General features: G+C 40.5%; 3 protein-coding genes and 1 long non-coding RNA gene across 4 annotated transcripts; 2 read left to right on the top strand and 2 right to left on the bottom strand.

Moving 5' to 3' along the window:
* The first annotated feature begins 9,533 nt into the window (after positions 1 to 9,533).
* Positions 9,534 to 10,723, top strand: LOC133005586 (uncharacterized). Its single transcript, XR_009678378.1, has 3 exons — positions 9,534 to 10,171; positions 10,291 to 10,384; positions 10,476 to 10,723. It is a non-coding gene; the product is annotated as an uncharacterized LOC133005586 (long non-coding RNA).
* A 44,316-nt stretch (positions 10,724 to 55,039) lies between these two features.
* LOC133005075 (MICOS complex subunit mic25a-like) lies at positions 55,040 to 122,969 on the bottom strand. The gene is made up of 8 exons (XM_061074662.1): positions 122,793 to 122,969; positions 119,815 to 119,908; positions 117,351 to 117,513; positions 116,417 to 116,561; positions 97,014 to 97,097; positions 90,692 to 90,762; positions 79,927 to 80,062; positions 55,040 to 55,624 (listed from the first exon to the last, which is right to left on the bottom strand). The coding sequence occupies exons 1-8, from the start codon at positions 122,874 to 122,876 to the stop codon at positions 55,601 to 55,603; spliced, it is 801 nt and encodes a 266-aa protein (XP_060930645.1). The 5' UTR covers positions 122,877 to 122,969; the 3' UTR covers positions 55,040 to 55,600.
* Positions 122,970 to 125,343: 2,374 nt separating this feature from the next.
* On the bottom strand, positions 125,344 to 129,530 carry LOC133005669 (E3 ubiquitin/ISG15 ligase TRIM25-like). Its single transcript, XM_061075420.1, has 4 exons — positions 128,904 to 129,530; positions 127,402 to 127,541; positions 126,236 to 126,419; positions 125,344 to 126,030 (listed from the first exon to the last, which is right to left on the bottom strand). The coding sequence occupies exons 1-4, from the start codon at positions 129,528 to 129,530 to the stop codon at positions 125,344 to 125,346; spliced, it is 1,638 nt and encodes a 545-aa protein (XP_060931403.1).
* A 5,018-nt stretch (positions 129,531 to 134,548) lies between these two features.
* Positions 134,549 to 134,974, top strand: LOC133005670 (U6 snRNA-associated Sm-like protein LSm8). The gene has a single exon (XM_061075421.1). The coding sequence runs from the start codon at positions 134,592 to 134,594 to the stop codon at positions 134,880 to 134,882; it is 291 nt and encodes a 96-aa protein (XP_060931404.1). The 5' UTR covers positions 134,549 to 134,591; the 3' UTR covers positions 134,883 to 134,974.
* Positions 134,975 to 144,179: the final 9,205 nt, after the last annotated feature.

Genomic DNA, 144,179 nt, shown 5'->3' with positions numbered 1-144,179 from the left:
TACAATATAAATATAAACATGAATTTGATTTATGAATGCATTAGATTAATAAGGAGTGTATTTCTCGACCATTACTCCTCAATAACAGATCAATTTGGTTTAATGTATAGTATGCAATATGACAATAATGTTTTCATGTTATGGAGTTGCGATTCATTTTATAAAACAATTGCTATGTTCTGTTTTTTAATCAAGGAGGATCCAAGTGAAGCTACAGGAGTTTCATTAACGTCAATAACTTGGACCGAACAGTTTGTTTTGCTTGATGAAGAGCAGGAGGCAGCGTGGAGAGAAAGAGGAGCCGGGTTGAGCCCACTTCCATCATCCACGTACCACAAGGAAGATGAGGGGGAGAAATTATCCTACCATTAAAGAGGTACTTTTAAGTTACATACCAGAAACACCATTTTATATAATGTGCCAAATATAAATTTGTATTAAATCCCCAAAGTACGCTGGCTGAAATACAAGTTAATATCACACTGAAAGAGTTTTGATCAATCATGCTTCCCTGCTGTGGTTGTTCAACTGGGAAAACAACTTTTTCCACAGGAAGGCAAGTAAATTTAAGGAATGCATCTGCAAAGTTTTCCTCTGTTATGTATAATGATGACCCCCATCAAACATTATGTTAGCAATATTTACACCTTTTCATTTATACTGTTTATTTCTGTCTACATGTTTGAATTTGCCTTCATTAGTTTCAGAAAAGAGCGATGATGTATCGGTCAGTGGGCGGCAGCACGAGACTCCGCAAACTAGTCTCTAAGCAAAGTAGACGAAGGCATTGAGGTTGCGGCCTGCCATCATTTTTATTTTGCTTAAGGGACTGAATACGTTTCATGCAGAAATATTAGCATTTCCCTTATATCTACCAAAACTGCTTGTTTCACAGACTGCAGTTTTGTTTTGATCCGATGTGGTGTGCAAATACTAACCGTATATCTGCAATGGGTTGTTGTGCATTAACATTTGTAACTCTAATTTTGTTTTGACAGACTGTGCAAAGAATGTTGAGAACATCACTAACCAGTGCAGTGTCCGTCTACATATTTCTACATATTTTCTCTCATATAAATGTCACTGTAACCTCTTGACAACTGAAACCATAACATGAGGTCAGTGTGGCCTTGACCTTTTGACTTTAAGACAAATACACAGTTAGACAACCCGAAAACATGCAGTAATGCCTCCGGCGACTCGCTATTGCAGAGGCATTAAAATGTTAGTGTAGTAGACTGGATTTTATTGGTGTTACATTGGACATCTTGTATTGGTATACAAAAAGTATATTTGGTTTCACATTTTAGATGGCATAAGCAGAGACATCAACTCAGGAAATGGATTTCTGCAGAAAAGAAAGCCTTGTATGTGTGTATATATACATACAAACGCACTTTTAAAACGTTTTGTTTTTTATCATATATTCTCAGGTAGTACTGACGCATTTATGGAGATGGGACATGAGGGCCTTGTCTGCGTGCTCAAGAGAAGATTCCACAGAGTTCAAGCTGAGCAGCTGCTGCAGCAGGTTTGGAGGAATCCTCCTCTGAAGAGGAAACATGGCGAGGTACTTCTCCACTGATGAAGAAATGTGAGCGCTGTGATTAAGTAAAATCTGCTGCCATGCTACTGTTGCTACTGGTGGGCCCTGCTATTAGCTTGGTGTTTGGTAGCTGTTAGCTTTAGCATATTTATTTTTTAGGGACCTGTCTGACGTTTATGTTTTTAAAAAAAAATCAGAGGGAACCATCTTCATAATTTAACACTATGTTTTGTTTGTGTTCTTCAGTTATTCTCAAGAGAAGCTGCCTCAGCTCCACGGTCCCTCCTGCAGCTTCCACTCCTGATGCTAACCCCTGTTTACATCACACCATCCGGGCAGACCTGGAGTCACAGAACTTTGTCCAGAGCTGCAGTCTGAGAATTGTTGATCATATAATTTCCAGCAGATGCCTTAATGTAATGTTTGCGCACAATAAATGACATTGATCATAACATATTGGTATTTCCTGTGTATACCCAGATGTTTCACAATGCAATCTGATAAGGTCGTATGAGAAACATTCTTAACATTAAAGAAATGAACACAGAGGATAGCAATAGATGTTTCACTTTAAATCAGTAGCTGGTAATCGGCAGACTGACTTATTCAAACACATTAATACTACAAGAATGTTTCTCATACGACCTTATCAGATTGCATTGTGAAACATCTGGGTCACCTACTTTTAGTGTTAACAAGAGGGTGAACTTACTTATGACTGGATGTATTTAGCACAGATACATAAGCTTGATGTTACAACATCATCATCTTAAACAATATGATATGGTTGCCACTTAGACAACAAGACCTGTGTGCTTTGCTGTTACTATAACTGACTGAACCTCAGATAAAGAAAGTAATTTTCTGACTTCCGTTACTGAGGTACTCTCTACAGAATGTAACGTGCCCATTCTACTTCAAATCCATGGGATCATTGTGTGTTTATGTTGCTTAAAGCAGAGCATTCACTGCTTTAATGTAATCAACATCTTATCTGCCAATATCATGGTGTAAAAGTGCAAGGAAATACCAATATGTTATGATCAATGTCATTTATTGTGCACAAACATTACATTAAGGCATCTGCTGGAAATTATATGATCAACAATTCTCAGACTGCAGCTCTGGACAAAGTTCTGTGACTCCAGGTCTGCCCGGATGGTGTGATGTAAACAGGGGTTAGCATCAGGAGTGGAAGCTGCAGGAGGGACCGTGGAGCTGAGGCAGCTTCTCTTGAGAATAACTGAAGAACACAAACAAAACATAGTGTTAAATTATGAAGATGGTTCCCTCTGATTTTTTTTTAAAAACATAAACGTCAGACAGGTCCCTAAAAAATAAATATGCTAAAGCTAACAGCTACCAAACACCAAGCTAATAGCAGGGCCCACCAGTAGCAACAGTAGCATGGCAGCAGATTTTACTTAATCACAGCGCTCACATTTCTTCATCAGTGGAGAAGTACCTCGCCATGTTTCCTCTTCAGAGGAGGATTCCTCCAAACCTGCTGCAGCAGCTGCTCAGCTTGAACTCTGTGGAATCTTCTCTTGAGCACGCAGACAAGGCCCTCATGTCCCATCTCCATAAATGCGTCAGTACTACCTGAGAATATATGATAAAAAACAAAACGTTTTAAAAGTGCGTTTGTATGTATATATACACACATACAAGGCTTTCTTTTCTGCAGAAATCCATTTCCTGAGTTGATGTCTCTGCTTATGCCATCTAAAATGTGAAACCAAATATACTTTTTGTATACCAATACAAGATGTCCAATGTAACACCAATAAAATCCAGTCTACTACACTAACATTTTAATGCCTCTGCAATAGCGAGTCGCCGGAGGCATTACTGCATGTTTTCGGGTTGTCTAACTGTGTATTTGTCTTAAAGTCAAAAGGTCAAGGCCACACTGACCTCATGTTATGGTTTCAGTTGTCAAGAGGTTACAGTGACATTTATATGAGAGAAAATATGTAGAAATATGTAGACGGACACTGCACTGGTTAGTGATGTTCTCAACATTCTTTGCACAGTCTGTCAAAACAAAATTAGAGTTACAAATGTTAATGCACAACAACCCATTGCAGATATACGGTTAGTATTTGCACACCACATCGGATCAAAACAAAACTGCAGTCTGTGAAACAAGCAGTTTTGGTAGATATAAGGGAAATGCTAATATTTCTGCATGAAACGTATTCAGTCCCTTAAGCAAAATAAAAATGATGGCAGGCCGCAACCTCAATGCCTTCGTCTACTTTGCTTAGAGACTAGTTTGCGGAGTCTCGTGCTGCCGCCCACTGACCGATACATCATCGCTCTTTTCTGAAACTAATGAAGGCAAATTCAAACATGTAGACAGAAATAAACAGTATAAATGAAAAGGTGTAAATATTGCTAACATAATGTTTGATGGGGGTCATCATTATACATAACAGAGGAAAACTTTGCAGATGCATTCCTTAAATTTACTTGCCTTCCTGTGGAAAAAGTTGTTTTCCCAGTTGAACAACCACAGCAGGGAAGCATGATTGATCAAAACTCTTTCAGTGTGATATTAACTTGTATTTCAGCCAGCGTACTTTGGGGATTTAATACAAATTTATATTTGGCACATTATATAAAATGGTGTTTCTGGTATGTAACTTAAAAGTACCTCTTTAATGGTAGGATAATTTCTCCCCCTCATCTTCCTTGTGGTACGTGGATGATGGAAGTGGGCTCAACCCGGCTCCTCTTTCTCTCCACGCTGCCTCCTGCTCTTCATCAAGCAAAACAAACTGTTCGGTCCAAGTTATTGACGTTAATGAAACTCCTGTAGCTTCACTTGGATCCTCCTTGATTAAAAAACAGAACATAGCAATTGTTTTATAAAATGAATCCCAACTCCATAACATGAAAACATTATTGTCATATTGCATACTATACATTAAACCAAATTGATCTGTTATTGAGGAGTAATGGTCGAGAAATACACTCCTTATTAATCTAATGCATTCATAAATCAAATTCATGTTTATATTTATATTGTAGCGTCCCTTAATGATGAGCTAAGCGTCTTGAACTGGTTTCAAAAAACATGTTTTCACCTCCCAGGTAAGCACATGCTACCTAGGGCTGAAGCATGTGGCTAACAATGGCATATTAGCTGAAGAAATGCATCCATTGTGTTTATCGACGGACTCCGCATCCGCTGTCTCAGCACTCAGACTGTAAACCTAGATCGTAATAGATCTTTAAAAACAATAAACTACTTACCTGACAGAAGGAAGATGACATCGTTGTCTTCCAAATGGTCCGTGTTTATGACAGCGCTAAGTTAAATAGACAGGATGTTTACAAAACCTTTTTTTACGCCAGCCACACGTCAGGTCCGGTCCGTTCGCGATCTCGGTCCGGTGTCACACTCATGTCCGCCTCTGAACAGACTCGCAAGATCCTTCGCATTAGAGGTGTAATCTAGCCTCAAATATTAATATTATTTAACATGAATAACATACACAATCACTGAACGACACCACGCAGGGACGGTGATTTAAACAGCACGCTACGACGTTGTGTGCATGGCAGCGTCATAGCAACCACCATAGCAACGATAAAAACATTCGTGATAACTATTAAAATATATATCATAAGCACAAACTGGCTGAAGACTGTGGAAGCAAAGACCACATTTCTCGCTAGAAATGGTGTCAGAATGTATTTTTATGCCCAGACTCAGTTACAAAATCATGTTTTTATCTGAAAAAACAAGGACTGTCCGCCATGTTTTCCTTTCCGGAGACGGGAACTCGGGAGTCACGTGACGTGAAAACACGTCAATGCAAAACAATGGGCGGACCAAACCTTTCCATCTCACAATCTGATAGGCCAGATTGTGAGATGGAAACGTTTGTCCAAGTGGACCAACGTTCCCACTGAACGTTTCCTGATGAGACTGGGTTGGTTCAGGCTACAACTGATTGAACTGCAGCTAACTGGGCATCATGTGTCGCTAAAGAAGTCATACCTTGGAACATCTTGACCTTGAGGTCAAAAACAATAGATTTTACTCTGCTCAGCTCAACTTTCCATAAAAAAGATTTAAACTATATAAACAAAATGTGTAACTATGAGGCAGCAGGCTATAAAGAAGGCCCACAGCCTGCTCAAACCTTCAGTTTCAATAAAGCTAGGGTTGGTAATCTTGGAAAAGGCTCCACTGAGTCTGAAACTCCAACACAAAACACACACACACTGATTGACATCTGCTAAAAGCCTGCTCACTAACCAGTACACCACCATGTTTATTCCAGTCCTAGTCCAATTGCTTGTTTTCGTATTTTTCAGACGACTGTATTTATTGATGGCCATCGGTACGTGAGAAGAATTCAACAATTAAGAGAATCTGTTTCAGAAAGAACTCAGCAGCCCTACCATTAATGGCTTGAAAAAACACGGCTTACATACATAATGATTTATTTCGCTAACACATTCTGCTCCGACAGTTCTGACCCTGCACGCTTTAAAATCTTAATATGACCTTAACTTTACTTTCTGGCTGGGAGCTGACGTTGGCTTGATAAGTTCTTCTGCCAACACCTCCTGCCTATTTAAAGCTTGATCAAGAAAGAAAGTTAATGAACCTGAACTCTCCCCGTGCTACACACAATGAATGAAAAGCAGTCCTGAGACTTTGGCCATAGCAAAATCTCTCAGGGAATTAAGAAATAAATAAAAAAAATACCCCCTGGGCAGCCCCCTGAATTGTTGCACAAATTAATCCCCCTTTCCAATTCCATCTTTCGCCCCCAGCTCCCCTCTCGGAATTATCCCTTTTCAATTATTTCTCCCTCCTTTTCTAATTTCTAGTCACCATTGAAAATATCAATGGTGATGAGAGTGGAGAGGAAAGAAGAGGAGAAGAGTGAATGTGTTATTAATTGCTCTGATGTGGATTAGATCGCGGGCGCCCAACCCCCCCCCCACCCCTCCGCGCGCCCCCCCCCCCTCCTCCAATCACATTTCAATTAATAACAGTCAGCCTGGCAGTGCCTCAAGATGTGCCGGCGAGATGATTGGCCTGTCAGTCAGGGCTGCTCCGGAGCATTTGCAATTTGTCACCAGCTTCCACTTTTTTTCTTTCTCTCACTCATTCTTGTTTCTATCTCATAATCTGTCTCTCTTGCTCCTCTCATCCCCCTCTTCAACCAGGTATTATCCCCATCCTAAAAATCATGCCACATTTCATCATTTCATCCATTTATTCATTTCCCCCGCGAAAGCTTGGTCAGCATTAGAAGGACTGTGCGTTTGTGTGAGTGTGTATCTGTGAAGAGGGTTTCTCTCCTGCCTGAGATGGCATGCAAGTTAAAGAAGAAAAAAAAAAAAAAAACTGTCGTCCTGCGCCACATTTCAAATGAGACGGTGGACAACACAGCCATTTTCTATTAAGGTCTGTGTGCTCTCATGATAACCTGCTACCCAGGACTAGCATGCAATACAAAATACACACACAAGCACACTAAAGTAATTCCTGGCTTACGTCCCCTCCTCTTGTAGATGTCGTCTCTCCTCACCTGCTCATGTATGTGTTACCGTGGATATGAGAATTAATTGTACCACTCTTTGGCTCTTGGTTTTGGGCTTTCTGTTTTCATACCTAAGTCAAAGACGCCTTCACTGCATGAAAAGAAGCGTTTGTGTCAATCTGTGTCGCAGAGAAGTGTTGGCACATCCTTCGGTTAACGACTTTCACACGTATCTGCAGGCAGCGAAGGAAACGCTCAGGGTTCCTGCAGTTGTCAAGCCTGTGAGCTGTTGAGATTTGACCCCCCCTGCTCCTACTCCTAGAGGACGCTTTCACATGCAAATGACAATGCTCTGAGCTTCACAAATGCAAATCAGTTTCCCTGAGAGCAGATAACACCAATGTGTAAGAGGCACCAACAAACTATCTGGCTGAGTAAACCAGGCTTAAAATAAATATTAAACCTGAAATTTTAAATTGTTCTTAAGTAAGTAAGTGTGCTATAATGAATTATATTGTATACCACGAACAAAGGTCAATGCAGTCAAAAGAAATGAAACAATGCACTTTATTTCAAATTTTTATTGTCATCCAATCCTAAATCTCAACAACTGTACAGAGTGGCATGATTACAGTCACTTTTTCAATTGTGCTGGTTAAATGCACAGAGGAAGTGTAAACCACACCTCTACCAGCAAATAAATGATGCTGGGTATGATCATCTGTGTCCTGTAAGCTCCAAACTTCTACTGGCTTTCCATAAAAATATCTGTCCTCCCAAAATACTGGCATTAAATTCACATGTCAATGGCAAACTAAGCTGTTCCATGAATTATAAATGGTACCTTTTCACCACTACTTTCAAAATTGCTATGAAACATTCATTGATTTAATGATTTATTTTTTCAGTGTAATATTTAATCCCCCATGGACTGCACAGTGACAAAACACAGCAGCCGGCTGTTTGGATACAACCTACATCTCCACTCAGTTTGATTATTATTTTAAATATAAAGGAGACACAATATAGAGCTTAAATTCCTTCATAATTTGAACTTCAATTGTCTAATTGTTGTTATTAAACTTTCTCAGTATTCCATTAAAACAGTCAACACTTTTATCCAAAGCGACTTACGATAAGTGCATTCAACTATAAGGTTACGAACAGTGTTGGGAAGGATACTTTCAAAACGTATTCCGTTACAGAATACAGAATACATGCCCAAAAATGTAATCTGTAACGTATTCCATTACATTAACTAATCTGAGTAACGTATTCTGAATACTTGGAATACTTCTGGTTTGTATTGCATTTTTTAAGTGTATGATTGCGGCGTTGTTATAGTCAGTGGAGAAGCAGCAGTTTAAACTCTCTCTCCAGCTGGATGTCCGGCTCCCATCCACTCCCACCTCTGTGCCGGCCCCACCGGAGGCTGAAGGACCCCCCCCCCCCCCCCCTGCGCCAAGGCTGCCTCGCGCCGTGCTACGATCGTTTCGGCGTCGAGTTTATTTTTTTTTGCGGTAGACGCGAGCGTATCGCTCCATGAAACACACTGAAAAATGATTTTAAACGATATTGATGACATTTTATATGATATAAATGATAAAGTATGCGTCCCATAGTTTGTATTCCCCTTCTGTTGTCCTGGAGTTTTAATTTTACCAATTTTACCGATCACATTATTAAATGCCCCCCTCTGCCCATCCACTACAGACACACAAGCAGTCATAAAGATAAAAAGAGAGGGGGGGGCGGAGAATACGTAATTTACCCTCGACACCCGACATTGAACGGAGAGAACAGCGGAGAAGTTCTTGAAGATGGATGAAATTAAATTGGGACGCGGTTGCAGTTAATGTTGGAGCAACAAGTGACTAAATGCTTTTATACTACTTGGTCAACGGGTGATATTATTAGCGCTGCCCGGCGCTTCAGCGTCCGGTGTGAACCCGGCGTGCCTCGCTGGTCTCCTGCAGAGCCATGACAGCGGAGCTCTGGAAGCGCAGGTCGGTCTTCTCTCACCAGGTGCTGGAAGGGCAGCTTGCGGATCAGCAGCTCCGTAGATTTCTGGTAGCGACGGAACTCTCTCAGAGCCTCGGTCCCGGGCCTGTAACGGTCCCGAGCGGGTAGCGGTGAGGCTCCTTCACGCCGCCGGGGGCCCGGGCGCTCTTACGGCAGCCCTGGTCTCCAGCTGCTTCCTGGGGGCTTTCCCGCCGGTGGATTTACGAGAGAGTGAATAAACTCGAGAAGTACCGTCATGTAATCCACTGATTTCAACAATGTAACTGTATTCTGAATACCATCTATTTAATTTGTAACTGTAACGGAATACAGTTACTCATAATTTGTATTCTAAATACGTAACGCCGTTACATGTATTCCGTTACTCCCCAACACTGGTTACGAACACAGAACAGCGTGAATAATGTGTGTAAATGTACTAAACACCACAAAAAATAAACCTGGCCTCAGTCAAATACTTATCCCATATGAATTAACCGCTGCTCACGTCACCCGCTCGCGTCATCAGCTGATGGACTCGTCCAATCAGAGCCTCGTAAACGCCGTGCAGCAGCGTCGAGTGTCCCGCAGACAGGAAGCGGGTCGTGTTTAACTTGTCCCGTACGAGTGACTCTGTCTTCGGGATAAATAACTTGCTGAAGTCGACACGACGCTGTTCCCTGGAGGAGAAGATGAGTGCGTGTGGAGGCAGAGCCGCGGGCCCGGTGTGGACGAGTCGAGGCGGAGAAGACGGGCGCACAGTCCCTGAGTTACGGTAAGAGCTAAGCTAGAGACGCCATGCTAACCACTAAGCTAACCCTACATCTGAAAGCATGTCCGCCACTCTTTGGGATAGCGAGAAAGTTGCTAAAATACGAATACAGCATCGAGTGCTGGAGCAGATCTAGTGCATGTGTAAATATGTATGAATTACTTAGATGTAACAGTTTGTTCTCGTTAAGTTTTTTCATCAACGTGACTTTTTTCTGTATGTTTTCACAGCCTCAGCCCCCCCCCCCCCCCTCCACACACACACAAACACAAACAAAGAGGCGTTAGGCTGAGACGCTGAAAGTCCGGATTTAAAGTGCAGAAAATTAAGCCATTGAATGTAAGTAACTGTTTATGAATTGTTTTTGTGTTTTTTTGCTGTGGATCTTCCAACGGTGATGCAGCGCGGCTATTTCCGTTTATTAATAATAAAGTCATGTTACATGTGTTGTTTTCCAGCTGCCTGTCCATGACGTACAAAGACACACTATGAGCCAGTATGATCCGACCAGACCTTACATCAGCATTGAGGAGTTGTCGGAGAAGAAAGAGGGTAAGGTTATATTCATTAAATAATTTTCCAGTTACATGTAAAGGTGTATGTTGTAATTGAACTGTGCTAATTTTACTGAATGTGTTTACAGCTGATTGAAGCGGGACAGATGACATGGATCCATCCTTCCACAGCCAGGAGTGCACCGACCTGTGTCCCACACTTCATATAAGACTGGAAGCTACACTGATCTCACAGCTACACACCACAGACGTCTACACACTGGAGAAGAGTCCCACAAAGAAGTCATGACCCAGAGGCTGCAGAGAAACATTTCAAGCCTCATCTGAGTTTTTGTACAATATTTTTGCTGTATGTAAATAAAGCTTTCACTCCATATATACCTTGTTCACATTTGTTCCCTGTACAATATGTTCACCTATAACATCAAGCATCACATGAATGTTTAGTTTTAATTAACTGCAGTGCTTTTGGTAAAGGCTTACTTATAAATAATAATAAATATTAATATATACATTTTTATTATAAATATTGTGTGGGAGGGGCTTACCCCACGTGCGGAATGCTGTGACCCCACGTGTGCACTGCAATGACCCATAAGGTGACCAATAGCAACACTTCTACCAACCAATCACGAGTGACATTAGTTTCGAGGGTCTGTGGTTTCCTCCAATGGTGAGTAGAGAGAGGTTCTAGCCAGCGGCTGGACTCCGATTCATATGCTAATTAGATCACACGTCGCGATCGGTCAGCGAGCTCCCCCGCGGCTCTCTCCTTTGTTCTCCAAATCCCCCTTAAGGTCCGCAAACGCCGATAGACCCACCTTGTCTTCACTGGCGAACGCCGAGGTAACATCATGGAAACAGTTGGTTACAGCAGGGGATTAGGCCTGTCCGTAGAGGTTCACTGTGACAATAATACTGCTTTTCGTCTAGTGCTTCCAATAAGTCCAAAGCCTCTACAACAAGAAATTACATCTTAGATATTAAGCAATCAGAAATAGGAAATGAGACTTGAAGCTTAATAGGCAGCTTGTCCACGATTGGTACATATTTACTGACCACCATCAAATAGCTGCAACAGTAAATTGGTTTATACTACCTTACTAAGTTTCATACCCTCACTATATAGTGAGATTTTACCCGACAGGACTCAATGTTTTTAACAACGCATCGTGGACATTCAAACAAGTTCCAAAATAATATCCCGAGTGTTAAGGGAATGGACAGTGAAGGCTAGATCTACCAGTCGATTAAGCAGTCGGGAATATAAAGCTTTTTAAGCTGAGGCAAGAAGTGTCTGTTGCCAAAACGTCATCAATATGAGGTATATTTTAATTACACAATATTATGGCTTTCAAATAATGGCGTTTGAAGTGGTTCATATAAGTGTTGTTTCACTATGTAAATACATTGACCACCAGGTACAAAATGCAGTAGTGCATATGCCAGTAGACAACCAACGCAGGTAGAGATCCTTATAGCATAACCCTGAATGACCAGTAAAGGGACTGACAGGGCCAGTAAAAACATAATCTTAACTCAATTAATTACTTTTATGCCCCAGTAATGTGGCGCTCGACAGGAATTTGTCACAGTATTCTAAAAAGCCTGTTTCTCAAATGGCATTATTTCTTTTCAAGTCAAAATCAGGACTATTACAGTTTCTCCCTCTTGGCAGTATGCAGGCAAAATGCATGTAGACATGTCCCGATCAAATCTCAGTGAAGACAGCACCAATATGCCAAATGATAAAAAAACACAGTGAAAACCACATAAATTAGTGAATTTCTTTTTTCAGTGCATAAAATAAACCATTCCAATATCTGTGCATGTTGTATCATGAGGCTGGAAAATAGGAGATACGAAGTCAATAAAGCACTGCATAAAAAATTCAACATAAAATTCAGAATGTAACATAAACAGGCTAATACAACTTTTAAACTGCAGCAGTGAGTCACACTAAAACTTCAACATGTTCAGGGAAGTGTCAAGGGCAGTGAGTATGTACCAGAACTGAGTGTGCATGGGTTTGTATGGGTGTTGAGTTCTGAACAGTCTCTATAGCGGGGCCACAAAGCTGAGGTCAGCCTCGAGGTGACAAACCATTCAGTCATTCAACACCTACACTGCTTAGAGAGATTTTAATGTTGCCGCAAGTACTCAGGTTAGTTTTTCTTTCATGATTTAATGCTTCCATTTATATGGTTTACATTTAGTTGAGTAAAAGCAGCACTACTCCTGCCTCTGCACCAAGCTCACATACCTTGAACTTTGCAAAGGAATGACAAATAAATGGGATTGATTCTGGATCAAAGAAACTAGGCACTCAACTATAATGACGGAATATCAAATGGTTTAACTTTTTTTAAGTGCAACAATATTTGGCACAACAAAGAAAAGTAAGAGACATGCATAGTTTATGAAATCATCATCAGTCAAATCATCACTTGAAGAGGAGAGATAGTGTTAAACGGACGTCTTCAGAAGCACCAAAGAATAACTGTCCTTTTTCTGATTCTCTCTACTTTTTCTCTACATTTGCTCTTTTTCTTCCAAAAAACACACTTCATAACAAACAGAGTAATTCCCCTGGTCTTCCATCTATGATCTATAACGCAGAATGTCTGGACACAATATCCAAAGGAGCTTTCAACAATCTTTCTTTGTGTAAGGTGAGTGTAAGGATCCATGTTCTTCAGAAAGCAATTTATTCCACTGCCAATATTTGGAACTGTGCTACTTGTCCCTTGGTCTCTGCAGACATTTGGGAAAGTCTCCAAAGTATTCCATTAACTGTTACTTCTCCCGTGGTGCTTTGTTTTGTTTGTGCCTCATGTCAGTGTAGCTCCTGCAGAAATCAGCAAACTAAGCCCGTACTTCTTGACCAGTGTGTCAGATGCCATGTATAACTACTGTGCAATGAGCTCAGGTCAAATATTTCAAGGAAATCAGCGCTTGGTCAGTTGCAGGAGGCTTAGATCAATATAATGTATATGTAGACTTGCAGCTCTGATAGAGAAGCAGGTTCCATTTGAGCTCTTCAGAGAGTTAGACAGTTCTATCAGCCAGAATGTTTTATCAGACTTTATGCAAACTGATCACCCAGCTCCTAACACCTCGTCTCTGAGAAAGGTCTAGTATGTATATTCTCTGAGCAATCAATAACCTGGTGAGTAGGAACTTGCTGCGCTCAGCTTTCCCTCTTCAATTCTACAGCCAGTCACCGACAGCATCCATGGAGCTCAGGAACATTTCTGACACATAGTTATCCCAGCAGACATGGTCGGGAAATGGATTTTTCACAGATCTCAGGATAGAAGCGGAAAGGAGACAAATCAATTCTTTGTTTTTGTTTATTGGAACAATTGTCTCATTTTTCAGGGGTGACAGATGAGCCATATTTTCTCCATGGCTGCAGATTGGCTCAAGATTCTAGTCACAAAACTTGTGTCGTTATAAATTCACAATCAAGCTGTAAAAACACAAACCACCACAAGGCATACAAACAAATCTGAAGTTCTGACTTCCTAAGTTATTCCTCTTAGGTCTCTTCGTTCATACTAAATAGCTAAATTGGTAATTTGCAACAACCTCATTTAAAAATGTTTTTTGCATCTTTGTTGCAAAGCATTGAGGATCTTGTGGAGTTTTTGCTTAAAGTCCTAAACACCTACTGCACGAGTGTGAAGATGGACGAATATCAAACATCCTCCTGCTGCTCTGACTTGACAAACTCATTAATATCAATCTGATCAATAGTGATCGTCTTGTTCTGAACTGAACAAAAGTTCTACAATTCAACAACAGACTCACCTATTCCTGAATTAGAGCCAATGCTAACATTCTGAATATTGATTGGACTTCTGATGTACATTTGAATCAGGGTGTAGCTTGGGGTGTGTATATTTCTAACCAAACTCAATCCAACTCCTGGAGAAAAGTAACAAAGTCCGACCCAAGATCAGACATGCATTTTGGTTTGAATGATCAAATATGACACAAGACCAACACAGTTAATGTAGGCTGAAGCAGTAACACTTTGTGTTGATGCAGTTGTTGTTACCGTTGTCTAGGCTTGTCTGTCTATCCCGACAACTTGCAGTGTAACAAAATACCGTACCATATATCAGTTTCAACATAAGAGATGTGACTACAATGTTATGCAGACCTGTGGATGTACCATGAATCGGTCTATAGCCTGTTTTGAATCGGTTGACTGGAGTTGCTATGATACTACATCCACAAACAAAAGTTCAAAATGTCAGCAGGAATAACTGTACTGAAACATTGTCAGCAAAAAAACAGAAGCAACAACCGCCAAACATTTACCCTGCACCATTAAATGTAGAAATCAAAAGTATAACAGACATTTGGAAGGAAGGAAGGAGGGAGAGGTTGAAAAAAACGTTTTGGCCCTATTCAAGCTCTCGAGCAGAGCAAGGACATCACGACAAACGTGGAGAGACAGCACAGTGAAATCTGTGCAGGTGAAGTGTTTGTGGATGCTAGCACAGCCAGCGAGAGCACGCAATGCAAAGACAGATCCAAATGTTCCAGCCCCTGGCAGGTCAGAGGTAAATCACCATGACATGTAGTTCTGGAGTGATATCTTGTCTCTTCTCTTTTTGTCAAGTAACGCAATTCCCTGGTCTTTTAAATGATTGGCAAATTTCTCTCATCGCATCCCACAGAATCTCATCGCACCAATTGCAGCCAGCGTTAACGGAAGTAAAGCAAAAGTCAAATTGAACAGGTTATACTTTGACTGAATAATGAGCAAAATCTATTGCCAACTGTAAAAGACAACAGCAGATACACTGAATTATGGAGAGAGGAAGAAAATCCGAGCCAGTTTTTTTGAAATGGTTTCACACTTATCTTGAAAATGTGTGGAAATGCTCAGATTGACAAGGCAGATGCCCCCCCTCCCCTCCTTAGCTTCCCCATGGAACAGCAAACACACAGCTGAGCTTAAGGAAGCAAGAATGTGAGGACAAATGAGAAAAGCCTTGGCCTATCTTCTCTTGGCTGAGTGGCTCTGCACCACCGTCCCTCTCCCCCTCACTCCGCTCGCTCTTCTTTCTTTATTAAAACGAAACACATGTAGTGTCGGGGCGTCCAAGTATGAAATTCAATTCTCATCCCCCAAACTGTGTTTTTATTAAAGCCGTTACTATCACGGTGAGCAGACGGGCCCGGACAGCTCAGCTTGGCTCGGCTCAGCTATGTGGGTACATACTGTACAAGGAGGGAGGGGACAGAGAGCATTATGGAGAGAGTGCAGGGAGGAAGGGGACAGAAAGAGGGAGGCTGCGAGAGAGAGAGGGTGCGAGAAAGAAGGAGAGAGAGTGCGAGAGAGAGAGAGAACAGGGAAGCAAAGGATTGGAGCATTCTGCGACAGAGAGGCTTAATTTGCCCAAAAGGCGACTCAGCCTCTGATGCATTTTAACCAGGACCTGCTTGACTTGAGCTCGGGTTAGCGCCCGGCCACGGCCCACTGCACAGAATCAATTGCACATTGGACAGAGAATTACAAAGCAGTCCTGTTTGCACTGTGTATATTATTTTTCCCTCACTGTGATAACGTTGTCATCAATAATGACATAACAGCTTCAGAGCAGTCATCAGAAGCTGTGTTCTCACTCTGGAGTGTCTGACATTGAGTGATTAGGTGGTTGCAATTTCATTTATTAAGCTTTTTTTTAAAGAAAAACTTTTGAATTTTTTTATATATATATATTACACAACACACATAAATTAAACAGCGGTCTCTAACCAACGATAAACGTCAGTTGTGATAGATTTTACGATCCCAAGCGACAGCAACATCGAGAAGACAGAACACGAGCAGCTTAAATAATACTGAAAGAGGCTGAAAGAGGAGCTCGAGGAGATGTGGAAAGTGAAGGCAACAGTGGTGCCAGTGGTATGGGCAGCACTCAGGGCTGAAACCCTCAAACTGGGAAAACAACCTCAAAGATCTGTATCCAGAGGAACGCAGTCCTGTGACCAGCTGAGATCCTGTGTGGAACCCAGGCCTCGGATCATCAAACCTTCAGACTACGATATAGAAGCATTTCTTATCACATATTCTAAATATCAGTGGTTAAAGTAAACAAAACAGACGGCCTTGATCATTGAATTTAATTGTGCATTTCACCAAGCTAGCAGAGATGAGTTATCAGGGTGTATTCATTTGAAGCATTGGAAGCATATTGCCATGGTGAAATTTGGGCTCAAAGCATTGTTGTGCCTTAGTTCTGCCTCACAGATCTTCATGTGTTATATAACTATTCGCAGCACTTTCCATGTGCATTGCTGAGCACAACAAGATGAATTTCTTACTGGAGAGACTGTCTGACAAGGTGGGCCATTAACCCCATTTTTAAACAGTGTGTCGTCTTCCTCCTCTCCATGACGGTTACTTTTTGACTTCACCTTCAAGTGTGACCGTTTGGATCAGGTGTAAGCGCTTTACTTCCAGCATGGTTGGACATCGTGTCTTACAAACTAATTCCGACGGACCATAAAGTTCTCCTTGAGCTGCTGCTAGTGTTGCTGCTGCTCTGCCTTCCCCCCCCCCCCCGTGCCATGTTCACTACAAAGCCTGTGTAGACACTATTAGATGATGCAACTGTGGAAAGACTGGTTTTCTGGGCTTGATAGTTGTAAACTTACAAATTAACTCTGAATCCATTAAAAAACGGAATATGACTACCCAGACTTAATAGCGTTATGAAAATAATTGTGATACTACAATCGTAAAAACGGTTGTGATATGCTCGGCCATGTTTCAGTAAACTGTTTACACATGATCTGTCCGGATAAGTGTTTCCACTCTAATTTGTTTAACTGCACTCAATGCTATCATTTCAAATCACAGCGTGTTTCTGTATGTCGTTCGGAATAATTCCACCCACAGTTCAACATGTTGGCTTGTGTTACGAGGCCTGAAACCACCAAATAATATGAATTGTCAAACACGAGACCACTTTTAAATCTTTCTGTCATGACTCTCCTCCTTCTCCTTCCCAACAGTAAATACACCGTCGGGGTCAGTTGACCCTGTCGATGCCTCAGAGGAAAAACAATGAATTGTGGCTAAACATTTTTGACAGGCCTGCCCTTTTTAGACGAGGAAGACGAGGAGGAGGAGGAGGGTGAACAGGACTGCTGGCTGGCTGGATGGTTGTGTTTTGGCGGTGGTGGTGGTGGGTGGGGGGAGGGGAGATGTCATAAGGAACAATGCAAACAAGAGAAAAGGAAGTCAGATCGACGAGGAGGAGAGAAAGTGAGGAGAAAGCAATGTGGGTGGCTGCCTGTGTCGTTGGTCGGCTGGATTCAAGGCTCGCAGGTTGACTGGCTGACCGACTGGATCTCTGACCAACAGGCCTGTTTGTTGGTTTGGTGGCCAGCTGCGTGGTGGGCTGACAGGCTGACAGGCTGACAGGCTGACAGGCTTCTTGACGGGTGGAAACTGGCTAGTTGGCTGTCTGCGCATTCATTATTCATCCCCTGTATCTGATGATGTGGGTCAAGCTCAGTTCCAGCCAGCTGGGGCTGCAGACAGGCAGACAGGCTCTGCAGCGAGCAAGGCCTTTAAGCTACAGCCTGCAGCAATACAGCACCGACTGCCGCCTCAGCAGAATCCTAATATGATGTCGTTTGCCACAGTTTGTTCTCGTGTTTGTTTTCTTCAACATTAAATTAGGTTGGAAGCAAAGGAGAGGAGAACTGAAGAGAAAGAGACAGAGCGCACTGGAGACCACTTACAAGATAAATAAACTGTGTTCACCTTTAACCTTCATTTCCACATTGCGGTGACACTTGAGCGTAAGGCTGCATGATGGATGCACTGGCACAGATAGAGGAGTGTGTGGATAAAGGGATGAGGAGGTAACTTTTTGAATTTCCTGGTTCATGATGATGATCAACTAATACAGATTCGATCTTGGATCGTTGTGCTGAGCTGAGTCCAGTAGTACAAAGACCGATTCAATAAAAAGGAACCATCCCAGTACAAACACAAGTACTCACCACTCTGGGTTCATTAGCTGTGAGGTATGTGAGGTATTTCACTATTCTCCCTAAAGCCCCTTTAAGGAATAAATGTTTGTTATATTTTATATATGGAGGATATCACAGATGTCTCTGAATTTAACGATCCTGCAGTTTTGGATGATTAAAATACGTACAGGTGATACAGGTCCCCTCACATTTTGATGAGAAACATTTTTTCACTTCACTTCCACCTCTCCAACAAGCTACTTGATGTCTGGGTTTGAATTTTGCACTTCAGTGTGTGTGTGCACGGTTTTATAAATCTGATTCTTTTTTGCATACACTATTTTCCTCCTTTGTGTGCATATAAACTTTGGGTATGGATACTACGCACCGTTTTATAAATGAGGCCCCTGGTCACAGAACATAACATAGATACAACTACTAATGAATCACTCAGATTTAAGTAATACCTTCACATTTTGGGTTATATCCTCATTTTGCCTTCATGCTACAGTACTAACTAGATAGGTTATTTGTCATATAGTAGACAAGTACTGTATGCTATGTTAACGTCTGATGCATTATCTCTTCATTGCATTCTGTAATAGATTTGACATTTGTGCCGAACCTATTTACGTCAAGCAAGTAAAGCAAGGAAGGAGCTAATGTGGAAAATCTATAAATAATCTGTTGTTCAGGGGAGTTAACGGTATATCTTTGCTTTTTTTTTAAATAAAATGTATGGAAGGAATGGACCAAGTTATGGTTGCCGGCCAGGAAGACAAGCAACAAAATGCTTTTTTGACAAAAATGGCTATTTTGACGAGAACTGAGTTGTCGTGGCGCTGACAAGTTGAGAGCTAGACCCCTTCCCCAATGTGAATAACACATACTCAATCAGAAAGGGAATGCCTAGCCACAGCATCTGTAAAGTGAAACAGCACTGTTATACTACTATAACGTGAAATATAATATTGTTGGGCACAAGAAATTCGGGGACAATTCATTTCTCTTACTTAAGGACTGCACGGAAAGCTTTCCTGGATAGAGCCCATTGGTTTCCTTGTTAACCTTGGGAGTTTCTGAATTAAGTTACTCATGGCTGCCTCTGGTCTCTTTTCAGTTCGTCGTCATTCCTGTAATGATGATACATCTGTAGCTGTGAGCTCACACTGACTTGAGTCCTCCGAAAATACTTTGTTAGGCTTGATTCAAATTCAATCCATAAACCTTAATTTTCTTCCCTAATCGACCGCATCAATGCTTTTTTAATACACTAGTGCAGTGCTTGTTCTAAACATGTCTGTATGAAACCATGTAACGGGTTCCCTTTGCGTCTGTCCCTCCTCTTAACACACAAACTTCCTTCTTTCCCTGCTCTACCTGCTAGTGGAAGCAAAGTTACAGTAAATAAATGGCTCTCAGAAGAAAAATGGATGTTATCATAAAACAAAAAATGCGCTTGTTTCCAAGTTGAATCCTGCAAGGGTGGTTTTTTTTATACGAGAGCTCTATTCAACCAGGATGTAAATACTTAACGCCAAGACTTTATTTATCTCTTCCTCTCGTAACCATCTCCCTGACTATGCATTCTTGGCAGCTCAAATTCTCCCATCCTTCTCCGACATCCTGCATTAATTCAAAATGAAGTGAGGAGTAGTGAAGGAGATATCCCCCCTTGGCGAGATGGCGATGGCTGTGATTAACACCCAAGAGACAAAGGGCTGGAAGAAGAACACAGGAGAGGAATACAGTGGGGGATAGTGTATAAGAAAAAAGAACATTGGAGGGGAAAACATGAGAAGAGAGAAGATATGGGGTGAGGTGAGGGCACTGCTGGGACCGGAGGGGAAAGGAGATTAACATGGTGGTGAGGATTAATAAAAAAGAGGGAGATAGAAAGGAGATGAAAGTGGTCAGATGACTCATGCAACTGTCCAAAAGTCAGAAACTGGGAGACCCCATGTAGAACTGGGTGTCAAAAGTTTGATGTACTTGTCAATCTCGCAGACATGCCCCTAAATACATCAAGCTGCTATTTGGACCACTTTTTATTCTCTGTTGTAAAATACTTGAAAATCACTCATCCCAGCCACAAAAAAGTTACAGTTGAGAGTTTAGAGGCAAGTAATTCAAAAAAGAAAAGGGAGAAACTATTTGGATTATATTCTTACCATTTGCACTTTATACAAAAAGGTTGGTGCTGGGCTGACAGTCCATAAACTAAAATCAGGATAGATGTGAAAAATTGTCAAGACATGTATTCCCCCCAGAGGACGAACACTGATTAGTTTGATGATCTCCTGAGATCATGTGGTGACACAAATAGGTCAAAGTGTTCAGATACTGAATCTGTTGAATATATTCATCTACAACATTTTGTGTTTGTTAGAATAATGCCAATCCCCTGACCTTTACTTCCATCATCAGATCAAACTGGAGTATTCTCACCAGGTCCAACTGTACTTTGTGACTTGAATGTGTCGGAATGACATGTTACCATGCCAACACACTTGAGATGGTAAACATTATAGTAATTTCCCTTGAAATACCTGCCTGCCAACATTATCATTGCGTTAGCCTGCTGATGTTGGCTTTTTACCTTAAAACCAGCTGTACCCAACACATACACCAGTGAGGAATATTTACTCTTAAACAATATTTATTCTCAAACAGTTGGTTAGTGGGAGTTGTGTTGACTGAGTCGTTAAGTGTTTTTTAATCTTTTTATGTCTGTGGTATGATGTGGGAAACTTCCCTTGTTTGATTTTGTGAGGCTATTCAATGTGATCACCATTTTCATAGATTCCTTTCGGGTGATTGAGGGTCGATCACATTAAGCTTATAGTGTTAGAGGGGAAATAGCTTGCTAGTGTAGTTTTACTCAGAAATTGGAAGTTTAGCCTTTCTTGGACTACAACATTGTATTCACTGTGACAGTCACCAGAGACAGGTTGGACTAAATAAGCTGCCAATCACAGTTTATACAGATAACTCAATCATTGCCATGCACCAATGTGTAGTAAATACTTTGTGTATGTGTGTGTGTCGTCTCCAGCATCGTTTCAAAGCCTTTGTGTTTAGCTGCCGTAGAACTTACAACACCATAACACTGAAGTATAAACCGCACTCAGACTCAAAGGAAGCCTCAGTCTGACAAGGTTTGTGTGAATTTATTGGTTTTAAAAGTAAACAATAGTATTGGATTCATAATATCAGTCAAGTTAGTTTTCTTTCTCACACAGTGCAAATAAACTGAATTGTTTTGATACCAGAGAGAACGTTTCCTGTTGGATAGTGCTGTCCTATCACATGTCATCATCCCCCCTGCATGTTTCCATTACAGACAAACATCAAATATGAAGACATCACACCTCTCTATTTCATCCCCTAAGATACAGTAGTTAACACAGGGGTGCGTTATGCCTCACATATTATTCACTCTCACATGTAGCTGTCCTGCAGAGCCTTTGTCTCTGCATGCTCAAGATCACTTCAAACTGCAGCGCGTGATTGAGACAGCAGGCAGGATCATTGGGGTTGATCAGGTGTCTGCAGCACAACTGTATGACAATCTTATTTTAGAAAAGGCTGGTCAGATCCTCAATGATCCAACTCGTCCTCTCCACCAATTCTGCAACAGAAAAATTACAACATCAGGGTACAGCAAACCATTTATCCCTACAGCAATCAGACTGCTCAATGAGAGATAGATGCACACATATATTCAGATCATATGTTACCCTTATTGTGTACACTGTCATTTATTCTCTGTATATTGTACATGAAGCTGTGTGAGGTACATGTTATATAACTTTGGATGTGATATGTTGAGATAAACATGTAGATTGTATATTGTATATGCTGCTGTATATAGTATATTCTGATGCACTTTCAGATTGTATATCTTACTCAAGGAATTCTCCTTTTGCATATTTTATATCGTTGGTAGGTCAATTGCTTAAGATAGGATACTTGTGTGTGCATGTATGGTGTCCCTCTGTGTTTCAAGTGAGACGTGTATGACCACCTGGACTTCCCCTGGTTCCCCTGGATAATCAAGTTTACCTTGACCTTGAACCAGAGAGTTGTGCTTAGTGTGAATAGAAACTAGCATATTCTCTGATGCTAATGGACACCGATGGTTTCGAGAGAAGATGGAGAATAGATTTTGCTGCAATGGTTCTAAGCAGCATTAACTCCTCACTATTTTTCACGGCCAATGGTTTCCTTGATATGGCTGTATCATAAGTAAGGCTCTGGAGCTGCCTGTCAGAGCGAGAGTGCTCCGTCTCCCCCGTCTCCCAACCAGCTCCAGGAAAATGCCAGGTTGAGTTTTCAGCCTGAGTGCATGGGATGTGCACTGTGCAACCATCAGTGTCAGCTGAGTACAGTACCTGAAGCAGCCCCAGTCGAAACGCTGACAGGCTGGAGAGATGGGAGATGGGGAAAGGAATCAACCTGCAGTCCAACCAGCATCCAGCCAGCAAACAATAAGTGGACATAAATTACATTAAAAAGAGATTTTGATTTTACATTTGGTTCCAATTTATTTCTTACAACTGCTTGATTGGTGGCCACTTTGTGAATTATACGCTTGGATGTTGACGGATCTTTAGTTGTTTTTTTTTTTACCAGAGGCTTAAATACAACTTTAACCACAGTCCACAGGTCATTTTGCAACCCGACTTTGATTTAACTTTCTTTTGATGAAAATGTTATTAGATTTGAACAATTTTCTTTTTACGATGAGCTGAAAAGGTGCATTGGAGTTACACAAACACAAGGCCACTTTGCGGTTATTCAACAGAGTTACACACTGTGTCTACACAGGAGGTGTAGCGTGAGCAGCATGTTAGCAGAGCAGCAGCAGTAGCTCCACCTGTGTCTACACAGGATGCGTTCAGGCACAGTATTGATTGAAGGTCACCTGTGCTCTGGCAGCAAACTAAGCCCAATACACACATCATGGGCGTTAAAACAGAAAACCAGCTACATACATTTGAAGCCTAAAAATAACATGTGGTTCAAGTAGAATTCAAACTGTGACATTCTGTCACACTTCATTCCTACCAACAACCGAAAAACAAGACAAAATAAAAACTGTAATGCGATATTCTTAAGAAAAGTAGTTAAAAAAAACAAATTACAAATTAAAACTTGACCCAACTAAAATAATTTAACACTAAATAACAGTTTCAATGCAAATACTCCAGCTCAATCACATCATGAACCATCTCTCCACCGTGGCGGCCTGGGACGCCCACACGAAGTCAAACAAACAGTCCAACCCAGATGTTTCCCTCTTCTTTCAAATGTGTCCTGTGTGTCACCAGGTTCTTCATTGACACGTTCCTCCCTTCATACAGAATTGTTTTCAAACACTTGCAGTACTTCCCACAGTCTGAATCCTTTCTCGTGAAATGCAGCCCCACTTCCGACTGTTAAGCTTTAGGTGTTTTGTTGTCATGGCAACTCGGGTTTGAGTTAGCTACTAGCTCACTGTAGACTTAAAGTGCCACCAGAGTTAAATGTCATGTTAACTAGGCAGTGTAATGATGTTAATGTTGCCTGTAAACAGGCTAACTATTCCAGCACAGAGCTCAGGCACTGAGATGAGACACCGTAATCTACATTGTGATTCAGTCCAGTAGGCACAGGCCTCGTAGGAATTTTGAAGTCCCATTATTTCAGAGAGCGAGTACAAAACATTGGCAATCCCTTATAATTAAAAATGCAACAAGTGCACCTTCAGAGCAAAATGCAGCAGTCATTTCAAATCTCCCTTAATTACGTGATTTTGTCGTATGCAATTTCCCTTCATGAAAAATCACTCAGTATCTCTTTCTCCGTGGAAATAACCTGATTTAGAGTCGGTGTATCATCGTAAAGAAGAAAGACACTTACTGACAAATGCATGAAAAGACAATTAACTGATCTACCGAGCGGAGTTGTCTCCATATGAAGTCGTGTTCTATTTCTGTGTTTGACTGTGCATGTGTCTGCTGCTCAAGATGAGATGACTGAGCTCTTTCCTCAGGTTTCTCATCCCACTTCTACTTGTGAAAAAAAGTACATCCTGCGTCCGATGACAGTTTCTGCAGATGCAGTGATTTTCTATCCATCTGCTCATCTTTGTCCTTCCTCCCAAATACAGTAAATCATTAAAATGTAGCCTGGGCTTCAAGAATGTCTCATATTCTCCCTCCTTTTTCAATTTTTCCCCTTTCTTGATTTTCCTTTTACATCCTCCTCCTTCCTTCCTTTCTCCCTCAGAACGTTGCGTTCTTCTACCAAAACAATAACAACAAGCTTAGTGATGCACCTCGCTGACCAGCTCACACGCTAGAAGGAGCTGAATCCCACAGCTCAACACCAGCAGATAATCCTCTCCGCAAAGCCAGCCCTCGCCTTTCGGAACAGTGCTCTCTTTACACCAGAGTGACCCTCAGCTTGGTGCAGGAGAAGGCTGAGAGAAGAGGAAGATGGAGGAAGGACACATGCAGAAAGCAGCAAGTTCAGAGACTTTTTTAAAGAAAGGTCAGAGGATTTGGAAGTCAAATGCCAAGAAAAAGTCCAAGGTTTCCATCTGAACGCCCTTCAGCCATACAACCTTACAGGAAGCAGAAGTTTCACACTCTCACAGAGAGACTCCACTAACACCTGGCAGACCAGAATGCATTTTGCATACAGGTTGTTACTAGATATGATTCTAAATTGATCACATTTACACATGGGATTAATATGTGTATTCATTGTCCGACGTGGGATCTGATTGTTATTCAGTTGATCTTAGATCCCAAAACAGAAGATAGATGTGCTAATCATGCAGGATTTTCTTGCTTTTTGATTGGTCTTGTTGTCACTCCCTCCACTGATGTCTTAAATAACGTGAGGACCGTGCTGTGCGTTTATTGGCTAATGGCTGCTAGCTGCTGCTACTTCCTGGTCTGGAACAGTTGTGTGCATCTCCAACCACATAGTGATGCATTTATTTTGATAAACTGATAATTATAAATTTTGTGTCCTGCAAATGTCCAACAGATGTCCCAGACGAACGTGCGTCTGACCATGACATGTTCTTATTTTGTATATTGTACTTGCAATTCTGAACTATCCAAAAAGTGTTTTCACACAAAAAAAATCTAACTGAACCACTTCTTTTTGTCATACTAAATATTTGTCTGTTGGTCCAAACTGTGATCCAAGCTACCTTCGACCCCTCTTATTTTGGTTCAGACTAAATTGAAAACTCAGGAGTGGACCAAAAAGGAGGATGTGAAAGCGTCCATATTTTAACTAATTGTGGAGCATATTCATTCAATTAGTAGATAGAGAGCAGATAATTTACAAGTTGGTATAATTCTGGAAAAAGAGTCTGTAGATTCTGAGCAAATGCTCTGATCTGAAGCACAAATGCTTAAGATCAGAGCTGTGGGACATTACTGCCAGAAATCCAAGGATTCACAACATTGCAAATGTGTTGGCAGATCTTGAGAGTGGGAAATGTAAATCAATTCTTAAGTGCAGGTGTACATCCACGAACACCATTTACAAGGTTTCAAACCTGGAAAACACACTGATGCACTGGGAGAATAGTGACAAGTGACACTCTGAAATGTGTTGGAGGAACACTTGAAAAGAGTGCTGCAGTATTGAAAGAGGGAAATTCAAACACAAAATAATGTTTGCAGAGATTTGAATGTTTATTCAGCCTTGCAAATATTACACAAGGCTTCAAAACTTACTTTCGATCGTGCAAACCCTCCCTTATTAGATTGAAAGCTTTCGATCACAGTTTCAACCATTCAAAGCAGTTCTTTGGGTTTCAGAATATATCACGATAGTTCAGTCAGACAACTCACGTTTGATTATTTATCTTATTTATTAAGATGTTTATTATTGTTCACAGTAGAACAGGTTTGTGTTTGGCGTCTAGGCTCCAACTTAATCACTCCCCATATGCTTACACAGAAATTATGGGAGTGATGAGCTAATACTGTAACCCCCCCGTTGGAGCCTACAGGTGGATGCTGGGGTGGTGGAGGGACTGAAGCAACAGGTGGCAATACTGCAGCAGCAGTGCGAGCAAGAGGGGTTGATGGGAAATGCCTCTGGTTAAATAGACCACCTGATAAGGTGGGTGTGTACCATGATGGTTATGGAGAGTGAGGTATGTCACGTGATTGGCGCGCGCAGCTCGAGTTGCCTGCCAGAACTAGCTTGCTGGCTTCGCTCCATTTCAGTCAGACAACTCACGTTTGATATTTATCTTATTTATTAAGATGTTTATTATTGTTCACAGTAGAACAGGTTTGTGTTTGGCGTCTAGGCTCCAACTTAATCACTCCCCATATGCTAACACAGAAATGATGGGAGTGATGAGCTAATACTGTAACCCCCCAACACAGCACAGATTCGGAGCCTGACAGATGAATCGGTATCTACTATGTGTGGCTATTCTCCATAGGCACATGCCTGCTGGAGAATATGCTACCTAGTGAGCCTGTTATGTGTTCCACGCCACTGCGGTGTGGCTATTCTCCATAGGCGCATGCCTGCTGGACAATATGCTACCTAGTGAGCCTGTTATGTGTTCCACGCCACGCAGTGTGGCTATTCTCCATAGGCGCATGCCTGCAGGAGAATATGCTACCTAGTGAAACTGTGATGCGCACCATGCACCCCCGTGGTGTGGTCATTCGCTGTAAGCACATTGTCGCGGGAGAATATATACTACCTAGTGAGGTCCCCCCCCCCCCCAACTGTGCCCTGGCTGTAGGAGAATAGATTGTGAGCTTGGCACATGGCAACCTATACCCCAGAATTTAACACTTTAAGCCCAGCAACCACCTGAAATGCAACAATAATTTGGCTGCAAAGCCCGTACACATTCTTTGCTCATATATATTGTTTGAACAGCAGTATTCACAATATGATTCGTTCATGGCTTAGCGAGTGCGGCATCCTGTCCTTAACCCTCGACAAGAGTAAGGAAAAACTACCCAAAACCCCTATAAACAGGGGAAAAGGTAGAAACCTCAGAGAGAGCCGCATGTGAGGGATCCCCCTCCCAGGATGGACAGGAGCGCGATATATGCCACGATCAAGGTTCGCATTGTGTTGTCACCACTGGCACGGAGCTCCTTCAACCTGTGCAGCCCCCTACACGACCCTCATCCCCACGCCGGAGGCCGACACGCGTAACGCGGGGAGCACGGAGACAGGTTTGTCCACCGGCAGACGGGAGGAAGGAGTAGAAGTGTGAGGAGGGAAGAAGGAACCGCACCAGAAGATGGGTCTCACAAGGTCTGCACTTGAGGGGACGAAGGCGTGCCGAAGCATGCCTGCGACTGCCCCAGACGCGGAGACCATTGGTCTCCGAGATGCTCCAGGGGGCAGGAACTCATGATCTTTTGAGCTTGCAGAATGTCCTCCTTATGGAATCTGACGTAGCGTTGATATGCGGAGGATGACCAACGACCCCGAGATTTAAGCGCTGCGGCAGGCAGATGCAGAGCCGCCGTTGTCGCGGCCCCAATTCTTAAAGAGTGAGGAGAATAATGCTCGGGCGGTAGGCCGCAGCTCCGGACGACATCACGAAGCATTGTGGAGAACCAGGATCTCGTCATGGGTTCGCATCCGTCGATGGTGAAGAGAGGTGCCAATCGATGGGTTTGGGAGCGGTGATGGAGAAATGTTGTCATGGAAGAGAAGGGGCAGAAGGAAGTATTATTTTCTGCATGAGTATTCTTGGAAAATTCTGGTTAGACTGCTTCCATTATCGTATCTACTCTGACTCACCTTGGCAACAATTTAGCAATATGGAAATATAAAGCCAAGCTAAATGTTATGTAAGACTGTCATCATTGAGGCTTCAAAGATTTCCTATTATAGCAGCATTGACGCATGATCAAATTATTCGTCCATGATCTATTCACTGCTCTGTAGGAATTCGATGAAGAACATGGGGTCAAGACGCTCGGGTTTGGTTGGCCAGACATTAATGAAGACTCCCCCAAAACGGCTATGGTCCAAAATCCCTCTCTATGGGCAGAGATTTTATTTATTTATTGTATTGAGATTAATTTAATTTATTTATATCAGGGTATCCGCGGTTTCTTGAAAAGTGTTAAAGTTGATAAATCCGTTTAGACTTCTACAGACTTCAGAGTATCTGCTATGTGTGCGCCATTCGCCGCCGCGGCGTGGCAATTCTCCGTAGCGCATGCCTGCAGGGGAATATGCTACCTTGTGAACCTGCTTATGTGCGCCATTCACCGCCGCGGTGTGGCCATTTTTTCATAGGCGCATTTATTCTAGTCCTCACAGCAGCGCGACAAAATACCTGGCATTCAAGCGGGAATGGGGCGCGAGCGGCGTAGCTAAGCATGATGGGTTTCGAGCAAGAGACTGCAGCACAAAAAGCGCTTGTCGTTATCAAATCTTCCTTGTAGAGGAAGGCTAGCTGCAAATATCGCACAATTAATTCTTATATGGCTGTAAAGGAGTATGCAATGGGGAAGTACAAATTCGCAGACACGTGGTTGGAACAAGAGCAGTTCAAGCCCTGGTTGAAGCCCGTCACTAGAAATGACCGGGAGGCTTACAGTTCAGTCTATAAAAGAAAATGAGAGTAGCTCCAATGGGGATCAATGCTCTCCGGTCGCAGATGCAAGGCGCTAGTCACAAATCCTTTGCGGCATGCAGACGGCGGTTGTCCCTTGATCATTGGGCAACACCTTCCTCGGCTAACGTTGTTACACCACCCAGTACGTGGGTGACATTGACATTTAAAATGCGTGCTTTGCTAGATATCAAATCAAGCGCTTCCTCAACTAACATTCGACGACCACCAGAGGGAGAACAAAATAGGAGGCTTCATGCGTGCACCCTGCAGCGGCAGCCTCAGAAGCTCTGTCTGAAGTCGATTCCGGTATTAGTAGAAGAGTAGAGAGACAGAGAGCAGACGGTCAGGGGTGTGAAAGGTTAATTAAATATCAGGAGCAGAAGTGCGTTTAGAGTTGTGTCAGCTCCACATAGCAATACAGCTACCTTGTTTAACCACCTGAAAATCACAACAAACCACAGTACGACGAATGCATTAAGGCCAAAGCTAACGTTGTCTCACTGAATCTCCGTCCATGTCCAAACGTCCCTCGAAACAGACCATGCATAGCGTGACAGAGTATCCTTCCACCTCCCAAAGACGCACTGAAATAACGGATGCGATCACATTTCATTTGGCCAAAGACATGTCCAATAAATACTGTGAGCGATGAAGGCTTCATAAAATGGTCACTTATATTTATTTTGATTAAATTTAATTTATTGATTTTATTTTATTGATTTTATTGATTTTATTTCCCCCCCCCCCCAAGAACCCACAGGAGATTCGATTGCCCAGGGACTGAGCAACGACGTGTACATTAGCTGGAATGTAGCACAACATGGAAGTGAAAGCAGTGTTCTTGTGCCTTTAAACGTGAAAATGCAATAAAAATATATCGTTCCTAAAATTAAAGAATAATCATGATCTTAATATTGATCTAAATAATCGTGATTATGATTTTGGCCATAATCATGGAGGCCTAACACCACGCTGCGTGCAGATGTGTTGTGGTGTCTTGACACAACAGTAAAACACCACTCTCTCACATCCAATGAAGGAATTTCAGAAATTTCAAAGGATGTTCCCCGATTCGTAGTTGTAGCTTTATGTCATAACCTGACTTGTATTATTTATGCTGCAAAATAGTGTTACTTTAATCATTTAGAGTATTATGAAAATTCCTATTGCAGAGTTGACTGAACCATTTGCTGCTCAGTGTGTCTCTGAACTGTTTCTCACACCACAAGTAGATTATAACCACCAAGAGTAGATTCTGACTGCCATATTAATTAACTCAAAGTGCTCTAACCACATACATATTGTATTCATATAGTTGATTGATTCCAAAATAAAAAACAGATTACCTGCTAGAATTGATTCCTTTGGGCAAGGGAATGTTGTCAGGAGACAGGAGCCTCGGACCCATGGCTGGAGATGGGACTGCAACTCCCATAATGCTGCTGGAGTGACGTACCAGGAAGTACTAACACGCGCCGGCACGGCAGCTTTGTTTACATCACGTGCACGGAAGATGGCTTGTGATTCGAGACTGAGTTCTTTCATTCAAACGTTGAGTGCAGACTTCATTCAGCAGGAGAGACAGGATGAAAGCCCCCGCGGATCCTGGCGTGCTTCCTCTGCCTCCGGGGGACACCACCCGAGGTGAGGGAGAGTTGGTGGAGCAGAGCGGCCCTGGGAGGAAGCCGTCAGCGACGCCACCGCCAGCGTTTGTTCGGCCTTATGGAGTCTCCCCTTAGTCCAGAAGTAGTTGAAACTTACTCGTGGCTCAGACCCGATGATTTGATCGCTTCGGGCGTGCAGGTCCTCCAGGATGTGGTGCGCACCGAGAGCCCGCGGGAGCCACGGCGCACACGCCTGTTGTCCGATTCAGACGAAATTAATCTCAGGGCCGAGCCTACATTTCGGAAAACAAAGTGGACTTCTTCGGATGAGGACTCACTCGGATTGAGACAGACAACGACCTGCGGAGCAACGGCGGTCACGTGGTCAACCGCTGAGACACTGAAGCAACAGGTGGCAATACTGCAGCAGCAGTGCGAGCAAGAGGGGTTGATGGGAAATGCCTCTGGTTAAATAGACCACCTGATAAGGTGGGTGTGTACCATGATGGTTATGGAGAGTGAGGTATGTCACGTGATATATGTCACGTGATTGGCGCGCGCAGCTCGAGTTGCCTGCCAGAACTAGCTTGCTGGCTTCGCTCCATATATCCCATAGAAACTGTTGGTTTATTATTAGAAACACAAGAAGCATAAGAAGAGTTTTCCTTATAACCATTTATCCCTACAGTTTGTTCCCATTTATTGTTGCTGCTGGCTGCTTGTGCTCAGTCCCAGTCCTGATTTTGACATAAATAGCTACATTTTTCATGTGACAGACTCACTGCTGTATCTGTGGGCTTTTACCTCAGGTCTTCACCTGCAGAGATCTTCCTCACATTCTGTTTTCTCTCCCTGCTCTTCGATCCAAACCCACTAACAGAGCTACGTGGTCCTTCTCTCACGCTGCTGCAGCTTCAGCTAAGCTGAATATTAACAGCTGAATCAATAGTGAAGCATCCAGGCCACACAGCGGCTGCTGCACTATTAACTGAGGGTTCAAACCTGCGTGCTGCAGCCACAGGGGTTCGCACTTGGTTACTGATTACAAGCACCTGCTGTGACATCACTGCATAGGGGCGTGGCCAGACATGGACCATGCAGTCAACAAACAGAGCAGAAGCTTGTGTTTATTCATTTCAAATAAAACACACAAACAAAACTTAAATAATTCTCAATACATCTGATGTGAAACAAAAGCAGTAAACATTTAGGTTGCTTTCTCCTGACATTCTCCCAAGTATGTGAGAACGCAAATGGCTTGACAGCCCCGGAGTCAAATCTCAGGAGAAGGTACGAATGGACCCATGTGAGAAAAAACAGCAGGAGACCCTCAGGAGGATTCACTGCAAGCAAGTGGTCCCTTTGATTATGTTTCTAACAAGCAACAGAGGCAAAACTGAAAAAATTACAACAACAAAATGATACAAATATCTCAGAATGAAAAGGATGTGTCATACATGTAACAGAAGCCGACTAAGATGTTTCTTAAGAAAGAAAGCTAGATCAGAGAGTTTTTCAAAATAAGGGCTGAATCGAGTGTTGATGTAAACAAAAACACATTTGGTGAAGAATCAGAAACCAGCACATTATTGGCAACACAGTACTGCTTATTTAAAACAATATTCGGGTCACACTTTAGAAAATGAACTTTTTTCAAAAATGGTACAATATTACGGTAATTAAAATCTTACCATACAACTGTTGATTAAAGAAAACGGATTATTTTGGACAAGCATGTCAGCAGTCGAGTGTGAAAACAGTGCTCTTGAGTTTGTATAGATTCTGTTCTCACCTAAGAACAAATCCCAAATAAGAAAACATTGGTGAATATCAGGATATTTGGAAAAGACTGCATATATGGGTTGTAAGAAGACATTTCTTCTTCAGAACAGTTGGTGAATGAGGTCTGTTCTCCTTCTGTAAACAATAACTGTGCTCAATGAGACAAAGCGCTGCATTGCTGGCTTTACATTCCTAGAGGGCAGGAAACAACTGGTGAAAATATAACATATAAAGACCAGAACAAACCATATGCAGCTACTTACAGTAAAATCAGGTATATCCAGAGGTTTTTTTTTTGGTTTCTGAAAAAAACATCTCAAAACTGAATTTAAATAAGAAACAAATGTAAAAAGTCACAAAATCAGCAGTGTGGTACTCTAGGGATGGAGGAGGTGTGGGAGGTGTTTTACCTGTCTGTGACCAGGGGCTCGTTTTTTCATAATGCCATGGTCACAGAGTTTATTTATAGGCAGCTCGTCAACATGCTCACAGGCCATTTACACACCAGCTACTTAATGACGGCTGATTTCCTTTTGAGTTCAGGTTTCTGGGCGTGTCCGAAAGAACCAAATATTAAATGCGATCTTAAAGCTCTGTATGGTGCTAGCATAGAGTTGGACGTTGGAACTCTGCAGCTACTTTGGATTTCCTACTCTGCCACTAATAATTCCGGTATGAATTACATAACACAAATTGGTTCATGTTGGCTCATTCATGTGCGTACAAGACTGTTCGAATGATTATTAGAGCCAGGCAAGGAAGGAAACATTTATAGAAGATTCAAGAATAAAGTTGCAATTCATGAGAACTAAATATTGCGAGAATAAAGAGAAAATAAGCAGCAAGTTTCACTTTTTCTGGATCCACAATCTTGACGACCAATTTCATTTTTTTGGAGAAAATGTATTTGAATAGAGTGGAGATTTAATTCGACTGCCAACAAAGCTTCTCTCCCCTATTAAATAAGTCTGTGTTGCTCCTTCATAGTTTCTCCTGCTACAAATTATTTCTTTGGAGCTCATGTACCAAAAGATGAAGTACTTTTTGTGAAACCTTATAACTTAACAAGAGGCTCCACATGCCTCATTGTAACGCAGGCAACAGACTGACCTTCTGATATTCTCCCCTCTAAAATGACACATACCCATAAAATAATAACTTAAGTGTCTTATTATCCTGTAATATTGCAACTTTACTCTCTAAATCTCATTTATCTTTCCGCTTTTAACGGCCACTAATCCTCATAGGGCAGAGCCATCCTTCGTGTTATTACTTTCTCCTGCACTTTTCCTCCTGTTGCTACACACGACTTGTTTACAATTACTGCCTGGTGATGTCACATTCTGCTGTTTACAGATGCACTCTCTCCCTCCATCAAAACATTAGAAGTTTAATTCATTCTGCTCCTGAACCTTGATCTTTTGATGCTGTTCAGCCCTGATTCACATACTTGCGAATAAAAAGACGTGGACTGCAGAGAAGAGGAGCTATGAGGAGAGAATTATGACACAAGGACAAAGAAAAGAAAGATAACTTCTATGGACACTTTAATAAAGCAATTCACACACTGTACCAAATAAAACTGTGCATTTACATCAAAGTGCATCACGCTGCAGGGAAAACACCACCCCCCGTGAATCTCACTGCGTTGGTCCCTCAATGTTCTCATCTGCTCTCTTCTCTACCTGCAGCCACTGACTCCATTGTTGTCTCTCTCTCTCTCTCACACACACACACACACATTGTTTTAGTAGAGTGAGTCACAGGGATGGTCTGTGTGTCCCTGCCTGTCAATCACGTCTCCATTAGTGGCTACTTGGCTGGGTGGCTCGGGGTCCGCTGCTGTAGATGTGGATGGGAGATGACAGCATTGTGTTTCCTCCTAAAATACACATTTCCCTTCCATGTGTGTGTTGGTCCTTGCAGTGACCACACACACACTTCCCACACTCAAAGACAGAAAATCAGATTCACTCATGCCATGCACCTGTGACTCATCACAATGTCTCTATGTGTGTGTGTGTGTGTCCAAAGAAACATTGGAATTCTGAAAGATTAAAATTTCATGTAAAAATGTCATCAAAACATTCAGTGTGTATGAGTGTGTGTGTATGTGTGTGTGTGTTTGTGTTACTTGTGCACAGGTACTCATGAATCATATGAGAGCAAATCTGCTGTTAAACTTAGCCCCATCTCTCTCACACACACACACACACACACACACACACACACACACACACACACACACACACACACGCACACACACTGGCCAGCAGTAGTAAATCACAGTGCTCATCATGCTGTTGCATATGTGGAGCATGACAGACACATTAGTGGAGAACTGGCCATCACCTCCTTCCCTTCTACACCTCCTTTCTGTTCCTCTGCACCTGTCTTCTCTCTTCTTTGTCTTCTCCTCTGTTGTCTCTCCTACTCTAAACTCTTAATTGTTTGCTTGACCTTTTTTTACCCCTTCTTCGCTTCCTTCCGTTTACTTTCACTTGCTGTCTTCACCTCCTTTCTTGCTATCCTGAACCTTTTTCTCCTCTTCCTCCTCAGTGTCCCCCCCCTTTGGACCTCCTCTTTCTTTTGCATCTCCTGCCCTCTCTTCTAATGCGGTTGTCAACACCTTCCTTCTTTTCTCTTGCACTTTCTCCTGCACTTTTCCTCATTTTGCTTTCTTCTGTTCTGCGTCGTCCTTTATTTTTCTTCTGCTCTCTTTTACCTCACCTTCATCCGCTCACTCTCCACATCTCTCTGCTGCCCCCTCTTCCTCCCTTTCCATCTCCTCTGGCAGCCCTGGGCACTTTGTCCTCTGCATATTCGGTCAGTGTGAATAATGTGAAGAGGAACCACAGACCAGTAATAACGGATGTGATCAGCTCCCACAACAAATGGATGCTTTAAGGTTAAACACAGTTCATACAATCCATTTTCAAGTTAATAACAATATAATGAAAAAAGAAACCTTGCATGTTAGATGAAAACAAAACAAAATAGATCCATTTGTAATTGAAAGTCTGGGTTTAATTCTAAGTAAAAGTTATTAATTATCTGCCTGTTGCCTACAGCTCGCCTCATGCTGCCTGCATGTCTTAGTAGTCTGGAATGTTTGAGGATTTCTGTTAATCAGCTTTGGATGAATCATGATCCTGTTTACTCCAGAGGTTAAATACTTTAATTCCTTTTCAAATGTTTTCTTTATTTTCTTGTAAGGGTTCCTTGGACTATTTAAATGTGAATGTTTCAGGTATGAAGTGGAAAAATTAAGTACGGTCACATCGCTCAGTGAACATGAGATGGTGTGTGTGTGTGTGTGTGTGTGTGGTTGTGTGCGTGTGTGTGTGTGGGAGTGTGTGTGTGTGTGTGTGTGTATGTGCGTGTGTGGGAGTGTGTGTGTGCGTGTGAGCTGTAAACTGAAGCCAAGGCTGCCATCTATCGTTCCCACATGACCCCACCATGTATTTGAGCATCACACTAGTTTGGAGCTATGTAAAGGCCATCCCTCCTCACAACATTAGCAATAATCTAATGTACATACAGTAAAGAAAGTGATGCTTAAAATGATAGAGACAGGAAACTGATGCCTGCTGTGCCACTTTGGTCTGTTGGTAATTTTCCTTGATTGTTATATGAGATATATAACAGATGTGTGGTTCTGATAGTGTCCAAACCATTAGAACCATTAGAATCATACACCTCCAAGATTACCACTTCCTTAAATCCATTATAGATTGTTTTTCCTGTCGGTTAACAAAGTGCAAACTCTACACTGCTGCAAACTTGCAATAACAAGGAGTCACTGCAGAGAGTCTGGCCACAAAACTGGCCAACATGTGGCAACAGGGGCCATTTTAAATGTGCGTACAATGGTCATTTTAAGTCCAGGTGGAAAAACCAACAGTTTCCCTAAATGTCATTATCCCCAACATGGACCTCAGTTCCAGGAACACAATATCTGACCCTCTGTACAGGAGGGACTCTGCTTCCCTTCCCCAACAACACATATGTTACCAGATAAATATTCTATGTCACAAAAACATTAATGCCAATCAGGAAGGCTTTGAGATTTATTTTTCTTTGACTGATAATAACTAAATAAGACGCTGAACAGTGAAAACCTGAGTAGGCTTTCTATTCATAAAGAAAATTGAACAGACCGATAAAGAGAACTGATAAGAGTATTTATATTAATCAAATCTATTCAACTACCATCCCTGTTCCAGTCACTGTTTTTACAGCCTCTGTTTAAACAAACCACTTATGGTTCATAAAGCAAAGATGTTTTTATTATCTTCAAATACTTACCACTACTTATATTGATTCATCCACTTTTTAATCTGCAACTTTCTTTCATACCCTCAGACTCATATGTGTGACAGCAGTGATGATTCGAAATTTAAATGGATGTTCCTCAGGTTGAATGTGTCTGAATTTATTAAAAACATCTAATGACGTGTTCAATAATTCGACAGAGTGGACCAGAGTTTTCATACATTACGCTTTAGCCACGGACCGAATCCCTGTGCACTGTCATCTCACTGCAATGGGATGTTTTGCCAGTCTGAGCCTCTGAGTCAAGAAACCAATATCTTCCTTTACTTCTGACTCAATAATGTTCTCCTGGAGAAAATTACATTCCCCCAACCTGTGTTGAAGATGGAAATTATCTGGGGAGTTTTGCTTCAATTTTGCAGGATTATGTGATTGGCTTAGTTGAAAGAAGTTGCCTCAACCGATGTATGGACAGAGCTTTAAACTATCTACTTGTGTTAGGGCAGTCGTTCGAGGAAGTTTTCAGTGTCTGAATTGTGTTCAAACCCTGGTCTTGATCTGTAAACATGATGTCCATCGGCTTTACACTTGACTTGTTCGTGGCACATTGAAGTGAAGACATTTGGTGTGATGTTTACATGCGATACATTACATAGAAACTGAATTAACTTGCACACTGGCAAGTAACCGCTATATTGCAGATAAACCAGGTAGGATGGACACAACGTTTTTTCAAACTTCACTCTACATAGATTGTGACAGAGAAAAATCTCACACAACGTCCAGCACAGAAACAGTAAAAAGTGACAGTGTATAGTAGAACTGTTTGTGGAGGACTCACTAATGACAAGGAATCATTCTCAAGGAGCTCAGGAGCTTTAACACAGGATAAGAGAACAGAACATTACAAACAGGCAAGCTCAGAACAAGGACTGCACTATTTTCACAATAAAGGTCAAATGAATTTGTACATAATGACTCTTGTTGACGAAGTATGTAGGTTGTGTCACTTTTGCAAGACTTGTGAATATAAATGCAAAGGTATGTTTCTAACATGTTGACTAATGAAAAAAACTTTGTTTCTCATTAGCCAGTTCTGGAGGTTTGTCTCTTGTGTCGAGCCTAAAATAAATAGTATTATTCTCCAATTGTCTTTTAGACCTCTGTTACTTTTGGCATGTTGCCATAGCAACCTCTAGTTAGGCTAAAAAAATACTTCAGGGTTTTGATCAAACTTAGCCCCAATTATATCGGCCCACACTAATTTAAAAGGCCAGAGTGTTAATCACAGAGCCCATCTTCCCACAGGGCTTTTAAGTTCACATCTAGCATATTTGTCTGAAATGGATCTTTAACAAAGTAGGGCCTAATATGATTAACAGTTCAACTGGATGGAGGCAAAATCTGAAATATGTATCCATTTACCTGGAGCAGCGTGGGTGTTATCAAAGTATTAAATAAGAGAGAACATATGAACTCTATACACTAACACTCGAAAGTTCTCTTACACGCAATCACACGTAAACCTGCCTTTATATCACTCCTACACAGGCACATATAGGTTTGCAGAACATTTTTGGACTAAAGGGATTCATTAACCAACAAAACAAGCAAAATAAAAAATGTCCAAAAGTGAGGATTGATTGAAAAAGAGAAGCAGGAGTTTTTCCTCAAGTGCTTGTCTGCCAATCAAGGGAACCACAGGAGGACGCAAACCAGACACTCTGTCATACATCATTAAATAGGGCTTGATTCGAAAGCTGTGGATATAGCGATATAAAAAATGCAGTCTTGTTATAATTGGGTAGATAATGACATGTCCAGGGGACAGTTTCAGGGAGCATAAGACTGACTAGTAGCAAATAAATAGATATTTTGGCTCCTGGCTCCTTGTTAATAATGGATTTTTTCAGGTGCAGGTAAGCAGAGACTGGATTCCACTATCCTCTTGTTAAATTTAACCCAGCTGCCCAATTTATCATATACATACTGCTAATAAAAAAATGTTTTAAACAGGATTCCCAAAGTTAATTTAGCTTCACACTGTCAATTTAAAAAAAAAAGTAAAAGTAAAGTAAATTAATTATTTAAATAACATTAATTATGAGATGTCAGTGCATGTTTAACTTAGGAGAAATTGACTGGATATATCCATATCTGCTTGAATTTAAAAATAAGAAATCCAAGTGTTCCAAAGGTTTACAGTCTGTATTATAAGGCCTCACTATGATGCATGCTTTTAGTTATTAGTTACACAAGGACCACAGTGTGGGAGGTGTCGTGGTTTGCCCTTATCCCAGTCGATTGAGGTTAAAGGGATTTTAATGAGTCCTTGATTATCTTCACCTTCCATAAGGTGGTAACAAATCAATGTTATGTTTACAGATTGCTTTAGTTCCCCCAAGTGACCAAAATGTAGTAAATAAATTAAGTTTGCGATACAATTTGTACTGTGTCAGTTTCAACTGTCACTGAGGCTGGACTCACATGTATGCGTTGAGTTAATGTTTGCATGTGGAAGTGCCCGACACTTTCTGCTGGCACGAAGGGCAAAGCGACAACAATGCAGTGTCGTGCTAGGGACACACAACATAGCTGGTTTTCAAGCTAATATGTCATGCTAGCTTTCAATGCAAGGAAAAAAGAAAAGTACACAGGACATCAAATCCCCCACCAGAGGAACACACACCAGGTTCACCAGCTGCCTCTGTCTCTGTTTTAACATCATTTTAACATGATTTGATTGGCTGGTACTTGCTCCTATGTGTTTGGTTTGACATGGTTTGATTGGCTTGTGCTTTTGTTGCCACAAGGAAGGAAACATTTATAGAAGAATAAAGTTGCAATTCATGAGGAAACTAAATATTGTGAGAATAAAGAGAAAAAACATTCTTTGGGAAAAAAGCAGCAAGTTTCACTTTTTCTGGATCCACAATCTTGACGACCAATTTCATTTTTTTTGAAAGAAAATGTGTTTGAATAGAGTGGAGATTTAATTCGACTGCCAACAAAGCTTCTCTCCCCTATTAAATAAGTCTGTGTTGCTCCTTCATAGTTTCTTCTGCTACATATGATTTTTTTGGAGCTCATGTTCCAAAAGATGAAGTACTTTGTTTTTTGTGAAATCTTATCGCTTAACAAGAGGCTCCACATGCCTCATTGTAACGCAGGCAACAGACTGACCTTCTGATATTCTCCCCTCTAAAATGACACATACCCATAAAATAATAACTTTAGTGTCTTATTATCCTGTAATATTACAACACATGGCAGAAGCAGGTGGCAGAAGCAGAAGTTGAGCAGATCAGCTCAAGCAATGGAACCACAATGCAGTTTGGCAACACATGATGTTACCTCCCTCAAAGTGAATGAAATAATTCCACGACTCAAGATTTCAAAGGCTTCTAGTGATTTCATACATCTCTTAGTAATGTATGATACCTTGCTACCTTTTGCTGTCTGAGAAACATAAGGATATGTAGGAGTGGGACTGATCAATGTAAGTGACAGTCAATCAACACAGCAGCACTTTCACATCAACAGCAACAACAATTGATTCTCCAGTTGAGGGTTCTGTGTACTAAGGCTACACTGGAATTCGAATTGAAACATCAAAACTTTGATCGTCTGTGTATGAAACCTGTGTTATTCTTGAAAGCTTTGTCTATCTTTTCATATTGTTTCCTCCTTAGATTTATTTTTGCAGCTCGAGTAAAGTGATTCAGTCCATGTTGCACCTGCTATTTAATTTCCTACTTTCTCTTTCAGAGAGCTTGCTGTCCCTAAATGTTTTTCTAATACAGTCAGTGTTGTTAGGGATGAATGTATTGGTATAAAGTGACACCTAAGGACTGAGAGCATCTCTGTGGTCATTAATATCACTGCAAGGTTTCTCTTCCATGTTCAGATTCAGACAGTCCAAACATCTCTGGAGAGTCAAACAGAATCACCGGGCCATGTCTGAACATCTTTAGCCGAGTGCAGCTGGCACGGATGAAGTTTATGCTGTCATGATCAGCCGTCTCCAGTGGACGCAGGGCTCTCAGACTCAGAGCATCATCCTCTCCGACAGAAACACTGCACACGTCAAGGGGTTTGCTGTGCTCGGTGTGGTGAGACACACGGTACAATGATGAAAATTTGACATTGAGCATTTGTTAAGTCTCCATGCTGGGGATCAGACATGTGGGTTGTGCTGTCCATGTTGCCTGGGAAAATATGATACACTCCTGATCAAAATCTTAAGACCAGTTAAAAAATTGCATGAATTTGCATTTTGCACTGTTGAATCTTAGGAAGGTTCTAAGTAGAGTTTCAAAATGCAAAAAGAAGAAATGGGAACAAGAGGCCAAAAGTTGTGAGCAGGCAATTTATTGAAAACAACAATTTAACTGAAGTAGGCTGTTCATCAGCTGATCAAAAGTTTAAGACCACAGCTCAAAAACAACCAAAAACCTCCTAAAACAGAAATTAAAGTGTCAAAAACTGACTCAGTAATGAGTAGCTCCACCATTATTGTTGATCACTTCAAAAATTCATTTTGGCATGCTTGATGCAAGTGTTTCCAAAAGGCTAGTGCGAATGTTGCGCCAAGTGGTGAAGATGGCTTCACGAAGGGCATCCACTGTCTGGAACTGAAGTCCATTTTTGTAAACTTCCCTTGCCATCCATCCCCAAATGTTCTCAATTGGATTAAGATCAGGGGAACACGCAGGATGGTCCAAAAGAGTGATGTTATTCTCCTGGAAAAAAGTCTTGGTCAGACGGGCATTGTGAAGTGGAGCGTTGTCCTGCTGAAAAACCCAGTCGTTACCACACAGACGAGGGCCCTCAGTCATGAGGGATGCCCGCTGCAACATCTCCACCTAGCCAGCTGCTGTTTGACGCCCCTGCACAACCTGGAGCTCCATTGTTCCATTGAAGGAAAAAGCACCCCAGATCATGATGGCGCCCCCTCCACTGTGCCGCGTAGAAAACATCTCAGGTGGCATCTCCTTTTCATGCAAGTAACGTTGGAAGCCATCAGGACCATCAAGGTTCAATTTTTTCTCGTCAGAGAATAAAACTTTCTTCCACCTTTGAATGTCCCATGTTTGGTGCTCCCTTGCAAAGTCTAAACGGGCAATTTTGTGGCGTTGAAGGAGACGTGGCCTTTGAAGACGTTTCTTGTTTTTGAAGCCCTTCCTTCGCAGATGCCGTCTGATGGTTATTGGGCTGCAGTCAGCACTAGTAATGGCCTTAATTTGAGACGAGGATCGTCCCGTGTCTTGACGGACAGCCATTCGGATCCTCCGGCTCAGCGCCGGTGAATTTTTTTTGGGTCTACCACTTGATTTTTTTGTTCCATAACCCTGAGGATCTTTTAAGAAATGCAAAATGACTGTCTTACTGCGTCCAACCTCAGCAGCGATGGCACGTTGTGAGAGGCCTTGTTTATGCAGTTCAACAATCCTACCACGTTCAAAGACGGTGAGCTTTTTTGCCTTTGCCATCAAGAGATCTTCACAGTGTGATTAATTGACAGGAAATGACATGGAATCCAAATTTTTGCACAGATTTTGGCTTTTAAAGGCTGTGGTCTTAAACTTTTGATCAGCTGATGAACAGCCTATTTGAGTTAAATTGTTGTTTTCAATAAATTGCCTGCTCACAACTTTTGGTCTCTTGTTCCCATTTCTTCTTTTTGCATTTTGAAGCTCTACTTAGAACCTTCCTAAGATCCAACAGTGCAAAATGCAAATTCATGCAATTTTTTAACTGGTCTTAAGATTTTGATCAGGAGCGTATCTGCAGCAGGCATCAAAACAAATGACAGGGGCATTCCTCGGGCATATCTGCAGGGCAGTCAGACAGCAATGCTACATCTCTGGTCCAGTCTAATAAGACTGCTATGAAAAGAAGGTGAGTATTTAAAAAACCTTCATTTATGTAGAGACAAGACCCGTCTTCTATTGATCTGCTAGTAATCCATGTGTCATGGTGCTTGAGTAAAGTCATGCCAAACCTTTCAATTAACACATTTAGTCAAAGTCCTTCTCAGCCAGGCATGCAGTGTCTCTGTGAAGGCTCCAACACATGTGGTTGTAAACTTTGGATTGTGAGTGCACATAAGGCTTTTTAGGATTTCTTTAATTTGTATCCCTTCCCTAAACACCACGCTGTGTGCACTGCTTCCTGGCTTTGCCGGAAAACTGAAGGAGCTTTAAGACTGACATATCAAAACAGTTACAGCAGATACACACAGGACACAATCAGTTTTGAAAGACGTTGTTTGGCAAGATTGGAAGAATTATTAAACTTGAATTTTAAGGATTTATTGAGTGTGATAGGGCTACTGGAGGCAATTAGATTATGGATACCGAACGGAAATGTTTACACCTATACAGGCAATTGAGAGTCTTCAATTAATGCATTAAAGTATGGACTGTGTAAGGTAGTCAGAGAACTTGGATAACACCCACTCAAACACAAGGGGAATATACAGAGTCAATGCAGAGAGGCCCTGGAGGCAGAGTGTGAATTCATTAGTATATCTGTGAGCTAGCAGTGCAATGTATGTGCAATCCAGGCTGTTTGTCAGTAAATAAATGTCCCATACTCTCCTACTGCTGTCAGATGTCCTGGTCTGTGTCCCTGCTGTCACATACCGAGGCTAACAGAACAACTCTGTTCACAGCTGTCAAATATAACTATAACAACGGGATGAAAAGTTTGAGTGGGATTCTGAATAATTCTATTCTACTCTGTCACACACTGGTCTGCCTCCTCCTGTCAGTAACACTCCTCGCAGATAGTTCAGCTCACAATTACAGATTAACTTAGTATATCTAGACTTAATTCCACCGCTTTGATATTCATTAGTTATTGAATTATAATATACATGGTGTAGTAAGCAGTCTACAAGCAATCGTGCATTGAGACGATGTTCTCTTTTAGTTTGAAGTAATCAGTAGTCAGAGCAGACAACTGCAATGAAATGACTGTTTCACAGATGAAGGACAGCGTTCAATCAATGAAAGCTTTTCATTCACAGTAGCTGAAGACTGAGGTGGATATCAAGTCATTCAGCTAGCACCTGGTTTCCATGGCAATCACTGCATGAGAGTATAAGTGAGCCTCCTGTAGAAGCCTTTTTTTTCTCTCCAGCCATTTTGATTGCAGGGCTTCGTAAGTTGCTTGTTAATCATAAAAACAACAACTACAGGACGAAAAAAATGAAGAGAATCTGGTCTGATGTCTCAGGCAACACTGAGATAAAACCCTGAGCTCTCTGGCTCCTTGTCTACACCTTCTGAATGTTTTAGGTTTTTTTACCCTCTGTTTAAAAAAAATAGCTGATTAACCCAAACAAATAAATAATAGTGTTTTGAAAACCAATTGATTTTGACAAATTTATATTGATCCCAGTTAGTTTTTACCTGACAAGTCAAAACATTAGGCCCAAGGTCTATTATGGTGTTTAACCAGTTTACATTTTAAAACTCAATCTTCAGCCTTCACCTACGTATGAAACCAGCCCCGAAGCAATGAATCACCTGGTGACTCTTCGTTTAAAGAATGGATATACACTTATTATGACCTTGTATTAACAATGTGACTTATTATATTTTCTTCTGTAGGAAGGTGCTGTGGTCTCTCTTTCACACATATATATATACACACACACACACACACACACACACACACACACACACAACAAGATGCAACTCAAAGTAAGAGGCTGCTCTATAATGAGGTGTTTACTTTACAGGTCATCATGGAAGACATGAACCCTGCTCGTTTCACAGAATCTATATCACCCTTCCTCTGTGCTCTCTTTAGCTGCTTTCGTACATGCACTGAACTCTGCAGCTCCTCCATCTTTCTCTGGTGTAGGTGCATGTGACACGCCTTTCTCCGCCTGGACCCCTAGAAATCCACTTCCTGCCTCTGTCTGCTGCACCCGGTTGCTCCACCCCTCTCCTGAATAATGCAGACGATTGGTTACCTTTGTGAACACGTCTGTGCAGAGAACCTCCTGCTGCATTGTGACGATTCTACGCCGATTCTCTCATTCCTGAAAATGGCTTACGAAGTTAATAACGTTTTGTAACAGCTCTGACTGAGGAGCCAATAAGGAACACTGACTTATTTAATGCTGACTGAAACTGCTCATATTTGTTAGGGCACCTGATGTCAAATGGTAGTGATGATGCAGCTGGGTTTCCAGGTTTTGATTCAGTCAATCTTGATTTCAGTTATTGAGCCTGTGACGCCGTCAGCTTTTAATAAAACTCAAGCAGAGGGAGGTTGTTGTACATTGTGTAGCTCCGAGCTCAACCTTGCTTTGCAGCTCCATGAGTTTGGTTCCACAATCAACATTTTAGAATTATGTTCCAATCTGTTAGTCTACTCCTCATGTCCTGAAGCCTCGCCGCACATGCCTGACAATTTTATTTTTTTCGAGCTTACCAGAATATTCAGATGTCCTCGCAGGCTTTTGTTCCTGCACAATAGGACAATGTATAGCACACTTTCTAGGCGCACTTGACGCAGAATGCACAGCTTGAAAAGGGAGCCATTCCTTGCACACATCAAACTGTAACAAAACAGTGTAGTGACTCCAGACTGCAAACAAAGCAGGTTGGGTGATATTGTTTAATTGCAAATCAGATAGATATCTTTTTTTCAATATCTTGTGCCATATCAGACACTTTGTACATTTTAACTTTGTCTGGGAACCACAAATCTGAAGCTGCCAAAAGCCGCTCCCTCACAAATTCTCCCTGTGCATGAAAGCTGCTTGATGGGAACACAAACTCCGCTGAAGAGTGTTAACTCTGTCCAAGCACATCTGCTGTTGTGACTCATCCAGCTTGGTTTAGATGTTTTTTGTTTAGCCTGTTAAGCAGCACCCTCTGACGGGTGGGCCGGTGCTGCAGGTAAGCCTCAAACATTGTTATTTTCAGAACTGCCTCGTACCGCTAGATACTGATGCAACATATCATGAAGACACTAACACAAAAAAAACAATCACAAAGTTGAGGTCACTCACCTAAGAAGCATCATATTAATCCACAGATCGATAACATTCCAACGAAAACAGTCTTGGTACATTGCCAAAGGTCCAGACGATCCAATCCAGTAACATAATCAGTCCAAAACACACTATTACATCAAAGAATAGCCACAGTCAGCTGTTGCGTAATCTCAGCGCAGCCAGCATCGAGATGTAAACAACATGAAAGATGTTTATTTGTATAAATTTTAAACCATATGACCGGTTTTGCCTCCTTTATATAAAAGTATGATTTTGAGTGTAAAAGTAGCCTTTTTAGCCTACTTGGTTACCATAGTTCCAAATGGCCTTTGTGGAAAACGCCTAGACATGCCCCAGGAAAAAAATCTGAAATATTCATTTTCTGTGGTATTGTTATCAAATTTGAACCACGGCTAGTCAAGGCTTCATGCTAGGGTCCCAATGTGTTTTCCAGCTCATAAGTCCCAGCTAGAGTCATCTGCAGGCATCTGTTTAACAAAAAAATATTCAGGCGGAAATAAAAACCTTCTACTTCACTGTGTTCCAACTGCTATTACTCAATGTCAGTAGCACTTAGACTGATTCTGACTGTTGGGGGGGGAAGTTCAGCATGCTACCTTTCGAAGAGACCAAGATCATGCATGTACTCCAAATGGTTCAAGAACAGCTTTCAATGTACTTTCGTTACTCCTCAGACGAGCATTTTAGGCGAATCTCACCTGCTGCTTAAGAGGCTACATGACGCTTCAGATTCGTTTTTGAATTACTTTTTGACTTACTAAATTATATATATATATATATATAAAAGTACATTTATTTATCTATATAAATGTAGAAGCAATGTGGAATTTGTGATCTCTATTCACCCAGAGTTTAAACGATGCTCAGGCACAGTGGTGTTCCGTGATTTAAAAGCATCTTATTGTCTCCTAGATATTGTCTCCATATACCCAGACACCTGTCTGCGTACTAGAATAGGTTTACATGCTTTAATGGTTAAAATCGGATTCATTAGTTCAATATGACACATTGCTTTTCACTGTTTGTCTGAAATGCTTTGTTGTGATAAGCTAGCTCAATTTATAGCCCATAATTTTGATGAACCACTAAGAGCTTGTGTTGGAAATGCCGCTCCTCTTTCCCGGAGGCTTTCTGTTCAGGTGTGACCTCACCTGGAGCCACAGAAAGAATGTTTTACTGTACCAATTCCGGCCAAACTAGCTAGAATAAAACCGCCAATAAACGATACAAAGAAAAGGAGGATGGAATAGAGGCTTGCTCCGTCCACTCCACGCATGGACCTAGTTTAGCAGTATCTCAAGGAACAGTAGATGGAGGTAGGGCACCCTGACGTTGGTTGTCAGACGCCAATAAACCAAACAATAAAGAAGAGGAATAAGTTAGAGCTATAATGCTCTGTCACAAATATTATGTGTCGGTGTATAAAATAATATACATAATCGAGACATCGATAGAGACTCTGAAAGAGGTGAAAAGCTCCTTTCCACTTCTCCAGCACTAGAACTACAAAGAAATGATAAAGAAACAAAAGATAGTTAATTTAAAAGATCATACTGGCTTTTCTTATAAGGAGGCGACAGCGCAAGAAGTTATTTCTGAGTGTTTGTGAGCTGTAATGGGGGAGGATGTGATACTATTCACACCCGTAGTAGAATGTCATTAGGGAAGTTGAAAGTAAGTTAAAAGCAGTGACAGAGATTTCTCTCAGTTAGACAGTCTTTGAAAATGTCAACTTCTGACTAAAAGCTCTAGAAGAGCTGATAAAAGGTCATGTGATAAGTTGTCTGCACCGGCACTCACTGTACACACCCGTGACGTGGCCAGTGGCTGATGACACTCTCCACCTGTTGATCTAAGAAATCATCTCAGCGCTAAATTCACCTCTAATTCATCTGTGATGATATATATTAACTAATTACCATTTTGACTGAAATAAGGCCTGATTAAGCTACATGTGGCCCCAGTGGGAATCATCCCTAAACCCAGAAATGGCCAGCAGAAAGACATGCCCCTTTTTTAACAAGGCTGGTGGACAGGGCTTTGTCCCTTTCTTTACCATCTAAACTCCATTTAATTAGGAAGAATTAAGAATGATTTTCTTCGCCTAACAAGGTGAGTGCAATTTAAAGTAAGCTACCTGACAGCGGCTGTGAGGGCGACATACTGATAGCAGGTGAGTGGTAGTCAGTTTGTCAAATTTTAACAAGGAGTGGTGCAGGATTTCCCCCCCAAAATTGCACTGCCCAACAAATATACAATTACAGGTCCGACCAACTGAAATTTGCCCCTGATGGTCCAGATGAGTGTTGCATCATTTCTCTTTTTACTCTTGACATAAGTGGTTTCATTCAGACCATTGTTTGGGTTTTTGAGAGCCAGTTGAGACCATTTTAGCAATGACATGTCTGTGTGTTTACTGTGGAGGTGGAGTTGGGACATGATAAGACTTAAGTTTTGCAACATTTTTTTACATGCTTCTCTAATCAATGGAGAAAAATAAATGCAGCAAAGTTGTGGTAGAATCATCTCTTGTCATCAGTTGGACCCAAACTACACTTTTGGAAAGTCTGCTGGTCCTGTTTCAGTTGCAAACTCTGGGGCTGTGCTGTAACCCTCACACACTGTTCATATTTGATGCCTTCACAGTAAGGGCCATGAACTCCCTCATATTAATTGTCTATACCAAATTTTGAACTACAGATCTATTTAGATAGTATAAACAGCCTATTTGACATTAATAAATGGATGATTAATCCTAATCAATGTTTCAGAGAGCAGGGAGAGTGTATATTTTAGGTTTTACACCACTCGTTTTACCTAAGACACGAAAACATAACAGCCATAATGATTTGAATATATTTTATTGGAAGTGAGAATGGCAAGAACATCCTGAAGCAGTTTGGATTTATTATATAACCATGTATAACCATTATAACCAACAAAAATGAGTCACTCGAAAAAGACATTTTACACTGCCGTCCCACCTGCTACTGTGTGGAAGTGGAAGTGAGGACAAACTGATGGGATGTTTTTGCATGACCCTTCAAAGACCAGCAGGTGCCCGTCTCCGTGGGAACCTGGGCAGATGTGGTGGGAACACAGACAGTTCTCATGACAGTATCAAGGTTTCCGTTGAAATGTGTCTCCACTTCCATGAAAAGTACACACAGACACGGCATGTACAGTTTCACAGTTTCAAGATTCCATAAAACGCATATCTTTCTTGATTTGGACCACACTGATGGATCTAACATCCATTTCAATAGATACGGGTAAAATTTAACCTAGAACAGCGTCTATGTACAAAAATATTTGGCATCTGTACAAAAGTAGAACATTTTAAAATATTTTCACTTTTTCTGAATTTGGGTCACTTAGAAGTCATCGCATTTCAGGCTCAAAGAAAGACAGTTAGGGTATTTTTACTGCTGTTGAAAAAAAAAAATGGGCCAAAGCTGCATCCATAAGGGTTAAGCTTGATGAGCGGAAACTTTGACTTTTGGAAATGATAACTTAGACACACACGGTTTGCTTCCTGAATGGGTCACTGAGTGCAATACGGACAATAAATACAAAAAAAGTCTTACTTTAAGTATCATCTATGCCTCATCCTCAGTCTGAGAAGAGAAATCCCTGGTTTAACATTCAGCTGTTTTAAAGAATGTAAAAAATTTACAATTTATAAAATTTGTATTTTATGCAGTTAAGAAACCAACTTCAGAGAAGTTTTAAACCAATGTGTACATTTGAACCCGCATTTTTTTACAAGATTGCGGAAAAGGAACTGTCAGAAGCCAAAGACCAATGTCCAATTTTCTTTATTGTGACATTGGACATGAAATCGAACAGAATGAAAAGCACCATAGGGAAAATCCATACGTGCGCATGCTGCAAATAGGACACTCCATACATACTTTACTTAATTTGCCCCGCAAACATTAATGATATAATGATAGGGCCCTTTTACACACAACTATAGATCTCCAACTCAATCATGTGTGTGTTGCTTCACTGATCATCAGCAGCACTGGATTGAATGACACCCGTTCATAAAAAGAAGTTTTTTACCATCATCTATACTAACGACAGATAGAGAATTTACATTAGATAAAAGTAAATGTAAAGCCGTATATCGTCACACACGTACACGCACACACGCACGCACACACACACACACACACACACACACACACACACACAAATTGTCAATTCCATTTTAGTTCCATACAGTCTTCACTATAGGAGCCCATGGGGCTGAGAAAGAGTAATGACAATAGGCAGATAAAGGGATCACCACATTAAACAGCATTAAGCCACTCAGTGCCAGACACATTACTGAGAGAGAGAAAGAGGGGATGAAGAAATGGATGGAGAGGGGAGAGAAAATGACAGAGCAGCCCTGAGAAAAGAGTGAGGCAGTGATAAATGGGAGGACTAATCCGGGCTACTACAGTGGGATTACATTGTTCTCTCGTGGCACGTTCGCCTGCTCCGCCAGAAAGCAGAGGTGAAGAAGAGCATTCTCTCCCTCTGCCGTTTCTCCTCTCTTGCCTCATCCCCTCATGCACTTTCTATCCTTCTCTCATTCCTCTAATGGCATTAGAGGTGGAAGTCTTTAATCAGAGGAGCGCTGTCTGAGGGAGGCCTCTGTAAACTACTGGGTGCACACACACACACACACACACACGTACAGATGTTGTGCCGATGGAGTGTCGGGCTCATAGATGTCAGTATTTGTGATAATCTGATGGAGGGAAGAGATAAAGGACTAAGTGATTGATTTCCCCTGTGGTGGGTGTGTGTATAACCGTGTGTTCAGTTGTTACATCTTTCTGTGTTAGAAGATACAATTATTTTCTTGTATCCAAATAAATAAATTCCAGCGTCTGATCTTACAGTGCTTCAATTGTAGTTTTACATTCCAAACATTATAAATGAGATCATGACACTGAGTGCAGGCCTGTGTTTGTGGGGGTGTGGTTGTACAGAACGTGTTATATGGCATGTGAGTTGTATCAGTTCTGATTTAATATTTCAACTGTTACTTGCCTAGTTTGGTTTATTATGACCTTTGCATAACTATCAGGAGCAATTTAGGACCCATCTTATACAGGAGCCTTGAGTAAAAACACTGTTGATCTTCTACGTCCTTTCAACATATTTTTAAACAGTCAAAACATGAACAAAACAAGACTTCTGTGTGGCTGCCATAGATAAGACTTCTAGACTTCTTCTGGAAGATATTCCATTACCCTGTCTCCAGCTCCTGGTTCGTCTCTTCTCAAACCACCATCGTTAGAAACTCGCTATTCCTAACTAGGAGGCAAACAGACAAAATTACTACTACTACTGACAGTTAAAACATCCATAATTTTACAGACCAAGGATCTGGAGCATCTTTGATCTGTGCATATTCAGTTTTTTTCTGCAATGAGGGATTTCTAGCCACACGTCAAACTTCAATTTAAGTGCTTTAAAGAATCTGGAGACATTGTTTGCATATTTATTACCTGACACACAACATCTGCTCCCCCCCCTTAGCAACAGCTTTGGTCAATGAAAGGAATAATGAAATATAATGGGAAATTGTAAGTGTCCAGAATGAAAAGGACCCGAAAATTGTCTCAACATTATCATAGCTTAGGAACAATTGTGTATACAGAGCCGAGTCTCGGACTTTCCACAGACTCCTACACTCCACTGAGAGGTAGACACACACACCTGTCGCGTGCATGTTTTCTTGAAGATGCAGTTAAGGAACATTTGTGCCACCACCTTGTATAAGTGGCATGACAGGCGTGGGTGTCTACCTCGGCACACGCGTGTGCACCGTCTCTCTGTCAGGTTCAAGCAGAGACCAGAATACTCCTCTCCCTCTGTCTGTATTCTCAGTACAACCCCCACCCGAGCACCCCCCCTCTCCCTGCGCTCCCTTCTTCCCCTGCTGTAGTGGTAATTGGGTATGACACGAGATCAACAGGGAGAGAGCACGGACGCATTTGAATGCGCCAAATGTCGTCTTCCTCACTTCTCTTCTCTAACCTGCTGCCTACAGCCCCTTGTAGGGGCTGTCTCTTACCGCTGTTGCCGTAGCAACATCTGCGTGACCGAATCTTCCACCCTCCCTCCTCCACCCCCCCCCCCCCGTGTCATTTCTTTTATTAAGATTGGCCGCAAGTGCCCAAATGTGTGTTTGTGTGTGTGCGACTGCTCCACAGCAGCAGAGCGTTGCCAGACTAACTCAATGCTCAAAGCCAATTACCAGATCCTCGCTAAAGAATTTAGAGCCACGACTCAGGAAGAATTAGCTGGAGCAGACAAAATGGAGCCACTCGAGTCAAACTTGTTACATTTAAGTCAATCAGGTACATTATGGCACACCTGGGTCCACCTCAGTGCTGCTGACAGGGGACGTCTCCCGCCCGAGAAGTGGCTCTAACAAATACTCTGAACAGCGTTAGAAATGAGAAAAAAGAAATTTACCTTTCTCACATTGACTCTTCTATCAGAAAGTGTTACAAAATGTAAGAGGGACAACTTGTTGAGCAACTTTTTTCCCAAATTCAATTTAAACTCAGGCCTGAGGACTATAACAGGATGACATCAGGACTTAACTTTTTCTAGGAATTGTTGAAAGTTTAATATTTTGTTCATGATTTTGAATATGAAGGCACTACTTCTAAGTGGTCAGGGTCTTTGATTTGGAAAAAGCAACATGTCGCGGAATATTGAGCACACCCTCTACATGGGACTATTCAGTGATCACATTGGTTTCCTCTAAACACAACAGTATATCCAGTCCGTCTTTGTTGACATTATTGTTGCTTAAAATAATAACTGTGAACCCTGTTGTTTGAGAGAAGTCATTCAAAACTTCAAACTGCTACAATAACAAGTTATGAAACTTCAGATTGGGCAAAAACAGTGGTTAGTGTTAGTAAGTTTAACAGTATAACAGAGAAGGGTTTACTCCCTGAAGTTCTTTATCAGATATGACAGAGAATCAACTTGTGTATCAGGGTCCAGCGCAGTCAAACAAATTATGACAAGATGTCTTCATGCCCATGGGCAAGGAAGAGCTGATTTGAAGTCAAAAGTGTCTCACTCGGTTTTCCGGGGGCAACGTGAAAGAAGTAAGTTACCTTGCTGAGAGGTTGTAGGTGTGTCTTGTTCGTCATTCCGTTACTTGTGTTAAGTAGAGGCATGTATCAAAGATCATGGTCAGCCCTTGCCACGGACACAATGCATTGCATTCCCTGAGGATGCTTCACAGTTAAGTCAATTATCCATTTCACTAGTTGAAAGCTTTTTAATGTGAAAGAGCTACAGACCAATTATAATACCAGGTGTGAACTGATGTACTTATAAGTATACATTACATTAATATTATAGAGCAGTCCACTTGTATTTGCATCACTCAAGTCAAACGTTAACACCGGATATGGACTGGGCCTAGCTCATTCAGATCAGGGTTATTCAAGAAGTGTTGAATTCTAATTTACAGTCAAACCATACACATTTTTAAAATGGTTTTGACCCGTTTACAGGAGGTTAAACCCTTTAGGACCACCCACCATGGTAAGAAAAAAGACTTCAGAGAATTCACATCCAAGTCCAGTTGTTCTCAACTCAACCCTTCTCGGACATCACAGGACATGGTCTCCATTGGTCTACATGGCTTGGATGAGCACACTTTAGTGACTTGTCTTTCTGGAGATGCATCGGCAGACATACAGTACACAATATTCCACATCTTTATTGATCAACACACTCACAAGTCACAAGACACCATCAATTTCCTTAACAATCTATATTTCTTTAGGGTCTCATTGGCCATCATACTTAAGTTCTCTAATGCACTTCTTCATTGGTTTTTCCCCTCAATGGGAACAAAATTGACTGAAAATGATGAAGATAAAAAATATACTTTGATTGGAGCCTTTAATCACATCATCTATTTGAGTAATTTCATCTGCAATGCTTTAATGGCACAGGCCGGAGGACGAGCACCATCTCAGAATATCAACATAAGCGTTGTTGCAGTCGTTGTATTGAATTGTTCTTCACATCTGGGTAGAAACCAATTAAGACTCTACTTCCCATTTCAGACTGGACACAAACCCACTAACACCCATGAACATCTGTTTTTTCTCTTCAGTTGGAATGGTTACAATCAGTATTCATTTCCAGGTCAAATGCCTGCTCACCAGTCACAGGTATTAATCTGTCAGTGGTTATGAATAACTTGACAACAGAGTGAACACGCTACCTTCCATTACTTCTCAGCCGCACAGGTCTCCATCATCCAGGATAATTATCATGCAGGCTGTTGGTAACTTCTGTGACCATCCGTTTACAACATCATTCAATCTGTATTTGTGTCTTAGTTTGAAGAGGCTGAAGTGAAAGATATGTAAAAGCAACAAAGGAAAGGTAGAAAGCAACATGCAGGCCAGGGATTAATCCTCCAATACTTGTGACATATATTGTTACACAAAATAAAAATAAAAAACTGAAAGGTAAACTAATCAAATGGCAATGTGAAATGATGCAATCCCCCTTTGAGAAAGTGTACCTTTGTTTAATCCAATTCATCCAAACCACTTCTATATTAAGAGGTCTCCATCATAAGCAACTTACCTTTTGTCAGTCTGTTTCAGATTGTTTGTGTAGTCTGACTTTAAGTAAATTTTTCTAACAGCAGAGGGACGCTCACACTGGTTTCTCCTGGTTCCAAGGGTTTGTTTTTCCTCTCCAGTTGCAGAGTGCTTGCTCATTGTGGGAAATTGTCGGGTTTATCTATAATACTGTGAGGTCTCCACCTCACTATGGGATGTGTCTCATGATAATGTATGTTGTAATGTGCTCTATAATTGAATCGGAATATGTAAAAACTTCTAAACGCTAAAAGGATGGGACATGGGCCAAGATGAAATCACTTAAATTTTTTTATTGCAAATTACGGCCTTATTTTCATATTACCAGTGAATAATTCATGGATCTTGATGAAACTAACCAGGCATAAGAAGCAGACAGATATCAATGAGTGTGATAAATTTGGTGCAGCTTGCTTGAATTTAAGGGAACTATCGGGCCTTGTCTGAGAAATGTGCTCTACTGCAATGCTATAGTTTATTTTTTCATGCATTTCCAGAAATCTTTTACAGTCAACCGTTGCAGTATGGTTTCCATTGCCACCTTATCACATTAAGATTGAGTTTGAGTTGAGGTCGGACTTCTGAGGAATCGATTAAACACTTAGTTGAAATCAAATGTGGAGAGCATTAAATCGGAATTTAACATATACATATAAACTAAGTGTGGGTTGAATAAAACAAAGCACAGCCACAAATGAGACCAGGTATGAATGGTTTTAATAAAATCATATATTACATCACAGGTCTAATGAATTAAAGTCATGGCCAGGAGCACCTGAGCTTGTTCCTTTGTGGTAAAAAACATTAAACAAACTAAAAAACTTGAAAAGCAAATCCACTCAATCAGTTTTTTCAGTCTGAGATCAGAGCAAGGACGATCCCCAAGTGCCCGATTCAGCTCCAGCCTGAATGCTTTCTGCGTTCTCGAGGACAAAAAGCAGCAGAGGTTTGGACGTGGACCGAACTCTATTCAGCTGACGGAGGAGTGACCCTGACTGTATCTGAACACCTCTCTGACTCAGACCGTGAACCAAATACACACACTCGTTCAAAAGCTTCCCTGTAAAATGTAGCAGTGCAGAATAGTGGAGCAATGGCAGCGGATTACACCGCAGATAAATAGCATCATTTGAAAATATTCAACACAAGGCATGCCGACAGCAAATCAACTCTCTCAAAAGTCAAAACAGGAGTGCAACCATTTCTGCTCTTAGTGCTAAAGTAAAAGCCTTCGTCTGTTTTACCCTTTCCCTCCCACTCTTCATCCGTGGTTGACCTGCAGGTTCTAAGAGACAAAAAAAAGAGACAAAAAAAAGAGAAAAACAAGTGATGATTAGAACATTTGAACTAATTTCCCACCAGGTATGACTTTTGAGATGCTCTAAGGCACAAGAACCCTTCGTATTTTGTGCACACTTTTCCACCGTTCATTGATCACAATGCAAAGGTCATACCTGGTAATAGTAGGGATTATCTCAGTAATGGAGAGAGGTGAACTTGTTGACTACTGTTACTCAGCCCTGCAACCACAGAGTTTTTTTTATACATCCTAACAAACTGTAGCTCCACATGGACGACAACAAGAAGAGAATTTCCCTCTTGGTTATTCTGTCTGTTGCGTCTTATTGCTGATGAAGTCTCAGTTAAGCATTTGCTGTGTACATTTTACGAGATTATTTCTTTGTGACCTACTAAATAACTAAATAATTAACCTTTAATCTTTAACTCACACAAAATTTAGGCATGGAATGTTAATTTGGCGTTATGTGCTTAATTTCATAAAATCTCTTTACAATAAACCTTTAATTGCAAAGCCTCTTTTATAGCTGAGCGCTCGACTAATGGCAGCTGATGAGTTTACCCTTCATCCTTAAGGTGGCATCATTAGCTGTGCTGCCAAGTGTATCATTTAACAGCAGCAAGTTGGGAATGTGGTGTAATGAGGTGAAATATATTAACAGCAGCATCAAACCCAACCAATTATATATTTTTTTAAATCTGTGCATGCCCCACAGATGCAGTGGTTCCTAAGATAGAGGAGAGTTAAGTTGTTTAAGTTATTTAGACTTGATTTAAAGTAATAAAATATACTATCCATTAGTGAAAGACTTGGATCAGAATAACAGCAGACTAATTTCACGTGAAACATATGACAGGTCTTCATACTTTTAATAAACCAATATCTCTCTTACTGAAATGTACATCTCACAGCCAAAGCCTTCAAATAATAGTATTTTTACTCTTCTACTGGTAGATTTGTCAGGGTCTACTTGAAAGAACAGTCAAATATTTCTTCATCCTTTAAATAACAGAAACATCTGTAAAAATAGAACCATTTAAAACTCTGTTTGTCCCAATTCAAAATCTTGAAGTGCTTGTTGGGTGGATGCAACTTAGCGCTCAAAGTAGAACTCGTTGTAAAGAGATCCATTGAGAGCCTTTAATGCAACCCTCTTTAAAAGGTTCAGTGGAGAATCTTCTGTCGTTTATTTCATCTTGGCTACAGATTTTTATTAAATAAATGGGATATAGTGATACTTAGAACCCAACCCTATGCAGAAGTACTACCTGTAACCCACTTGAGATCCAGGTAAATGCTCATATACAATCACAGCACACCTTAGCATGCTGGTCCTCTAAGGGAGACTCAGTGACCTCATTAGAGCTGTAGTCCATCAGGTCTACCTAACTCCTCTATGGAAATAGATACTACATGTGATCAATAACAGGAGAGCAACCTCTACCCTTAAACAACAGATCAATGGGGTCCTTGAAACCCAGATACCATTATTCCCCAGTTACGATATACAACCAAGAGGACTTCACTAAGGTTGTGTTCTCTCCCATGAAATGGTAATCATCAATTACCACCTTGAAATCCTGGCGAGACGATCCAGAGACACACAGAACATATAAATCCAAGGAGATAAATATGAATAGAGCTTTGGCATCTTGCAGACCTGATTTCAAAGTGATCAATAATGTCTCGTGATATACCGCCTTGCTAGTGAGATTGTCTCAACAGAACATATTTAGTAACAGAGAACCATAAGATTCTCATGGGCGTTAAATGTTAAATGACTGGCCTATGTGGAGGTCAATAAAGTCTTTGAATCCTTATTAGTTATAACATATGCTTGTTGCGAGAGATACTATCCAACAAGGTGGCTCCTGGCCTCGATCGGATGCTGATTACAAGGGAGGCTTGACCCTGACTACTTCATCTCCCACACAGAATCACAGTAAACTGCAGATCAGATATAATGAGGATTTTTTACAGTTGTAGATGTAATGCCTACAACTCTTGGATATATGCATTTAAAGTGGATTAATTATACAAGAACAGCTCTAAGCTAAAATCCCAGTTTGTGTATCATTTTCCTGAGTGTTTGCAAGATGTCCCACTATTTCTTTAAGGGGAGGATCATGCATATAATCTGTGAGCCTTTAAGAAGAATATAATTATTATTCCACTGGATATATTAAAGTCACACAAGTTGGGATGATACGTTTTGTGGAGGAAAATGGATTGTTTCTGATAAGCAGTGCATTTGCTCAGATGGGATTAGTACAACATACAGGGAGGGTTGTTACTAAAAACAAAACATGAATGAAGCCATATTCTGCAGATATATAAAAATCAACACATACAGAGTGCACACGCCACAAAATGATCTAGAGATATGAACTGTATCAATTAACTAGATTGATTAAGGCTGCAGATCAGAAATCGTCAGACATGCTAGCTGCCCTGTGGGGCTAAAGCAAAATGGTGCTTTGAGTTAATGTTTATATTGAATAGCATGACCAACATGCTCACAATGCCAATGTTTATAAGCTTATCTCTATCAGTTTATGTTTATTATGCTAACTTGCATATTAGTTCTTCAAACAAACTATTGATAATTACTATTTTAGTAGTATTGGACAAAATCCTATTTGAGCTAATGATGGTCTTTGATGATCACCAAAGACTCTACAAGTCATCCTACCGTTTTTTTTTTTCATCAATCTTCAGAGCAATTTATCCAGTTCTTGTTCAAGCATTTTAGATAAAACTACAAATGTCAACCTCATGTTTGCCCCCCCAAAAGTTGGAGGAATCACCAGCCATGTTCTAATCTGGATCAACATTATTGATCGACTGCTGCACCTATAAATACCACCATCCATGGAACTACACTGCAATTATAGTTAAAATATATGAACTGACATAAATGTTGGCCTACATAACTAGAGACACATTATAAGAGATGAAAATAGAGCAATAATCCGTTAATCAACATCTGATTTTGTTTGTGTTTTGTATAAAAAACCTGAATTTGAACTCGACAGTGAACAAACTGCACTTTTCTCTCTTTTGATTGACAGTGACTCTGTTTACCTCACTAGTCCGGTGAGATAAGAGCTTTATCAGCAGCATCTCCAGATGCTGCAGTTGGAGCTGCTCGACCATAACTTAACAAATATCAACATTTTATCACTCCTAGTTTTTATCAAGTGGAGTTGAAGTGTGACCACAGTAAATGCTTAAAAGTAAAGATCAATACAATGTATATATTTTTTTTTTTACTTGATGATGTTGACAGTTCCCTCAATGAAACCTGTGCTCGTGTTAAATCAAATGAGCATTTATATGGTCATAAAATCATAAATCCACAGTCAGAAATCAATCAGACTCAGCCGTGCTTGGCTTGAGAGGCTGGACAGGAGCAGGGTGGAGGGTTGTTTCAGATGAACACGGCTCCCACTGAACCTGCAGTCCAGCTCCTGCAGTCCATGTGGAACGATGCAATGAGCTAAACTGACAGAAAGCTAGGGAACATTGACCCACATCCCGCTAGCGTAGACTGTGTGTGTGTATGCGTGTGTGTTTGTGTGTGTGCCTAGAGAGCATGTTATCGGCTCTAGGCACTGCAGAGTTCAGTCCAGCTGTGAAACTCAAACCATTAAAACCACTGAGAGACTCACAGAGCAGGGTGATCAATATGGCTCCCTGCTCCTGTCCTCTCATCTCATCCCATGGTTTCCTCTCCCACTCTCACATTCTCTTCTCCTATCGGCTCCACTATATCATCTGTTCTTTTGTTCTCTAATCCACTCTTCTGTCTTACAATGTTCTCAAGATCTCCTTTTCTCATTTCAACTTCTTTCTTTTCTTTACAACTGAGCTCTAGGTCCGGAAGTGAGAATGCTCTTGAGCGCTCAAACCAAGGTGGAAAGAATGGACAGCATGCCTTTCATGCATTGAAGGACAGGAGGTGGTGACCTCTGACCTGTACGAGCACATTTCACCAGGTAAAATCAGTATCTCTCATAGAGCTGAGAACCTACATCCATGTGTGGGTAACCTTACCTTGCAGTGTCTTCCACTTACGAGGTAACTTACATGATTCTGATGCTATTCTATAAAGATATATTTCCTTCAAAATAGTGAAGTATTATAAGAATTATAATAAAGGAAAAAGAAGAGTTTGCTTTTTCCCTTAATTTATAATTATTACTGACAGACTTTAATTACATACGTAATAAATCTCCTCTTCAGTCTAAAAATAGTCTTTGCAGTAAATGTGATAGTATGTAATTTCCACAGCAAGGTATCGGCAAGGACTTAAATAGCTGTTTGAACTAATCTCCATGACAACTGGAAAAACCTCACCTGCTAAGGAATTTTTTTTTGATACGAGCAAAACTCCAGAATAGCAACTAAATGCACCTTGTGGTCAGATCATCAACATAAACCTGTTATTGACCCTGTAATCACAAAGCAAAAATGAGGATTACAAATTTTGCTAGGCCAGTGCTACATATATGTTGCATTGGTATAATTGCATTTGGACTGGGAATTAATTGGTCCTGTAGAAGGATGAGGCTGGAGTTAGTCTTTATTTTTCTTACTGTCAATTTGGTCCTTTAATTTAGTTAATTTATTATTTATGACAGTAGGACATGTTGTCACTGTACTGACTTATAGAGATCATGGTCATGAAGGAACTACTCACACAGGGCTACAGTACAACTATGACTACCAATGGAGATCTACGACACAGAGGAATTTAATTGATCAGGCTTTGGAAACAGACAACCTACTGGCCAACTGGACCCCAGAAAAAAGCTCTTAAAATCGTATATCTGTGCACTTGTACTGTATTAGAGAAAACTGGTAACGCTTCACAACTCACCCACTAACAAACTAATGGATTTTCCACCTGTTGCTCTAATTGAAGATCCATCCTGAGTTAAGAAGACGTGCTGTGGTTACATCTCACTGCCTCCCACATAGTATGTTGGGTCCCTGGGCTTTTACAACGAGCCTATTTTCATTTCATGTGGCTCTAGCCAGTAGATCAGAGACAGCGGGATGGGAGTGGAGACAGGGACCAAAAATAGTAGGAGAAAGAGAGAGAGAGAAACAAACAACAAGCAGAAAGTCAGGAAAGGTAGACGAGAAGCAGAAGTCTGCCTGTCCTCCGTTTTACCTGACCCAGCCTTGACTAGATTGGAAATCCATTTTATCTGATGACTGGCAGGCAATTGGAGCTCCCTGGTGATAGGCTAAGGCTCTGCGGTTGATTCGCCTGAACACTCCACTACTGTGGGATGGAGATGGAGGGGGATGTGGATGAGAACATGTTCCCCCAAGATTGTCTCCACTAACTCACTTGACTTGAGGTTATCGTGATAACCAGCTGTCCACCACTTCTATCAAACATACATGAGCTACGAGTGCAACTAAAGTATATCTCCACCATCAATTCATCTCAAATTTTTCATAATATCAGTGCAAAAACCAAATTTATTTACAATGAAATGAAGGACGCAAGAATGACGTTAATAGTAATATTCATGAGTTGTATAGAGATACCGTCTCCATGGTGGTCCGATTAAGTGTCCTGGTTACATTGTTAATCCCCTAATTTAAAGGGATAGCTCATGAAAATTCACAAAACACTTTTGGAGTTTCTATGGTTTTGACTCGAATTTGATTACCACAAGAGCAGTATGGAGTAGGGCTGCTCAATTAATCGAAATATAATCGTGATTATAACGTCAAACGATCTCCAAACTACTATAATCGAGTTGAAACGATTATTTGGCATTTTTTTCTAAAGAGACGCACATGCGCAATTCAGTCCCTCCCCCAAAGCATTCAGCGCGACCCCGCTGACTGGCACTCACTCTCAATCAGCTGTGAGGTGAAGGAGACGAGTTGTGTGTGTGGGGACCGGAGGTATTTAAAAAACAGCGCGAGTGGAGAATGGCAGAGGGAGGGCAGCCCCGTCTAATTGACTCTTCGAATCCGACGAGCAGCACCACACAGTGTAGCGGCACCGATATCCTGCATGGTTTCATGGAGGAATGAGACACGCAGCATGCTAACGATAAGACTGTCAGCATTTAACTAAATCTTTTGGATTGAAGTACTGGAGCCTCTAAGTCTTGATATGGTTACCAAAGGGTTCTCTCTTCATTGAGAACAGGAGACTTTTGGCAGACACATAGTGTTACTTGCTGCTAAAAGCACTGAGAAGAAGTGCACAAACTCATCCTAATGACGTATTTAGTGCCCAAAGGCGAAGATGGTTTACAAAGATATAGCGAACACTTAAAGCGGATACTACCCTCAGGCTAATTTTACCGGACAACAACACACCACAAGTGACAAGTTCATTAGTCTTCGTTCTGGTGCAACATCAATATATGCTGCCTTCTGTACACCATTGTAAAAACCTGCAGTACAACTACAAAAAAAAGCAATTTTCAGAGTTTCACATTAAAGTGAACTTGTCAACACAGCACTGGGAGCAAACAATAATGCAACGGTATTTATTTATTTACAAAAAGGCCAGAGGAAGAAAAACATCGATCTCCTTTGGAAGTACAGGGTGTGAATTGAACAAACAATCACAAAAGCCAGGCAGGCGTCAACTGAAAAAGAGAAAGACAAGGTGGAGAGAGAGATGGATTGAGTGACAGTGGGACACAAAAGAGAGGCTGGTACAAAGTGGACTGTTCCGATAATGTTGAGGCTGCTTCGAGGCGACAAAAGCCAACTAAAAGCCCTGCTGTTGTCCTCACTTATCGCAGCTGGGGTTCTTTCTTCCACAAAAGCTCCTCTTAAGTGTCTGGAAAGATGGTGAGGGAATTCTGTCCAGAATATTGGTGTGAAATACTCCCAGTATGTAAGCATGTCTAATGCTTATGCAGTCTAGGTCGCCTTCTGTGGAACATAATACAGTGAGAAGCAGAATTATGATTGAGACCCCCATCAGTGAATGCAGAAAGAAAAGAAGAATGGGGGGGGGGGTCTGGTGGCGCGAGCAGACCAGCACGGTGGCATACCGAAAGGTCAGGGTACAGCTAGCAAGGGGGACAAAAGCTGGCGAAAATACCTCCCTTGTGCGTACCCTCAACTCTACCCCCACGCGCTCCAGGTCCCCACGCTCTCCCAACCCCTTCCCCCCCGTTCAAAAGCTTTGAGGCATCTGAGGGTCACCGGGGAAACTCGAGGCAGATGAAAGAGGAAACAGAGGCTCTAGATTTGGCTTGATGTGACGTTCGATTGCTCGCTGCAGAGCAACAAAAGACGGAGAAATGGGACAACAGGAGGAGGGGGGGGGGGCAGACAGAGAGGTGGCAGATATAATCCCAGTGTTAAAACTCTCAGAGAAAAATAAGAATAAAAAAAAATCTTAAAGTCCCACGTGCAACACAGCAGTGGCCATGTTGAGTAGAACATCAACCACTGTGTAAAAAGAGTGTTGTATCCAAACCAGAGGGCAGCACAGAGTTCCAGTCCACATGCTGACACACGTGCTGCCACAACAAGATAAACTAGGTCCTATTTAACAACAGCAACTTCATCATGTGTGCGCCTGTGTACCTCAACTTGCTTGCATGTGTGAAAAGGATGCAGTGATACGTGTTGGGCCTGGCTGATATGACCTGAAGGCTTTCTACCATTGTTTCAAATGGTATTCCAGCCATTCTTTATTACAACTTCATTAAATTGGTGAACTCACATGCAAGAGTGAGTTCATCTCTTGTTTGGGTGCCAATGTCAAAACAAATGATCCTACAGTTCATATAATACAATAAAATAGTGCCTTTCATCAAAACTTCCTGTTTCTCTTTTTAAAGAAAGTCCTAAATCCAAGCAAACATGTCATCAGGCTTCTTTTTTCAAAGCCACAAAATACTCGCTCTTGATCCATATTCTGTATAGTGTCACGTTTAATTACTTGTATTCTTTATTGAAAATTTAATTGGATTTATTCCGTTTTTTCTATAATAATAATAATGAATTTAGAATAACGAATGCTTTGTTTAGTATTTTCTCTGTTATTGACATGCCAGCACATTGCCCTTTAAATTACCACACTTAATGTACACGTAGAAACACTTACAGTTCTGTACTTTATTATTCATTCTTGTATCCTCTATTATTTTCAATTGTTTCTTTTTTTAAACCCTTAATATGTTTCCCCCCTAATTCTGTTGTTGTTGTTTTATCTTTTCCATTTCATATGCTACGCTTTCACCACCCTCGCGCTGTAATTATTTCCTACAATGAGAACACAGCAGGACACGTGATTTAAAGAGCAGACATGTAAGCTGTAGCAAAAAAGCTATTTAATTTTGGTTGGACTCTGATTCTAGATTATCATAACTACACATCTGTTTGAAATGTTTTACACAGCACTGACTGGCTCTGCACTCGCTCACAAACACTTTCAAAATGGTGTTTATTTTCAACAACAAAATAATGTATCTGATCATTTCTTATCAAAGTTTTGCAATGCTGTTTTGTTAAATAGTCCTCAGCCTTCCTTCTGAGTGAGTAATTTTCTAATTCTAAAGCCCAATTCACTTCATAAACACCTGGGAGTACAGGCCGGCCATTTCCCTGGAGCTCTGAAAGGCAAGATAAAAAAATTAAACCCACAGAGTACACAACACAAGACAGACGGACAACAACAGAGAACGAGTAAGCGCAGATAATGATGCTCAGGGGTGATTGGTTGTGATCAGCTGTACAATGATCAATGCCGTTTTGAAAGGAGGCAAACCTGATGGTTTATGACGGAGGGAACAACTGCCAACAGTATGAAAATGAAATCAATATGTCGACTGCAGAGCAGGGGGAGAGAAATGGAGGAAGCAGATCAGAAAAAAGAAAAGAAAGGAAACAGAGAGGAGGCAAGGTGGAATATAACAAGGGAGACAAAGAGTGGAGTGGACACGGAGAGAAAGAGAAATAAAGAAATACGGACAGACGCAGAAGCTAGATGAAAGGTTTTGGTGTCGAGAAAGCAGGCAAAGAAAAGCACAACTGACAGATATAGCAAGATTTCATTAAAGATTGATAAAAAAAGATGGAGAAAGAAAAAGCTGACAAACATTCAAGTTTTCTACAAACCCTGAACGATGATGAAAGTAGTGTGCTACTATGTACGTGTTAATGTATGCAGGCAACCATACACAGGGACGAGGAGCTGCTCTACATATGGTCCCTTGTTCGCTGTTCTCATTTAGCCTGAGCAGAGAAACAATGCATACATGTTAGAGCAGTCAGAGCAAGCAAGGCAAGCAGTGCCCGACTAGTTAAAGCTGAAATTAGACAACAATCAGAACAATACTAAAGTGGAAGAGATATTTCCCCGTACATCTCAGATCCCAGCGTTCTGTCCCATAAAGGATCTGATATTGTCTATTTAAATCATAGAAGGTATAGAGGATTGTCTGCAAATGTCAGTGTTTGTAAATGTGACTGTGTCATACTGACAAACACTAGTTTGAAGAAAGCAGCACTTTTCGGGTCTTCATTTCCATTTGTGGATAATCTTGGGATCTCTGATGGATGATTGACAACAGCTAGCTCTAGACAAGTGTGTCACCATCCTTCACTCAGCTTCAGCAGTTCTGAGATCAGTCACGATGTTTCACACATTAAGACACAAATACCCAGATATGCTTGAAAACCGCACTTGTGACTTTTTTTCTAAAGCGTTAAGAAGAAACGGTAGAAAGTAATCAAGCAAATCATGCTGTAATTTAATAACCTGGTGTAAGTTGTCTCACTATTTATCTTGTGAGGAGTGAGGCTGTATTGTGGAGCGATACATCAGGGAGGGAGTGCATAGAGGAGATGGAGAGAATACTGGATTCTCTATTGTCATTAGAGTTGTAAGTTAATGGCAAATATTTCAAAGCCTATCATAGAAGCGTTCCTCTAGATAACTTTCCTCTATCGTGCAAATTCCACGTTAGTTAAAATGAATACTATTAGGTTGGTTCTTTGATTCTGCTTTCATATCTGTAAAAGTCAACATATTCCACCCTGTTAAAGAGAATCACTGCTTCATAAGTCAACATTGTTCTGTCTATATTCAACAGGATATAGGTCAATGGAAAACTGATTTTACACCGACACTAATGAGTGTTCAAGACACTATCCCTCGATTCCTCAAAACAATATTGGCACCCAAATTTATGCAGCTAAAATGCAAGTAGCCACATTCTCTAAAAGGGGTTTTATGAAACACTAGTAAGAGATAAAATGACCACCTGTAGGAATCATAACAGCTCTGACTCGATTGGAATTGGAAAGCAAAATATTATCATGCTCAACACTCACACTACTGTATCATCTCTGCAGAGCTTCCATGGCAACTGCTCCAAACTAAATTCATAAAGACTCCATGATGAACATTTGTCAACACAAGTAGACTGTCACACAATAGTTTAAGGTCAACTGAACCGTCCTACTGTGGAGTGTGCAGGGTTCTTTGGGGGCCAGATCATTTGTTCAAGAACTCACAGTTAATTATGACTCTTTAGCTGCTCTCAGACATGCACTGAACTTCAGATAATCCCCTGAAATTATCTGGAGGGCTAATGATTATTAAATTGTTAATATCTGAATCTGGAATTATCATTATAAATAAGTTGCAGATGTCTGTAATACATATAAACAGCATTGTATCAGAAGATATTGTCTTTTTATCCGATGAATAATCTATTAATGGAAAAAATAAGCAACAGATCAATCGACTATAATTGAATGTGTGACAAGGAAACCTTCAGGAGTCCAGATCTAATTGTGTGAATTTTCTGGGGTCCATGTCTGAAAGCTGCTGATGTTTGTCTGTATGTTTGGGGACATTGCTGTGTTCCAGATGGAGAATAATATGAAAAACTGAAGTGCCTGAGAAGTTTGTAGGACTGTTGTATATGAGAATAATTGAGTGAATAATTGACAACTTGTTGGTACATGCCCAGAGTGAAGGCCTGTAGAGTCTGAAGGACATCCAGCAGCGCTGGATGCATGTGAAAACATCAAGAGCCTAAGGCTTTCACTATCAAGTTACAATTCTAAATTAAATTAATTTTCAAACTGTAATGATTTAATTTGAAATTCAGAGTGTTTAAAAGCAAGAGTGTTGAAAAAAAATGCAGTCACTGATCTATCGATTGTCCTGGTGGTAACTTTTCCCTTTTAATAAAATAATTTAATAATGGCACCAAATCGTTTGATGCGCAATGTGGGGAAGCATTTTGGATTCTACAAAGAAAAATACAGAATAAATGTGAAATTGCTGGCATATTTTAGAATTAAGTGGCATGGATTCAAACTAATTTCAACAAAATGCACATTAGTTGACTAGAAATCCCTAGACATTCATCATTCATTGTTATTTTGATGATAACAGTAGTGTTGAGCTGGCAGGAAACAAGCAGAAAAGACACAAGTTCCCAAGTGGATCTTAATGGGACATTGGTGTTTATAGTCAGGGTCTTAACCTCTGATCCACGGCGACGCCCCTGCAGTCATTACCACTGTTCTGTTTCGTACTTATGTCAAAGCTCCAGAAAAGCTGCACTTCCATCACCACACCTCTCTGCAGTACGCCGACTACTGCCTACAACTACTACAATTACTACTGCCTGTGCGTGCCTCAGGAAGTATTTGACCAGAGTATGCCAGAGATTGTAACTAATTAGAAAATTTACATAAATAAAAAAATACCACACTACACCACAACCTTAATTTTACATACACTTAAAAAAAGCAACACAGACATAACAGTTAATGACACACAAACAACTTCCTTGGTAAGCTGCGACTTCAGTTATAAGAAAGAGATACAAAATACAAGATTTGGTTGACAGACTTTCATCACAGCCCTGATTATAATACCGTGTTCTGGCGAGTCTTTATCAACTTTAGTTCAAAGCTGTAAGCTGGGGAGTAAAAAAAAGTTTGAGGATTTCTTTTAGAATTTTTTTCCCCTTGTGTGTAGGCAGTCACAGCTAATGAGGCACCAACAGCCCTTTAACTCGAAGCAAAGAGTAACAAGAATCTGACACAAATGTGCTCCAAATGCATGTCACCTTTTTAAAGCAGTGCTACACCTGCACAAAGCATGAACGACAACCTCTGAATAATTGATTAATATATTATTTTTCATAGGTCATAGGATCGTGTCAAAGATAAAAAAGGGCTTTTCTGTACAGTGGTACATCAACTTTGGAGAGAAGTTCTTGATTTAGAAAGTGGATATAGAAAAATGAAGTGTAAAGCAGGCTACATTATTTCAGAAGCTTGCTGTGAAACTCCATGCCTGAGTTTTGAATCTAAGACAGATTATCTCAGAAGAATTAAAAACAGAGAATTTAAAGAAAGCTACAAGAAACTGTTATGTTATTCATAGATAGCAATGAGGTGAATATGGAGTTCGACAACTTGTTCGCTTCATACATTTTGTGTCATAAAATGAGAAGCAGATAAGCAGAATATGTGTGAAACTTTCTCGACGCCTGTGTGTGTGTTGTTATGTGTGTGTGTGTGTGTGTGTGTGTATGTGGTCAGTTGCAGGTCCAGCAAGCAGCTCAGGCTCCTCATTCTTCTTCATTAGTGCTGACCGCTGAGGGGCCTGCCTCCTCTTCCTCTCTCTCTCTCTACATCTTTTCATCCTCTGTCCATCTCCATCCCTTCTTCCATTGCCACTACTCTCCTCACTGTAGCACCCATATTTCCATTCTCGCAATTTTAACCTCCTGATCTTCGCTCTTTTCTACAAATATCTGGCTGCTAGACTCACGCCTCCCCCCATCTGGCCTGGTCTTATCTGTCTCACTCTTTCTTCTCCATCTTTCTGCCTCACAAAGGCTCCTTCCCCCCCATCACCCCTCGTCTGGCTCCACCTCTGTTCTTCAACCTTTCCCCTCCCCCTCTACTCGCCTTAATATTGCAGTTGCTAGTTTGTTTCTTTACGTTCATTATTCTGGTATATGCTAATGTAAAGTCTTTCCACTTTGCTATAAGGACATTCATTGGTGGTCTGACAGTGATATATATATTTGCTTGTACGTGTAAGGTAACCAATCATAAGGTGCACGGGCAGAGGGATGAGCACATTGTCTAAAGCGTTAGCGCAAGTGCATGTAGGACTTGTCCAAATCCAGTTTTACTACTTTCATGGTGGGAAAAATGTTCGCTGCAGTAAGCACATGGTTCAAAAGGTTTGTATTTAGTTTCTTGATTATTCATGAGTGTGTGGTGGGTGTAACACGAAATAGACCAATCAGAGTATAAGCTCCCATTCCCTTTAACAGTCAAGTGCATTTGCCCCATGTTGGACTCATATTCTAAAGATGGATTTGTCACATAGTAATAAAGAATTCTTCCCTTCAGAGGTAATGTATCTCCTTGTGCTCAAAGTGGAAGTGTAAAAGCAAATGTATGTGTATAACGAGCATAAAGTATGTGTGTTGTGCAGCAGTCCCATTGCCCTTAAAACAACAGAGAAATACTACTACATAGACTTTAGACCAGGGATTCACTTTCCACAGCTTTGAGATAGGCTCTTAGCTATTTAAACAACATTGGAGCTGGATGGGAAAACTGTGACAGTCTGACACGATCAAACATGTTGTTTATGGTGCTGCTTCGCTCTGTGGGTAAGATAGAATCCTGACACTTTGGGCTGAGAATAGAATAGATGCAAGACCATGTCTTTCTAACGCAACATCAATCTGGTGCCATTTGATGATTACTAGGTTGTTTTTATCAACAGGAACAAACTAAATACATGATGATGGCTAGAATGTAAATAAAGCATTTTAAATATTCACTTTTCAGCAGTAGAGGTGTTTAAATCAGCATAAAAATGAAAGTGTATTGTGCCTCGAGCAGTAACCTCTGTAAATCCGTCAGCAGTGATTCTAACAGTGTCTGTTGTCACAGTTGCTTTATATACTTCATGAAAAGTTTCTCGTTCAGGTCTTTAAATCCCTGCAGCCATCTGAAGGCAGCAGAGTAAGACATGTTGATAAATTTGATATGAAAAGTGCTGTGTCAAAGCACAGTGCCACTACACGCAGCTGTCTGTGTTAAACCTTTTGATAAATCTTGGGGAAATGACACCAGGCTGCCACAGAGTAAACCCATACACCACCACATACATCAGATTGGTCCAGGGTGACTTGGTATTCTGTTGTTAAAGTGGAAGATGTCAGATTACAGCGGCTCATCAATCCTGTGCGTCCTTGCCTCCTCACTAACTTTGTTTTAAAGCAACAGTATTATCCCATGTTTAAATCTTGAAATGCCCTCTAGTGCAATGCTGTTGTGCCACGTTTCATGGTATGATGTGACCGACAGACACATGTGACAGAGTGATCAGATAAAAAGGCTTCATCAACCATTTCTTTTATTTATTTCGATCATCAATGTACACGTTCATTCAATAAAAGCCCACACCATGTGCCTCGAGATGCAGATGTGAGCTGTTGTGTGTTTGCGTGTACATGCCACGCTGCACTATCCAGACAATATACTTTCTTGGAGAAGCCATTCAGGTTGTTGTTGAGTCTCTGTCGTGCGTCACTGGGATTACACAGCTTTGATGAGACCAGTAGTACTGGTTAAGAATGAATGTATTGATCACCACACCCTCTTTTATAATCACAACTCAGCCAGTCTTTCCTAAGCGGTCCATAGTCACAACCTCCTCCATCGTTACCATGTTGTTGTCGGTGCTGATGGATGCAACACCTCACAACCATGCCAACATAAAGCATGCATGAAAGGATGTGGGCAGTGAAATTAAAAAAAATATTTTAGAAGGCAGCATAAATGAGCCTTTTGCCTCTTATAATAGTTCCATTAGTCCTCACCACAAGGTTCAAATACTTTTTTTCAACATAGGCTGTTTGGGTATTTTTTAACTTAAAATATTAACTTTTTCACTCTACTCATTTTAATGTTCTCGCATTCCTTGACCTTTCTACAGCAGTTTTTATCTTTATCTTCATCCATATATTTCTCATTGGTTTTCCCATCCGCCCCCCCCCCTTATTTATCTAAGAGTGTCAACATTGTGTGTATCTACAGAATCTCTTTTTTGTTCTTCAATACAAATACTTGTCCTTAGCCCTCTTTTTGTATTTTTTTCTTCAGTAGGTTTGTCTATATTGTTTTCTGTCAGCAATGCATTTGAGCTGCTGTGATCTTTGTACCAACATGACTCCTGTTCAATCAAGAATAAGATGGAAGGTAAAAAAGAAAAGAAAATCAATAGTAGGTTTTATACCACTGTGATTCACTGGCATCGCAAAAGTCAGTGTGCATTCAGATTGGCAACAGATAGAGATTTATTATCAGAGTGTCAGTATTGTCAATAGGGGTTTTCTTGCCAAATGGACTTATCAAAAGTTGATGAAACTATTTTCTCTTTCCTCCCATTTTCTGCTGTGCCCTAAGGGACTCGTACTCATACAATAAGTATTCCTCAGAAGCAGTACGCAGGCTCCTGCACTTTGAAGCTGTCCCATTTCGCATCACAACAGTGTTCGGAAAAAATTGCTATAACATCCTGCAGTGGGTACATGTGATGCTCCCCTGCTTTGACTGCAGAGCTGTCACGCTCAAATGTTCTGTCCAGCCCCTCCGGATAAACATAAACGAGAGGGACAGATTTCTCCTAACACCTCTCACTATAATCCAGCTCAGTACATCAACAACACCAGCTCTAAACATGTCACATTGCCAACAAAAACTGAACATTAACAGCTTCACACAGGATTCATTGCAGGACTGTCATATTGGATTTTGTTAGGCCGTAGTAGTGGTACCTCATAACTGCTACCCGAGCAGAAGGTGTTATAATAAAAGGAGTCTTTCACCTTAAGGAACTAAAGTCAGCCAGATGTTTAATGTGGGGGATACATTTCTAAATTCTGCCATTGAGAAAGCTCCATCTTGACACAGCACATAGGAAATCTGCAAAGGGGCCTCTGATGAGCAGCAGTGATAATTTATCATCCTTTCTGCTATCTCACCAACCTGTAGCCCTGGAATGACAAAGCTGTCAACAACTGAACAACCCAGCAACTCCGCCCTTGATATCGACCACTGTTCAAGGATATCTGCAATTTACCTGACTTCTTCCACGAAGCACCACAAAGGAACAACAAGTTGTGTATAACAAGGTGTTCCCAGGCCAGTGGAAATATGTAGTCCCTTCAATGAGTTCTGGGTCTACCCATGGGTCCCCTCCCAGTTGGGCAAGCCCGGTTAAACTCCAATGTCTGTGCCCAGGAGGCATCCTGATGAAATGACCAAACCCTATCAACTGGCTCCCTTCAACATTGGATAGCAGTATCTCCACTCCAAGCTCCTTCCAGATGTCCAAACTTCTCCCCCCATCTAATGTTGAGCCTAGACACCCTACTGTCTCTGTATGTCAGCCCTGTCCAGAATGTACCACACCTCTTAGCCAAAGGTCTGACAGAGAGGTCAGCACACTGGGCAAGAGGTCAGTCGATGCAGTAAACAAAGTGATGCCAAGTTCTGATTTGATAGTATGTTAGCTATCTTTTTAGCTCTTGCTATATAGTAAAGTAGCAAACATAGCTCATCTGTCAATTTCAGTAAATGTTCTCTGACTCCGTCACAGTTACTTTGTTGTTTTATCTGTTTTTACCATTAATTATCTAGACTGAAGCGGCCTGTCAAATTTACATCTTTCCTGCCAGCTGTGTGCCTGCTGGTCCATAACGTTGTTACCGTCCACACAGTCAGTTCTCAGTTTCAGGTGCATGTGTGTGCAAGTGGCATGTCGTTCTGTCTCTTCTGTAAGAATTGATCATTCACTTTATAGTGTTTGTACCTGTCACTCGAAAATCTTTTGCGTGACAACCACATAGATCGACAGCAACTAATAACCAATAACCTAAAACATATACATTCATTTTAACATGACAAGGCATAAAGCAGAAGTGAATCAAGCAGAAGTGAATCAAGACAGTTACAGGTATACAGAGGTAGAGGTATTGGAAATCAGTTTCTCAGTAAAGTCTCTAAACTTTTTTATATTTTTTGCTTTGGCTTTTGCTCGACTATGATTCTACCTACTTCTCTCTCTCTCTGTGGTTCCATTTGCGGCATCTCAATTTTGAGTCCGACAGGCAGCTTTTAACTTTAGGAGCAGCTCCCCGGGTATTAGCCCCAAAGCCTGCTATGTCTGTACTCCACAGCAGGGCTCCGGATATATACCTGTGAATGCGTGTACGCCTCAGTAGTTGGCCTTGCTGAAGGGGAAAATAACAGCATTTAAAGATTCAGAGGTTTAGACTGCTGAGCAGATCCCAGCCTTGCTGCAGCTCCACATACAGTATGTCTGTGAGTGGACACAGTGTATACCAGTCGACTCTAGGTTTTTTTATTTTTTATCCCAAGCTCTTCTTCACTCCATATATCCTTCACCAGCTCAATTTTTCCTCTCCATGTTGGTGTTTTCACTCTCACCTATACAGAGTCTATTCTTTTTTTCTCTGCTCAGGTCTTGTCTTTTGCTTTCTCTTTTTCTCCATAGTGAACAGAGACTCTGACACTGATCATCAATGCCGGTCTCTCTCTGAGACCGGCGCTAAATGACTTCAGAATCCTACCAGGTGTACAGACGATATGTACATGTATGTGTGTGATGTTTATGTGTCTGTATCTGAGAGTGCAGATGAATGAATAGAGCAGCCCACGGGACTGGGCAGTGTGTATGTGTTCGATGTGGCGGTGCCCACGTCAGGCTCAGTCTCCCAGAGAATAATGATGAGAGGTTGTCTGCTCTTTCTCAGCAGACTCCGTGGGGACCCCCCCCCCAGAGCCCATTTGCCATCAAACACACATGCACGCGTGGAGATGGTAGCGTAACCCAGCTGGAAGACTCCTTTGACATGCAGGCCTGTTCACTGACCTGCTGTGACACTGATCAAAACATATCACAGTCGTGTCTGTGAGACTGGAAACACAACACAGGCCCTGGAACAAAATAAGCCTCAAATTAAGACCTTTAGCACACAAGCTCAGAAGTCATTCGCCTCAGAGGTTTTCTTCTATCATTTAAATCTTAGCGTTGATTGACTGAATTAGCTGCAGTCTCTCAATAAAAAAATTGAAGAGATTTAAACTCAATCGACTGTTCATGTGAACATGAAAACACTGGGCTTAGAGCACACATGTATTACAGAGAGGAGCAGCAAACACTGTTTTGCTTTGTTAAGAGGACATGGTAGAACATCACAGTATCATATCCCCTTCCAGTTTGTTGGAATCAAGCATACAGCACTTAAAAAATTGAATATGACAATTAAATATGAATAAGTTAACATGAAAACCTTCATTTCAACATAGTCCTCCATTACAATTTGATAGAGACAAAAAGGAAAATCCTCCAGAAGAAAGTGCTGCACTTTGAAGTTCACTTCAAAGTTTGATGAGGTGAATTTTTGAGGCTTGGATGAATTATCTATAATAACATATAAACCAAAATACTGATTAATGCAAAGTCAATAGTCTGTAGAAAATAAAATTACTTATATTTATGTTGTTTATTTTAATATTATTAATATTAATATAGCAAAACGTAATATATCATCATAACCCAATCGGTCATCATCTTGGAGTTCATCAAATTTGAGGCGAACCATTAGAAAATGTGCAAATTGTGTCAATTTCATCAAAAGTACAATACTTTTGATCTTTTCATACTACTGAACAGCTTATGAACGTGGTTTGCTCAAGGTGATGGGTTACAAAGCTTTTTATTGTATCTTCCTGTCGTGAACAACTACTTGGCATCTTTTTAGGTTATCTAATAAATGCAGCAGAATCAAAGTTGGGCAAAGAAAACCATCGCAATTATTGTGACAGATATTGCGAATGAAATATGGATCAGGATTTTTTGCTGGAATGGTACCGTGCGGATTTCATTTGAATCCTTACTCAAGACAATAATGATTTTAATGGGATTTGCAGCTTCCCCCCCAAAAAAAGTTATCAGGGATACCCAAACTCACTTTGACAGCTTCTAAAGACAGAAAATGGAGGAAGAACTTTATAAACTTTCAAATTGATGGGGTGAAAGGCAGGGAGATGCCTTGGGGGCCAATCAGAAGCAAAGACCTTGATGTGTAGGTTTAAGCAGACTGCAATATAGCAAGCTATTCACGCACCCCCCACACACACGCACAGTGTATGATCTGCTGTGCTCTTTTAAAGACGGTCTTCAAAGCGTCTTCACTTCACTCCTCGTTATCTCACACTAGCTAATATGAGAGAGAAATAATTTTTCACTCTATTGCGCACACGCACGCACACACACAAACACACACACGCAGGCACACACACATGCACACACACACACACACATAGACACACACACACACACAAACAGCTTACTCATTTGGTTCTCAGAAGTGAACAAATACAAGAGCGCACACATGTGGTCAAAACCCATGTATATAAATGTGCATTTTTGTCCGCTTGGTGTAATACAAGGCGTATACAAAGGCTCAAAGGCTATTGACAGGGCACACGTACATGCAGCCTCACTCACAAGCACATTACATTAGTGCGAGAACAGGGGAATCAAGTTTCGGCGGCGAGCTGATTATCACATGCTGTATTACTGTATGCCAGGGGAAGCCTCAGTACCCCTGAGCAATGCGGAAGAGATGTGAGCAGGGAGCAGCATGAGGTAGATTAATACGTTGTTTGGATGCATGATGAGCAGCTACACCTTCAAATGCCGCTACTGTAAAGACCTTACCCTCCCCCCCCCCTCCTCATCTCCTCCTTCTCTTCCTTGTGATTTTTCCTCTAACTTTCTGGGAATTCATAACTCAAAACTGCTGCAATGATGCACATACTTGAAGAACGTGTCTTTGCTTTTGAATAATACAGCAGCAGGTTCAACTGAGGAATGTGGAGAACTGAAAAGTAAAGTACAAGGGCTAGGTTTTACTGAGTGCATGCATAAGAAGGGCGTCTTGTCTGCTCTCTGTGTTGCAAAGAAAATTACACTGCTGAAGAGGAGAATCATCAGACATGTCAAACACATCATAAGTAAAATATATAAATGAGAATATTTCAAACAGCACTGAGTTTGAAAAGAGTTTCAAAGAATAAAGTTTTTCCTTAAACCACGAAGCATAGGGTATAAAGAAGTCAATTTTTTTAAATTTCCTCTATCTTTATTTGTTCGTGTTATTTTTTAGCATCTCCAGTATTACTTTTCTTTTTTTTTACGGTGGTGGTGATGCATAACACTGAGCAGAACCTCACGCTGATATTCAGTGTGTGTTACTATCTGAGTCTCTCTCTCTTTCTTCGTTTTGGTAGCCTATCCAGGAACTTGGTCATGCTAGTGCCTTCCACCCCTTAAAACCATCGCCCCTCTTTACATTGCTCAAGGGAAATGACTCCACCTCTGATTGGAGGTAATGTAACAGGGGAACATGATTATTTTAACCCGTTTACCACACTGTGATGGACTGAAGAGCAGCCCGTCACGCTGCTGTTAAACCAAAAACACCTCAGCCTCACCTCCAAGAGTTAACGCAAGGCCGAAATAAGTTTATTTACCAAGCGTCTCACATGGAGCAGCCAGCTGGATTGTTTTTTTTTAGCTCTCCTGTACACGGAGAAACATTATTCAGTTGTGATTCTGGTAATGTTTATAGGGGAAACACTACTCTGCTCCACCACACACATAGACTGTAGGCCTGTCGCGATATGCAATAAATCAATTAATTGCGCGATAAATTAAAATGAGCGATAATTTTTTGCCGGCTGCAATAAATTCAGGGATTAAAGTTTTCCGTCGCTATGACGGATTCCGTCAACTCCGCTCGCATAAGGCTAAAAATGAGATCGATGCAGATCCCATCCGGCAGTCGGCCGCGGCTGCCGGTGGACAGACTCTTGTGCCCGCGCCCCGCGTGCGTCAGGGCTCCCGTGCAGGTGTGGGAGGATCTCCCCGCGAGCCCTCTCCCAAGCGCTGGCTGGCCCCCGCCGGGCGCATTTCCTCCGAGGTGCGCCGCGACGGCTCCGGGTCGGCTTGGAAAGGCTCGGGGCGGGAGGAACGGAGACCACGGCGAGAAAGGTTTCACAAAAGCATTCGGGGGGACGAAGGCGGGCGGAAGCCTGCCTGCGACAGCCCCAGCCGCGGAGACACGGGGGTCTCCGAGCGGTCTGACACAGGGGTCTCCGCGGAGACACGGGGTCTCAATTGGCTCAGGCACCAGAGTCACGAGTCAGAGTGTGTCTGTTTGGTATTTATTTTTATTTATTTAAGTATAGTGTAAACTTTTGTTAACAGTTCATATATTATTCATAGTTTTAAGTTAAAAAGTTTTTGTATTTATTTATATTTATAATCTACTTTAAACAGTTCATATATTTGGCAATAAAAAAGTCTTTCTTAAATGTCTTCCAGATGTCCAGTTCCAGTGTTCTTTAAAAATAAAAGTTTATTGATCTTCGAAAGGGTGTACTTGCATTATTATGCCATTATCATTATATATTTACTTACTTCACATCATATGTGATATGTGTGCATATAAACCATATTGATATTATATATCATTTTATACAATAATATTGTCTTTTGCACACTCTGTATACATATTCTTAGACTCATAGTATATTATATTACCTATTGTATAGTCAAATACTTATATTCATATTCATACTTCTACTATATATCATATCATACTCTCTGTATATTCTTGTTTACATAAGTCTATATACACATATTTATTTATGTGTACATGTTATAATTACTATTATTATATCACCCTTACTATTATTATTATATATACTGTTGCTGCCATTATTACCATATAGTGCTTTTATATTGGTATAATTACTATCATATATAAATATATATTATGTTATATTATATACTATATATACTGTACTATTCTTATATACTGTCTAACAATACCATTACCATCATATCATCAGTACTTTTACCATCATCTTGCCAATGCACCTTATCTACCTATTTTATTGTATTTTTATCTTGTGCTTCTGTTTTTTTATTCTTTCTACCTTTTATTTTTAATTTTATTCTATTGTATTGTATTGTATTTTATTGTATTCAATTATACCGGCTGCTATGACAACTTAATTTCCCTTCGGGGATGAATAAAGTACTCTATCTATCTATCTATAAGTTGAAAATGGTGTCAAAACGGCAATATTATCGCTTATCGCAATAATTTCTGGGGCAATTTATCGCACAGAAAAATGTGTTATCGTGACAGGCCTAATAGACTGTATAGGCAACAACCTGGTGAGAACATGGAACAAGGGGAGAGTTGGGGCCTGAGGGAGGCTGGTGGACATAGCAAACAAAGCAGTTGTTTTGACTTAAGATTCTGGTGCGAGCGGCCGTGGATATCATTTATATATTAATGAGGTTTACAATATAATTTACTCACTTACTGTTGTCTTTCCTTTATTTATACATTGTTTTTATTGCTTTGCTTTTCTTATCTCCTTTTATTGCATATTTCTTTATAAGGTTTGGATTCAAATTTCTCAATTTACAGGTTTCAGACCTCACTTCTCATCTAACTAACTAAAATGATACTATAAAAACATGGCTCCCACGCATCATATAAAGTATGTCTTCTTTGCTGTGATTAGGGACTTGGTTTAAAGATGAGGCTTCACACTTAAAATATTCAAATATATATATAAGGCAAAAAACATAAAAGAGCCTTTAAACAGAGTCTAATATTACATAATCTGATTCACAGTCAACCGAAGTCTGCAGTGCAAGCATTTTGCTTCCACACCCTACTAGAATTCTAATGGTGAGAATGCAGATACAGCCGCATCTGACTGGATGAGTCCATCTTATTTACACAATTTTTCTTCAGTTGAAAAGTTAACTAACTACTCACATATTAATAGCAAATGTCTGGTTTTACATTCCCTTTTACGGCTTGTTTTCAGAAGACAGCCTGTTTATCTTAACTTTCTCCAAAACATTTAATGCCTGTAATTAGAACCAAAAGAGCTACAGTGCCCAGGGAAACTTTAACTTAAAACTTATTTTATCACAGCCTTGAATGAGTTTGCCTTGATGAGGTGGCACTGGTAGGAAAACAAGGTTGACAGTGCTGAAAAAAAGCATACTAAATCAACTGAAAGCTGATTTAAATGACAAGGCTGTTATTGCTATGTAAAAACCTGAAGGGGCCGCGCTCAAAACCCTATTAACCAGATTTTCCCTCATTTACTTGCACAGCTCTTTAAAAGAATATGACCTTTTCTTTAACATCAGAGAATCAGCAGCTGTGGAAATAAAAGAGATCTCTCCAATATGACATAATTAATTTTTTTGTAAAAAAGTTGCTATTCAAACCAAAAAAGAACTCAAAAACGCTTTCAAAACTGTCACCACCACTGATGAACAATAGTGAGAAACAACCTAAACTTTGAAAATGGCGTTTTTAACAAAATGTGGAATTGTTTACAAAGGTTGTTTACAGTTTTTTCCCTTCTTTTTAAGCAATTTTCATTTATTGGGATTTAACTATTTATATTGACAGCATTGCCGCCCCATGTGCAAAAGTTACAACAATACAAGCTCCCTGCAGACACCATATTGGAGGAGCACCATCGCTACTTCCTGGGCTTAGTGCCGTCCAAGACTATTGTCTTTGGTTTAAAGAAATACAAACAAGTTCGAGCAGTTTTTTCACCCTGATAGCAGAATGATAATGAGTGCAGCCAGACCTCTATCCAGCTCTGACACAGCACCCTGGAGATAAGTCAGTGGCCATGTGAGACTAACATTGTATTGATGTTGCGTATTGTAATTTGGAATCACTGGTGTGTGAATCACTGTGTCTGATATACAGCTTTGGGGGGGTGACCAATATAGCAAGTTATTGTTTGTTCTAGTTTTAATGTGAATGGATTTTGACCTATTGCTTAACATTAGGACTATTATCTGAGTAACTTCTCTATATAAATTTCATGGGCTGCAGTACTAAACAGTGTGTGTAATTAAAGATGTGTTCTTTGTGCATAGATTCTGTATTTATTCCATCAGGATATAATGATGTCTATGGTAATTGTGCTGGTGACGGAGATTATATGTTTTTTTGAGTAAATCTGTAAATTATTTTATAATAACTATATTTACCTTTATCTCAGAAAAATATGTAGGTGATGACATGTGTAGATATATTAAACCATGAGATCTAGATTTGACCAACTCTTACCTTCTTTGCAGCGTTGATACATTGCATGTATGTTTTGGCGAGGTCTGAACACTTTAGAGTCTGGTCTCCGTTGTTCTTGAAGCAGGATAAAATCTGAGTCTGCAGGCCAAGACACACTGGGTCTGTGTTACGAGGCCTGCGAAAACACGGACAATAGAAAATAGTTAGGTTTGCTTCTCTCCCTAACTGACTAAATTCGGTCTTGCAGAGAGATAATAAGGACTGAAAAAACTACGAAAGAGCAGAACCTCGAAGATTTCTAACACCTGATGTGCAAAATGTAATGTTTCTGATCCAAGGTGTCTGCTTCTGCTCTCAAGCTGAATCCAGCTTCTGACAGAGAAGTATAGAATACAGAGTGAGTAAAACGAGAGAGAGAGAAAGTGGTTCTGTTCACATAGATGCAGCCTGGAAATGAAAACTGAATTTGATCATAATGTGCGAGCGAACAGGCATTTTTCAACCTCTTTTCTAAACTTGCTTTAGAAAGAAATTATGCCTTGAGCTGTGGTAACCCTGGTAACTATAGTAAAAGATGGCATGAGTTACAGACATAGAAAATATAAAAAATTTATGACAAACATGTCCTTCTTTCTAAAAACAAACCAACCAAACAAAAGAAAAAATGTGAAAAATGAAAAGCTATTCCGAGGTGGGAAAAATGTATCTGATTAAATGAAGCAAGACAGAGATGAAAAAACAATTAACATTTCCACCCACTGCAACCTGTTTAACAAGCTAAGGTGTGCATAGTAAGTGCTTCATTTCAAATCATGTAATTAGTGCTAAATCACATTTAATTAGGTGGATAGGAGCATACTGATCAAATACAACCGAAACGTGTGCATTGAGAGACTGAGCGTACTTAATTTGATATGAGGTCTGTATTATAATTGGTCTTTGCCCGTCTATCTGTCAGAATCTTAACGATGGCGGGTTTACCTGTATACCTCACTGTAATGGATTCTGACTGATTGAAGCAAGACCAAGCACGTTTATGAACACCCACGCGAGTATAAAAAGGCGAGTGCACAAATGTACATGGCCACACACTTTCGAGCGCACTGTAAACATGAAAGTACTATGAGCATGTGCAACACACAGACACACACACACGCACGCACGTCTCCTCCACGTTGTGCCCGGAGCATTCACACTTTCTCTGCGAGGAGCAGCTAACACCAGACTTCATTGAAAGCCGAGTTAAAGGCTCTTTTTAGCTTTGATTCACAGAGGAGAGCTGACCCCAGTGTTTCATAGTCGTAGCCACACAGGCAAACACACACTTTTTCATCAGCCACAATATCGTGAAGGCAAAGGCAGTTGATCAGAGAATGGGTGATAGAGGTAAAAGAGGCAGAGGGAAAAGTGAGATAGAAAGATGAAAAGGGAAGGATGAAACGTCCACTGCTGTTCACTCAGAGGCCCATTTCAAAAGAGGAAAGACAGTTAATCATATCTGTTCCCCAGCACCACCTCTAATGGTTAATCTTCCCTATTTAATCTGTCTTGTTTTTTGTTTTTTTTACGTGATTGTCTTCTCTCCAACTCAGTCTCCTATCTTACTTTTCCCTCGCTCACTACGTTTCTCTCGTTACATTAACAACCTAGAGAAGACGACACCAAAGTGCGCCATCTTTATCTCTCTCTCCATTTGAGGCTCCCAAAGATAAGGAACTCTCCTTTAATTTGAAATAAATGGCCTTCATCAGGGAAGCCGAAGACCCCTGATAGCGCGCTGTGGTTTATTAAAGGCGCTTGAAGCAGAAAATTGGTTCAGCCGCAGCAAAAGCTAAAGCTCTGTCCACATGCTACAGCAAATTGAAGGTGAGGTCTTAAATCAACAATATTAACTGAGCCGCTTCCAAAAATAAATAAATAAAGAGAGGGAGGGAGAGGCGGCGTCTGCTTTTTAACTGGAGTGAAGTAAAGCAACAGCCCTGACAGCTCGTCGAGCCATGGAACGGCGTGTTGTTGCTAATGTGTGCGTATGTGTGTGAGTGCGTGTATGCTGCAGGAGCAGTCATTCTTTCGGGGGGGGAGCTTTCTACGCATCTGTGAGTGGAAAATGTGACAAAACATAAACAGTAAGATTAGCTGCTTAATTAATGGTGCTGCCCATTATTTTTAATCTTCAGCAGCGAAGGCGGAGGCGGACGGAACACAGAGGCTTCAGACTCGTGGACATCGCAGACCAGCTTACCAAGACGGAGAGAGGGAGGGAAATCAAAGGGGAGAAATTGGTAAATGGAAAAGACACACAACCCACCAAGAACTACAAAAGTTACTGGCAAAGCCACAAGACTGATAAGAAGAATGCTTTATTGCCTCAAAACCACGCTTAGTTAAGAGTGACATTTTTTTCCTTAATGGCTTTGGCTGTACATGTGACACATTGTTTTCTTCTATGCACCATTTATTTCTATGCTGTCAACTACAAAGTATTGGTATCTCTGCTGTGTTTCAGGCAAGTAATTAGAAAATCATGTTAACATCTCATATGAAGCAGTGCCTTAGGAGGAGAAAATTAAGGGAATCCAATATTGTGACTGACTTGAGGGCTACAACACAAGTGCAGTCAAACTCTGCAACATCTTGTTAATGAGAACAAGTCCTAACGACATATGTGATGGTCCTAACGATATAAAATATTGCTGAATGAAACACTCCTTCATTTTTATTCTATGTATTTAACATGTGGAAATATAAGGGTTCATCAAATAAACATGATAGCAATGATCAAGAGTGGAAAGACCAAGCGAGGTAGTGCATGGGCAGTGACTTTCTCCTCAGTCCTGCAAGAAATGTCTCTATCAAATTTCTTTGGCCAGTCATCAACCTGGGCTTTTTGTCTATTTTTGTCGACCTTCTGTTTCTGGAGTCCAGAAGCAGTCTTGCCCTGAACAACTTGGGCTTACACTATCAATCATCGTCTGTTTTACACTCTCCTCCATTTCTTCCCCTTCCAAGTCTTGTTGATTCATTGTCTGATACGTGACTTATCGAGGCAGCTGCTGCAGCCATTCTTGTGTTACTGTGGGGTATATGGGCCTCTGTGTGAAGGGGACATATGGCCTATATCTGAGCTGATGACTGAAGAGAGAAGATCTATAGCCCTCTGATATTTGTATTCAAGGCGTTAGCTTAGAATAAAAGAGGAGAGAGAAATGAGAGAACACCAACCTGCACCACTGCAACTAATCAATCAACACAATAGGAAGCTGCTTCTTCCAGTTTCACTAAGTTTTACTGCGCCACATGTTTAACATTGTATGTAATGTACAGGAAAAAGGTCTTGACAACGCTTCTGCTGTTGATTCAAACCAATTGAGCGAATCGCATCAGAGTCGACACAGCACTTTCTCGGCCGCTTAACAATACACATTTGAAGAGTGAAGCTGATAAGATGAATAGTTCTTAGATATGCATTTTTCTGGAATTAGTAGATACATGTCTAGCTATTCTTTTGGGGAAACCTTGTCATTCTAATCCAGAATACTTTGCAGCATTCAAATAATTTGCTCACAACTGGACAGGTTACTACAGACTCTAGGGTACACAGATCCATCCTTACTTACTGAGGCATGAACTGCCATTTGACTAGTTACAGGGTCAGAATTCCTTTAAAGACGGTTTTACCATGGCTGGCTTGATTAATACTAGCGCTGCGGTGAAGTAAAGAGAAATAAAGGAAATTATAACAAGGGAAGAAGAGGGCTAGAGAGGTGAAGAGGAAAACAGCTTGAGAGACAGAGTTGCCTCTTATCTCCAGCTTGTAGCTTGTATGCACCTGCACCCTGACAGCTTTTCAATTGACTGTGGGCACATATCCTCTTCTCCTCTATCTTGTATCTCCACTCTGCTTCACACGTCCTCCCCCATCTCTCCATTCCTATCGCACCTGCAACCAGGAAGAGAGTGCCCTCTATGTACTAGAGCTCAGTCTTTACTCTGTCTCTTATATAAACATGGATGATGAGGCACAGTACATTCGTCTCTTCTGATACTCCTTTGTCAATGCTGCACATGTTTTCTTATTATTACCGCACTCTGTAACGTGTCCCTGCATGATACTTCATATATACTAGCACATGTACTGTATATGTCCAGGTCCATCGCTCTCCTACTTATAAATCTCCAAATATCCATTAAAAATATGTTAATCGCTTATTAACAATTATAACAACCAACCCAATAAAACCTAAACACAAATTGTTTCCCATAAAATCAAGGTCAGGATCATTGCTCTTATGAGGCTCCTCGTTACAATTGTATATTTTGTGGGTGGTATCAAAATTAATTTTGTGAGTTTGCCACAAAATAAATGTGAACTAGTGAATGTGCATTGCACACCAGTGACTGTTTGCCCGGATGAAGATGGTTTATCTTAGTGTATTCAAAGTTAATAGGGTTTTTAATGCTGTTCAGAAACTATTTAGTAAACGATCTAGCTTTAACAATTGAATTCAATTCAATTGTAATATGAATTTTCTTGTCTGAATGGGACAGACACCTAAAGGACAACCTTGGCTTTTTTCAGCTTGTAAACTGACTTTACAAATAAAAAATCACTCTGACCCTAGTTGGAGCCCATACACTTTCTATTATAATCCAAAATTGTTTAACTCTAGGACCATTTGAAGCTTCTGTGGTCACATATCTAAACAGCTATTAAAAAATAAAATCTCAAGGTACAGAAGAGAGAGACATTGATTAATTTTTTTTTATAAAATCTCCAGTGGGCAACTGCTGAAAGGTAAAAGACTCAGGCTTATGATAGGAAAGTTGTCAGTTTAAAAACCTGCACTCAGATACCACCAGTCCACCCAGTTAACGGGCTGTGACTGTACTGGACGGTGGCGTAGAGCCTGGCAGGTCTTGTGATGAGTGTGTTGAACATAAGCACTCTCAGGGTTGGAAATGAGAAAATTGGTATAAATTGTTCAAAAGTGTTAATTAGTCAGTAAAAAAGGAGTTGTCTCTTTTAACACATCAGATTCAGGATGAACCGAAATGGCCTCTGTTTATACAATGACTACCTTGTAATAAGCTTATATTCCTGACAGATGTAAAATCAAGGCGGACTGAGGTTTCCTGTACAGTTGCTGTCCACTTGATAAAGTTAATAACACGGCTACCATTTCCATTCAAATCAGGGTTAATTATTTAGTTTTTCTTCAAAATGCCACTTTAAAGTTCAGTGGTATTTAATGAACACATCTGAAATCGATCTGGGTCTAACTTCTGTGAACGACATGTTTTTGCACGGCTTTTCACTTACAGCACAGCAACACTGCCTTTCTCAATCAGACTTGCCTTGCCAATGTTTCCAGCCGTATCTCTGAGTGATCTCCGTTCGCTGGCATCATCTGACAAAGGCTGGGAGGATCTGACAAAGGCTGGCTATTAAGGCTAGTTCAGCTACTACTGTTACAGACAGCTGGCCTTGTTAAAATGCCTTGGATACTGACCTGAGCGGCTAGACGCGGACATCTGCCTTGTCCGTCTCCCTCCCGCTCCCGTTCTATTACTTTCAACTTTGAAGAGGAGGAGGTTGTCTCTCTCGCTCTCTCATACAAAATGAATCTGAAAAAGACAACAGTTTCCGTCCTCTTGTCTCCCTCCGTCTTTCTGTAATTGGACAGCTAAAGGTTGTCTACAAGTAATGAAATTCAAAATGCCTTTGTTAAGTGGCCACAGTTAGGTGTAGCAATCACTGTGGCAGTGTGGGCCTGCTGCCACAGACCACTGCTAAGAGGACTGGGTTTTTTCGGTGGCAGCACCAACAAGAGGGTACACAAGTCTAGGCAGGGTTGTTGTGCTGAACCACTGCAGCATTCATGTATTATTCGTTTCAAAGCTATCGACTGACTCTCACTGCAAGATTGGACCTCACTTAGACTTTCAGCACCAGTAGTCTCACCCAGGTACAATAATGCCTTGTCCCAATTCACCCCTTCGTTTTGAGAGTGAAGGGATAGTGTTGTCCCATTTCTCTATGTGATGCAGTGGTAGTGGCCATCTAGCCCTTCAAACACTCCTGGAACCATAGTTTATTCAGGACCCCCCTACAAACGGCGGAGTAGATGGAAATTCCTAAATGCAATATGAACGGAGGATGCCAATCAACATGGCGATCGCCGTGGGTAAAATGCTCATAAATTTAAATATGAAATCTACCAAAACAACCATGATTTTTTTTTTAAATCCAGCGGAATATCTTTTTTAAATCAAGAAGCAAATGAAAACGTGATGATTATTGCTACATTGACAAAAGCGATGTAAACATACTGACTGATTGTGTATTGATCAATGGATAAATCTGTCCTGCAATTGTCAGATATAATAATGTAAGTTGATATTGATTATCACCGTAATAACGTAGGTCGGTTGCTGAAGAAGCAGCGAGTAGTGTACCAATTCCTAGTTTAAGATTTTCCAACCCTACTACTCATGGCTCCGTTTGGAGGGGGGCACTCCCAGGGAACCGCACTTCATATCTAAGGGTAGAGACAAGGGACAGGAATAGGGACAGGGCCTATATCTACACAAGCTGCAGCTGAAGCTTGAGTGTTCAAATGTACAGAATCATCTAGAGACCCAGTGGTGAAGACTTAAGTTCTAATGCTGTTTTGCTGATGCAAGCCTGAAGTCACACCACCATCTAAAGCATTATGTAACCTGACGAAATCGGTGGATTTCTGTGAGGTGGAACGTCTACGAAACTGTGCTTCAGTGCTAATAAAGACTGGACCATGTGATGAGAAGGTGGTGGATTGGGGGCCTGTAGTATTAGTTTAATTAAGCAATTATATTGTTTAACTATTTATTTGCAATTCTTTCTATTGCATGTATTGTATTGATACTATATGGCCGTATGTCCTGATAGTGTTGTTTTACTTCCCTTCACAAGTAAAAAACAATTATTAAACGTGTATTATGTGCTGGAGAGAACACATTATTAGTGTGACTGTGGTTGCTGAATTATGCTCTTGTGATTTAAGAAACTTGGATCTCTGGTGTGCAGTGCATACAGTCAGTACATCTATGCTGCAAATATGAAGGTTTGGTCAGAGAAAGCCAACAGAGACAGGAAGAGGAAAAGACAACAATAGGGAACTTGATAATTTTCTTCTTTTATGCTTCGCTGAGTTTGATATTTCAGAGTGCTACAGGTGTCTGTCTCTCTCTCTCTTTTCATCCTCTATCTCTTTCGTATAAACACACAGGACAATGACACAGAGTGGACCTGTGATTGTCTGGGTCTCATAAACCACAGAGTGCCGGAAGCTAAAGCTGCCATTTTACTTCAAGGATTAACACTGGATTTACACATCACACAAACACGCAAACAGGAGCCAGGGGGGGGTTAGACACCCCAAATATTATAGGGGCTTTGTTCTACCGCTCTGCACTGAGACCATCTTCACTCGAACTGTTTACAGCACAAAACCAGAGTCTGTCTGAAGTTTCCCACTGATTTCTCAGGAGCTTTGTCATCTGGAAATGTTAGAACACCGAATTGTCTTTTGTTTTCAAATACACACATACACACACAGCGTCTATCAATTTTCAGGCTCTACCTCTTTTTTACTAACAGCAAAGGCATTTGGAATTCAATTAATGTGAGACAATTTTCACAGTAATCACAGCTGCAGTAGTTACAGCAGCTCAGGCAGTTTGCATTTTAATTTTAAGATTTAAAAGTTGGTACTGAGCTAAATCATATATCTGCTGCAACTACTTAGACTACTTTTTTAAATTCAATGACACTAAGTTTCCTGAGTGAAGGTAATTCTTGTCTGGCTTAACATCATGTGAGTAAATCATGGTTGTTTACCATATGTATCTCATATATAAAGAAATAAAGAAAGTACTTTAAAATGGAGGTACTTGTTACAAGTGTCCTGTATCTGTGACAATCTCAATTGCAAAAGAGCCACAAGGGGAGACAACGATCAACCTGCGACCTGAACAATCAAATAAGTTGTTTGTCTTGACCCTCTCATGACCCATTGAGCATCTCCTAAGATAGAGCTACCTTTAAGTGGAACCTTTTTCTTCATGATAACAGTGAAGAGCATGTGATGTTCTTATGGAATTGTTTTAGTGCGGTAAGGATTTGGCAGAAAACTACTCGGTAAGGTTTCTGAAACATTGTGGTGGAATTAAAGAAGTGGTTGAAATAATAAACACAGGTCATGGAACTGTCATGGATCATAGAAACCTTGGTGACTTCACTGGTTCCTTTCACACGGGAAACAATTTTATTGAACCTCCATTTTCATCCCAACCTCACTTTGGAAAGATGATATGGTTTGCAAAACGTTTTGTGGTAACTAGTCCATAAACACCTCACAACTTGAACATGAGGTTCATTATCGTTACAATGAAGACAGAGGTCCAGTTCATCTGCGGCTGGTAGCTTCCATGGACAGGAATAAACCATATGTATTTGGTTGTTTAGTTTGAAGGACTTGTTGAAGAGATCACACAGCTAAAGGACGTATAAGGACCCAGACATTTATCTGACTTGTCACAGTCGGAAAGCACAGGTGTAACTAACGTAACAATGACTCCATTCTACTGAAGTGAACCATGCTGTAACAACTTAGGTACACATAGAAAGATCAAAAACATTCTGTTTCTGTATTCTGACACCATAAACACAGTCACTCGTTTCCTTACACTTTAATCCAATCGTTTAAGTATCACTTCTAAATTCCACAAAGGTTAGACTAGATTACAGAATGAATGGAGCCGAATCCAATCCCTAAAGCCGGCCAAAGACCCATATAATTGACCATAAAGGTACTGCCATACAGGAAGCGTTGGTTGTTTTATCTTCCTTGATAGAACACTCATGGATTCAGAATACCCTCTTTCCCTCTCAAAATAAACACACACACACGCACGCACGCACACACGCACGCACGCACACCACACACACTCACACAAACGAGCAAAGGATTAGAGGTATTACTGTACTGTATTCCCTAGAGGTAAGATCACCATGGTCTTCAACATCAGCACGGATCAAAAGCTTGCTGCAGTAGTCTAATGGGAATCTCATATTCCTAAACTGCAGATAGCAGTGAACAGTCACTCAAAATTATGGAGAGGATGTGTTAACCTCCATGCGAACACACATTGAGCGGAGTATAAATGCATGAATATAGTCCAAAGCTTCTCGTTGTCGCTGGGCTTAATACTCTGTACAATGTTTTGTCGTGAAAGTGAAGTCAGCAGGTAATCCTCTATTCTTTTGAAAAGGTACATTATTGTTTTGTTACATTTTTGAGTCATCCAGGTAGAATTGTATGATCATGCAAATGTTAAAACTCTAAATCCTTGGTACCCTATTCCCTATTTTGGGAGCTTGCCACTCTTAACTGGATCAGTTAGGTGCTTTATTCAGGATTTAAAGATAATGGAAAAAAACAGTGTTACTCATTGTTTTCCTCAATGCTTCAATTTAGTTTGTCTCAAGGTATAACTTGTACTTGAAAATGTACGTTTGAAGAATAATTCTAGTTAGTCACAGCTAATTTGCTTTTGTCCAATGCACCTATACATAGGTATATATACATGTTGTGTTAGATGTTGACACTGGAGTGCCTTTTTTTACTTTATAGAAATGGACAACAGGCCTGCCGTGACAGCATTTGGCAGCTTGTTCAGTCATGAGGGAAAGAAAATTACACCAGTCTGTGTTTCATCCATGCAAGGCAACTTTTAATTGTCTTAACTGTCCAGCTTTGGTGCGGCTGTGCCCAATGCAGCCTTAGATTAATGTTCTTGGATGAAAAAAGAGCTTCCCTATGTGTTCCTCTGCGGTTGGAGCCCATCCGTTTAAATTATTTCTGCGCATGTCCAATGTGGATGATTGCCTTGGGCAGACCCAGAACACACTGGCTTGGGATCATCCCTCAGGAGGAGGGAGAAGATGTGATGTGGCTACGAAGGAGAACATGTACAAGGGCAGCAACCACCATTGGTCAAAGCTAAACTAAGAAATTCGATTTTTACAATGGCATGTTTAAGTTTACCATTTGCCATATCTTGTGCCTTTGAATATATTTTACAAATTTAGTTTTTTTTCAAAAACCCACATGATCGTCTTTTTCCATTGGCCCTCTTTTTTTTTATAGCAATGTTGATCAAAAAATCCAAGTTGTGGACATAACATAAGAAAAACACTTACAAGAAGTTGGCCACAAGCGTAAGTCTGCCTTCGGGGAGAGGGACCCACTGAAGGACATAAACAAGTATATTTTGTCCTCACCCATAAACACTGGCGTGGCTGTACTCTTTTCTTTTGAAAGCACCGTTACTGGTGTGACCCCAAATTTAACAGCACGTCGAGGCCAGGTCTCTAATGTGAATTACAGCTGTGTGTTTTACAGACTGCAGAGGCAATAATTAGGTACCTTCTCCCTGGCTATGGCTCATTACAAGTCCACAGTGGAAGGCGAGGATGGGGAAATAGGGTATTGTTAAATTTAGCTTAATTAAAGGAGCCAATTAAAACACTTATCACATTAGTCAGGTTTGCTCGAGAGATTGTATGCATTTAACTAGTTAAGAAATGAGGAAAAGTGCAGATCACTATCAATCGCCGCTTGTTATTCTGCTGTTACATGCTCATGTACGTGTGCTAGTTGGTGGGTGCGTGTCAGAGGCTCCAGGGAATAATATCCCCTTACGTTAGGAACTGCAAATTAGCCTGGGAACGTGTGTGTTTGTGCACGTGTGTGTGTCTCACCTCACGTGTTCTTCAGTCTTGGAGGCAGCTTCGTGGAATTGGTCCTTGCTCTGTTCGTATCTTTCCAGATTCTAGACATAGGAGAACACAGGAAGACAAACCAAAAGAATTAGTTGAGCTCTTTCCTTTAGTTTTTGAAATATGATTTTTTATTTTCTAAACAAGTATGTTTCTAAATGGACAAAGGCTTTTGGAAGCTTTGCAGTGGATAAATAATTCAGTTTTGTATTAAAGCACATTTACTATTACATTTTTAGTATCATTTTCATGCAATACAATTTCAACGTTGTTACAATTGTGTTGAATATATATAGAACTATTTCTTTTAACTTCCTGGAAAACTGACATTTAATTTTATTTCAACAGCCTAACTTTAAAAATAACAATATTACATTAACTTATTCACAATCCTTTGTGGATTTCCATCCTTTTGACTCTTTTATCAAATCAAATAGATTTCTTGCCTTAGTCTAATAGTCATTTTATTTTCATTTACTCTGAATATTGTCCCAACACTTGACCAAATACCATTTTTCCCAGTCTTAAAGTTAACTATACCACAGACTAATAAAAGTACAGTATGAAGGAAAAGTTGTGGTATTGCATTCAAATCCCGAGGATGTTTTTTTTCTGTCTCTTCTGGCAAAACTAAAGCTCAGCAATAATGACTTGCATTACTCATAAATGTTTAAAGAAACTGTGATTTTTGAGTTTGCAGCCCAGAGAGCACCAACTCCAAACAAGCAGGCAGTGGTATTATGATAAAACAAGCAGCTAATCCCCAACAACTGCAGCCTCTCTTCTGCTGATCCTCCGAGCTTAGGCCTTCCAGCCCAGAGTATCCCAACCAAATATTTAACCAGCAAACTGTACCAGCTTGGGAGGGAAGGGTTACTGGAGAAGAAAAGAGAAAAAGCTGCACGGGAGGTAAGAGAAGAATAACGGTGAAGCAGCAGAGGGCATGAAGGTAAGAGGAAAAAGATAGAGGGGAAGATATTTGTGAACTAGTATTTATGGCGAAAATTCAGGCGCCTCGACAATTCAGGTACAAAAGTAGTCTCGACTGTGGCTTAAACACAGATTTACATGACATCTTAAAACGCAACACAGTCACACATTAGCAATGTAATGACTTCCAATGATAAAATATGAACAGCTGACTGTTTTTATAATATTTTCAAGTTAGAAACTAGTCTGTGATGTAAAGGATTAATGAGATCCAATGTCTCACAATTTAACAGTCAGAATACTGCGTCATGCTGGATCCACAGAAATAAGTGAAAGTGTCATGTAGAAGTGGGGTTCTAGTCAGAGGCTGCTCAGTGATCAGAGGACGAAACACTTTGTGCTGCTGTGGACAACATATAGCCTTTTTTTTAAAATTTATAGATAATTTTAAACAATATTGTCTTTTTCTGCCCAATTCCAAGAATTCAGTTTACAGTCCTAGAGAAAATCACCCAAGTGTCAGCAGATTAACATTTCAACAGAAACATCTATTATCTGCATTTACTGACTGATGTTTCTGGTCAAATCAAAAGAAACTGTGTGTACATGTGTTTCAGTTCAAATCAACCCCCAACAAAAATGCAGCCCCAATGCAAATTAAATGGACTTTGAAAAAATGGATAGCAATTAAATAAACTAATTAAATTCATTAGCTTTTTCAGAATTTGATAAGCTTTTTTAAATAACAAACAATGCTTTGTTCAGATTCTATCTCACAATTCCCCCCCATCTCCACCTCGTCACATTGCCAGACTATAAAGCCTTACACATGGTCTACTCTAAGGCACATCTCACACCTCATTAACATAAACAAAGTTGAAGTGTACTGTGTTTTACTGTACAGTTTATATCTTTTAAAATGGCGTGTGTTGTTCCTACACATTGTTTATAGAGCCCATCTAGGCTCAGATGTATTTATGAACACCTTGTCAAAATGACCATATAGAAATAAATCATAGCACATTTTACTACTGTTACACAACTATGTTGTTAACATCCAGCAGTGTTGCCTGTGTTATTAGCGTATTATTTTTTCTGATTATAAACAGGTTTATTTAACACACGTGCGAACGCACACGCATGCGCAGGCACCATCACAACCACACATCAGGATCAGTTCATTATAAAGTATCACTCTTAGAATGAAAATTCAATTTCACTTTTGTAAGAATTATCCTTTTTACTTCACTTATGGGGACAAATTTATAGGAGTGGGAGCAATGGTTGCCATAGTGACCTGAATTAAGGGGTGTTCAGAGGATTTCTGATCCAGCTGTCATCTGCCATGTTTATACTCCTTTTACACTGGCACTGAACTGACACCAAATTTAATCGACTCATTTATTTTATACTGCATATCCTTGTATCTGTACTAGTCACCAGTCACTGTTTATCATCCTTTGTAATAGGCGTTACTCACTCATACAACAGAAATTTAAGCTAAATAAATTACAACAACAAGGATTCTGTGGCTGTTACCTGAGCAAGTTATCTAGCAGGTACAGGGTAACAGAGTATTTGAATATCCAAGTTAAAATTTAAGCTAGTCATATTGTTTTAAGCTGATCCCATTGAAAGCTCGGATTTAAGACCTCCAGGATTTGGGTTTGGCTGCTGATGCTTTCAGATGTGCAGTGACTTGCCATAAGGACAATTAACATCAATTTTATAGATGCTACTAACAATACAAATTTAGATTTTTAGTATTTAACATACAAGTACGGTAACGTGAAATGTGAACAAAACTGAATTAGTTTTTTGGTAGAATCTTAGCCAAGTTTATAGAGATTTTTAAAGGGACATACACACACATACACACACACACACACACACACACAAGACGTGAAATACAACATAACAAATAAATGTTCCACAGAGTCATATGTGCAAGAGGAACAATTAAAAAGCATTTTAACATTTATAACGACACCTCCAGAGGATCTGGCAACATTTGTTTTCATATTTATCTTTCTCGCAGAGCCTGCGTTTCCCCAACATATATTCTAATTGATTGTAGCTGGTTGGATTTCGTGGAGTGTTTACCACTGAGGAACGACGCAAGCATTTTTTTTTCTTCTCAGGGAAAAATAATGAGGTGACTGGAATGTTAGCCACGCACATGCAATATTTAGAAACATTAACCTATTATAAAACTCATATCTTCATCTCCAGATGGGCCCAGCCTCAGTGGAAATGTTGTTAACAAGATAAACTAATAAGCTGATTCGAATCCCTCGCTGCAGCATTTTGAGAAGATGGCTTTTCACAGGATGAGAGCGTTAAACTTTGACTCTACATAAACCCCAGAGTGTAAGCATTTCCATAAGAAAACGCAACACAGCAGAAAAGTACAGCATTTAAAAAAAACTTTGATCACCAAGCCAATCTGACTCAAGAGCTAACAAAGACACATGCGTTTAAATTCATATACTACATATGTGCGTATACACACACGTACGTACACACACACACACATGCACATAAATATATATGTATATACAGTATGTTTAACACATACATACAAATATACAGAATTCTGTATAGATTTTGAGGTGAAGACCTGATTATAAACTAGACTATAGTTAGGATTAGTCAAATAATGAAAGTTCAGGTTCGTCACCAGGAAATGTATTTTTATTAGCGCCGTGTTTGTGTGTGTACTGGTGCGTGTCTGTGTGTGTGTGTGTGTGAGTGTGAGTGTGAGTGTGAGTGTGAGTGTGTGTGTGTGTGTGTGTGTGTGTGTAGGCCATTACTGACAGCATATCAAGCAGCCTGTCAGACTTGGAAGATGATTATTATCTCCATCTGTACGCCCTAATTGGGGTGGGTGAGTGTAAGAGAGAGAATGACAGCCAGTTTGAAGAGGGAGCAAATCAAAGAAATACATACTTGTACTATCATACTACTGGCATATATAAGCCAGAGAATTGAGAACTACCGTGTAGGTTTCACATATTTTTAAAGTAAGACTTCATCCTGAGTGTCGGTTCCAAGGTAGTAGACTACAAAAAAATCGGTCTTTCTGCTCCCCAGTGTATATTGAGAAAGGTCATGACACTTACATCTACATCTCCATCCAGTAAGTATGTCAATGCAAAGAGTGGGATAACATAAACTAAAACCTAGCTCAGTTTTTGGTACAGTTCAGCCGAGCAGTTTGAGAAAACCAAATCTCAAGCGCTGAGAACATTTTGAGCAGTCAAACAGACTAAAAACCACAGCAATGCAGTCTGCAAACACACTGAGCCCAGCAGATACACACATTAACTCACAAATATACATGTACAGCACACATGCAGCTGAATATACAGTATGCATGCAAAACACGTCTCCGATGCACACACTCACACACACACAAAGTGTTCTGTAAACAAACATCCTAAGCTCAGCAGCAAATACAGCTTGTGCCACTCGTATGCCAGCCTGCCAGTCTACTGCTCCCTCTGCAAACCCAACCTGTTACTAATGAGACCAGCACAAATAGCCAGGCAGCTGATACCCAGACCTGTGTGTGTTGGTGTGTGTGTGTGTGCGCGCGTATTTCAAATGTGTGTAGGGACAATTTACCATGGTAATAAATGGGCTGACTGTGTGGTAATTAAAATACAGATTTTGTGCTATCGTAATGTAAGTATGTTTGACTTGAAACTAAAAAAAGAATACTTACAGAAATTCATGGATAAAAAGAAAGTAAGACGAAACGAAAGTAAGTGAGACGGAGAAAAGGAATGAAAGAGTGTAAGAAAGAAAGAAAAAAGTCTTCAGCAGAGCCTAACAGGACAGGATTGGACATGCCTAGTTTCAAAAAGCCAAAACTTCAGATTTAACCGAATAGAGAAAAGCCTGTTGCTCGAGTCAGTGACTCTATCCGCTTATTGTGGCTTACGGCAGACCCACTAAACGTAACTTCTACTCACATGAGCATATGCACACAGAAACTAGATTTAAACCATCAGAGCCTTATCCCAAACTCGTCTTTCACGCCTTGTTTCCACATAGCTCTGTGTTCGTATGTGAGTCAACTGGAAGTTATTCAATCCTATATTAACCTCCTGGATCTCCGATGTGTTGCAGAACTCCTCTGGAATTTGCTTCCATGTACATTGAAAAAAATAATTAAAATAATTAATTAATTAAAGTAAAATACATTTGGGAGAGTTCCTTTTTATTTTCACATACAATCATTTATTTCTGTATATCAATACATATACTGATCACAATATAATCGAAATAAACAATGTACTTTAACCAGCAATCTTAAAGCAAAGGTTTTTTTGTCCTGATATTGCTCCATGTGCATATCCCAAAAGACCAGGTGGTTTTGTCAAAATATGAAGAATAACAGTTACCAAGTATGAAGTCTGTCTGTCAGTAGGTTGACGGTCCACAGGGGGCAACTGTATCTAAAGTGATGCCACTCTAATGTCACAGTTGCCCCATGTGATGCCCTCTGCTGCCAACACTCCCCCCGCCCCTAGGACAGGCTTGAATTAGGCACGGTAAACAGAGCATAATACTGAGATTTGACACATAATGTCCAGTAAAGGTCTTCTCCACCCGAGAACCAGAGGAGTGCTTCTCCCCAGAGAGCCAGTGTAAAGGTCCTCCTTGTGTGGCGCCCCGTGAGGCTGAGACCTAACTTGAGACAAACAGTTTCCACACCTCTCTACCGTGTAAATGTCAGACAGGTGGATGAAAGAGAATGAAAGGGCTTGTAAGGGTTCTCAGGAGATGCTCAGCCTGGATCAAATTCTCCGCTTTTTCGACAGATCCTGTGCAGACTGAACTTGCTGTCTTACTCTGTTGCAGCTTGTTTTAATTTACTACAGACTTGTACTGAATGCTTTCAGTGCCAACACACTGTACCCACTGTATTAGCACTGCAGAAAAACGTGACACATACATCCTCAAGGGTATTACCACTTTAATACAAAAGATACTAATATCAGCAAGTGCCCCATCTGAAAGGGTTTCGGTGTTGGGAACCAAACACCATGTTAATCATGTAATTGCAATTGTTATAGCTGACTCAGACTTATAACACATATCATCTCTAGCCATCCGGTTTCTTCCTATATATATACACAAATCTTGTGGAGAGTTATTGCATGTGTGTGTGTGTGTGTCTGTCCCTGTATTCTTTCGATTGTACATCAGTGTATGTGAGTGTATTTTCTAAGAGATGTTTAATATATTCATATACATACAATATACACATATCTACAGCTTTGTCTTCTCTGGGAGTCTGTGAAAGCCTCTAATAAAGTATTTCCAAGTGTGTGTCTGTGTGCGTGTGTTTGTGAAAATGTTGTACCCTCTTCTCCAGTTGTGCCAGCTGTTCCTTGTAGAAGGCATCCAATGCTGTGAGCTGGGCATCTTTCTTCTGTAGCTTCTGAACCTACAAGATACAACACACACACACAAACATAAACACAAATGTCTGTGATCATCATTTAATATCATACAAAGGTGGCTCCACACCTGAGGGGAGGACCCCGACAAGGGGTCACAAGTTTATTCTGTGAGAATTCAAGATTATTAATAGGATTGGAGGGTGAATAGAAAAATGTAGAATTGGAATTCAAATATATTTTTTCTATGTGTAGTATTGTGGTATCCATTCACGTTTTGGAAAATCCTCGTAAAAAGATTAGTGCGAGTGGAACCAGGCCTAGTAGCAGCTACGAGATGAATCGTGACCATAAATAGAAGACATTTAATTCCCTCTAAAACAGTGTTTTAAAGTCCAAAATACTAAATATTCATTCAACATAATGAAAGCATTTTTTAAGTACTGATGCTGCAAACACATGCTAGAATGTGACACATAGACATCCCAGCATGTGGGCCAACACTTGTTAGCACACACTCACTCTCTCAAATATTTGGCCATATAGTCTTAAAAGGCCTGAGATGTGAAAGATAGAATACAATTCCATCAAGAGCCTCAAATTGCAGCTTCAACTTTTAACTGCCCCTCTATTCAGCCACCAGTTTATTCATGGATAGCAAACTATCCATTGTGTCCCTGCTTGTGCCAGCACAGAAAAATGAAGCCAGAACCTCAGCACACCACACATCATAGTATTTTTAGGTAGTTCAGTAGAACCGAAGATGGAATACATGCTCGTATGTTCACAAAAGCATGCCCATGCACAAACAGGCTCATGAATGCACATGCAAACCCACAAAACCCTGACAGTGACAGAAGAATATAAAAACAGGAGGGGGTACACAACAGAGTGAAGTGAAACAGAGAAAACAAAAGCAAAAAATGGTTTGGAAAGAAAAATAGAGACAAGCTGCTTTCAGAAATGTAGTGTAATTGCGTCGTACGTTTTCTGAACTTTTCCTGCCTGCGCCAAAGTAAAACGTCAGAATGTCTGCGTTTGAATATGTGACAGCTGCAAAACTGAGAGTATAAATATCTGCTAAAACTGAAACTTTACTTTAAAATAAAACTTCTTCACTTTATTAGAGAGTCAGTTTTCTTAAGTGAGATTTTTTATTAAATAACCTCAATTAATGAAGTAGTAAATTAGTAACTGGATTGCTTGTGTAGAGGATATTAGACTCTAGACATGCATGATGTTCAAAACGTTTTTTTAAGGAGTCTTTTTTCAGGTTTCAATAGTCAAGAGTTTCAGTTTAATAGAAATCATTGGAAATGATTTCCACTTTTTCAAAGTGACTCTCAGCCAGTGCAAAGAGACAATGGGGAAATAAAAAACTGCACGGATTTGAAAGTATTTGAAATGGAGCGGAGAGAAGGAATTTGAAAATTGGGGCTAAACTTACCATCACCTCTATCTCATCTGGCGACTACAGAGGTTGGGAAATGGAAAGTGAAAAGAGAAAAGAGCAGCGGGGGTAGAGAAACAAAGCAGAGTTAGGAAGGAGAGATCAAGAAAGAGGGAGAGTGAAGCACAAACTGTCGGGAGATACAGCTTTAATATAGCACAGTGTTTGGTTAAGGCACTTTAAACTGTTCCATATAAAATACTTGCAATTAGTCACAGATTTGAAACATATTAGGTTCTCTAGCCATCCATCCATTATCCATCTTATCCCTTGAGGGTTGTCGGGGGGAGCTGAAATTGGGCGAGAGGTGGTGTACTCCCTGGTTGTTGCCAGCGTACCAGGCAAGGAAGCTTGAGTACCCAGAGAAACACAGGCAGACACAAGGAGAACAAGCTACTCCACACAGAAAGACTCCGGCTGAAGTGCAAATCGAACAGGAAACCTTGCTCAGAGGTGACTGCACTAATCAACGCACCATTGTGCCACCTTATTGTATTATTCAACCCCAAAAAAAATTCTTTCGGGACCTTTAAGGTGACCATAGTGAAGCCTTAGCCCTTAAGGTGAATGTGAAAATGGCCTTCTCGTTTCACACTCAGCAAATGCATGCTTCTTCTTCACGTGGCTTTCAAATTACCTCTTGCGGTGTCACAAATCAAAGGTGGAGAGGCTGAAACTCTCCAACACCAGAAATGGATTATGTTATTTCTGTGCCTCAGAAATACAGTCGATATAAAACATCAAATTGGCTTTAATGAAGTCACATTTTCTGAAACATCACACTTTCTATGTTAAGTTACTGACACTTCACCTATAATTTACTCTTCCCTTATGCAATGAAGATGTGCCTTGTGAAACAGAACGACAGTTGGCCTCCAGCATTTTAGCTCCATCAAATCATTCCCTAGGTTATAAACTAAAGTATAACCGTGAGGCAAACTCAATGTAACTCTGAGTGTACAGTTTGTGGTTCATGAAGTTCATTTTGACACCAGATGGGTATTAACACACTGGAAACCTGACATGTAGAAAGTTTGAATAATAACTGTAACGTATCTCTGTGATTGGCAGGCTGTCAGACAGTGACTGAACTAACCCAATGTACTAGATCGCATGCATCTGCTCCACCCGGCAAATTAATGCCAATCAATATTTTCCAAGCACTCTTGTCCCCGGATCTGAATAACAGCACAGTGGCACTGTAAAGCAGCATCAGTAAAGAAAAAGCTGAGGTGAAGAGAGTCTACACGCACATACACAACCACTAACACAGCAAGGAAGATTCATCATAATTATCAGGGCTGCTGAACGCCAAATCAAATCAGAGCCGATCGTCTGTGTTTCATAAACAGAGACGGAGAGCAAGGGGCCTCCTGGTTCTGATGGGAGAGATAAATGCACTGTGAGCTGAAAAGCTGGAGCTGGTGCATGTTAATGCAGGTGGGAAGAGGAACTGTTCATGTGTTAATATTATGTCAGACAAGTATCTGTTTGGCAGGGATTAAGCAGAAACAGAATGGATTTAATTAAAAAAACACGGCTCGCCTTCCTATCTGTAACTCTCTCCGTGTCGGCCCCGTTTTAATTTGCAGTCAGAGAAGAAACTGCAAGTGAATCAGATGACTCCTCTGGTGTCTCTCCAGGGACCTCGGAGTCTACGCTAGATAATAGCCAGCCAGGCGTGACTTTACACACAACACACCACACCACACCCACATCTAGGCACATTCAAAGGAACACATGCACACAGAGGATGGCTGAGGCTTCTATGGTTATATTTGTTTCATCGGTCTCTCTTTTGGGATACCTGAAAGTGTCTGTCATCCATTCAGTCTTTTTTGTCTATAATATCAAGTGTTATCTGTTATCACGTGTACGTGCTTTAAGGCAACATTATCGCTACATGAAACAAACACATTTTGGGGCTTCAGTAGTAGACAGCGGATATCAAGGCCAAGACTCTGTCTTCCATTCACCATACACCATTTACAGTATAACTATTTTATTTTATCTCTAAAATCAAACATTTCTTCACACAAAACACAAACAGTGATACTTTTTGAAGGTTTTTTAGGTCCAGATGATGTTTGGGCTAATCTGCAATAACAGATATCTGCATATGAATGTAAATAAATTAGAAAAGCCAATATATTATGGTCAACGTGTTCCACTTTTTTTGCTCTCCACATGCACGGTTTACCTGCGCTGGCCCCAAAGGTCTGTTCCTCCCCCACAGATTCTGCACATAACGATACAGAATCTGTTTATAGAGGTTAGCAAAGGTGAAATGAGCCAAACCAAAAATTCAACATTGACATTTTGTGGAGCTGTGGACACGATAAGATCTAAATATCGCAGCAAATTCTAATAAACAAGTGGATTCATGATTTGTCTAAATTAACAACATGTGATCAAGGTCCCCTTGACAGCTTTTGGTGCTAAAACACAAGCAGCTGTGATGATCTATGCATGCAGGCTTCCCTTACATGTTAGCATTTAGCACATCATGTCAATGTATAACCTCACAGAACTGCTACCCCCTTCGCTTTTTTGATTTAATGAGGAAAACCAAACATTTGAAATTTTAAATATTGTTTCAACGAAAGAACTCTAATTTGAGGAGGATTAGTCCTCCATATTGGGAAAAGTATGATTGAGATCAGTAAATATGGGATGTAGGACAAACGAAAAACTGAGGAAGAGGATAAAATCTCATCAGGTAATGAATACCAGCTTTTGGACTTTTTCAGTCTCCTTTCGCTAAAAAGTAAAAAGAAGCGATTGTCCTTTCCATCTATGAATGGTACAACAGCAGCATTCGCCTAAGAATGGATAGTCAGCAAAACTGTTTTTAGTTTGAAGATTTGGGAATGATGAACAAATCAAACAAACACACAAAAGTCATCTCAGGATTATCCCAATACCAAGTTAATCTTTAAACTGAGCGTCAAAGTTATGCATTTGTTCATTCTGTAATGTCTGTTCTATTTCCTGTGTGTTATTTGAGTCGACTCTCACTGGCTCAAGTGCACCTGCTAACAAAAGGAATCCATTTTGCAGCGATGATTGACAACAAAACGGTGTAAAATTATAGGGATTTTAAGCACTGTGCTCTTGGACGTACAGTAAATAAAAGAGCCGCACAGTTGCCACCAAGAAAGGCGTTTCCATTTTACTCAGCACTTGAGTTAATGAAAATATTCTGGACATAAAAAAAACTATTCCTGAAAATAGCTTCAACAGAAGTATCTAAATAACTATTGAGGATATATATCAAAATACTAATTTGCTCTGATCTCACATGCAAAGTTAAACTGATGTATCTGTTTATGAAGAGATTTACAATGTTTCCCCTCCGTTTAAACAAATGCTGCTGGTCACATGAGACATCAATTTTATTTTCCCCTGGCAGTTTAAAGTAATTGCTCTCAAAATATCCTAAAAATGATTTAAAATGACAACAATAAAACAACCTCATCTGGTTGAGAGGACGAGAAATGGAAAAAAGACTGTAAATTCAGGAAACCAGAGGGAAAACTAATTCTTAACAAATGTAAACAAGTGCAGAAAAACAACATCAGTTATTAATAAGGTGCATAGTTGAATATGGCAGCTGTTGGCTCAGGGCTAAATGGGAGATTGGCTTACAAACGTGTTACTGTATATCATTCCTGCTTGGGCACCTTCTGCATATGAAACTATACTTGGCACACAGATTGAGGTGTGACGCATCTATCTAGAAAATACGGAGAGAGCAGAAGAAGTGTTAATGTGTGAGACAGAATAAACAAAATAGAGCAACTCTGGGGGGAAAACGAGCTGGGAATGATAACGGAAAAAGGAGAGACAAAACCAGAGCAAGAATGAGAGAGCAAGCAGGGTCTCTGTTGTGGAAACATCTTACATCAAACAAATAAATCTCGCAGAGACGTTTACACTGTTCCCATTGTCTGTGATCAGTTTTGCTTTCTTGACTGGAGCTTCTTTTTAGAAATAAGGAACAGCATGGCAAACAATCAAAAGTTCCCATCACAGTGCACAAGGCCAAACTTTAATGTGCACGCCAAATGGACTGAAGGGGTCTGAGCCAATGGAACAACCAAGACCCCAACTAACAGAGACTGCCAACCTCAGACCCGACAGCCCTGTCGTCGGGGTAAAATTCTTATGACAGCAGAGACTATTTAGAGCCAGAGATACTGCATCCGACCCCCAAACATGATGCTGGTCATACCTGGATTTCTACCTCTAAAAATGAAAGGAGCTGGTTGAGATAGTGTAGTCAGGACACGCCTGTTATAACAATCACAAACATGTTAGAAATGTGTTTATGTTGCTGATGACAGAACTCTGTGTTGAAGTTGAGCTGCATGAAAAATGTTGTTGCTTATTTGCCTGAAAAGATCAAACCCTTTAACCTTAACCCGTGACAGTCACGCTCGCAACAAACATCATTTTAAAATTAAGCCAAAAGAAAATTCATTAGTTATGGAAAAGCTAAAACGTCAGCAATCTGTGAGTGATTATCTTAAGGTGCTTTCGGACATTCACTGAAGTCCCAACATTTCCCTGAAATGTTATGTAGGGTCGGCCAACTCCTGCTGATCAAATGTCAGTTTGCCCATGTGAGAATACACCAGGGAAACGTCTGACCACGACCAATTTCTGCTCATTCAAATGTTCTTGCTTTACTTTTTCCATCTTATCAATACATGAGGTTAAAATTAGGCTTTATAAAATGCACTGATGACTCACTCGCAGAATACGGAAATTATGTGAAATAAGTGTCGTACTGTTTAACTGCTACTTTGACCACTCTATGTGTCATCTTTGTCCATCTTTGGCCGCAGCTGTCTACATGTCTCACTGCCAGTTGCACCGTGGCGTTGACCAAACACCAAAACTGACATGTGGGTTTGGATCTGCTGCCAAGAGAGCTTGTTTATATTTTCCACAAATTGTCTGTGTAGTGCTGAGGATACAGGGTCACCAAAGCTGTCCAATGAATGAGCTCCTTGAAAGCCGAGTTAACTTATCTACCCATGGATGCATTATAAGAATTGGACATTGAATTCTAACAATGAGCAAGATGAAAATAGAAATTTTACCATGCCGTTTGCCATGCCCAACAAACAGTTTTACAGGGGTTTCGTGCTCTATTGAAAACATAGATTATCTGGCAAATGAGAGCAATGGCACCAAAACTGAGTGGCAGACCCACATCTGTACATCTTAAAGGTTCTGGGTTAATGATTTAGGTGAAAGGGATCTTTTATTATTTAATATAAAAACCGGGTCACTTTAAAGTCAATAAAGTCGAGTCACTTTTGTGGTTTCGTTTAATAAATGCTTCTTTTATAAAAAATTTAGAACATTTAACAACTTTTTATTCAGGATAAGTTCTTGTATGACAGATTGTGTAAACACCTCCCTTGACAATCAGGAATTTTTACTTCTTTGTTAAAAAAAATATATAAAAAACATTCTCACTGAGAAAGGTATTCAAAAAAATACTGAATATGAACAGAGACTCAGGTTTCATAACAGTCCTGAATCTGTTCAAAATAATTTCAGCTGAACCAAAGCAAAAATACAAGTTTCAGACACTAAATTATCCCTCATTAGTTAAACGCCCTTAAATAGGAACACGTTTCTTCCACAGCCACGTCTTACTGTAGGTTTGGAGACTGTGCTGAAGGGACAACAGATGGCGGCTGGCTGAGCCGATGGGGGGGCCTACTGGGTAGCGATATCAGCTGTTGAAGGCCAACTCCGTGATCCAGTGCAGCAGGAACTCATGAACAGAGCATCCGGGGGCAGAGCACCAATGTTAACAGTCCAATGGATGTTGAGAAAACCACATGGGCAGGGGATACAAGTGTTTGGGCTCACAAGTATCTCTGGGACAGACGCGTATAAATATAAACGCATCTCACTCTTCCCCCGTGGGCAGCGTGTGCGCTGTGTTGCCATCTGATAGCAGCAGCAGTCTGTTCTCCCTCTCTCTTTATTTACTCTGCTGAGTTTATTTAACACATAGCTCCCAGCGAGGAAATAAATTAGCACTCAATAATAACCTGACTGATAATTACAGCTAGGCAGCAATACAGAGGGAGGAGTGGTACTCCTCCGTTTATAGTTTTACTCCTTTTACTCTGATTGCTTCATCTTTCACGTGATAGTCAATCTATAATCTTTCCATTTGTTGTTATGACGTCAATCGTGACATCCTGACCAATGTTCTCAAATGGGGGTCCGTGGCACACTGCAAGGGGGTCCATGAAAAGTGATTATCTATCAAAATGATCCCAATATATGGGTATTCTCATAAATTCTCGTAAAATATTGTATAAAATGTTTCATATCTTTCGTGGACATTTCTGGATCCCCAGATCTGTTCAGTTGTTTTTGTGTTATAGTGCTTATAAACAAATATACAAACCAACAAACAAACAAACCGTCTCAGACTTATGCAGGAGAATAATAGGAATGTCTTAACTTCCTAATTACCTATCAACTTCTGAGTTAAGATTTTGTGTGGTTAAACCTGAATTGCTTATCCAAAAGTGCCTTACCTGAAGCATGAGTCACTGCAGTCAGAACTTATTTCTGTGACTCACTCAAATTAATCTGTGCTGCATGAAAGAAAATGTGAAGAAATCTGGCCTTGATTACAATAAGTATTTTCCCAGCTGACAGTTTGACTTGTTCCTGTATAAAAGGTTCAGGTGTTGATAATAACATGAACATGAAACAGCTAAATGCAATTCAGCCGTCATTCATTTCCTTAACACCTGTGTTTTTCCCACTGTGACATGTCAAGATGTCTGCCATGAAAAATTTCAGCTGCAATTTGATATTGACTAAGCTCATGAATCTTTGATGTTAACTCCCAAAAATGAAATGCTCCCTCATTTGTTGCAATATCTGTTTTTCTGCCAGCAGACGTGCTGCTGGGACTTTGAATGGAACATGTCAAGAAGCTTAAACTCTGTAACTGGAATCACACCCTGCTGAAAATCGACTTGTCGGCTGCCGTGACTGAATTTCATTATCAGCCCCGAGTCGGTGTTAGTTCGGAGGCGGCTTGCACTGGACTGTGAGTGAGGATGATCTTTCTCTGTGAGAGTTAAGCACCGAAGGAACAGACGGAGGTGTTGAGAATATTGATTTTGCAATAATAAAATGTATGTCCTAGTGCGTTAGGGAACATTGTGGCACCTCTCATCTTCCCAGGCTGTATTACAGTATTACAGCGCAGAAACTACATTTAGCATGATGACACAGTGTACCTGCCCCTTGACTGCTTCAGTGACCTATAACGTCCTCCTGGCGAAAATGTGTCTTTTTGTCATTGCGGACCACTCTAAGGGGGGCTGAATTTGCAGCAGCATTGTTGTTGATAAACGTCGACAGAAGTCATCTACTCCGACTCCATTCTTCTCTCAGTCCTGTTCCTAAGAGTGCCGAGATTAACTGGACTTGTCCGCCCACGTACATGGCTCGCCTCACCTGACTATCTGACGGAGCACAGGGAAGCAGGCTTCTGAGCAGCCTAATAGCTTTACATGCAGAACCATGTCAGCTCCTGCAGATTACAATTACTGATACAACCGCAGGCTTATCTGTGCTGCAGCTTCCTCTCCGTAGTCTCACCCATTCCTTCACCCACCTCTTTCCCCCTATTTCCTTCAATGCTACTCCTGCTGTCTCTCCAGCACCCTAATTTCCCAGCATTCCCTCTCTCTCTCCTATTCATCCCCCCGTTTTATTACATCGTCTCTTCAACCCCGATTTTTGCTTCTCTCCCCTTTACAATCCCTTCCTCCCAGTGTTTTTCTACCCAAACACTGGAACAAGTGAGAGCTCATATTTCTCAGTAAAATGCACACAAATTAAAGCGTGCGTCTTCAGCATCTGCACAGTAACACTCTGTAAATTGCTCCAACAATGTAAATCCATTTGAATTCAAGACAACATCTGTGTGCTGAGCAAAGCAACTCATTTAACCTGTTCTTCACTCATCTAAAACAGCATAATAGCAGTGTGTTACCATATGTCGGACTAAATAAGCAGTCAGAGGCGTACATGATAAAACATCAAGCAATTCAACAGCTCACACCTACTGCTATAATGAAGCATGTCCCCATCTGCCTTGGTCTGTTTCACTCTAATGTGTGTGTGTGTGTGTGTGTGAACACAGCTGATACCCTCACTCACTTAGCAAAAATCTGAATGAGTGTGTGAGATAGACACAACATTGTCTTCCCCCCCCCAGCAGAGAATCTCTGGCTGATTGCAAGGATTTAGGTATAAACAGGAGAGGCAGGTTTGTCCAATCAGAGCCAACATCTGGCTCATTTCGGCAGCACTGACTGACAAACAGATACAGACAGGAGGGATCCCAGCCATGTTTCGATCCACCGCCGCCTCAGAGAAAACTAGGAGTCAAACGTGAGAAATTAAGCAGAATCTGTATTCGTAAAGTAGAGGTGGCAGTGTTAGGGGAGAATGCCTGAGATATGAGGCATATTCTGCAAGTGTTTTTATAAGGGTGTACTGTAGCAAAAGATTTTAGCAGAAAGCAACCACAGACAATGGCGAAATGATGCATAGGTGCATAACACAGGAAGAATCATGTTTAAACCCACACATACTGAATTACAGCAGTGGTTCCCAAAATGGGAGCCTTGGGGATTGGGTGTGACATTAGACCCCCCCCCCCTTATGCAGCAACAGCATCACTGATGAAGAAGAAACACTGAAACCTAACAAGAAATTAGAAGAGGCAGAGACTCAGCCATAAGGATGAAGAAAGTAGACCAATTAGTGGATAGGTTTACACTCGGCAAGTACTTTTAATACCTAAAGTTTAGTTAAAAGCAAGTATACTTACTTTCACTCAGGTGATACCTTTACGTAGTACATGTTTGTCTATTTATTTATATTATTTTCTTAAGTGAAATGCTTGAGTACTTCCTCCACCACTGCAGAATTGGAAGTCAACTACAGGGCTCACTTGAGTTGGAGCTCTTATTCCCTGCAGAATCCCCTGAGGCAGACACGACTGTGGGGGAGGACCACGTAGGTCCAACCCTGTGTCACTTCAAGCTGTTGTATCCCTCCCCAGTATTGCCTACAGCTGAATGGTTTGGAGCAAAGCATTAGCTAGAATTGAGCATTTGTTAAATAAAATGATTTAACACCAGTGTGTTGCTCTCAAAGAACCTCCTTCCATCTGCACATCACAGTGCAGTCACATCCTTTACTTTACAGCTCAAAAAATAATTTTCAAATGTGAGGTGCATCTTTAAAAACCATAACCAGTACTAACATACTGAGATTCTATGGACTGTATGTGAGACCACCCCATGTTAAGGCTTTATCGGATCAAACACAGTACTGACCTACACTGAAAAACTCTGCCTGTAGTATTTCCTGCATATAAAAGTCTCATGATTAATTGGAAGAGTTTAATTAACTGTGGTTGTTAAGCTAAGTATCCTGACCTGACTCTATTTGAGTGTTTTATCTTTAAACGGTTTTAAAAACAAACTTTTTAGAGCAGGATGAGCAATATGGGAGAATAGTTAATGGCAAATCTGAATCAGAATGAATTTAGTGAAAAACCTATTCTCCAGCAAGTGATTGTATGAGAGAGACAAAGGGTAAAGTGGATTGACATTGGGGAATCTGTGGAATAACATTTTTCACTAGTCTCCAAATAAGAGAACTTCAGATTGTGTGTATGATGGGCGCAGAGACAAAGAAGTAGACGAATATTAGAGTGCAAGACAGAGAGGGAAGCGTCCACCTTTATGTGATGTCAGTGAAAGATGGATTAGCCTTTTGGTGCCATCTAGAGTCAAATGAAAGAACTGCGTAATCCAGCATTTTCAACAGATCTCACTGTTGTAAAACCCACAAATGTAACTACTTCATACAACTTTACCTGAAGTATACAGAACTAAATCCCTCTGTACAATTACCACCCTTGAAAATTGTTAATTATATACCACCAGCCTGTGCGCCTGTGAATAGTGTCTTTTTAGGAATGTTTACATGCATTTTAGAAGATAAGTGAAATGAAGTAAAAATGTCACTTCAAAAATCTCAATGTCTGGGATGTAGCTGTCCCAGACATCCAGTCTGATTCTAAAGAAACACACTGCATCTCAAAGGCTTGTTTGCTGCCAGGAGCATCATGTGTTGTATTAGAATTTAATGATATATTTAAAGAAATTAAAGCAGCAGTAGGTGAGGTTTCCTGGTTGTTCAGTTCCTAGTGTTGAAGGCAGATGCATGTCAGTCAATGTATTCCGTGTCTTTGTCTCTCCACACGGACTGTTAACCTGCGGCCAACCAAAGTCTGCTCAAACGGGATTGGTCAAACTTAAATCTTGTTTCTCGCCTACAGATTCTGCAAATTTGACATTCATAATCTGTTTATAAAAATTTGGAGTTTGGTCATTTGGTTGGACATTGATATTCAGTGTACAGATTTTGTGTTTATTTAGTAGAGTAGTTAAATACGATGTCCCTTTTTTATTGCTCTAATCATATATAAAGAATTCAACACACATTAACTTAAACCAACTTACATTTGTCCCTGAGACAGTATTTCCTGGTAGGATGCAGCTCACTCACCCACAGCCATGTTCAAAGACTGAGGAAAGCATTTGTATGATAGCATTTGTATGAGCTGAAGCTCCGTCAGACGAAGTTAAAGGGCAGCCAATAAAATAGGCTTCCCTAATTGTTCTGTGAGCACATAGAGAGAGAGAGAGGGAAATTTACCATATGCTAATATGACTTATGACCTTTTTTTGCTTTCGACTGACGCCAAGAGGCAATTAATACATTATAAAAAGAAAACTCCCTTTTAGCCCTATAGTTCGACTTGCTTCCTTTCTTTCCATTCTCCCGTTCCCCCTCTTTCATTCTGAAATTAATCTGCGGAAGATTTGCCTTTAACAAAGACTATTCACGGAGCGCAGCACGGTGGATGAGGGCCTTGAAGAAAGGGCCAGAGGAATGGCGGGATCACGCAGTTCACTCTGAAGAGGACAAAAGACAGGATGAAATGGGTGAGGGAGTGAAGGCGAACACGTCAGAGGGGACTAAATGGAAGATGCCACACATCATTGTCTGGCTCTCTCCTGACTTGTGACTCAGTGCTGAGCCCACGCGACCAGGACAGAAAGCGCTATAGTAACCTGTAGCTCCGTCTCCTCACACCTTTGTTCCACATTCAAGGCTAAACCCTCCTCATCACTCTACAGTGACTCTTTACACAGTTATCAGCCACACATTTACATAGACTCCTCTCCTCTTCCTCTTTACTAGAATTCTGCAGGTCATCCTCCGTCACGTTGCAGCCTCAATCTCATCATCGCCACTTAAGTCGAGTTTTTATTTTCTATCAAAACTGGTCAAAATGTTTAATCCATTTGCAACTTTCTTTTTTATCATACTCGCCCCCTTTTCACTCTTAAATAATTCCAAGGTTTCAAAGCAACATCACGAATAGTCACTCCTCCCCTCTCCTCTTTCCACTGTGGCTCTTTTCTTCCACCTCCTCCTGATCCTCCAGGAAATTGTCAAATCACTCGTGCAGCCTTTTTTTTGTTTTTCAGCCTTTTCATTCATCCCCTCCTCTTCAGCTCATTTCTACAGGAAACACTCCCATTCAGTCCCGGCTCCTCTTCATTTCTCACCCTAACCCTTCACAAAATGTTCAGTCACTTCTTTTTCACCCTGGCATCCTTCTTGCTCCCAATTACTTAGTCAATTCTTAATCAGCTGCCACCTCTTATTTCTCATTTTCTCATATGTTCAGTCATACCGATCCTTTCTCTCCTGGCAATAGTGCATCACTGTCATCTCTTTAAACAGGGTGTGAAATTAACATGGGCCTGCTGCCAAATGTTGATTGGTACTGACCATGGCAGCTCGCTAACTTTGGCAAGATACCAGCAGCCATGCTACCAGGTACTCTAATTTGGGGACACTGCTGTGAAAATCCATTTGAAACCGTGGAAAAACATTTTGAAAACACCTGTACTGCCTAACAGCAGCACTGTGGGTGTTTATGATGTGTTATTCCACTAAGGAGCTACAGACAATGTAAGTGATAATAAGCCATATTTAAGATATGTATGTATTTATAAACAACAACTACTACATTCTGTAGTCAATGCTGTCATCAGTTCTACATGTTTAATCGACTCATATTCATGGTGGCATTTGAAAGATACACAAAAAATTATATAAATATAATTATTATATATAGTTAATATTTATATGAAGGATGTGAAATTAGTTGCTAGTGTATGAACCTACATTAATTTGTCACCAAGCTTTGTTGTACATATAAAAACATAAAGGGGTGAACAAAGGCACTTATAGATGTCAAGTAACATTTTGACGTTACTTTTGGCATAGTCAGGGTTAATTCTGTAAAAGTTCAGGATTTAAAACATTAATAATTAGTCATGATTAAGGTAATAATGGGACTGTAATAATAACATGGGACTAGTACATTATTGGAAATGTTTGACCAGTCATTTTTGGAGCTCAACAGAACCCGTGCATTTGGGAAAATAACCACTCATATAATGTATTTCAACAGCTGTATGCTCCTGACCCTGTATGCAAGTGATGGCTACCAGTGGTCTATGGCCTGACTCATGTTTTTCAAATACTCTACGAGACTGCTAGTGTTCTAACTGGCAACAACAATGCCAGCGCTTTACTCGTGGGGATTTTCCAGGACTTGCTAGCGTTTTGGATCATTGAAAAAAGGAGGAAATTGCAGGAAAGGAAAATTCCAGTTTTATCTGGGTTGAGCTAATATACTTTAAAGACATGGTTTTTAACCAGTACACAGATTTGTGCACTTGCCGATGCCCAACCTGGCATTTGAAGCAATATAGAGGGCATTTTCTGATATCGTTATCAGAACATCTCTGTCTGTCATCTCAGGCTCTGCTGCATCAGTGACTGTTCTTCTAAATATTTGTCACATCTGAGTCCATTGTGAACTTGCAAGGTCACAATCTCTGCAATGCCTCTTTCAGATGATTCAAAAGGAGGTAGCTACACTAACAATGCAGTGATATTTGAAAACTGCAAAAGGTAATATTGTCGATGACTTCTATTTTTCCGACGTGAAATAAGAAAGTAACACCACACATTCCCTTTTCAATTGATTGATACTTTGCTTTAAACCACATAAAGCAGGCAGGACAGGGAAACACACACATGGCGGTGTCTGTATCTTTACATATTTGTAATAACTAGTAACAACTGCACAAAAAACCCACAGCCCTTTCGCTTGCTTGACATGTGCAGAGAGCTTCAGCTGATGAGTGATCACACTCACTGATTCCACAACAGGGCAAGAGGAAGATCTCATTTGAGTTGAGACTCTGAGCAGATCTGCCCTTGCATTTATGTATTCAAAGCACAAGAAACAGTAATTACAAGGAGCCTTCGGCATCAGGAAGTTGCTCGACTGGTCATTCTGCGCACGACGTTCCAACACCTTCTTTCTAATAGGAGTGGGAGTGTGCTGGAGTGGAGATAAGGCAGGTGTTATAGCGTGTCTCAACATGGGGGAGGTAGGTGGGAGAGAAGGTGAAGCTGGGGGGGGGTGTCACGTGAAACAGGCATCCGCTGGTGTGTAAAACAACCTCCCCCCCTCCCCGTGACTACACCTCTAACGCCACACCAGTCCTATCTCCAGCTCCAGGAAACTCCCGGGGTGCTATTTACCGCTTGCACAGCACTGATAATACTGTCTCCAGGGCAGGGCAGAAGAGAGTGATGGGCCGGGATACAAAAAGAGAGAAAAACAGACGGAGATAGAGGGCCGGAGGAAGGAGAGAAGAGACGGCGAAGAGCAAGGAAATAAGGCAGAGAGGAAGTAAAGAGAGGAGGAAGAAAATGAGCAGGAAGGAGAGGAGGAGGCAGAGGTAGCATCAACATGCAAATTACAAATGCATTTCCAAAGACCCAATTTGTGTCTGTGCGAAATGCTCCAACGTGTGATTTAACCAGAGAAAACTGCAGCAGGCTGAAACATGAATTTACCCTCTTCACAAACTCATGTCCTCAAAATGATCTGCTTCTATACAGATTCATCTTTCAACTCACAGCATGTAAACTCTTAAGTCTTCGGTCTAACCCTCTGGGATGACAACTGACCACAAAATACGTCACACAGACTGTCTATAAAAATGGCCGTAGAGTCTGGGTCAAGAAAGTGAAGCCAATACAGAAGTGCATAAAACCTGTATCCTCTCAAATGACCAGCAGAGGGCAACGTCATTGATTGGAAAAAAAAGTTTATGAGAATCAATCTCTCGTTTCAAGTCTTCTTCAATACAACATGATGTTTATTTATAAATAATTGTCTCATTTATAGATACATAAAAGATAAAAGACACTTTGGATAGGAGTGTGGGTTGAGGGGTGAGAGGATTGGCTGTGAATGACAGAATGATTAGGGATTTTTTACTTTCTATAATAGCCTCTTTTCAGCAAGAAAACAGGAAATACAAGGTTTATTTTATGTTAGAGTCTTTGTCAACAGGCGAGGCAAGAAAAAAAAGCTGATTTTGGAGTTGTGTAGTAGTGCAAAAACAATTTGCCACTGACATACATTTCTTTGTCTTACAGAGAAAGACAAGGCAGACAAACAAATGCCAGCAAAGCATTGCCTAAAGGCTCCAGTATGCTTCTACGTTCTCCGTTTCTCGGAGAGGGCTCCACAGGGGTCCAAGAGTCTTTTTGATATTTACTTCTCCGACCACTCTACGTCGGAAAAAATTCACCGCCAAACCCATAGGTGGCGCAACGGAAGACGAGCTCAGAGAAGCCTACCCCAATTATCGGAAGAAGAAGTCCACTTGTGTTTAAATTTCTCTGTGGCTTGCCTCCCACACACTGAACCATGGCAACTAACAGAACTAAATAAAGTGACACCCAGCGGGTCAAGATGCTGATGTTATCGTTTCTTAGCGCAGCGGTTCCCTGGTCTTGTTTCCGAACTGTGTTGCTGATTCCTCAGCTTGAATCTGCTTGAGGCTACATGTAGCTAGAAGCTACACGGACCTAGCTCCCCCCCAGCTTCCACACACAGTCAGCAGGACTCCCGACACTAACTACTACCAAGTGTTTGCTTCTAACCTGACGGTATTATAGAAACAGTTTCATGATAGAAGTGGAATTAAAGTCGTGACGGCGGGTTCTTGCAATGTTACCACCGCAGTTAGCATGGTGGCTAGCCTAGCATGCTAGCCTAGCCCGCTAGCCTAGCCCGCTAGCGCCGTTTTGAAAGCTCGTTCTAACCGTTAACACACACGTCACATTAATCGTAGAATCGTAGTTGTGTTTATTGTGAATCAGGAAGTTACAGGTCCGGAAATGACGTCGAACAAAAATGACGTCGTACGGAAATGACGTCATACAGAAATGATGTCGTTCGTGGACCAATCAAAGCCAAGAGCTGTCGGTCGGGTCTCCGACACAACACGGACAGTTAGAAAAATCAGACCTGTACGAAAAGCTGTCCGAAGCGCTCGGAGAGGGTGTTTCACGACGGATAGAGCGGTCTTATCTGTCCGTTTTTTCAAAAAGCAGAACCGTAAATTGGCCTTAAGAAGTAAGACTATTCGTCTTTTGCCACTAGGGACCTTTCTTTAGAAAATGTCATATACTGTTTGTCAGTGGTAGTGTCATACTCGTTCTCATGCTGACAGGGACTCTAGTGTTAAGAGACATGTTCTTTGCCAACAAGGAGGTAACATGAATACTAAGGCCTAACACATGACGATTTGAACATCAGCATATTCATGGAGGAAAATGATGAACAGGTACAATGTGTTTGTCAGCAAAGTCCAGTGTCTCATTAGGTAAAGACAGACATGCTTTTCAACTTCATTTACAACTTCTATATGAGCCGAAATAACAGATTTTATACATTATGGAGAGATTTCAAGTTAACTCCCCATAGTGTTTATTGAACTACTTCATAGCTAGTGTTGATCCTGATGAATCAGAGTAATAGGCTTATCTAAATGTTCATGTCCAAATATCCAATAATCCTTAAAAACAATCTTCATACAAAAGTATTGTCCAGCTCTCAGTAAAATGACAAAAGAAAAACAAACATGGCCTAATTTTCTTATTTTCAAACAGCATATCTCCAGACTAGTGGGAAAATATCACGTTTTAGTACAAACTACAAGCTATATAAAATATAATTTATAGCACCATCAATCAATCAAATTGTATTTGTATAGCCCATATTCACAAATAGCACTGTATCACAGGTGGGGCATCCTCTGTCCTTAACCCTTACCCTCTTAACAAGAGTACGGAAAAACTACCCCAAAAAAATATCTATTAACAGGGGAAAAAACATTGAAACCTCAGAGAGCCACATGTGAGGGACCTCTCTCCCGGCGACGGACAAAGACATCAACAAAATAATAGATTAGAAGAATCAGTTTGTGACATAAAGGAGAGGTGTGTCAATGTTGTAAGTATTTATACAAAAGACAATGTCTGATAGAGATGAAGGGAGCAGCAATGACAAATTAGTGGAGGAGTTATTGTCACCAAAGGTAGAGTATGTGAGCAGGCCTACTGTTTATCTTGTTATAATCCACGATCAGCTGCCACCACAATCAGATGCCTCCACAATCCACCATCCGGAATGTGTGCTGTTTTGGTTTAGTCCATATTTAATCACTTTACACTGAGCAAATACAAATTCTCAAACAAATGTGGAGCTTATTCATTATTAAGAAATGACTCACCAGACCAATAATTGTAGAACAAACTCTCTTAAACAAGAGCTGAACTATTTTCATTTCATATTTCATTTCATTTCATATTTCATTTCATAACTACTGGACATATCTTACAGTGGGCCTCACATGGTTCCATCCCATATCCTTCAGTATGGCAGACTGGTGCATATTTGTGCAGACCCAGAAAATAAGATAAGAGGATTACAGGGGTTGGAAGACACACATTATATGTTGTGAGGCTGCACGGCCAATTGGCCACTGTGTTCTGTTGTCACAGTTACACACTTAGATTATGCCCCTTACAGTTGTGCCATCTGAAAGAAGGCTGTATGAATGTGAGTGAATCGGTGAAAGTGACGTGTACTATAAAGAGGTTAGGGTTGTGTATAGTGGTCTGTAACAGCGCTACATAAATACAGTCCTTTTACCATTAGTGATGGCACACTGGAAATTCTCCCTCGTCCCGTGACAACACAGGTGTTACCGATTAATTTACAACAAAAGACGTGTGTGCTCAGTATCTGCAGAGCTCCACTTGGATCTTTTACATTAGATTAGGCTGCAGACAGCTTCACCATTGTGTAGTGTTTTTAGGATTCATGTCCTCTTATATCGACATCGGAGCCACATTCACGCTCGTAAACACACACTGCAAACAAGGTCTGTTTGCTAGCAGATGTAGCATTAGAATCGCTACATCCTCTAGCATCCCTACTTCTGGTATTGGACTTTTAGGCTAAAGATACGGTGTGAATGACGCCGTTTCTAGTCAAATTTGAATGTCGGGGCTTCTGGATACTTGGATGACACCATAGGAGAAGTATGGAGGCATGTTATGTTTTTTGCTGCTGTTTTATGACGTCTGAAGAAGAAGTCACCTTGGCAGCAACACTGTTTACCCCTGAGACTCCAAAAGTGTTTTGTTGACTCAAACACTTCACCCACCCCTCTATCAGCATAGTGGTGAGTAGATAATGAGTGAATTAAAATGTTTCTGTTCTATCCCTTTTTGAAAGAAGGAATACGATAATAGGAAAGAAGTGTGTGTGTATGTATGTATGTGTGTGTGTGTGTGTGTGTGTGTGTGCGTGCCTACCAGTTGTTTGGCCTTCTCAGCTTCCTGTCGTGTGTGTTGTCTTTCCCGGGTCATGGCTTTAGTCATCTCCTGCCTCGCTGCCTCTCTCTCTTTCTGTGCCTTCTTGGCCAGCTCCTCGTTAGGTATTGTCTGCTTTTTCTCAAACCTGAAACACACGTACAATAAATTAATATATAATCAAGTAAAACACAATATAATTCTGGCATTTGTTGCTTTACAAAGTCCTCAAATTATGGTTAAATGCTCTGGGCTTATATATCCACAAGGGGGCAGCATATACCAATATTCAGGCTGGTCAAAGCCATTGAGAATCTAAAATGAGCTCAGAAGATTAGGATCTCCATAGAGGGATCAAAGTAACTGCAAGTTTCAACCCTAATATTTAATGTTTTCAAAAACTTTGGAACGTTTACAATCCTAAACACAAGACTTTCATATTTTCTGGTCTAACCTCCATCTTTCTAATGTGCCTCTCTGATTTTTTAACATAAACATGTATCCAACCCAAAACAACTGACCCTTTACTGTAAACTTTAACTGACAACTTTAGTCCCTATTAAGCTAAAAACTACTGTTCCATCAACCCATCCATCATCTCAACCACGGGCTGGAGCCAATCCCAGCTGACATTAGGCGAGAGCCGTGTGACACACTGGACCGGTCTCCAGTGCATCACAGGACCAACCTACAGAGACAAACAACCATTCACACTCACATTCACACTACTCTCAATTTAGCACTTATGCGAATGTGACCCCAGTGACAGAGAAGTGACATGGGAAGAATTTGTAACCATGAATCATGTGGCCGTACAACCGTGCTGTGCACAAGTTCTGATGGCAGTGCTTTATTCAATGACATTTTAAGCCACTATCATTAAAGGGAATTTGAACATGTTAACAGATATAAGTCAATGTTTGTCATTCAAACCCACCTCCTCTGGTCGTCTTTAGTGTCTGGTTTGGTAGTGTTGGACGGGGTGCTGGACGGGGTGCTGGGTGGGGTGCTGGGTGGGGTGCTGGGCGGGGGGCTCGGTTGGGCGCGGCGCGGTGAGCTCTGCGGAGGGGGGGGGCTTGAGCTGGCACTGCCAGAGGCACCTGCACAAATACAGAAAGGGTATCCAGTATAAAACACATTTACAGAAGACAAGATATCATTTCAGATATAATTCAGTTTCCTTCCCCAAAATTTAATTTAAACATGTGGGGGACTAAGAGTATTGGAATTAAGACAGTACTGGTGTAATAACAATTCCAACAGATGTCGTTGTTTCTTTACTGCTGCTGGACGAGTGAGTTGCTCAAGTCTATTTATAGTGTCTCTGCAGTTCAGCAGAAGTAAAAGCCAGATTATCCTTGTGACACCTGTCGTAATGAGCTCAAAGAGACTGGTGGATATAACTATCAGAGACAATGATCCTCTTCAGAACCAGACAGAAGAGTGGGACAGTAAGAGTAAATCTTGTATGTATTCATAACATTGTTTCCAAGACCTTGTTTTGGAAAAATAGAGTTAGGGGGCTCTTATAACCATGGTAATCTGATCCACAGGTCAATACAGTCATTACTAGATTTCTATTAGGGCTGCCGCGATTCGTCGACGTCATCGATTACGTCGACGCTGAAAATGCGTCGACGCATTTTTTTTTTTAAACCGCGATAGACTATGCATGCCGCGGCTGGGGCAGCAGTCGCCCCGGCGCCCCCCTCCCCTCCACGCAGCCGGAGGCTCGGTGTGCGGCCCGCCTCAAGTTGTTTTTTTTTGGGGGGGGGGGGGGGGGTCCTCGTCCACGGCGCTTCACGGCGTCGCTGGTGCGGGGGCTTCCTTTCTCTGGGACCGCGGGGCGGTGTCCGTCGCAGGTGCGGACGGCGGCCCTGGACGCGAGTCGGGTCCTTCTCGCGTCACCTCAGCTACGGCGCCCGCGTGGGGGGAGGGGGGGCCGCTAGACTGAGTCCAGAATATGTGGACATGCTGACATTCTTACATTACAACACGCATGTCTAACTAACGTTTGAGTTTGATTTTGAGCTGGACACCATTGTTTCTTATACTTTAAACTTGTTGCACTTTGTTTAATATGCACACCTAACTTTTTTATTTTGATAAGGGGTTAAATAGAAACTTTGATATCTTTTTGAGTTGCACTGCTGACTTAACTTATATGCCCTCTTTTTTATTTATTTTTATCACGTTGGAGTTGCTAGTTTAAACCTACAGTTTTGCACTTTAATATTTGAGCCTTTGTTTACATTTTGTTTTGTGCTGCATTATACGATGACATACAGTTTGTTGTTGTCAAAATAAAATTAACTGAAATGAAATGGTCAATTTGATTTTTTTGGAGGAAAATTAGTCGTTTAGATTAATCGACTAATCGATAAAATAGTCGTCCGATTAATCGATAGAAAAATAGTCGTTAGTGGCAGCCCTAATTTCTATTGATTATTTCCATGTTTACTCATTATGATTATTATTATTATTATTACAATGTTCATTCCTCCAATTTGTACTGCAGTTCCTTTTATATCCACCGTGACGACAAAAGACATTACACATGTATGACTGTGTAAGTGCTGCACTTCAGTTTGAGTCATCTGACCTTGATGTGTCGAAAATCTGTGCTGGCGTTCACCTGTCACGTCTTAATCTGTAATTATTCTGCAACGCGTTTAATTAAAAAAAAAACACTTTTTAAATTTTTTTTTGCAGGACACACAATGTGTACAAGTACAATCACTGTAATTACCTGTGTTGACAGTATGTTAACAGCACACCACAGAGTTTGCATGCCCTCCTCATGTCTGTGAGGGTTTACCCTGGGTTAGTCTTTAGCCTTTCTCTTACTGTCCACACGTGCAGCTTACATTTATTAGAAAACCAAAACGTGAATGTAACTGTGGAACATGATTGTTTCTCTCTCTATGTTGGCTCTGCCATACGCTGGTGATCTCTCCAGGATGTGTCTCCCCCTCACCCAATGTCAGCCGGGATTGGCTCCAGCCTCCTTATGACTCTTAAAGAATAGATGATGGATGGACATTAACTGTACACAGCAGCTTTTAACACCTTTAACATCTCAGTGACACTTGCTCTGGCTCCATCACATCTGGGCTGAGGTTTTCATGTCGACTGAAGACTGGCCCAGCTCGCTTTTCTTTTTCTTTTTTTCTCTTCTCAACTTACATTCAAAAGTGTTGACATGAGCAGGGCCGTGTTCATTAGTAAATGTAGGATTTACATTGTTATAACTCAGTCAACTGACAATTCACACAGGCAGTTGTTAACATTTGCATTTCATGCTCCAGAGATGCATCTTATTTCCTGCAAGATCAGCTATAATAAAGGAGGAATACAATGCAGCCAGATGATGGACACCCTGGTCAAAAGGAGAATGGTACCTGTGTCTTTCTGAGCGCTTGAGTTTGTTGATGGTGTGCGCACTGGAGCAAAGTTGGCTACTCCCTTCATCCTCGTTAGAACATCTTCTGACAGCTAAAAAGAGGGGATACAAGGAAAATTAGAAATTGACAAGGATTGGTAGTCTAGAGATACAGAATCAACACAGAACTGCACAAAAATTAAACGCTTTTTTTCTCCCTCATTTTGTTTTCATCACAAAACAATGGGAGGCCTCTCTTTCAAACAACCTAATAAAAGTTTACTAGACTGTGAAGCATATCATGCACATCATGTGGTGTCATCTTTATTCAAATGAAAATCATTCTTTCATCTTTTGAATCCCTTGGCTTGAGGAAAAACACATGAAACGGCCAAGTTATCCCAAAAGACACAGGATCATTGCAGCTGTACTTCGTTTGTGTGTGTGTGTGTGTGTGTGTGTGTGTGTGTGTGTGTGTGTGTGTGTGTATGTGTGTGTGTGCCTGCGTGCGTACGTGTCTCCAAGGAAATGGTTAAACTTAGCTACACCAAAAACCACTGGAGTCACTGACTCACTGTTTCTATGACTCATAGCATGTGAATGTTCAGGCAGCGCTGCCAAATCATTATCTGTAAGCCTCTTTGTTTTTGCTTTTTACATTTTTACAAACAAGTTCACAATCACTGGGTTGCATGGAAGAAACACAACTATTAACATTAAACTTATGTGTTTTATCAATTGCAATGGTTGTTATACTTTGGCAAGCTTGCATTTGGTTGACTATATAAAGCTAGGTCTAAAGGTGAATTTGGCAATTTGATCCAACAAGTCCTCGAAGAGGAGGAATGCTACAGATTCAATCGCACCACAGACATTCACACGTTCTGTGTGGGTGCTTGAATACAAGTGGAATAAAAAGAGATCAAAGATAAACCACGAGCTGATATCTTAAAGGGACAGTTCACGGAAAAATGAAAATTCACTCATTATCTACACACCACCATGCCGATGAAGGGGTGGGTGAAGTGTTTGAGTCCACAAAACCCTTTAGGAGTCTCAGGGGTAAACAGTGTTGCAGCAAAGGCAACCTCTTTCTAAGATGTAATAAAACAACATGAAAAAACATAGCATGACTCCATCCTGCTTGTGTGGTGTCATCCAAGCCCCAAAATTCATATTCGACTTGAAACAGCGTCACTTTCACACTTTGTCAGTGTGAACTCTGAGGAGGATATCAGTGGACATTTAGGCTTAAATCACAGTCTAAATGTTGCCGTTCGAGTGTGAGTGTCGGGGCTTCTAGACACTGGGTTGACACCACACGAGCTGTATTGAGGCATGTTGTGTTTTTTTACATCTGAAGATGGAGTCACCAGCTACTTCATGGATCTTGGACTTGGCTGCAACACTGTTTATCCCTGAGACTCCAAAAGTGTTTTTAGGACTCAATCAGTTCACCCACCCCTCCATTGCCATAGTGGTAGGTAGATAATGAGTGTATTTTCATTTTTCAGTGAACTATCCCTTTAACTGATGTTAGATGGGGTCAGGAGAGTGCTCCATATGTAAACACATCCACAAGGCTGAGAGGGTCAAAGTGTACTGAATACTGATATATTTGTAAATAATAATAATAAATGTAAAAGACTAAAGATATTTGTATATCAATAGTCTTTGCATTCTGTCAGGTTACCTATTTTAAAACTGTTTTCATTTATGTTATACTGGTATTGAAAATTAAACCTGTGTCTAGACATCACACAAATGCACCGTGGTAAGTGCCCATAGGCAAGGGCTGCAACTATTAGCCGATTAATCAATGTCACTTACCAGATAATTAATCTGCAATTGTTTTACTGACTAAATTGTAAAATATTCTTGCTGTTCTTGGCTTCTTAAATGTGGGGTTTAATGTTTTTCTTTTCAGACTTGAAGATAAACTGAATATCAATGGAGTTTGGACTGTTGAGCATAAAATGTGACATTTGATGACCTCAGTTGATCAGTGGACAAACATTTCACTCATTTCCATCATGTTATAGACACAATAATTTAACAATTACTTAAAAAAACAGTTGATTAATTAAGTGCTTTAGTTGCAGCCCTAGTGATCTCAATCGAACTCCATTGTAATATGATTAATTGTGCACACAAGCCATATCATAACTCAACTGGACAAAATATATGTTCCCACGATTAACTATATTTAAAAGGTTTTATATTGATTGAGCAGTGTTATATTTGTGGCTTCATATAAAGTTAAATCATCGATTCATTTGTTGGTCATGACTTGCAGTAGGCACAATTCCCACAAATCCTACAGCACTGGAAGGCAGCGCTGTCAGGAGGCTCACAACATCAGACTTCATGCGAAAAAAAAGAAAATGTAAAACCACAGAGTTCCTCTCAGCTACGCCCATGAGGCATGAGATTATCTCCGTGTTGACTTTGCATCACATCCTCAGAGCAGCCGACATGTTCACCTCGAGCACCGGCGAAGGTTAACACTCGGTTCACCTGGGTGCGACCTGGACGCCCTGGTGCTAGCAAACCAGGACAGGATCTGGTTGAGCTGTGGAAAAGGGGGATTCCCACTGGTCCTGGTCCTGCCAGGTGGATAATAACCACGCCGAATTTACCAGAATACGTTGACTGTTGCTTGAAGATACTTATCACATGTCAGCTATGTTCCTGAGCCGACGAGCAAGGCACTCTTATACCATGTAGCGTATTGGGACTGAGGTCTGGTACAGGGAATAAGATGTATGTTGAAATAGCCCCAGGTCGCACATCCACCTGTCACTGCCTCTCTCCTCCTCACATCCTCCTCCTCCTCCTCCACCTCATCCTCCTCCTGTCATCCAGAGGAAACCATGGCCCACCGGGTCACAGCTGTACCAGCCACACGCTAACAGCTAGTTAGCACCGGGCAGCACCGTAGACTGCCATATAAAAAGATTAGCATGGCTTATCAAGCGCTAGCTAGATTAGCATTACCTTGACTCCACGGAGAATCCGCACCCTGTCCTCGTCGTCCACGCCGAACGACACCTTCCTGGTTGTACTCTCCCCGGAGCCCATGGTTGTGTGGGTAAAGTGTCACCTCTGCGAATGGACAGGGGATGACAGCGTCATGAAAGGATGATGTTAGCGTCCGGCCCGGGACAGAATCTGTGACAGATGGGATCGGGGGTTGCCAGATTCTTCCAAAGCATCCCCCTTTTCTGGTGATGTGTGAAACCCAGACTGTGTTTATGTGTCAGAATAAGCAACTAATTTTAATTATTTATGAAGAAGATTCATTTTGAATGTGTTGACATGTGTATTTAAGTAAAATTATGTGTATGCAAGTAAAATAATTTATGCTCGAGACGTTATTAGTTTCCTGTCTACGGCCCAACCTGGCAACCCAAGTGTCAAACCTTACACTCTCTTGAATGAATGACCTTTTAGATCTTTTTAAAATTCAGCAATAGCAATATTCTCAGAATTCTGACTTTAATCTCAGAACATTAAAGTCAGAATTCTGAGTTTAAAGTCGGAATTCTGAGATTAAAGTCAGAATTCTGAGTTTTAAACTCAGAACTCACTTGTTTCTTCCACAGTGGCCCTAATCCTCTTCTGTAAATATCAGCCTTGTTATTTCCCACATATTATATTTCAGTAAAAATAAATGAAATGAAAACACATCAGGGCAGTTTGCATTTTTATTTGAACTGTGACCATATAAAAACTGTGACATTTGATTTTCAAAGTCGTGCAGTGGATATTAATCAAAAATTAACCCAAATCAAAAACAGGATGAAACATGAATAGTGTAACTTAATTTTTGAATGGTGTATGCAAAAAATCAGAATGCAATCGTATAATGATTTCAAAATGAAAACAACATTTGACATTTCATTGCCAAGACTTTAATTGATTGTAACATGAACATTATTAAAATGCAGAAATAAACAGCACCCCCCATTGCATCTGTCAGCCATTTAGGCTTTTCTTCAGTTATGGCATGGGTCATTATAAAAGGAAAAATTTAGGTAAGAGTAAGATTATTTATAAACAAATTAAATCAATTTAAAATCAATTCTCAAAGATACATATAACATTCTGAAATATTTTATGCTTTCTTTTTGACTTTTTAGTAATACGGTAAAAAAGGGAATTACAAAAGTCTAAGTGTAAATGAGCATTGTACCATCTGAGTTTAAAATAAAAATCTGACTTAAAGAGTTAAAAAATGATATTTTAACGACCTTGTTAAAATAAGAATGTGTTTTAATCAATTTGCTGAGACTATCAAACATAGAGCAGGTATTATCTTGCTGTTTTGGGGGCCTGTTAAAAGTTGCCTACCTCTGTTTTTTTATATCCTCATTTAGATTTTAAAAGCTTTTACCTATTCATACATTCCCGTCCATGAGGCAGGCAATAAGAGCATCCAGTTCCCTGAAAAAAAGCTGTGTATTGTCAGCAAATTATATAGTGATGTTCCCCAGTGGAAGCGTGAATCATGAAAAAACAACAACGGCAATTACACAGATCACGAGCATCCAAGTAAACCCATTTCCCAAGTCGGTCAATTAAAATCTTCGATCATATCAAAAGCTGCACTGAAATCTGAGAGAGAACTGAAAGCCACATTTAACACATCCACTCTGATTCTCAAGTCATTTTACAAATGTCAGTGCTGCGCCAGTGCTGCGGTTTGCTTTTCTAAAATGCTGTTATTGGTTCAACAAACAAGACGTTGGTTATGAAGACTTTTTCATAGAAGTGTACTGAGGTAAGGTAAATTAGAAATAGGTCTGTAATGATCTCGCTCTGAGTAATTTAGACAAAGTTGTTTACTGTAACATCGGAGGGGACATAGAAACAGATCTAAACAGCAAACACACTCTAAAAAAATCATCCTGATCATGAGAAACAAAAACAATTATTGTAAACAAATGATCTCATATGATTAGTAATTTTTGTAATGCAGTCATGCTTAATAGTAAATAAACACTTTAATAGCATGGCATCATAAAATGGTGTATAGCATATTAAGTAGATTTATTTCCAGATGCTTTTCCCTTTTACTCCAAATCAGCAAATGTTCTTCTTGTAACATTTTTACAAAACATTTTGTTAAAAAATTGATGTTGGGTTTTTTAATTTTTTTAAGTAATCAATAATAAGAGGGGAACTGGTCCACTGATCCAATCAGAGCATGCATGTGACATTAGAACCCGCCCACTGAAGAGGTAGCATCACTGGTGAACCAACTTCTCACATATGGAAGAGGCCAAGACTCAACCATAATGATTAAGTAGAGTGTTGCATTAGAGAACAGGCTTCACTCAGCAAGTCCTTTTAATTTTAATACTTTAACTACAGTAACAGCATTTACGTGTAAAAATGACTATGGTAATTTAACTTTTACTTGAGAACATTTTAGTCCATTTATTTGTACTTTTGTGGTTTGAGAACCTCCTCCACCTCAGGACTAAGGCCAGTTTACTTGGTTGAACAGACAAATATGCAAGGAAAGTTTTAAAAAAATTACATTTCACATCCCACTGTTCAGAGTGATCCAGGACTCTGGTGTGTTTGATTGAATACTAAACACTGGGTAAACTGGCTCCCTAAACACAGCCCTGAAGGTATGCAGGTGGTCCCTGCGCCCTTTGGTGCTGTGGAACGACAACGTACCCCCCTCATAGTCCAACGCTACCTCAATCCTCAGCGGATGGGTAGTCGTTTCTCCAAGGGCCACATTAGAGGAGGACTGGCACACTGTCAGCTTGCCGTTTTTCCACTGCAGTCGCCAGGACACAGAGTTGTGTCCCAAACGACTGTGGTCACCACGGCGCGGGATGCTCTTGTAACACACGCCCAGTGACCACATGCTGTTGGCCCCCACCTCCACTACCCACACATGCTCACCACTTGAGAAACCTTGGCTGCACAGAACCTGTGGTGCACTTGTGAAACGCTCCGTGTGCTCTGGGTAAGACTGCTTGCTGGAACTGTACTTGACCGTACGCAGGTCATTGGACACGATCAGGCTGGGATGGGCGGTGCAGATGTTGAAGGAGAGGTCCAGCGGGTTGAGGATGATGTGAAGAGAATCCAGGAAGCGGGTCATTTCTGAGCGGAAGTCCTGGGTTTTGAGGCCTGTCTGGAGACGCCTGGTGTTGAGCGGTGCCTTTGATGGGATTGTGGAGGGGACGGTGACTTCCACAACCTTTCTCAGCTGATCTTCAATTGTCAGGAACCTAATGAACAAACATGAACAAACATATCTTTATATAGGGACTGGGATAGAATACTGTTTGTATGACACATATTAAAATCCACACAATCCTTTGACCCAAGTTCACAATTCATCAAAATAAAAGCTTTGTAATTCAGGTCTGAAGCCTTATTATTCTACAAGTAGACTTTAGAGAGAGAATGACTTTAGTTCTGGTGTACCTGTGTATGAAGACGCATGGGTCAGTCTCACTCAGGGCCTGTGATGCACTTCGCTGGGCATCTAGTAACAGCTGCTGTTGCTCTTCCAGTGCACTCACTCCGTGCTGCCAGCTATTCCTGCGCTGGCCTTTCTCCTCCTCCAAAAGCATAAGCAGACGCTCCCTGTACCTGAAAGCAAAACAACAATAGTATATCAATAGGAGTTTAAAACAGGTCACCGCATAATGGTGTTCCACCCACAAGAGTTATTTATTTTAATTATCATCACTAGCATTTCTATCCAACTGCTTACCCACAACAGACTTTATAACTAATGAATAATGAGACATCCTACATTTATTAAAACTTTGAATAATCCCTGACGTTAGTTCACTGATCATATTTCCATGAAAAGGTTTACTCCTAGGCAATAAAATGCAGTTGAACCTCATTCATTAGATGAAATCTTATTTTAGTTTTAATCTACAGTCACTCCCTGATCTGGCTTGTCCAGCCTTAAGAAGGAACGTCTGTTATCGTTCAATCAGCGACAATTTCTGACAAAGGCAGAGCAATCCTGTGAAACTCTGTTCAGCCACCATTATATCATAATGAAGTTTACTAATTTTTCCCTTTAAAATAAGGTTATTATATCTTACTTATTTAAATAGAGAGTTTAAATAATGTGCATTAAGACCGCAAAATTTCAATGGATTAAAATAATTCTATTTTAGAGACAAATTGTGACTTGATACTAATAATAAACAGACATAAGGCGACTGAATGACAGTTCCACTGACAAATTTACTGTCACCTGCTGTGCTCAGTGTATTAGTGAGCCAAGTCAAAGTTTGACAAATACAAATTTGCGCTGACATATTATTTATCAAGAGTTTAAGTCAAAACATTTGCTGTGGACTGTGTGGGTCTGCTTTGTTCAGATTTGGCCTACAAACATCAGCAACCACACCCGCATTTGCCATCAGAGTCTGACGTCAGACCGGTGAGAGGAGAGACAGAGAGACTAGCACAAAGCTCTCACATTAAAATTAATTATAACTTATGATACACGACACCGATTCAGGAAATACAGAGGGTTTAAAAACATCCTTCAATACGTCAGTGTATGTGCTTGAGGATAATCGCTACCCACACATGTACAATCTATTACCTGTCCACGAGTGCAGCCATACTGTCCATGAGTGAGACAGCCTTGTTGATCAGTTTGTCACCTATGGCTTCAGAGGCTCCCTGCTCCTCTGCCGTTTTCTGAAGGAGAGTCTCGTTCATCTGCAGCCTGCAGGACAAAAGCTGCAAACACACATTCAATGCATGTGTGTGTTAAACACAGCAGGAGGAAAATCTGGAATGACTGGTTGTTCTTTTCTGACTCGGGGAAAACACAGAGAGAATATTGTCATGTCACGCTCTCACGGCTGCTCTTCCACTCCCATGATCTCTGTGAATTGACACATTAGTGTTGGGGCTGGGCAAACAAATATATAAATATAATCACAATATAGCAAAGGTTCAATAATTATTAAAATAGCTTATGTGTTGTGTAAGCACAGTGAAAAGGTATTAACACACAATTAAAATTAATCTCTGCTCACATAAGAAGAGTTTAAACCCACAACCTTCACTCAGAAGCAGAAATCAGGCTTTATAATCAAAATGAATCAAATTGGGACATTATCATATTGATTGATATTCATTTTCTTATCTTGATATAATTTCGGACTTTTTGGAATAAGGGCTCAGCACTTCTGCATTTAACTCAGTCACCTGATCTCACGTTATCATTGTTACCTAAACAGGTTCTTCAAGATTTTGCATTGTCATTCAATGGTTTCACAAAGCAGCCGGTCACTTTATTCAAACCTCAAATGTTTCCATCAATGTTTCACAATAGGCATAAAATATGATCTCCTCATTTTTATATAACAGTATTCACCCTATTTCTGTATCATAATATTGTTTCATGAAAGGAGTAATATAACTTAGTTTTAATTAAAGGGTTAAACTGGCATATTATTTTGACGAAAGTTACCATTAATTATTGTTCATTACCTCGGCCAAGGAGGTTATGTTTTCAACCCTTTCCATTTATTTGTTTGTGTGTTTGCAAACAAGATTACACAAAAACACCGAACACATTACATTTGGTGTCCAGATCCAGGAACTTTCATTCACTTTCTTTAACGTTGTCAGGTTGAAAGTTTTTCAACATTTTAGCATTTCTTCATGGGAAAAAATCAATGAATCTTTATCAAAAAAATCTGTCAGGTTCAGTGAACTAATATCTATGAATGTGTGAGAAATCTGGTGTGGTTTGATTGAATTTAAGGGGACTGTAACTGAGTGTCCTTCTATTATTCTGTTTGTCCATATTTGTCAAATGGTACTTAATACTTAACAGATTTCACACTGACTTACTGTGAGCAAATTAATATATAGGCACCAATTTCATCCGAGTGTCTGTAATTCTCTCATAATAATACCAAATTACACTATATCAAGCAAAACGTGTTGTCGATTATCATATTATTCTGGAATTTGATCAGTGAATGTCATAGTTTTCTTTTGACACCGGTTCCACAGATTATAGATGTTTTAAAAAACGCAATAATAGTAATAGTCATGTTAAAGCCTGTAGAAGCAATTTAAAACTACCTTATTGCGGCTCGCCAGTGCCCGCCTCATCTCTTCTTCGGCCACGCTGAAGGTGAGCACATCATGGTTCTGGTGATGACCCTGTATGAAGCATGTGCTGCACAGCGAGGTCATGTCATTGGAACAGAAGTACTCAAGCTGCTGCTGGTGGACAGCACAGCCCTTCACCCCCAGCTCATTCAGAGGCTCCACCACGGCGTGCATTTTGAATGACTCCTTCTCGTGGTGTCTCTGAAGATGCCTGGAGCACAGGGACACCTCACACTTCAGGCAGGACTTCACAGCCAACGCTGGCTGGTCGATGCAGTAGTCGCAGAGAACTTCCATGGTCTTGGACAAAGTGTCGTGCTGGCTGTCCAGATTCGGTATGGTGGCTTGGTAACCCTCAATGATGCCGCAGAGTTTGAAGTTCCTCTGGAGGGAGCCCGCACCCTCAAATTCCACTCGACACTCCGGGCAACGTGGAAGCGTTTCGCCACACTTGTCCGTGATGTCCAAGGACTTGCAGATGCAAGCTTGGCAGTAGTTGTGCCCACAGGGGAGAACCACTGGGTTGGAGTAGAGCTGAAGGCAGATGGGACAGCTCAGCTCGAGAACAAGCTGCTCCTTCGGCTTTGACAAAGACATGCTGGGAGGCGATGGTAGCTTCCAATTGTTAATCCTCTAGTTGTCAACGCCCTCTGCTAATCATACAACATATCTACCTTTGGTTTCATGCTCTCCTGTCTCTCAATGCCACACGTGAGTCTGAAGCGACAGCTGGTAATATACAGAGCAAAGGAGGAAGTCATGAGCCTATCATCATCATGTATTTATCTGAATAGCAGGAGGGGCAGGACAACATTCCTTTCCAAGAGGCCCGGCCGTCTTTGATGCCAGAAATTGACACGAGCATCATGGCTGCTGTTGATGGTAAAAATATGTTCCACGTGAGAGTTTTACACACAAGCTCTCAGAACTCTTTCTCAAAGGATTTCCATTCGCACAACTTGAAGAAAATTCAACGGAGGGAATGCATTGCACTTAATCTCAAAAAGAGAAAAGTTTTATCTCACAGCATCTTTGTCTGGTTCATTGTAAACATGGAAGTTTGCACAAGTCTGTTTCTGCATGTGCTTGGTCCACATACTGTAAATGGGGGATGCTGGTAGCGTACACACAGGGAAATCACATGGCTCACGTCTCCTGTTGACTGTAAACACTTTGGGGAAGAAATACCCATCAACTCCACCTCCTTTTGTGTTGTAGTGTTCCATGTTTGGTGCGTTTTAAGGTCACCTATATAAAGTAAAGATGGGGTAGAAAAAAAGAAGAGTATTGCAGTGAAAGTGAAGAGCAGTGACGATAATGATAACTGCAGGTACCCTGTCCCGACTGCTTGTTTGACATATTCACCTACATAAGACCTCATGACAGGTTTCAGTTCAAGAAATAGATGCTGTTTACTTATTGACTAGCCTTGAATTTTACAACATATAAACAAAACAAAAATAATGGTTAAATATGTACATTATTCACCCTTTCTACCATTATGTTTTGTTGCTGATAATCATCACAGTTTTTCATTATTATACTGTACAAAGCAAAGTTAGGTGTGTCTGACTCCAAGGACATGTTTGTCAGCAGGTCTGAGACTAATGTTCTGGACAAACAACATCCTTTGAGGAGGGACATCTGGCGGACAGGTATGGGAAATATAGGGCCTGAGCAATAAGAGGCAGCCATCATGACAAGAGGCTTTCAAAATGAAGTCATGCGGTTATAAAATTCTCCTTGAGATTTCCTCCTTGAGTCTGAAAACAGCTAATGAGAAAACAATCTCAGCTCATGGTCCTCTTATCTTGGGACTCACATGGTTTTAAATCATGAGACCTAAATTGCTAAAGTTACATGAAACTGTCCAGGGTCCAACCTTCCATGATTGTGACCACTAGAAAGCAACTGAGTCAACTTAGGAGGGAGCTACAATAGTCTAGGTGTGAGATGACCAGTGAGAAGGGGACGTATTCTCCTGTTGTTGTGCAGCATGTATCTACAGGAAAGGGTTGTTGCAGTAATGTTGGCAGTAAGGGAGAGTTGACTGTCGAGTGTTACACCAAGGTTCCTAGCAGTCTGTGTGGGGTGAGGGGGCTACACTGAGTTGTCAAGGGTAACAGTCAGGTCATGGATGGGAGACACTTTCCCTGGAAAAGTAGTTCAGTCTTGTCACGATTGATTTTCAGTTGGTGTGCAGACATCCACTGAGAGATGTCAATCAGACAGCCAGAGAATCGTGCTGCTACCTTTGTTTCACATTGGGGAAAAGAGAGGGTAACTTGTGTGTCATCAGCATAGCTGCGGTAGGAAAAGCCATGTGAGTGAATGACAGAGCCAAAAGAGTTGGTGTACAGAGAGAAGAAGAAGGGACCCAGGACAGAACCTTGAGGGACTCCAGTAGTGAAAGTTCAAGGATCGGACACAGAAGGTAGCTAGGATGAGAGCAGGGAGAGAGCAAGTTAGCAAAGTTAAACAATGTACTCTGCTGTTAATCTGCTTTAGCTGCTGTGGTAGTGTGTGATTGTCCACAGATTCTCTTTTATTTTTGAAAGGAAAGTGATGCCAAATGAACCTCACCCTTAGTCACTGTCTTTTGTTTCTCATCACAGACATAATGTCCTGGTTACTGGAAGCTGGACGTGAAATCATTGTCGGCAACCCAAACCCTGAACATCAAACTGAGCCGGATGATCAGCATTCCTGCTGCGTCAGCAGACATTAAGTTTCATTTTCCAGAAATATCCCAAGCTGCCTGGAAACCCAGACTGCCACCTCCGCTGACTGCTTGCTGTGAAGAGCTTTGTGACTTTTTAATTTTGGGCTAAATTTTTTAATTAATTAAAAGAAGTTTGGAGGTTTGCCGCTGCTGCTGCATTGTCAAATTATTGTCACTGTTGGCTTTCACACAATTGTAAGACTAAGTACTGATGCAAGTGTTTAAAGGATATTATTCTGATATTCTAGTTGATCATTTTTATTTGGGTTATTACTTGAAAAGGTTTCCATGCTCTAATGTTCAGAAAACACATCGCCTTCCTCATAGTGTAAATTGCTGCAGCTCCTGTATTCAACCTCTTTCTAAAACACGTAGCTCCTGGGTCTTTAAGGCCCCCCCTCCCGATAAAGCCCAGTCGGCTCTGATTGGCTTAGCAGCAATTTCGTCTTTGTAAAGAAACCTGACAGACTTTAATAGTTAGCAACGTTTGGGTCAAAAACAATTAGAAGTCAAAAGGATTAAAGTAACCTTGTCTGCTAACCTGTTGTCCTGTTAAAAAAATGCGAAATTTCCTGTTTCGGCAGCAAGCCTGTCAGATAGATTTCATCCGACTGGACAGAGAATAGAAAGAAAAGAAAGGACAGACAGACAGATAGCATCAACTAATGTTCATTGTATTTGACAGGTCATGTGAGACGTTTTTCTTAAAACCAGTCTGACGCTGGTGAGGTTACTTTAAGTCTTCACATGCTAAAAGATTTAAGCCTCCGGCTTTATGAATACTGTACATTCTTGTTTTAAAGCTATGGTCTGGTGCTCATGTGAACAGTTTTCTTCTCTTGCAGTCATTGTTTGTTTAATTCATACTAACCCTTTAGAGATCCTTGGGTGATTCAGATGCAAGCTATGGGTTTAAATAACCTGTCGTCAAATGTAGGGCCTTATCTCACATAATGAGTCAGGATCAGACATGGAAGTAGGGAACTACATTCTTTATCATAAATTATAATTTAGGCTACATGATTTCCTATGATGTCTTAGCATCTTTATTAATGGGAAAGAAAAACCAAACAATCTCTAAACATCCAAATTATTGAAAATAAAAGAAGCCTTTGAAGAAAAATAATTTCAGAGAGAAACAAATGTTTTGTTGGACCCATGATGGATTAGTAAGAATACATTTTGGACAAAGCATGGTAATGATAATGGCTGTACACTACAGGCCTGACATGAGCATCATTCTGAACGAGGATATGGATTTTTACACAATATAAATGTTCAGCACTTGTATAACTCTTACCTATGACTGTAGCCGTATAAAAGCTCTACATACAATATTATTAAGTGTGTATCTTTATAAAGCATACATACATGGTTAGAGTAATACTATTAAATGTCTCAAATAAAAGGTTAGGCAAAGTCTACAGTCTGTATAAGTTAATCCTCAAAGACACAATGACCTCTAGTGGCACTTAAGTGATTTTTACAAGATACATCAAGTAGGTTTTGAGCTTCCAAACGACACAGCAACAAAGAGATCATGTACCCAATGGTTCTGTTAGATACCAGTTACAGTGAAGGACGACCCTTGCTGTGATTAATGCATAGTAACCCTCTCTATATGATATGTGCATGGACTGATGCAAGGGAAAGTCAGAATGAAACTTTTGTACATTAAGTGCAACATTTTATAGAAGAACTGTGAATGTATGACTGCAATTGTAATTATGTGGGATCTTTAATCAGGAAAAGTAGTATGCATCCATATAACCTGAAGTTTGGTATAATTTTGTCCTTTGAACTTGTATCATTTAACTTTTTGTTTTTGCAGTTTAATCCTTTGGTCATCTCCAGATTTGTCTTTTTAGGGCCCGAGCACTGATCACAGGTCAGGGAGGACCCTATTGTTATTGTAAGGATTATTATTATTATTAGGGCCTGAGCACTGATCAAAGGTCAGGGAAGACCCTATTGTTATTGTAAGGATTATTTATTATTATTATTATTATTATTCAGGCAAATTAATTGGCTTTTAGGGCTTTAACATGCTCAACTTCTTACCAAAATTTGCAGAAAGTTAGAAAGTGGTGAAAATTTACATATTCTGAAGGAATTTTCAATGGGCGTCGCAAAATGGCTCAACGGTGCCCCCGAGACCCCTGGAACGTGTTCACATTGACCAGACAAACAAAAAAGTCCTCAGGTGCAATTGGAAAAACACAACAGGAAGCCTGCTATCTTGCATTTAGTGGCCATTTTGGCCATATTCCACATTTTTACTTATTATTATTATTCAAGCAAATTAATTGGCTTTTAGGGCTTCACCATGCTCAACTTCTTACCAAAATTTGCAGAAAGTTAGAAAGTGGTGAAAATTTACATATTCTGAAGGAATTTTCAATGGGCGTCGCAAAATGGCTCAACGGTGCCCCCCGAGACCCCCGGAAGGTGTTCACATTGACCGGTCTTCACAAAAATCGATATACAGGTGTATCATGACCAGCCAAACAAAAAAGTCTTATGTACAATTGGAAAAACACAACAGGAAGCCTGCTATTTTGCATTTAGTGGCCATTTTGGCCATATTCCACATTTTTTCTTGGATGTACTTGTACCAGGGTTTTCATCGGATCAACTTCAAATTGAGATGAGTGTCATCACAACAAGATGGAGATAAAAACTGACTGACGGATTTTTTTTTCGTCACACGGTGTGACCGTGGCGTAGCGTCAAAGTTTGATTACACGCCATTAAAACACGATGTTCTGTAACGCGGTCATACATGGACTATGAATCCTTTGATGCTGAGCCGTAAACAACCACTCCTGCAGTGTCAGTCTTCCTAGATCAAAGGAAACTTTGTCATGCAAAGGTCACGTCTCTTTCTCTCAGCCTCATTTTCACCGCAAACACAGACACCGAGTCCCGCAGGAGACATGTCCACCGCCCTGGAGAGCTACATTAACCGCACCGTGGCCATCGTCACCTCCGACGGGAGAATGATTGTGGGAACCCTGAAGGGCTTCGATCAGACCATCAACCTGATCCTGGATGAGAGTCACGAGCGGGTGTTCAGCTCCAGTCAGGGTGTGGAGCAGGTGGTGCTGGGACTCTACATCGTCCGAGGAGACAATGTAGCTGTGATTGGAGAAATCGATGAAGAGCACGACTCCACTCTGGATTTAGGAAACATCAGAGCTGAGCCGCTCAACTCAGTGGCCCACTGACCCCTCGACCTTTGACCCTCTCTTCACCCCCCTCCCTCCCTCCACTCTCACCTATCCTGGCTGCCATCTCCACGGCGACAGAAGGGGAGAGACGGCACGACTGATGCTGCGTCTGGGATCACCGCTCGTTCACACGCTTGTTTCCTCGCTCGTTCACTCGTTCAGGGACGAGTCGTGGGCGGGAGGTGATGTCGGCCTCAGCGTCGGTCGTTTGGACGAGCGTCACCGGAGTTTCACGCTCGATCGGCTGAGAGTCGGTCGCACGGACTGAGGAGCTCAACGCAACGTCGGTGAAGACTTTTGTTTGGACTTTTAATAAATGAAGACGTGAAATGTTCGAGTTGTTATGATGAAAGTTTTTTATGCTTCAAGTCCTTTTGTCACATTGTTTTGTTTATTAAAGTTTCATGTCTCATAAAAAAAAAAAATAAAAAAAAAATGCATGTGCTCGGGCCCACCCAGTGCTGCTTTGCAGCCCTAGAAATTTTAGTAAGGTCCCCTAAAATATTTTTTTTAAATGTATTTTCTCTTGTAGTGTTAGCAACAGCAGCTTACGTCAAAAGAACAATGACACTTCCTGACTTTACGAAACTAACTGTGTCATGTAGTGTATACATTTTTTTTTTAAACTGTTGTTAACCCTTTGATACACAACATGGGTCAAAAGTGACCCGATGGAGTTTTAATTGTAAATATCTTTGCAATACATTTATTTCATCATTCAGAATTCCAGGAATTCCTTTATTAACTTGTTTTTGATCATCACAAATTCTTATTTTCATTTGTTCTTTTTTACTTTTTTAATAAAAATCATTTTTGTATCACTACCCTTCTAAGACACAACATGGGTCAAAAATGACCCGTATTCATTTTACATGTTATTTCATGCATGGCTGTGCTTCTTTGCTATATCTTTTAAAATCTATTTATTTAATCATACAAAATTACACAGTATTCAATAAAATATATTGTATTTGATGACCACAAATAATTATTTTCATTTTCTCTGTCTTAATTTTTGAACTGAAATAGTTTTTGTATTACTACATCAAGTTTACACAGATGGGTCAAAAATGACCCATGTATGCAAGTTTGAATTTGATAGGAACCTTTGATTTGTAAATGTTTGTAGTTTGTAGAACATGTTTACTGTGGACAACTTTTCACATGCCACACTTGTCAGAACTACTTGTCAGAACTAAACGGGCTGCTTTTGCACATCTGATTCATGTACGTCTTATTTCACAATTGTTTTACCGAAGAAAATATTTGATATCGTGAGAAAAGATAACTGCACATAGCATTTGAACATTACTTCCCTCTACTGGTGGGAAAGAGAAATATGTCAAATATTATAAGCTAGCTGTTAACATATTCTCTTTTAGCTAGCTAATGTTAGCTTATGTAAGCTAGGTCAATTCTAGCTAACGATGATTTTCTTTATCCACAGTTAGTATGGCTTGTCACAGTCATTCCAAATTTACAGCTGAAATGGTCAGAGAGATATTAAATGAAGAACAGGATGAAGATGAAGCAATTCCTGATTCTGAGTCTGACATCTCTGATGCTGATGACCTAGACTATGTGCCACAGGGTCAAGCTGGAGTTGTGGGCGTATCTACAAATCAGGCTCTCCTAGATGAAGAAGACTCATTGGATGAGATCGAAGACTCGTCTGATGAGTCCTCTGAAGAGGAAACTCAGACCCAGGCCAAAAGACTGAGTGAAAAGGGGTCTTACTGGAATGACCCATGACCCATTTGATGTAGTAATACAAAAACTATTTTAGTTCAAAAATTAAGACAGAAAAAATGAAAAAAATGATTTGTGGTAATCAAAAACAAGATATTTTAATGAATACTCTGTAATATTAAAGGATTCAATAAATGGATTTTAAAAGATATAGCAAAGAAGCACAGCCATGCATGAAATAACATGCGAAATAAATACGGGTCATTTTTGACCCATGTTGTGCCGTAGAAGGGTAGTGATACAAAAATGATTTTTATTGAAAAAGTAAAAAAGGACAAATGAAAATAAGAATTTGTGATGATCAAAAACAAGTTAATTGAGGATTTCCTGGAATTCTGAATGATGAAATAAATGTATTGCCAAGATATTTACAATTAAAACTCCATCGGGTCATTTTTGACCCATGTGTGTAAACTTGAAGTAAAAATACAAAAAATAGTTTAGTTCATAAATTGAGAAATATAAAATGAAAATAATGTTTTGTGGTTATCAAAAACAAGATATTTAATGAATACTTTGAATATTAAATGATGAAATAAATTGATTTCCAAAAATATAGTGAAGAAACACTCAGTCGTGCATGAAATACCATTGTAGGTCAATACGGGTAATTTTTGACCCATGTAAGGGGTTTGCATAGCTTGTGTATCAAAGGGTTAAAAGCATTGCACAGACCGAGACTATATAACAGTTAAACATGTGGATATGTTTATGTGGAAGGCAACAGAAATTATGTTAGATCATAAACTGCCTTCATCTGCTGCTCTCTGCAGTTGTCCAAGTAAGACAAAAGTAACAGAGCATTTAGTAATTCAGTAATTGTAATGCAGTTATAAAAACAGAGTGATAGGAATAGTTGGGATTTTTTTATTTTCAGGGTTAGGTTTACTTTACTTTAATTCTGTATTTATTCTGTAGTTTACATCCACAGACTTACATTCTGTTTCTATGGTGAAGGGGGTCACGTGTTATGTTATGTTCTGCTGTGTTTGTTGTATTGAATCTATTGAATCTTAATTCCATAACCGAGCCACAGATATCCACCTATGTTACAGTTAATAACAAAACTAGAGCAATAGATTAAAATGTCCCACGTGTAACATCGCATCTTGAATTGGATTATAAATGTGCTTTGGATAGAAACAGTGTAAAAACAGCAGTTGTGAGTGAAATGCTCAGATTTTTATTTAACATATAATCCTGTAGGATCTGTATCAATACCTTTACACCATAGAAGTATTATACATATTCGTAGTCTTCTGAGCTACAGACAGAATCAGAGCAGGAAATAAAGGAAGCTTCAGTTTGACCTTCAGATCTGAAGTTACGGCTCGTTACCGTGGCAACGCGCCGTCGCTGTGGCAAACGTGTTTATTAAATTGTAGACTCGTCCTCTGCTGTTTGAACGCTCTCTGTGTCTGCGCAGAATTCACAACAGGTGCGAAACTACGTCAAGTTTAACGTCTCTGATTCAGGACGTTACGGGTTAATATTCAGTCTATGGTTAATATTCAGTGATTTCAAGGTAACTCCCGAGTTCCCAGCTACCTAGCAAGCAGCGTGTTGTGGTGTGGTGGAGGAGAAAGGACGTGAAGTTTAACGCAGGGAACATAGAAGTGGAGCCTGAGTCCAAACAAGATAGATATTCTGTATTTTTGCGAAGTTTTGAAAGAATTATTGTAAATCAGAGATGATCTATCGACGACACTTGATCTGTTCGATATCTTATTCCTATTGTTTGATAGTGAAATGTCTTAATATGAAAAATGCAGATTTTTCTTATTCTGAAAAGCTTCCATTGGCAAACTTTTTACTTTATTATATAGCATGTTGATGACTGTGTATTAAGATCATCATTTTAGAACATAGGACAGGATGGAGAATATCCCCTGTGCGTTTTCAAGGTCTTCTGTACTAATTAAATTGCAGAGCAGATGTTAGCAGATGTTAACCAGCTGCAGATGTTCGGGACATGTCTTCAGTTGTGCACCTCAGTAGATGCTTTTAATGTGAAGGAAAAAATGCACAGGAAATCAATTTTCCCTATTGCTATAAGCTATCTTAATCAGTAAAAGACAGTCAGTCATAATTTGGTTGTTGTGTTTTATGTAAGTGTCTTTAATTGTCTTTGTGTCTCTGAGCCAACAGTTCAGCCCTCTGCTGTCGAGGATTTTTCTTTTTTCTTTAAACAAAAAGTGAAAGTGAAAACTACATTTATTTCTTCAGAAAAAAATAGTATACATTTTTACAGTTGCACTCTGCAAAAATATTTTGTTTTGGGGATATTTAAAGAAAGAAGGATCAAATATCAATGCAGCAGAACAAGAGATATTGGCTTTCTTTTAATGATTTTTCTTCCTTATGGAAATCCTACATTACCCATAATGCAACCAGGTCCAGGAATGAATGAAGACCCAATTGCAATAGAACATAAGGATTGATCACAAAAAAGCTGCGTTCTTAGGGACTTGTCGGACTGAGGCCGACTTCATTCGGCAAACTTATCTATACGTTTTCTATAGCGCGTCAGTGAGCCGACAACATTGGCTGTCTCAAGTCTTTTCCTATACAAGTTACATCAAAGTCCTGTTTCATGAAAACATCTCATGTGAGAACCAAAGCCTTGAATATACTGTAAACAACTACAAAAAATCGGAATCTACATTACAAATGTATTGCTGTTTTGATTTATGCTTCTTCAGTCCTTTCTCTGCAAATCTGCCAACTTCATTGTTTATCTTTGTTATTTTTTCCACATTTGCCTATTATTTATTTATTTTATATCTTTATCTGTTTGTAAATGTTGGCAATTATGTGCGTTCTTCAGAAAATCCTCAGGTTTACGGGACTGTTTTTATGAAAAATGCAAAGGCCTTGAAGTGTGTTTTTATTCTACGCCTTAGGTCTTAAAGGAATAAACATTCTATTAATATTATCAGTGGAGCGCAATATATGGAAAATGAGTTTCACTTATATAAAACAACTTAATTTCACCAGGTACCCAAATATATTAAAATCTAATAAATGTTTTACTCACTTATTTATACGGTGAGTCCTCTGTAACTCTTTTCCATGAGTCTGTGTATGCTACTTTGTAAAACCATACATTTTCAACCATGTGTGTGTGTGTGTGTACACAAGCTCCACATATGATAACATTCTCCTATTTCTCATGGTGGAAATATTTATGCTAAGCCCTCATTTGAGCGTGCAGTTCAAACAGACAGGGTCCCGTGTTCTTTCCCCTGTTTCCAGACGCAGGCAGCCTCCGGGGGGTCTTCCCGTACAAAACCAAGCATTGTGAGCGAGACCCCGACCCTCGCCCTTCCCCTGCTCCTACATATATATGTTTATATCAAGAACCTGATAGCCATTTTCCAGCACTCCTCTAGCTCGGAGGTATTTATTTTTAGCAGGCGAGGGACAGTTTCAAGGGAGCTGTGATCTGTAAATAGTTGTGATGCATCACAGGTGTGCCGTCGCCCACAGAGAGGACGCACAGGCTGATGATGTTTGAAGAGAAGAAGATGAAAAGGAGTCAGCGGTCTGCGCACACAGACATTGATTTCCACAGCAAGAATTTGAAACGTTCGAGAGCAGGACTTCTGCAATAAGTCATATAAATATTTCAAGTCATTCAACACCAGGCTGATTGTGTTTATATTAATTTAATCATAATGTGACCACATTCCATGTTTGAGGATATGCTACTCATACTCTCCACCTCCTTACAGTACTGAAAAGAATGCTTTATTTTGATAATGGATCAAATGGCCATGTGAAACTCCTCTGACTTTATCCACACAATAAATACAAAAACCTACGCAAGGAGCCTCTAATGTATATGCTGTGACTCCCTTTACTTTTTAAATGATAATCTATATGTAACAATATTCATATTATATATTTAGATCTGTATTTATTTACCCTCTGCTTATGTTAGAAGTCTGTAAAATGGGATTGTATTGTGAGAAATGTGAAATAAATACTGTTTATCTTACCTTATCATATTTTATCTTAAACAATTATATCAACGAAAATATTGAGGCATTTAAAACAACTCTGTAGCCAAGTTATCAGGGCTAACTGTTTTAAATACAAACAAAGCTTTGGTCCTAATTCACCAAATATATTTGTGTGAATCCTCAAGGCCTAAATGTGTTGAATGCATTTCGTTCTTAATAACAGTAACATTTTAAAAAATTGACAGTTAGCAGCCTCCTTTCTTGTTTTAATTGTTTTGTTAGTACGACAGCAATCAAAGTGGCACTTTTTTAAACACTGTCCTTGATATTGTGCGATGGAACTTCTTTCTTTTGGTTTCTCTGGAAAAAAGTTAGAAACCTTGATGTAAAAAATTGAGTTTGGTGCAGATCCACATTCTTTTTCCTTTTTCTTACTTTTCTATTATTAGAGCTATACTGATGTGGACGTAGAATTGTTTGGCCTCAGCAGAGGTATGCAATGTGTTGAGTGCAATTCTGGTTTACTTTTTGTAATACCCTATAAATCCCCATGGTACATTTTATACTGTGCCTTTTACACATCTGAACTGTTCTATGGCAATGACCCAGCAGCCAGATGCATTTAAGGGCTGTACCTTACAGTGGATGGGGAACCTTGGGGGAACCCTGCAGTCTGCCCACAGTGTCATAAGACAAACTCTACAGGAAATAGCCACAGAGAGTTTGTTATGTTTTTGAGTAAATGATTCAACTCTTCTATGCTGTGCAAACTTCATGTTAACTACCCTGACCTGCCCATGCTGAGGGCAACAGATGTTATGTACATCCAGCGACATTAACAACTGAGCCATGATGCCAAGATGAACAGCAAGCGGCAAATTAAGAGCAGCTGTGATAAAGAACACACTGTTCATATAGAAGGTTTGCCTTAAGACTTACCAGCCATTCACACATGGTGACCTCTATGAGAGATATGGGTAGAGATAGCATGATAGCATCCAACTGGATGGTCATCTGAGAGATAGTTCACTGAAAAAATAGTTCACTAAAATTCAATAATCATCTACTCAACACTATTCTGATGGAGGGTGGGTGAAGTGTGACAGTCGTCAAAACACTTCTGGAGTCCCAGGGTTACACATTGTTAGAGCAGAATCCAATATAATTGAAGTTTGTGGACGCGTGGATTACACCACATGAGCAGTATGGAGGCATGTTATGTTTAAACATTTTTGAAGTCTAGGTCACCATTGACTGTAATTGTATCGGATTCTGCTGCAACAAAGTTTACTTCTGACCCTCAAGAAGTGTTTTGTAGACGCAAACACTTCATCCACCCCTTCGTCGGAATAGTGGTGAGTAGATAATGAGTGAATTAAAATTTTTCAGGAAACTGTCCCTTTAACTGCTGCCACTTCATGACCAAGAGGCTGTTGTTAAGGGACAGTTGGGCATTTTACCTGTCACACCATCTAAATACTTTTTTAGGTAATCTCCATATTTCCTTAATTACCTACTTTCAAGTTCTGCAAAGTTAAAATACCTAGAAAAATGCTGATGTCTTTATTTCAATAAGTGCATTTCACTCTTCTGGTCAGAGAACTCCATGGAAGGCACTTCCTATGATGTTTCAATGCTTTGTACTTTTGAAACAAGCAGAGAGATGGCAGCGGAACACAAACCTATGATAGGACCATACAAAAGATTCACACTGGCAAAGAACTGCAACTCCAGTGTACTAGACCTCTTTGACACCAAAATTAACAGCTATACTTCTGTTTTTTAACGGCGGCTAGACCTTTAAAAAAAAAAAAAAGTCAACATCACAAATGCAATGACAACTGAAGATCTCTCTCACCTTGCTGTCTTACCTAATTGTTGGCTCAGCCAGGTTTCTTGTTTCCATCACTGCCAATCAGGGCCGACATAGACCCAAGTCTACTGCTACTGTTTAATTTGACAGAGCAGTGATGTTGATTGTGTTGTTTCCCAGACAAAAGGAAGATGTTACCAGGTGTTTGAGGGTTTTTTGTCTAGTAGAGAAATGCTACACAGGTGCAACAAGGCACTGGAGGCCACTGATTGAAAAAGAACAAAATGATGTGATAAAGATGAAGAAGATAACAGTGTTTTAAAAAACTGGTTCAAGATACTCAAAACATCCATAAACTTTTTAGAAATACTGAGCTGTGCGTGTTACAAATACCAGTGCAAATATTGTGGTGACAAAATTGTCTGCACACAAAAAAGGAAGGGTATCATCTGTGGTCAGACAGTAGAGGTCCCTCTTCTTGTTGTGGAGCCATCTTTTACATGACATGAGTTTTTCTAGTTCCGTGCAAACCAACTCTAAGTTTTCCAGCGTGTTCATCACAGGGAATCATCTTGTCTCTGAAAAAGTATCACACAAACAATAGACTCTTTTCTTGCAGAGGTGTGGTTGAGGGCCAGGCCAGAGGCTCACCCAGAAAGTTTGGAGCGTGAAGTCCACATTTTGGACTTGGACCAAAGCTTGTTCTAGATGTAGCTCAGTGGATGAAAGAAACTGAAATGTCTCAAAGGCCTCCTTCTGATTCTCAAGACTCATTTTTGCCTTAATGCTGTGATTAGAGTGCCAGCTTTCCTCCCTTCAGGTCTATGCTCAGAATCTACAGCCAAGTCAGGACCAGCAGAATGAAATTCATTGTTTTTGTTGTTTCACAAACAAGAAGAAACTCTTTCTGTTAGGCCTATAATGAAGTATTCTAGCATCTAATTTGTCACATTATGTTTTTACAGTAAGCTCTTTACTTACTCATAAAACATCAAAATACATTTTTGTTTCGTAAAAATACATTTTTGCCATATTTTTTACAAGGATTACATATTTCTATTCCTCTTCAATCACTTCAATTGGCAGATCTGACAACTACAACAATGTAATTTTGTTTACTGTAAAGATATATTTCTTAAGTCCCCAATCGTCATGACTCATCTGTCTGGAATGTTGCATCTTAAGAAATATCATCACATTTCACTAAAGACCCAGCACGTGGCAGAAGAACGTAGGTGACCTTTGTCCAACTTTCAACCCAGAAACAAAAACATTTGTGGAGGTTCTTTTACAGTTTTTTTTCTCTCTCTCTTTTCTCTGAAGTATATGGAGAGCCGTGTTATGGAGAGGACAGAGAACCAGGCAGAGAGAGGGAGGGGGGCGGTCGGCGAGCTTTGGAGGAAATCTGGAACCTATAAACTTGGGCAACTTCTATGACAAGAAGCAAACGTCACAACCGTTGAATTTGGTTGGCTGTAGGACACACCTTTGTCTCCGCCTCGTCCCTTTGATCGGACCAATTGCTTAAAATTTGTTCTTCCTGTTGTCTTAAGCTCAGCTGTCCAAAAAAAAGACCTCCGGACCAATCAGGGAGTCAAATGGGTGGGAAGCTGAAAGTTTCACGGTCCCCTCCCTTTAAAAAGTCAGATTCGGGTTGCTGCTGTCTCACATGCAGCTACAGGAGCGGAGCAGGAGAGCAGTCCAGTTTGCCGATGCAGTGTATGCGCTGACAGAGAATGAGTAGAAATCGCTGGCAGATTTCCATGC

The sequence above is a fragment of the Limanda limanda genome, chromosome 7, assembly GCF_963576545.1.
Source record: "Limanda limanda chromosome 7, fLimLim1.1, whole genome shotgun sequence".
NCBI lineage: Eukaryota > Metazoa > Chordata > Actinopteri > Pleuronectiformes > Pleuronectidae > Limanda > Limanda limanda.
The sequence above is the reverse complement of the archived record's forward strand: the minus strand, read 5'-3'. Positions and strand labels throughout refer to the sequence as shown.

Coding starts and splice junctions, on each gene's coding strand:
- LOC133005670 (XM_061075421.1), top strand. CDS start 134,592: ATGTCCACCGCCCTGGAGAGCTACATTAACCGCACCGTGGCCATCGTC.
- LOC133005075 (XM_061074662.1), bottom strand. CDS start 122,876: ATGGGCTCCGGGGAGAGTACAACCAGGAAGGTGTCGTTCGGCGTGGAC. Junction 117,514..119,814: donor AAGCGCTCAGAAAGACACAG/GTACCATTCTCC, acceptor GTATTTGTGCAG/GTGCCTCTGGCAGTGCCAGC. Junction 55,625..79,926: donor GTATCAACGCTGCAAAGAAG/GTAAGAGTTGGT, acceptor TTTGTCTCTTAG/AACCTGCAGGTCAACCACGG.
- LOC133005669 (XM_061075420.1), bottom strand. CDS start 129,530: ATGTCTTTGTCAAAGCCGAAGGAGCAGCTTGTTCTCGAGCTGAGCTGT. Junction 127,542..128,903: donor CACTGGCGAGCCGCAATAAG/GTAGTTTTAAAT, acceptor GTGTGTTTGCAG/CTTTTGTCCTGCAGGCTGCA. Junction 126,420..127,401: donor ATGGCTGCACTCGTGGACAG/GTAATAGATTGT, acceptor TTTTGCTTTCAG/GTACAGGGAGCGTCTGCTTA.